We start from the raw sequence: 117261 nt of genomic DNA, 5'->3' as shown, positions 1-117261 counted from the left end.
ACGCCCTGGGAGAACAGTGGGGAGAAGAGGAGGAAGGAAGAGGGCGGGGGAGAGAGCCCATCGTGTGCAAGCGCTTCCAAGCTGAGCGGGGAAGGCTCCCCCGCCGCGACGCGGTTCGGATGAGGCTGCTCCGCGCGCGCGCGCGCGTGAAACCGAGAGAGCTAGAACAGCCTTCCCCAGCCGGGCGGCGCCTTCCAGATGTGTTGCACTACAACTCCCGGCATCTCCCAGCCAGGGGGGTGCTGGGAGTTGTAGCCCCACACATCTGGAAGGCGCCACTAGGCTGGGGAAGGCTGGCCTGTAAAGACAGCAAGCGAGAGCCTGGCACCTGGGGGAACAGGAGGGAAGCCAGCCAAATCCCGGAAACAAAGGGGCAGAGCATTATCGCGGGAAGAGGCGGAAAAGAGAAGGGAAGCCTGCAAGCTTCAAGTGCTGGATCTAGATCAGACTCGCGAACACTTTGCCTTCGGATTTCCCTCATTTCCTGAGCTTACGAGGACTCTGAAGTGAGTCCAGTGGAGATGTCAGTGTGTGCGATTTATAGTTCTGTTTTCTCAACCGCCCTTGATCCACAAACTGCTTAAGTCCGATTACTTCGCTTTTAAGCAGATGGAGTGATGTGATTTGGGTGTGGGAAAGAGCTAGCTAGCTGGCCCCTCTCTCTACGCTGAGTTGGATTTCAGTTATTCCCATTTAATAGGTTCCTGGATTAGTTACAGATCTAATTCTCTAAAACTAGAGGCATAAAGCCTGGGAAGCCTGGAGGAGATAAAAACTAGGTAACATGATATCTTCTATGAGACTTGGGGTTGCCATGTTGTTGATGTCTGCCAAGCAAGCCCCCCCCCCTTTTAACAGCTGCCTGCTTTTTGTTGGTAGGGTGGTGAAATGATAGAAAAAAGCTTCACCAGCTGTCAGGTAGCTGTTAAAGACACTAGAGCCTTGCCAGAAGAGAAAAAAAGTTGGACGTTCTAACTGGAACTAATAAGACAGATATTAAGAGTCTGACAGCAAAGCCAAAGGTGCAAGTTCAATGCAGTGACGTGATAGGTGTGTCCTATGTAGTTACTTATTTACAAAGCGCAGAAATCCCAATGTGTTTGGAAACACTGGCTGGTTTCGCACAACATGCTAAAACACACTCAGTGGTTGAGTGTGGATTGTTGTTGAACCATGGATTGTGGACCCATGGGTTTGTGTGTTGTCTGAACCCAGGACATTTTCCCCAGGGTGGCTTGTTAACCATGCCGTGTGGCTTATTTTTCTTAAGCCACCTTGAGGTTAACGAGCCACACTGCATGGTTAACAAGCCACCCTAAGGGAAATGCCCTGGGTTCAGACAACATGCTAATCCACAGTTCAACAACAACCCACCCTCAACCACTAAGTGTAGGTTAGTGTGTTGTCTGAATAGCTCAATGCTCAATATCAGGGAAGAAGATAAGTCTTGTTGAAAGAGATTATTGATATTAGATATTGGGCCTGTTCAGATGTCACGCTAAGCCATGGTGGTTGGGGAATTTCCTGTAATCACAGTGGCTTCGTGCATTGTGTGGGGGGAGAAAACCACATTCTGCGTGGTTACTAAGCCACCCCGGGTAACCACCCCCTACAAAAGGGTTAAGGGGCCCCAGGGAAGCTTACTGTGTTGTCTGGAAGGCTCCCCGGTGGTTAAAACAGGCTCAAGCTGCAACCATAGAGTCCACTGGCTTGAGTGTCTGCTCCTGTGGGAAACGCTCTAGCCGCCATGGACTTCTTGATGTTTGCGCAGCCATTTGGGATGATGGAGTGGCTGCCAGGAGCCTGTTTGCATCGTGGAGGACGTTGGGATACAAGCAAACCACTTTGGAAAGTTTGCCAGCTAACTACGGGGGGGGGGGGAGTAGCGGAAACACACAGCGCTGCATGGTTTCCAGTCGTGTGATGGCCCCAGTTGTAGTGGTTCCACTAACCTGCCCCCTCCATAGTTTCCCTAACCACCCTCCCCCCGTGCGCATGTGAATTGTTAATTGACCTATGGTTATGTTTTACATTTATTTCAGCTTTTCGTATGCTTTGATATGCTACTAATGAGCAAAAAAATTGCTCATTGGTAGGCAAATCTGAAACTAACATAGAAGGAATGATGCTTTCCATGTGAATGAATGGGCAATATATTTTCTGCAGTGCATCTGGAAGATGAGGAGGAGGATTTGGTTGTCCATTCCCCGCCCCGCCTGTATTGTGGAATGCTTTTCCCAGTGCGGCCTGCGTGTCAACAATATTGTCATCTTTCAGTGCTAGGTTAAGGCTTTCCTCCTTTCCCAGGCGTTTGATGGCATATGATGGTTTTTTCTAACGCATCAGTTGAAGTCTTTGGCTGTCACTGATGTTTTAGTTGTTCATGGGGTCATGGTGTTTTAGCAGAAATTGCTGTTAGCCGTTGTTATTCTTGTTGTTAGTCACCTTGAGCCTTTTTTTTAAAGAGAAAGGTGACTTTTAAAACCCAACATTATCATCATCATCATCATGCTTCTTAGTTATAGGTGTCCTTTTCCTTCCTTCAAATCCTGCTTCCCAACCTTGTAGGCTAGTGAAGGTCCCCTTTCTGTGCAACTAAAAAGGAGCAGGAATGTTGTTCCTGCTTGTAGAACTGAGCTATTGAGTCCTGTTTGTCTGCCAAACCAATGGACAGTGATGGGTAAGCCCACAAGTCTTTCCCAGAATTTTCTCTTCCCCCCACCCCCATCTAGGAACCCAGGAATGAGACTCCTGCAAAAGGCAAGCCTGGTTTTGCATCCTAATGTGAATTTCTGAGACAACCAAATTGAAATATTTCTGCATCATCCTAATCAGAGCCAGAAACAGTACTTATTTTGATTTATACATCTCACTCTATTTCAAGGGCACAAGATATGAAACGGTAATTATACATAAATAAACATGAGCCCCTCAGTTATCCATTTTCATAAAAGCCCAGACTCCTGTTTCTGAATTACTAATAAATTGAGTGCGGCTTCTTACATTTTGTGCTCAAGGTGGCAATCCCTGACTATAAGGGCCACCGAGGGTGGGCCAGTTTTGAAAGATGCATGTATGCATTTGCCACTTATCCCTTAAAATATACACAGATGGGGCCCTGATCCTTTTCTGCTTATTGCTGATATGTATTTGAAAGATCCACGCATGCACCCTTCAAAATGGAACGATGCATGGTGTATCTTTTGTACTTGGGATATATGTACCTGAGTGCAAATGAAACATACGAACACAGACAGCTGCCTTATACTGAGTCAGACCCTTGGCCCATCTAGCCCAGTATTGTTGACACTGACTGGCAGCAGCTCTCCAAGGTTTCGGGTATTTTTCCAGCCCTACCTGGAGAGGGAATGGATTGAACCTCAGATCTTCTGCATGCAAAGCAGGTACTCTGCCACTGAGCCATGGTTGAGGCCAAGGCCAACATGGAAGAGGAACTGGTTTCATTAGGAAATGAAAGGAAGAGACAGAAAGAATGACATTTCAGCATTAACCCACCTGATAAGGTGGCCATGTGCCCTACTTTACAGAGGACAGTCCTCTATTTAAAGGGCTGTCCAGTCCAAGAATCGTTTAAAGGGATCCTGAAGTTGCCCATCAACAGTTGGCACCTGTTGGATAGCAGACTGAGCAGGGACACAGGTCACCTGGGCACAGTCTTCCCCACTATGGGGAAGACCCACTATGTATTTTGCAGTTCTATTTAAATTATAGTAATTCACTATATATAGTAAATTTGGGGCCGCGGTGGCTTAGTGGTTAAGATGCTGAACTGCAGACTGGAAGGTCAGCAGGTCAGCAGTTTGAGACCCGAGTGCTACATGACGGAGTGAGCTCCCGTCTTCGGTCCCAGCTTCTGCCAACCTAGCAGTTCGAAAGCAAGAAATTGCAAGTAGATAAATAGGTACCACCTCGGCGGGAAAGGTAACAGCGTTCCGTGCACCTGGGTGTTCAGTCATGCTGGCCACATGACCACGGAAGCGTCTTCGGACAGCGCTGGCTCTTCAGCTTAGAAACGGGGATGAGCACCGCACCCTAGAGTCAGACACGACTGGTTGGGGACACCTTTACCTTTACCTTTACTTTAATTCTAAATTTGCATCTGTACATATACATTAGCATATGCAAATATTGTACAATTGTTGTCCTCTCTTTTGTCCATGCATAAGTGGCCTCCATAACAGCTGAGAAACCCTATTACTACTCCTGTCCCCTTTTCTGTGTCCAGCAGATATAATACGAGTCCTGCTGGATCCAAACAACAAGCTCCCTAGCCCAGCATCCTGTTTCCAACAGTGGTCTGCCAGATGCTTCCAGGGAGCCCCACAAGTAGGCAAGGAAGGCAACAGCTTTTTCCCACCATTTGCATCCCAGCAACCAGCATTTAGAGGCATTTGCTGATGGATGGGCTCATGCTTGGCTACATTTAAAGGACGTTGCACAAGGTGCCAAAGTACTTCCACAGCTCATTGCAAAATGGTATTTTCCCTTCTTTCTTTGCATTATCAAATTACAATGCATTAGAATTTCTCACCTTTACTCTGCCTAGCAGCATTAGACTCCATCTGGTACAGCCCAGGAACATGCATATTTTATCTCTTTTGAAACAATGCACCGTAATCGCCATCATCCAGGGAGTCTGTCTAGCATCCAGTTCCTAATGAGTCATCTGCCTAATACGTACATGAGTCCCTTCCTGTAAGCCAGGGGGTGGGGGTGGGGTGGGGATGGTGTTAGAAGGAAGATGATGACAAAGGTACTGTGGGTTTTGAGAAGGCCCACCTTCAGTGCTGGCTGCATGTTGGGGAGGACGAGACGCCCTCCATAGCCCCCTCCCTCAGTGAGTCTACCTCTCACCACCATTGTCACCAGCTGCTCCTCCCCTTTCCCAGCATTGCTACCACTTGCTTGCTTGACAGGCAGAGAGCCAGGGAGCAAGTGGGCAATGGCATCTACTGCTCCTCCTCCTCAACACCACCGTTGTCTGGGCCAGAGTGAGAGACAGGTGAACAAGCAGGTTGCAATGCTGGAGAGGAGCAGCAACTCCAGGGGGCTGTTGTCAGTGGGCCCTTCTTGGAGTGTGGGTCCCCTGCAGGTGGCCAACCATGCCTACCCTTAATGCACATATCTCTCAGTGGGCCCCCTTGGCACCCTCCCCTCTGTGGTAGGGTTAGGTCAGAGATGGAGAGACTGAGAAGTGTGCAGGCAATAGAATGGCATAAGGGAAGACAGAAGTGGAAGAGCAGGGAAAGGATAAAGGGCCAGGAGGCAGAGAGTGGGGAGGAGAAAGGACATGTGGCACAGACAGATGAAAGAGTGGGCAGGTTGAGGAGGAGGAGGAGGGGGGGGGGTAAGTCTAAACCAGAGGCTGGATGTGGAGTTAATAATTCTGCTATTAGAATTTTTATAACACTTTGCGGGGTTCGAAGCACTTCTCATACATACTTCTTAGCATTCCTGACAACAGCCCTTAAGTATTTTTCTTCTTAACACATTCCCACATTGTAAATTGAAGGCTGAGAGAGAGAGTAGTTTGCTTAAGGCCAGTAATAAGTTCTGGCAGAGGAAAGATCTGAGCCAGGGAGACTTCTCAGTGAACATTTTTAACCACTACGCTACAACCCCAGGATCCTGACATCTTCCCCACACACACACACACACAACAACAGTATAAACAAAACAAAGAAATAAAAATGCTGATATGCCAAGACAGCCCTGCGTCGCTTGTTCTCAAGGGGTGAGAATATTTCCTGCAATCCCAGGCACGAAAGGATACCAGGTCCTCAAGACAACTAAGGCCTTCATCCTCCTCTCACCCTGCCTGGCTCTTGACGGTAGGGCATAGGATAGGCAGGGAGCTCTGACCTCGGAGCCCTCTGTCTATCCAGAGCTCAGCCCATAGGGTGGCGCCCTCAGAAGCTTTGCAGCCAAGCACCTTCTTTTCATTTTTTCTTGGAACATAGGAAGTTCAGCTGCCTTATGCTGAGTCAGACCATTGTTCCATCTAGCTCAGTATTGTCTCTACCCTGATTGGCACTGGTTCTCTAGGATTTCAGATAAGGGTCTTTCCTCGCCCTACCTGGAGATGCCAGGGATTGAACCTGAGACCTTTGGCACGCAAAGCAGGTGTTCTGTCACAGAGCTATGCCCCTCTTTGCTCCACCTCTTAGGAAGGCTAGCTTGCTGGCTGAACTGGAGAAGTGGATAAGAACTGGCCTAAGACATCATCTTCCCTGGCCTATGACTCTTCAGGCTGATCCATAGGTCTCTGGGCATATTGCCCAATTCTAGTGTTTTTGTCCAGCTCACTTTGTGCCACTAATTTTGTCCTGTGTTCCTTGCCCAGCCTGTTCCTGCCCTATTGTCTGTCAGTACCTGGTTGTCTTTTGGGGGCCCCAGTATCCCCTTTCTATTGTGGCCTAGTAGATCCCTAAAATAGATTCCCCACTGCTGAGTGTGCAGCACCATTGCATAAAGTATCAGATATACAGACAGTATCATTAGTGGACTGGGAGAAAGTAAATACCAGGATTCAGACACATAGGTGCAGCAGTTAAGACTTTTACTTGTGTCTGGGAGTCCCTTTGACCAGCTTTGGTAATATAAAAAAGTAAAGGTAAAGGTGTCCCCAACCAGTCGTGTCCAACTCTAGGGTGTGGTGCTCATCTCCATTTCTAAGCCGAAGAGCCAGCGCTGTCCGAAGACACTTCCGTGGTCATGTGGCCGGCATGACTGAACACCGAGGTGCACGGAATGCTGTTACCTTTCTCCCCGAAGTGGTACCTATTTATCTACTTGCAATTCCTTGCTTTCGAACTGCTAGGTTGGCAGGAGCTGGGACTGAAGACGGGAGCTCACTCCGTCACGCGGCACTCGGGTCTCGAACTGCTGTCCTGCCAACCTTCCGGTCTGCAGTTCAGCATCTTAACCACTAAGCCACCGCGGCCCCTTTTTGGTAATATACTGAATGGAAATATTTATTTGTTAGTTAGTTACTTAATGCATTTCTGTATCGTCCTTCTGCCAAGGAACCTGAGCTGCTTTACAATGTTTAAATACTAAAACAAACAAATGCCCCCCACCCCACACACACACAAAATCCCAAACAGAGAAAATATATTAGAATATTAGTCCTCTCAGGCCTTTGATGGTCCCTTCAGGAGCTTATGGCATGAGCTCCCTGGCCTGGGCTTCCTCACATCTCTGGCCACAATGGAAGTTTGGTAACTTCCTAATTGGATTAATGTGTGCCCGGGGACTCCCTCGAAGACAATCTAAAGCTTCAATGTAGAATGTGGTGTCCAGAATTGTAACTGGTGCAGGTAGGTGACATCATATTACCCTGATATTGAAGGAACTGGCTGCCTATTTGCTTCCAAGCTCAATCCCAAGTGCTGGTGCTTACCTTTAAAGCCCTAAATAGCTTGGGCCCCAAATATCTACAGGAGAGCCTCTCCCTATGCCAGTGTGCTCATGAGTTAAGACTATCAGGAAAGGCTCTTCTCCAAGTACTTCAGGTACATTGTGTCAATAAGGGGGGAGCCTTCTCAGTTATAGTGCCAGAACTATGGATTCCCCATGGTGGCATGACTGGCACCAATTGGTTCAGCACCAGCTCAACCCTCCTTTTTTAAACCAAACATTTTAATTGGTTTATTTTGTCTGTTGTGTTGTATTTGCTGTCTTTATCATAATGTGGTGGGTTTTGTGTTTTTATTGTACTATGCATTATTTTAATTTTCTGTCCATTTCTTCCTGTGAAATTCTTTCTTCCAGCAAATCTCATGGGAGTTTACATGGGGTTGGTAATTAGGTGCCGGCATTCCTATAGGGCTCTGTGGCTGCATATTTTTCCCAGAGTGGTGATCATTCAAGGCTATGACCTTCTGAACAGGGAGCAGCAGTTACGAACTGTGTTGCATTCCCCCTTTTCTCTCCCATGATGGTGGTTTACGTATCTGTGTGGGGTGTTTGGCCCATTCTTGCACTCATTCTGGCAGCTTCAGGGTTGACGTTCTTGGTGTGTGTTTAGTATCCATGCAGAGGATTCCATATGGGAAATCTGAAACCAGAAGTGTTCATGCTGCTGCACTGTTGTGAGTTTGTTGTCCATGGTTAGTGTGCAAGTGCTGTCCTTTATGGCACATGCAGTTTTACCAATGCTGTCCATTTGCCTGATGCTGGGAAAGACTGAAGGCAAAAGGAGAAGGGGACAGCAGAGGATGAGATAGCTAGATAGCATCACCGATGCAATGAATATGAACTTGAGCACGCTCCGGGAGAGAGCGCAGGACAGGAAGGCCTGGCGTGCTATGGTCCATGGGGTCACGAACAGTCTGAACAACAACAACACTCCTATAGACTCACCTTGTGCCACCTAGAGGCAATACTCTATATCACTTCTTCCTTGGTTTCCTTGGTGTGGCAGGAGAGTGGTATAGTCTCCTTTGGCCTGTCCTGAATGGTAGAGCAGATGGTTTGCATGCCAAAGATCACAGGTTCAATTCCCAGCACCTCCAAGTAGAGCTAGGCAAGACCCCGGTGTGAAACTCTGGAGAGTTCAAGTCAGTGTAGACAGTACCAACCTAGCTGGACCAATGGTCTGACACAGTATAAGACAGCTTCCTCTGTGGAGAAAGGCAGTAGCTTTCATGCAGAAGGTCTCAAGTTCAATCGCTGTCATCTACAGGTAGGTCTGAAAAAACTTCTGCATGAAACCCTGGAGAGCCACTGCCAGTCAGCGTAGGGAATACATAGCGAGATGGACAAATGGTCTGACTCAGCATAAGACAGCTTCCTTTGATCCTATCCTATCCTAATGTGTGCAGGATTCCTTGCACTTGTGCGTGGCCAGTCTGTTCACCTGTTGGGCTCTCCACTATCAACTTTAGCCTGTGTACAGACTCCATCTTTCTTATGCTTGGGTTCTAGCGTGGCAGAGGAGAAGGTATGCAGAGATGTCAGTGTCAGAGCAACTTTAACAGCTGATCCTGCTAAGTTGCTACATTGCTCTCCACCCCGGGCTTGATGGAATCCTGCAGGGTGGAATGGCTACGGACACAGCACATATATGGTTGTGGCCAGTGCTGGCTCCAGGTTTTGGAGGGCCCTTCAGCAAGACACCCTCAATGGACCCTCTCCCTCAGTGAGTCTCACTGCCATTGTCAACAGCTGCTATTGCTCTTCATCCTCTTTCCTACCATGCTTGACAGGAAGAGAGCCAGTGAGCAAGGTATCTACTGCTCCAGCTTCTCACCACCACCACCATTGACTGGGCCAAGGTGAAAGGCAGGTGACCAAGCAGGTTGCAATGGGGAAGAGGAGTAACTCCAGCGGGTTCTTGTCCATGGGTCTCTGCTGGCGTGTGGGCCCTCACCAGGTGCCCAACCAGGCCTACTGTTAATGCCAGCCCTGCTTTTTGTGGCTGTGCTCAACAACATGCCCCATCCTGTGTACATGCAGGAGCTACACGTTCAAGAGTGCATGTAGAGTGAAAATGATGTCTCTAGCGTGTTACTTCAAAATATTTCACTGTTGGAAATTCTGGCAACTTGCCCCCAAATTCTAGGTTTTACACATACACATCCGACAACTGGTCTAGGGATGAAAAAATCCAGATGGGCAACTTCATTGTGGTCAGCCCTCATTTGGCATAATATGGCTTAATCACCACTGCTTCCTAAACCCCCTAATCTGCTTACTACCTACCACCAAACTGCCAGCTGACTGTAAGCATTGTTTGGCAGGTTTATGGCAGAAAATGTAAGAGAGGAGATTGGACTGGAATAATTCGATATAACCTTTTAAAAGATAACATGATTCTAGTATGACTTCTGCCTGAGACCTGCTGCTGACCAGAGGAGTCAAAACTAGGCTAGAGGGAGAAATAGTCTAGCCTGATATAAGGTGGGTTCCTATCTAATGCACCTTCTAATAACCCCCCTTGTTTTTATTAGGACAGTCTGTTTAGAAGGACCTTTATATCAAAACAATTTTTGCTCTTGTTTGTTCTCCTCGCCTCTTCCCTCAGGGCATGTGTCTGTTTCCATGTCCAAACCTTTTCTGTGCTGGGGAACTGACTGTGTAGGTGGAGGCTGGTAGGTCTGCCTGGGGATATGATCTGTATGACAGGCCTATTGTCTGTGTTTTGTGTGAAAGGCTATTTTCCAGACTTGCCTGCATCCACACCCATCCTGCATATGGGGTGTGCGTGCGTGCGTGCGTGCGTGTGTGGTGGTGGTGATGGTGAATAAAGGATGACATCCTCTTTCGCAGTATGGGGGGTTTGTTTTTAAAGAAATATTTTATTTCCTCTTTATATTATGACATAGAATTATATTATTATAGAAGTTAAAGGTAACCTCTCTTTTAGAAGAAAGAGGAGTAGCCAAAACTTGCTCAGAGATACTCATTGCTCACATGGCAACCGCTGCTTCTTTCCTTCCTAATGGAAATTTGATGGAGAAGAGCAAATAGGAGGAGAAGGCCTGTTGCTTGATGTTCCGGAAGTGAGCTATCTAGATTTGAAACTTCTAGATCAACCTTCCCCAACCTCGCACCCTTCAGGTGCGTGGTCAGGGATGATGAGACTTGTAGTCCATCAGGTTGGGAGAAGGTTGCTCTACAATATTTGTGTTTACAAGAGTTCTTATTTTCCTTTATCTTCTTTTCCTTTATCTAATAAGGCCAGCCTCTGAGAAAGCTCTAAAGAGTTCATTGATGGCATCATTAGTGAGAGCTTAGTTCCATATCACAAACTCCCATCATCCAGTTTCCCACCAGCTGTTGCTTCACCAAGCTGGGATGGGGCCCCTCACAGAAGCCGTGAGATCCAACTGCCCTGTGAGCAGAAGAGGAAGAAGAAGTGAATTGCCATCATGGCTGCCTCTGTAAATAATCTACTGCAGCCTGCAGCCTTTGGACCTCATTCCTATAATTCCCAGCCAAATGGCCATGCTGGCTGGGAATAATGGAAGTTGCAGTCCAACACTTCTGGAGAGCATCAGGTTGGGGAAGGCTGGTTTACTGTTTTAATGACATATTATTGCTCTTATTGTAAGCTGCCCTGGAATCCTTGCCAGATGAAGACTGGGATACACATTTATAAAACATAAATAACTCCTCATAACTATGCTAATGATCAAGGTACGTTTTCTCAGATGGACTATATCTATAGGTGCAACCCTAAGCACACTTACTCTCTATTAAGGCCCACAGAACTCATTAGGTCTTCTGCGTAAACATGCACACAGGGCTGCTGGGTTGGTGGTGGTGATGGAGGAGTAATCTTTAAGCCATTGATGTGCTTGGAATGTTGGACTTTACTATCCCGTGACCCTCTGGAAAAACAGCAAATTGGCACTAGGAGCTTGCACTGCCATAGTTGACTTCTCCAAGCCTTATAAGTGCTATCTTGAGTTCTTTGTTTTGGGAATCCTTGAGGAACTCTGCTCCATCTCCTGGAATAGCTGTCAAGGTATCAAAGTTTCAAATGCATCTATCTGAGGATCCTGAAAGCTGTCACAGAATCAGGCAGGACATACTATTTACTGGCTTATTTGGAGATGGACTTCCTACCACAACCTTCATCACTGGCTTTGATCAAAGGCCTGGAGAAGAGCCGTGCTGGAAGCACAGTGGGGAGTGGCTGTGACTCAGTGGCAGAGCACCTGCTTTTGTGCAGAAGGTCCCAGGTTCAATCCTTGCCATCTTCAGGGAGGGCTGGAAAATTCCTGCCTTAAACCCTGGAGAGCCACCGCCTGTCAGTGTTGACAATATTTGGCTAGATGGACCAGCGGTCAGACTTGATATAAGACAGCTTCCTGTGTTCTTAAGCAGCCTGCATTATCCCATGCTTGAATCAAGTTCCTTTTCCTTCCCCAAACTCCCCCTTTTCCCAGTAGGATTCAGTGGGCATCTTAGGAAAAAAGAGGTGTACGTGCATACCAACACACATGCATACCTCTCCATGAAACATCCACTGGCCCTGTTGTAATCCTGGCATGCTACCTCTTGGGAAGCAGGCAATGGCTTAAGTTTCTCAAGTGGATCCTCTGCCAGAACTTCATCAAGTAGGGCTGAGGTAGGTCTACTAAGTAAACTCTACTTGGGTTATGGGTGCTGTGCCAGCCACCTCTAAACTTAGAATATGAGCTAGCCTAGGCAAAAATAGAACTGATATTGAGGGAAAGACAGGCACTGTCTGCATTTGAGCACAAAAGCATCTTTGACACCCAAACGTGAACCTGCAGTGATACTTGTGCCTCTCCTTCTGCCGTCTTTCCATGCTTTTTTTCTACGAGGTGAACCTTGTTCACTTAAGCACCTCCATGGGGCTGAGCCCACAAGCCCTCTAGCCATGAGCTGATTGGCTTGCAGCCCCAAGGGCTTTGGGTATGCTGGGGTGGTTTGTCCCTGACTCACATATCCTTGGCATCATCCACTGGAGTCTCATCCTCCTGCAGAATGCACTATTCAAGCAGTATGAAACAGGCAGGAGAGCTCTCCTGAGGTACAGCCTGGCTCTTGTCTGGGCCTGCCACTTCCCTGGTGCTCTGTTCTTTCCTGCAGGCCTCTGCTGTCAACAGTGAATCTTCTTTTGCAGAGGGGAGGCCTTGGCTTCCAGGGCTTCCCTTTCCTGACCCTTCCCAGCTGTGGAAAGTGGGGAGGGGAATGAAACAGGAGGAGCATTGTTTGGATAGTGGGCCCAAGCTGCCCACTCTGGGCCACAGGGCACAGAGCGGCCTGTGAGGTTGTCAGGAAGAAGTCACCACTGTGCAGCTCTTTGCCAGACTGGTGTCAGAAGAGGCAAAGCGAGGCAAAAGAATGCAAGGAGCACAAAGTACCTCAGCCACAGACCCATGCGCTGTCCCAGCTGGGGGCACAAGGTAGAAAACCTCATGGGGAAGAACATTCTCAGTGCCCTCCCTTATTTATATGTCTCTATACCCAGCGCAAGGAAATGTTAAAAATAAAATAAAAATAGAAAACTATGATGAACACACACAGCTGACAAACTGCACACACACACTGCTTTTTTGTCTAAAGCCAAAGCTGAGCTTATCTTCCAACCAGAAGGCAACACTACATCCAGATGTAAAGACTGTCCTTGGGACAGCAGGGAATGAACCAGTGTAGACAAACAATCACATAAAAAGTAATAAACATGTTAGTAGAAGCAATATATGTCAAGAGCTTTAAACTACTTTTGGGGGTGGGAATCTAAAGAAAATACTGCAATGCAAAAGAATATGGGATGCAGTTAATAAGTAATATTTAGTTGAGGGGAAACAAGAATCTAGAATGGGGGGAGTGAAAGTACAGAAATGTTACGTGTTTATTCATTACCGGAATGATAAGGTTAATCATTGTTATTCAATATATAACTGTGCCCCCGTGAGAGGAAAAATGTTTGTGTTCATCCTCTTCGTGGTTGCCTGGGGGGGTGAAGGGAGGCTTCAGCTTCCCGTCACCCCTGAGGAGTTTATTGGGCACGGGGCGAGGGGTGTGCTGATCCGGGCAATGACGGAGGGAAAGGAGTTGTGCTCTGTTCCCTCAGCCAACACAATAATCCACCCTTTCTTGAGCAGGGCTTGTGCCTATATACTGCCCTCTGCTCTCAGGAATATTCTCTGGTGGTGGAACGAAGCGCCTATACACCAGCCACTCAGATCTGGGTTGGATGGGAGGGAGGGTGGTGGGCAGCCATTTCAGCCCTCTTCCATCTTTTCTTGCAAGGGCAGAGAGTCTGTGTCAAAGACCCTGCCCTCCCAGTGCATTCACATGCTGGAGACCCACTGACTTCACTAATTATATAGATAAAGAGAGGGAGAGAGAAAGACTTAAAATGCTGCCACAAAAGCAACCGATGCATGAATATTTTGGCAATAGTTAAAAATGCAGGCAAGGGAGAAGTGGGCATGCTGGCTAAGATTGTAAGATGTCCAGTGATGGACATCTTGCACCGCAGCAGTGCTGCTTCTAGACAATGTTTTTTATGGTGCAACTCATTCACGGACTTTTACTAGGGATGTAGACATCTCTGACTTCCACTTGTGAACTTCCTGTATTTTCCTTCCGTTTCTTCCTTTTTTTTTTTCTTACCAGAGAAAAATCCGTTAAGGAGGAAAAGATGGAATTGCTGCACAATGCCTTTTGATTGGTAGCGCTAGGAGCTGTCTGTCTGGAAGCACCCTCTGCACATGAACGCTTCTACACGCAGAGCGGTGATGCAGAAGTGAAGCACCAGTTCTCCTGCCGACTGCAGCTCCTGCTGCTTTCGTTCACTGTGAAACAGTGTTTGTGTGCCCACAGAACCATGTATGGCAACGTGGCCTACTTACCTTCCCCCTCTTTTTCTCCTCCTCTTTTACCACTTCATCCAGTTTCCTGATGAAAAGGCCAATCTTCTTGTAATTTTGGTAGTTTTAATTATACCCCCCCCCCCATGTGTGCTGCAGCTGCATATCCTTGGGCATAATTTTATCATGCACATTTTTTAGTGATCATTTTTATTGTGCATACTTTGCTGTAATTATTTTGGAACAATTATTTTGCACATGGTGATTTTCTAAACTACACCAAATAGCTGGCAAATACTGCTTGCTCTGCCCTCCCTGTCCCCGTCTGCCGCCGCCCCACAACACAAATCAAAACCACATTGTTAGGAAACCAAGTGAGGTCAAAAACTTATTTTTTAAAAGACAGTCCTTCACAGTTGCGCGTGGCTGAGAATCTGGGCTAGGGGGGCGGGGACCAGCCAGAGGCAAAGCTAATGCTTCCGATGGAAAGCAGGTGTTGCATAGCGACTGTGAGCCAGAAAATCCCCAGTTCAGCCCTCACCTAGCCCACATACACTAAGGGCGCAATCCTATGCATGTTTAGACAGAGGAATGGCCTACAACTCCCAGCATGGCCAGCTGGGGCATGCTGGGAGTTGTAGGCCTTTCTTCTGTCTAAACATGCATAGGATTGCGCCCTAACTACATTATGCTTGGCAAGCCCCTTTTTCCTGAGCTTCCACAAGCCCTCTTTCCATCTGCAATATGGGGATAATTACTGGCCTGCTTTACAGGGCTGTTGTATGACTTCTGAGATAACGTGCGTGGAAAACTTGAAATTTCCTGTATCATAGCATGTATTAGCAGGTTATGAGGTTAGAGAGCCAGTGTGGTGTAGTGGTGAGAGTGTTGGACTAGGAGTCGGGAGATCCGGGTTCTAGTCCCCACTCGACCATGGAAGCCCACTGGGTGACTTTGGGCCAGTCACAGACTCTCAGCCCAACCCACCTCACAGGGTTGTTGTTGTGAGGATAAAATGGAGGAGGAGGATCGTTGTGTAAGCCGCCTTGGGTTCCTTAAGGAGGAAAAAAGGCGGGATATAAATGTAATAAATAAATAAATAAATAAATTATGCCAATAGGATTCTGACCAAACAGTCATGGGATTTTATAACAAATCTTTTAATTGCTCTTATGAGCTGCCCGTCTAAGTAAAGCGAGGATTTTAGTTCTAAGTCAAGAGGCTGCAATCCTATTCAGGCTTTCCCAGGAGTAAGCACCATTGAATACAATGGGACTTACTTCTGAGTAGACATTTATAGGATTGCACTCTGTATATATAAACTTTTGAATATTCAAAGTGCCCAGGTGGTGCTGGGAGGATGGGAGGGAGCAAGCAACCCCCTCAACAAGTATCTTACCCCCACACCCATTTTTTTTTACCTCTGTTGAAATTATAACTGGATCATAAACTGGAAATTAAAGCTGCAGTCCTAAATCAAACTTACTTGAAAGTTAATTCCACTAAAATAATTAATAGGACATGCTCTATAGGATAAGAACATTAATATGAACTAAATACTTATTTTTTTCCTCAGAAATAAAAAATGTGAAACAAAAATTCACACACTGTCTGAAATACACTTTGCCCCTTCTAACCCCATTCCTCATAGGAACACAGGAAGCTGCCTTAAACTGAGTCAGACCCTGGGTCCATCTAGCCCAGTATTGTCAGCAGCGGCTCTCCAGGATTTCGGGCAGGATTCCTTCATAGCCCTACCTGGAGTTGCTGGGGCTTGAACCTGGGACCTTCTGCATCAAACCATGTGTTCTATCACTGAGCCACGGCCCTTCTCCATGATGTTTTGGCCCCTCTCTCTCTATTTTTTCTGGCGCCACCAGTGTCAAAAGCGCTTCACAGACACTGTCTCCGTAATTCTCGCAAGCCTTCTTTGTGCATGTATGCATGTGTGCGTGTGCGAAGGGGTGGGGTGAGAATGACAGAGCAGCAGTCACAATCCAACATGTTAGTCTACAAGTCGTTTGTAGATCACCTAATTCATATATGAATTACGGTGACTACATCAAGTAGAAACTTGCATGTACAACATGGCCCATCAGAGATCAAGCATCACAGACAAAGCTTCCCTGTCACCTGATACGTCAATCACAATTTTTCAAGAGAGGCTGTTCATGCATCCGAGTCTGAGTCACCAAGTGATGATAAGATATCGAATGATGTACATGCAAACCATGAATCAGCACAAAATCTCAAGTCCACACAGGTATCCACAGACAGACTTAAACAAAACTGCAGCTGATCCTTCATAGGCGGCTGCTCTAGAAACCTCAGTTTCAGGCAGTGATTCACCAGCTTCCTCTAGGCCAACGGCTAGTGCAGGGACTCCTCCATGCACACATTACACAGCCGCTCCTAAAGTTATGAGGGCAGGAATAATGCAGAACTACAATGACATTTTTTATTATTTAAGAGAGAGGCCTGTGTCTTAAAGAAGATGTAAAGTAAAGAAAATAATACAACTGTTTTGGGGGGCTGAGTGAAGGAAGCAATGTATCAATCTAGTGTCATATGGAAATATTGTGAGCGCTCCCTGATTCTGAGCAGAAGTAGTTCCAGGGGTGGTGCTACAGAGTTTATTATCATTTGGATGTGAGAATACTGGAGATTTAGGGCATCTTTGTAGTATTCGCTTTATTTAAAAAAATACCAGCAACTCACATATTGACTGGGTTCACACAACACGCTAACCCACACTCAGTGGTTGAGTGTGGGTTATCGTTGAATGGTGGGTTGTTTGTTGGGTTAGTGTGTTGTCTGAACCCAGGACGTTTTCCATAGTGTGACTTGTTAACCATGCAGTGAGACTTATTTTTCTCGAACAAGCCACCTAGAGAACCCATGGTCCGTTGTTGGGTTGTTCAGGGTGGTTAACAAACCACCCTGTGGAAAATGTCCTGGGTTCAGACAACACGCTGACCCACGGTTCAACAACAACCCACCCTCAACCACTGGGTGTGGGTTAGTGTGTTGTGAGAACAGTCTCAGTGGAAGCAAATTGGCACTCCAGCCAGAAACTTAGCTCTCTCTCCAGTTAAGTTCAAACTACTGTCTCTATGCCTTCTCCCTTCAAGCTGGAGAGGGCATCATCTTCTCCAAGCTCTGTTAGGTTTCATATTCCAAAATCTGCACAGAAATCCCAAACTAGAGAACATTTCCTGTCATAGTTCCCACTGAATGAATGTTCATCCTGGAATATCAGGCAACTCATTGAAAGAATGGCCAGTCAGCAGCCGTAATGGTATGCAGCAGGGTCGCATGTGGCGCTCGTCTGCTGTGTGTGTCCCCCAAAGCTGACAGGACCCTACCACTTTCCCCCATAGTCCAGCTGATCAACTGCTGTTCCCTGGTTTCTGAAATAACTCTTTTCCTGCTTCTAATACCAGCGGAGAAACAGCAGTCTCATTGGCAATTGCTGGAAGCTGGGAAAGGCTTTTACCCGCACCCCCCCCCCCCGTTATCCCTACATCTCAGGAGGCAGGGAGGGGAGATGTGTTAAGTGTGGAGGGGTGGGAGAGTGTGTGTGCACGCACGCACATGTACATGCATGGACAGCTCTCTGGTCCCCCAGCCAAACACCCTTGGGGCCGAAAAGGTTGTGCTATAGAGGCTTGTGATTTGTTCAATTGCACAAGCAACCTAGGGTACATTAAATGTACCACTCAATCCTACCCATAATTGTTCAGAAGTGAGTCTCACAGATTTCAGCTGGCATCCTTCTGAGTATGATATGCTTAGAACTGCATAGAAGGGTTCATTTAGTTGAGTCCATCTTTCTAATCTGACTGCAGGGCCCAATGGGTCCTGTGATCAGCATCTGTCTCAGCATCACTCAACACCCACCTCCAAACTTATCTAGTCATCATAGTTCCTCTCCCTATAAAATGTATGTCATGGCACAGATCCAGATAACAGTGCAACCAGTTCTGTTCACCCTGGAGACTTTGGCTTTGTGTTTCTCAGCCTGCCCCCAGCTCACATCGGACACCTATGAAATGGAGGGAAACTTCAAAAAAGTTTGCGATATGGCATGAGGATTTGCAAAAAAAAGAATACTAAATTTGATGGACCAATGATGTGATTCTGTATAAGGCAGCTTCCTGTGTCCCTATATGAAAGATTCATGTTTAACTATTATGATGCAGGGTTTCCCTTACATTGTATCTCTGTTAATCCTTTTTGTTTCAGATTTCAGCACAACTGCAGATCCTACAGCATATTTTTTTTATCATTTTGCTGCTACAGACTTAAATGACACAGCTACCCTGTTGGAATTTGCACTGCAAAGGCTACATTGCTTTTTTACTTGTAGACATAAACTAAGCTTTTGATTGAGTTTCCTGGGTGTGACGGAGGCTACTTTCCAATCATTCTTTTAAATTACAGTGGAGATATGCTTACATGCCATTTTAGCTTGTACACCACAGAATATTACAGCTGTTAAAAGAAGCTGTTCATCTAGGGACCAGGTGGTACAGAATAGGAAGCATGTTTGGGCTTTGGGGGACACTAGTTCATTTTGTCAGATTAGATTTCATGGACTATCTCTTTGAGATACTGTACAACACAGGCTCTGTTTATATCACAGCAGAAGTGTTGAAACACTGGCCCACAGGCCAAGTCCAGTCCCCTGGGGTTCTCCAGATGACTGCATCCCCTTTCCCATGTCACCAGGGATTTGTTGGATTTTGGAAACAGTTTAAAAATACTGCTGTGTGCTGACAGGGCTGCTTTTCACTGCATTGCTCTGTGTTTGCTGTGGCTTACTTCTGAGTAGCTTGAACAACTGCTTCCCATTATAAATTGGGAATAGATAGTAATGGCCAACAGTACAGGTAAGATTAATGGACCAGGCACAATTCCCACAGTCCTCTCCATTCATCTGTTGCCATCTCTCAGGATGTCTATCCAAAATAAAGCTATCACAATTCACATATCTAAGTTCCATAAGATCTGGTGCTGGGACAGGAAAAGCCAGAATGACAAGAGAGAAATGCCTGCAGTTACACTACACTCCTACGCTGCTAGCAAGTCAATGGAAACTTTTCATTGTCTAAACAAGTTCTTTGGTAAAAAGTTCAAGTCCACAATTTACACCATTACGCATTCTTTGCGTTTCTAATACATCATACATGTAGACCTGAACAATCTGAAAAGACAGTATTCCTTGCCCTAGCAAGTCAACAAGTAAAATGTGTTCCCTCCAGGCATAGTCATTCTTTCTTCTTCCTGAATGTTTCAGCTAGGGCTGTGCAAGGACCCCTGTGACCTGCTCCGGAGGCTAATTCAGAGCTTCCAAAATGCCCCCGACCCACCTTGGGGCAATCCAGAGCCAGTCCAACCTGCTTCAGCCTCTGGATCCAAAGCAAGATCCAGACCAGCCAAAGTACATCACCCCTCCAGCTGCACAAGCCCCACCCCCACCCAGCTGCATGAGCCACCTCCTCCTCACCTGGATCCATGGGGAGTGCCCACAGCTGTCGCTGTCTTGAAGGGAGTTGTGATTTTCTTTTAAAATGGTGACTCTTCTTCCAGTAAGTAAATGGTGCATAGATTACAGCTGTAAAGGGGCCATCTATGCAATATTACAGGCTAGGTAAGGAGCAGGGGGCTCGCGCAGCTGTTGAGATTGGGCTGAAGCATCCCAAAGTGTTTCGGAGCAGTCCAACCTGCTTTGGGCTGTTCCCAACCCACTCCGGAACCAGAGCACTTTGGCTTGAATCACCCTGATCTGCTTTGGGATTTGGACCAAAGTGGTGCACAACCCTAGTTTCAGCATCTCATCCTCCATCTACCTGGGGACTGAAGGATCTAAGGATCATGCACTATAACCCTGCCCCTAGGGATATACGAATCCTACTCACCCTTCCGTTCTGGGGCACTGGCGGTGGGGGGGAGGCGCTCCGTCCCTCCCCCCGGAATCCTCCCCGGACTGGCTCTGCAGAGCTGCCAGCTGGGGCCAGCCGCAGCCAGAGTTCCAGCTGCGGCCAGGCTGCTGCGGCCGCAAATGGTGGCCATCGTAGCAGCCGCCATTTGCGTGCTTGTAGTCAGCCGTGATAGGCTACATAAGCATTTACGTAGCCTATCACGATAAAGGCAGCCACGCAGATGGCCACCTTTACCGTGATAGGCTATGTAGATAATTACGTAGCCTATCACGGCAAAGAGCAGGGGTGCAAATGGCGTAGTGGCCGCCATTTGCGTCCCTGCTCTTTGCTGTGATTGCCTATGTAAATATTTACATAGCCTATCACTGCTGACTGCAAGCACGCAAATGGCGGCCGCTACGACGGCCGCCATTTATGGCTGCAGCAGCCCGGCAGTGGCCGGCCAGGAGACCAGCCGCCGCTGCCGCCACCGCATCCACTGCCAGGTAAGCTCCATCCTGGGGGGATTCCGCAGGGTGGTGGTGGTGGGGCGTTCCGCCACAGATGTTGGGGGGCTGGATTCTAAAGAATCCGGCCTCACTGGAGTCCGTGGCGGAATTCTCTGACATCCCTACCTGCCCCTCCTCTGAGCTGCTAGGGAGGCCATGTGTCCTCTTTTACAGAGGACAGCCCTCTATTTGAAGGGCTGTCCTCTATTTTGTAGGCATCCTCTATTTGAAGGGTTGCCCAGCCTATATCAAGTCTGATCTAAAGATAAAGAACCCTCAGAAGGAAGAACTGGGCCTTGAAGCTGCCCATCAATTGTTAGTACCTGGAGAGCAGACTGTGCAAGGCACACAGGTCATCTGGTCATAGTCTTCCCCACTGTGCTGAGATGTACTGCATTTGTATTTAAATTATAATAATGACTTCTAAATTTGTATCTATACATATAAATCAGCATATGCAAATTGGTGTCCTGTTTTTTGGTGATGCGTTTCCTTTTTTTTTTTTTTGGCAGTTCATAAGCAGCCATCCTAATGGCTGATCCTTTGATATTCCAGGCTCTTTATTCTCTTGCTGCTCCCTTGCAACCAGAAGCAGAATTTAAAAGGAAGGGGGCTACCTCGTTATCTTGGATTCTCAGTATTTGACCTTTTGCTTATGACCTCAAACAATTGAAATGTTTAGAAAATTAACTTTCAGCTTATTGTGTTTTTTCAGTCAAAATTATATAACCAGGGGGAGGAGACTGCCATGTTCCATATGGAAAGACTGGACAGAGCAAATTTGATCCCTTCCCTGCCTTTTGATTTTCACCTCTGGGAGAAAAACTCTTTTCAGATCCATACTTTTTCTGCTGGAGGGAGGGGATATACTTGAAAAGAAGCAACACACAATTGATTTTTTTAAAAAAATTCTAACTTGTTTCTAGATACTGGAATGGGAGCATAACAGAACAGCAACTCAGGAACTCCATTTTCCATCAGCCTGCCATGCTAGGACTCTTTCCTTTTCCCAGCCATCCTGGCTTTGAGGTAGGAAGGATGGAGGAGCCCTGGGGGGAAGAAGGCTTTGGCTCAGGGATCTCTGCCACTCCTTCGGACTCTCCAGTTAGTGCTTTAAAAGCCTGGATTGGACAGCCACTCTACCAAAGTGACAATATGAGGGCAGATTTAAAATCAAATCAGACAGTTTTAAAAGCAGGAACTTTTACTTCCTTGGGTTGTATGGATTTTCCTCATTCTTATCCTAATAAATCACTTGTTTGCATGTTCAGTCACTCCTGGCTGCATTATTATTACAGGAATATTGCAGTGGAGTGTGCAGCTTGCAGCTTCTTGGTTCACTTTTTTTGGTCTGATCTACTGCTCTATATACATTTTGACTCTGTTCTCTGTCAATGATCGATTCACTGTCCTTGCATCTTATCTTCCCCTCACTACTATAGTCCACCTGTAAAATGGACAATTGTTTCTAGCCTATCTTTTAAGGCAGGCGCACCCATTTTACAAATGTTTAATTCATTTCTTTATAATAAGCTACATAAAAGCATGATGTATGTTTTGTGACGATGTGTCGTCTGTGGATGAGATCATGTGCTTGTGTTATTGGCTCTGTGCATATTTCTAGTTTTTGTTTGTTCTTTGGCACGTGGTATTAGTCAGGTCTATGGTAGACTGACAGCTTACAGTAGCTTCATATAAATGTGGGCCCTGCCCTGCCTGGAGCCTATCTTCTTCTTGAGCTAGAATTCCACCTCTGCTTGTAACTTATTCCAGTACCTGGAGCCAGTGCCTGTTGGAGAAAGGAGGAGAAGCCACCATCCAGTGAATAGGGAGTGCCTGCTGCTGCCGCCACCACCACTGTTATCAGCACTGTGCTCTTCTGTGGACCTTTGCCTAGACAGAGCTACTGTGGACTTCTGCCTGACAGACCACCATTCCCTGCAGGACCAGGCTCCTGAGTACTGAACCAGCTGTTGCTGACCACCCCCACTTGGCCCTTCTTGGAAGGAGCTATGTAAGCTGTCTGGCTGAGGTAGTGGACCCACCACCAGCAGGGTTGCCACCGAAGGGGGTGACACCAAAGGGGGTGTTGGGTCACTCCTTTGTGGAGTGGCAATGGCACCACCCCCTTCTTGAGTAACTGTCTGTGTGTGCATGCTTTGGGTGAGCGAGCTATCCCAGGGTGAATGCATGGGATAACTGGGGGGGCTGAGTTCCAACCATCCCTTAGGTGAGAGCTGAGGGGTTGGGGCAATTGGCTAGGGTGAGAGGCTAGCCATAGCCTAGATGACAGCCTTATGCGAGTGTGTAAGTGTAGAATGCTTGAGGGGGGAGGTGTAGTAGGCCTATTTTAATTTTAGGTTGCTGCTACAGTTTTTACTGGCCTTGTTTGTTGCCTGGCTGTACGGGCATTTTGTTATTAGTTTTATATCATTTCAGAGCTGTACATGTGCTTAGGTGAATCTCAGGGGAGGGGGAGAAATGGGGTGCCCCTATTGGAGTAATCTCGGGCAGAGAGAGGTATGGTGTTGGGGGCTGGACGTGTCAGGTAAGGGAAAGCTGGATATTTGAAATCTGTCCCATCTTTCAGTCCTTCCCCCAAACCTCAAAGTCTAGGTTGCCCTATCAGCCCACCTTCTGATCTGTTGGTGCGGCTTTTGAATGCCAGGTCAGTCTATAATAAAACAATTACTATCCATGATTTGACTGTGGATGAAGGGGCTGACCTGGTGTGCATTACTGAGACCTGGCTGGATGAGCTGGGCAGGGTGGATCTATCTCAGCTTTGTCCACCTGGGTACTCAGTGCAGCACCAACCTAGATTGGAGGGGGGGAGAGAAGAGTTGCTGTCACCCATAAAGATTCCATCTCCATCATGAGGAAACCTATCCATCCTTGCACCAGTTTTGAGGGTCTGTACCTTGTGCTGGGCCAAAGAGACAGAACAGGTATGCTGCTGGTGTACCACCCACCCTGCTGCCCAGCAGTCTCCCTGCCTGAGATGGTCTCAGAGGTGGTGTTGGAGAACCCTATGACAGTGGTTCTGTGGGACTTCAACATCCACGCTGAGGCTATCCTGACAAGGCCTGCTCGGGACTTCATGGTAACCATAAGGCTATCTCAGTACATCACTGGCCCGACACATGTGGCAGGACATACCCTGGCCCTAAGAGGGATGATCTGGTTGGGGCGGGGGGGTCGACAACCCCATTGTCATGGTCAGATCATTTCCTTGTGAAGTTTGGATTGGCAGTAGCAGATCCTCCCTGTAGGGGTGGGGGACTGATTAAGATGGTCTGCCCCCAGAGACTTATGGAATCTGATGGATTCCTGAATGCTCTGGGGGATTTTCCGGCTGATAGGGCTGGTGACTCGGTCGAGGCTTTGGTCTCACTATGGAATGGTGAGATGGGGAGGGCCATCAATACAATTGCTCCCAAGCACCTACTCTGGTGCTGTGGAGCCCGTAATTCACCTTGGTTTACAGAAGATCTACGGGCAATGAAACAGGCCGGACGACAGCTAGAATGCAGGTGGCGCAGGTCTCAGAGTGAGTATGACCAACGATTAGCAAAGACTCTTCGTTGTGCCATTTATGCAGCAGTGAGGATGGCAAAAAAATCTTATTTTACATCTATTATTTCATCCTCGAAATGTTGCCCAGCAGAATTGTTCCGAGTGGTGAAGGGCCTTTTGGGGTCTTGCTCAGGCTCAGAGAAACTGGGATTGGAACCCTCGGACATTTGCTGTGATAAATTTGCTAGGCACTTTGAAGAGAAAGTTGCTCATATATGCTCAGAACTTGACACCAGTTATTGCAGAGTCTGGGGAGGTGTCTAGTGTTCCATCTGGTTGTGTTTCCTGGGATCAGTTTCAGTTGTTACAGCCTGATGATGTGGACAAGACGCTTGAATCAGTCTGGCCCACCACATGTAAGCTTGACCCTTGCCCATCTTGGCTTATACAATCTAGCAGGGGTGGACGGGCTGGGTGGGTCCAGGGAGCGGTAAATGCTTCGCTCTGTCGGTGTGGTTCCTGCTGCCTTGAAAGAGGCTGTAGTGCACCCTCTCCTGAAGAGGCCCTCCCTGGACCCAGAGGTGTGTGAGAACTATCGCCCCATTGCCAATACCCCCTTTTGGGGCAAGGTGCTTGACAGTGTGGTGGCTGGGCAGCTTCAGACATTCTTGGAGGAAACTGATTATCCGGACCCATTTCAGTTTGGTTTCAGGCCAGGGTACGTCACTGAAACAGTCTTGGTTGCTCTGACGACCTACTCTGGTTGAAAGACAGGGGGAGTGCTATCCTGTTGAACTTCCTGGATCTCTCCGTGGCTTTTGACACCATTGATCATGGCATCTTACTGGATCGGCTCTGCGGGATGGGAGTTGAGGGCACTGTGCTACAGTGGTTCCATTCCTACCTGCAGGGCCGATTCCAGACAGTGGTATTGGGGGGATTCCTGTTCTACCCCATGGCTATTATGCTGTGGGGTACCACAGGGTTCTATTCTGTCCCCCATGCTGTTCAACATCAAATGAAGCCGTTGGGAGAGGTCATTAGGAGTTTTGGAGTGGAGTGTCACCAGTATGCTGATGATACTCAGCTCTATTTCTCCTTGTCATCGGAGTTGGCTGAGGTAGGATCAGTGCCTGGAGCCTGGACCACTGCCTGGAGCCTGTAATGGACTGGATGAGGGCCAATAAACTGAAGCTAAATCCTGACAAGATGGAAGCTCTGTGGATTGGTGGTTTCCAAGTCTGGGAATCGGGTAAGCATCCTGTCCTGGATGGGATTGCACTCCCCCTGAAGGAGCAGGTGTGTAGCTTGGGAGTACTCCTAGATCCATCCCTATCACTGGAGCCCCAGGTGGACTCTGTGGCCCAGAGAACTTGGGGCCAGCTTCAGCTGATCCACCAGCTATGGCCTTTCCTGGACAGGGATAACCTAGCCACAGTAGTGCATATGCTGGTAACTTCCCAATTAGATTATTGCAATGCACTTTACATGGGGCTGCCCTTGAAGACGACTCGGAAGTTGCAGCTAGTGCAAAATGCAGCAGCTAGACTGCTAACTGGAACACCTCATAAAAACCATATAACAGCAATTTTAAAGGAATTGCACTGGCTGCCAATACGCTTCCAGTCAGAATTCAAGGGTTTGGTGATGACATTTAAAGCCCGGAGCGACTTGGGACCTTGATATTTGAGGGAGCGCCTCTCCCTATATATTCCTGCTTGAGAACTGAGATCTATTGGAGGGGCCTTCCTCTGTGTCCCACCAGTATGAGACATACACTGTGGTGGGACGTGGGAGAGGGCCTTCTCTGCTGTGGCACCCCGGTTGTGGAATGCTCTCCCCTTGGAGGCCTGATTGGCACAGACATTGGTCTCATTTTGGCACCAAGTAAAAACATGGCTTTTTACCAAAGCCTTTGAGGGCCAAATGCATTCCCTAGCACATTGTTTTAACTGTTGTTTTAGATTTTAACTGGTATTAGCTTGTTTAATAGTTTAATATATTTTAGGTGTTTATTGTTTTATACTGTTTAAATTGATTTTATCTGTACACCACCCTGAGATCTTAATGATAATAGGGCAGGATAGAAAGGTTTTAATAAATAAAATAATTCCACTTGGTCCTATAACCCATTAGTCCATCCTCTGGTCTTCCTGCTCAGAGGTACCAGAGTCAGTATATGCCTCTGAATATCAGTTGCTGGGGAACATGAGCAGGAGGGTGCTATTACACACATGTCCTACTTGTGGGTTTCCCAGAGGCAGCTGGTTGGCCACCAAGTGAACAGAATGCTGCACGGACCCTTGGTCTGATCCAGCAGGGCTCTTCTAATATTCTTATGTGTCCACCATTCCTTCCATTGATCAGTTTGATAAATGTGCATCCCTCCACAGCTACAGAAGCAACAAATGGCTGAAATGGCACAATGGGTACTATTTGCTGTAACTATCCCAGAAAGAGTCAACTCTTGTTTGGAAAAAGGCTCACACAATAATGGATATCTCCACAAAATGGCATTTCTTAAGAGGCTGAGGGACAATTCACATGTGTGTGCATGTTCAGCACATTTTACTACACAATTTTCAGTTGAAAGGAAGACTATCTTCATTTCAAAGTCTTGTGTTTCATATAATATCAAGTGGAATCAATGTTCTATGATTAGTTTGTGATGACTGACTTAAACAAGCAGACAATCACTTGCTGCTACTGGTGATCAACAATCAACACTCACTACTCAAGGAAATTGCCTTAAAATACTGCTTTAAGAGCATTTTGCAGTTCTGCCTATTACAGGTCCTTGAGAAGACTTTCTGTTGCTTAAAATAAAATGGTTCATAATAATTATACACTACCACAACCACCACCTGCCAATTCCATGGTCAATAGCTTCTGAGTTGTGCTTGAATACAAGACAGTGACAACACCAGATAGCAAAAACTGTTCTATAGCAGAACTACCTGGCTTCATATCAAGCAATTGGTTAATTCAATCAGTCAGGATTATATGTTCCAGTCTGTTTCAATCAAGACAGCTGTGTCTGATCATAAGAAATTCGAAGACCATTATGAATTCATTTACTAGGCTGAAAGGGGCAAAAGTATGCTCTCTGCTTCCTTCACTCAATGCCCCCAACTGCCCCAACTAGGCTGAATGGCTGAGAAATGAAATGAAGAGGCCAAGAGGTCTTCAGGGTGAGAAAAAGGGCTTCAATGATCCACACAGCTGGTATAAATCACTACAGAAATCTTCTGAAGGAGGTGATAACCCTTGCAAGCACTTGGATGTTAAAATTGTGAACAACCTCATTTATTAGATGGATTGGTTTTCCTGTTTCCTTAAGGCAGGGGTGGGCAGAAGGTAGGCTGGGATCAATTGGTAAATCTCTGGGTGATTTGCAACAGATTGGCAAGGGTATCTGACTCCCACTTGTTCAACAATAGCAGCAACAAAATGTCTCTTCCCCTGCTCCCCAATTATACTGGTGACATGAAGAAAGCTTAAGGCAGTGATCTTCATTATTTTTCAGACATGAGCCACTTTGGCTCCAGGCACCACCACAGAGGCTATGGGAAACTGTCCTCTCCCTCACCCTCCTGCCTTCCGGTCAAGTTGCAACTCTGTGCACCGGACTCAGCTGATGCTCTTTTGGGCCCTGTCCTCATCCCCAGTCAGTCACCAAGTAGGCAAATTCTAACAGGCTCACTTGGTCCTTGGATTGGGATGGATCTCTTTCTTGTCACTGAGTGCTCTGCTCTACTCGGTGCTGCAAAACCTCCCAGCACAGACAGACGTTGCTCTCCCCCCTGTGCATTGTTTCTCCTCCAGTGCTTGCGCAGTGCACCAAAGCAGATCACACCGTCCTTTGCCTCTTGAGCTTCTCCCTCACCACAACTAATTGGCTGATTGCAGGAGCAATCAGCCAACACCCCCCCCACCTTACTGCTGACAAGCCCCCAAACCTCCTCCAGCAGCCCAGATCACAACAGCTGGCCCACTGCTAAAGCAAACAAGGCAAAACTAGGGAGCCCCTGCTGAGACCGAGCAGCTACTGCAGAGAGAATTAGGGAGTGCCACACTTGAAGTCATTAGGAACTCTCACTGGCCGCCTGCAGTGAAGAACCAGGGTAACCAGGAGTGGACTTGTGTGGAAGAATTGTGAATTGTTTGATTCTGGTAAGCAAAACAAATTCTTGGGCTCAGAATTTTAATTTAAATGCATGTCTTTTGTATCTGGCTCTAGTTGGTGGATCTCACCCAAAGGAGATCCCATAAGTCTGAAGTCAGCCCCCACTTTCTTAAAGGACTGGCAATCAAAAAGAACCAGACAGGTATGAATAAGTGCAAAAGGTACAGAGATTAAAGAAAACAGGGTGGGTGTGGCACCAAAGGTGGAACCTATGACTCAGCGGTGAAAAAAGGGTGGAAAGCCCTGGAGCAAAATGCAAGTGAAAATCTTGTTGGCATATATGGTAACAAGGAAGCGTGTAGGTGACTTCTGATTACTCAGTGAAGTAAACTAAGATCAATAGGAAATCAGAACTTGCATCTTATGGATGCTTGAAATCTGATAAGGTTTCATATCCTTAAAAAGGATAATGAAAACCTGCCATGTGAATGGTCTTATGATTCAAAACAAAGACCTAAGAACCCTGTCATTACTTCCACATACTCAAGGTGGCTTTTGGTGTGTAATCAAAGATCACACACAATTACCTTTGTATTCTGACTGCAACCAGCACTATTGCTAGTTTAAGGCTAAATGTCTGAGGGCACCTGAGAAAAGTTGTGTGCATTTAGTGACAGCGCTGATAACCATTAAACTATCATCCAGAGGACCAAAGGCACTGGAAAAGCGCACCTGCTGCCTTTCAGGAGAAACATCATGGCAAGGCGAAGACCAGCCTGGTCTCATTCATTACCCAGAGAAGCAGCAGCTGCAGGGAACTTGCTTCCACTACAACCCCATCACCAGAAAGAACATTTGGCTCCAACCACCTGCTGGTTTCTCCTTCTGTTTAGGGTGAGATTAAAAAAAGGGTAATACTCCTGTATTTTCTTTACTAACCACACAAAATAGAGTTAATGATACAGACGAAATGTGAAGGCATTCTCCCTGATATATTTTGAAATGCTGCTAAGGATAAAATGGGTCAGAGTTAGTTTAGGCATTTGGTAGTTCCACTATTCCATTCATTTCAATAACTGGTACACTGGACCCCTGATAACTTAGTAAGTTAAACATTTAAAAAAAAATTAAAGGGAAGATTATGAAACACCCCAGGACAACTGACCACATAATAGCTGAAGAATAATTGGATCCAGAGATAGACAGAGTTCTTTTGGTACAATGGGTCTTTCCTGGCATCTTCCTATCTCCAGGTGCCTGCACCCACTTCAATTCCTTCCTGAGAGTCAAGGGACACTCTGGAATAGCATGTGACATGGCACAGGGGTTGCAGGGCAGGGACTCTGGGAAAAATCAGAAGAGCTGTCTTGTGCATGCAGAACTGCCTTTCCACTCATACAAGACATCTCTGGATCCAAGCCATATATAGTATGAAGTAGTTCAGGTTTGGTAAGAAGTTTTATAAATATTTCAAACAGGTGCTGGAGTCCAGAGCAACCCCACTGGAGTAGGTGGGTTAAGAGGACCACAGTGGCAAAGATTTTTTTCTTGTACATTTATCAAGAACATTGGCCTGCAGTTAGAAGTTGATAGTTGGCTTTTTATACATCCAACTTTAGTAGAAAAAAAAATCTTGCTATCTTTAGGTAGAATGACTCTTGACATGTGGAAAGTAGCACAAAATAACTGAATGAGAGAAATGCTTAGAACTTAGAAATGCTTAGAATTTAGAACTTAAGATTGACAACAGACTGAGATTTTGTAGCTAATTGTTCTTCCTAAGAGCATATTCTGGATTTTGATTAAAAAATAAATTGTCTAGTGAGTGTGACTTGTACTCACAACAATTGTTAACTACATAGTGTGGTATATATGTGTGTGTATATACCCACCCACCCACCCAGCATTGGGATACAACATTCTATCATTCCTAACCTAAATTGGTTTTAAAAGTAAGCTTCACAGGTAGATGAAAGCTTCTATGGAACACATGGAGGCCAGATTTTACTGTGAGCTCCATAAAGGTTTGTTCAGTTGAGCTACATCGTTAAAGTTCAACATCATAAAGGTGAATACTTGAAGTGGTCCTTCAAACAACTGGGAAATTTCAGAAGCAATTAAAAGTTCTACAATCTCAACTGATAAAACCCAGAAAAGAAAAGATGCCACTTCATTTGGGCAGGTGTAGCTAAGGTTTCCAACGAATAAGTAGCACTGTAATCAAGTAGAACATCACTTTTTGGTAAAATCAAAACATAAGACCAAGCATATTGCAGAAAGTTATTCACACATTTTCATTTTGTTGTTTTCTTTACAGCATATTACAAGTGAACATTACATTATCCAATATGAACTAAGAGCGGCCTAGAGGCAGAACAGACTTAAACAGACTAGGCAAAAGGTTCCATAACCAAATCTACAGAGAAGGGACTGAAGGAGGAAGTGGGGTGGGGAGCATAGTGGTTCTTGGCCAAACCTAGAATGTTTCCTCTATACTGAGAAAAGGTACTTCTGTTTTTGTGTATTTCTACTGTGCAAATACATTTAATATAACTGAACAGGAAAAATGTTGGCCAGATAACAGAAGACAGCATAGAGTAGAAATATCCCACTTAGCCCAGGCAATCTGTTATGAAGTAGATTTTCAATGTACAAAGAATACTGAATTATTGTTTGAAAGCTGTTTTAGACAAATGTAGAAAAATTCACCATATGATATAATACAGAAAATGTATGTCCCTCATCACTCTTTCAAATGAAATTGTGACTGGTGAGCAACCATATCCATTGTGTGAGAAGCTAAGGCAGAGTTCTGAAGGAAATCCCATTGCAGATTATAAGTTTTCTATTTCTAATGGAAAACTGCTATAACAACTGCTATTCGTTTGGTATTTAAAAAGTTGTCTAAAGGGAAAGAAGGAAGCTACTATAAATTCAAGTTGAGATAGGTATTTAAATTAAAACAGTTTAATTACATGTGTTATTCTGTTAAATGATCAACATACTAAATTTTTCTGTAAGCAAACTTCTGTATGCTTTGATAAAAAAGAGTAACAGTACTGTGTAAAAGAGATGAGTTACTCTCCTACCTTCTCCTGAAATCTCCCACAAAAAGCTTTCATGTGATCTGTAGTCGTCACTACCTCCAACAGCTTTGAGACAAAGAGCCTATGTTATGCCATCAAAATGAAGTGTTTACACAAAATACTGACTTGAACGAAATACAAAGCACTTTATCTTTCAGAAACTGAATATACAAAGTAAGCTTCTTTCCAAAATATTTTCATAGGCAAAGGATTAAAAAGGATTTTAATTATACATATATGGTCACAATTCTGCCTTAAAAAGGAAACTGGGAAATGTACATAAGGCCGCTTGTAAATGTACACCTTTATCTTACTGTTACAGTGTCATATTCTGAGAAAAATTGACAGTATCATACATATTTGCTTTAGGATGAAATAAGCTGTTCAAAAATACAGTACTCTTCTGTACAAAAACAAATCGTGCCACATTTAAGATGGAAGAAGCACTGGTTTGTGTGATCAGGAATTCAGTCTATTAATTTGTCTTTATTCTCATTGTTTAAACTGATTAAGTTTCCCAAATGTCCATATTAACAGAATAGCTATGTTATAAACAAAAAGTTTCTCATAATAGATAAAAGAAAACTGGTTCATATCTCTGAAACCATATAAAGATAGAATTTTTTAAAAATCAGTCTTGATTTGTCGAAATAAATTTACATTATACAACACTATGTCAGGGCCAAAAGGGACAGGGATATGAATATACACTAAAATGCAAATTTTTTTTCCCAAAAGGGGTAAAACAAATTACATTTACAGCATGAAGGTTTACAAATGTACATCTGTACAACCAAGATAAGCATCACTACTCAATTAGCAAGGCTTGTAAAACGTTGAAAACGATAAATTTGTTTACAAACGGTAAACTTACACCTATTAATTATACTTATACAATGCTTATATTTATAAGGAAGCAAAAAGCTATATGAATATTTAGTCATGCTTTAGATGTTGAGCTATCAAGTTTAAGTAGGCCCTGTCCTCCTCCATGAGCTGCCTACTGTTTCATCTACTGTGAGAACACACAGCATACGCTCAACACTTTCAAATCCTGTCTTACAATTGTATATTTAAAGCAAAACACACACGTCTTATGCCAACTGTCTGTCTATTCATTTAATGCAGGTTTATTCTTTTCCCAGGTAGTACATTGCTGGATCGAACAACCACCTTGATTTTATTCTCCTACCTTGCACATCAATTAAATATTTAAGTATATATACATGGCTTTTATACACTGCTAGAGAAAAGGGCACTATGCTGAAAAAAAAGTTTCCAAAGTGAAAGATAGAAACTACTCAATGTTCACATTTTATCATTCCTTTACTGATATTTGTAGTGCCCTGATTGCTATTTGGATTATAAAAATTGTGAACCACCAAAATACAGAACTTAACTTTCTGTAACATGTTAAATAATAATTATGCAATTGCTCTATTTTCAACTGTTATAAAAAAGGTTCCGCACAAAGGGGAAAAAATGAAAACTAATTCTATATACAATTCTATAAACATGTTGTGCTATGGTGATGAGTAGACCTACCAGATTGTAAGCCAGTATATTAAAAGAATACTGTACTTTTTCCCTTTAAAAACTATTTTATTCAGTGACTTTACAAGGTAAAAATTTACAAAATGTGAGAGCTATTTTGATAGTTACATCATTTACAGGCTTTCTGTGCTTTATGAGCCCTGCAATCTGATAGGTCCCTGATAAGAAATGGCAATATGTTGCAATTCATTCCCCAAAAATATACACATGAATAAAATTTGTACAAATGGATGAAGTCAATAAATATATTTTTAAAAAAATCACAACATTTTTAGTTAAGTCGTGTGTTTTGATAATTCACAATAAAATTCATCTCCTAGATTGCTGTTTGAATGTATGTTTAAAGCATTCCATTTGGTGGCCCTCCAACCGGCCCCAGATCAGCACTGTTCTTCAGGTAATACTTCTCCAGTTTGGCAAGGATATGTTTGCCATAGGTGTATTTACGCAGGGTTGTAATATGGGGCCGAATCTGCAATAAGAAAATTCAGAAAATCAAGGCATTCCCATCATCAAAATAGAATTACTTCAGGCAGGGCAGGGAGAAGGGAACAAAGACTGCCCTTAGCTGAACATTCAAGTTATCTTTTGCTAGTTTATCTTCAATATTTATCGACTCTGAGATCTATGTTAGGATCTTGATCATATGAAGAGACAAGCAAGATGCAGATGATCCCAACCAAGGGCCGGCTTCAAGCAAGATTACATCATTTGATGGTAAGAACTAATATTTAACAGTTTACCCATTATCCCTAGATAGGATATTATCATAGCTGTTCTGTCGAGGCAGGAATGTTTCATATAGCCCTTTCTTTCACAGGAGTGCAGAGAGAATGAAGGGACAAGCTTCTCTGGTATGTCCAATGAAGGGACAAGCGTTTCTGCACATTAGTTAATGCAAGTTTGTGCAAATATCCCCAAAAATGAGGGGAAAAGGGTGAAAAGTGAGCAAATCACTCCAAATGTTGTTTTCACGCTTTAGCCTATGCGGGGGGAAATGCACATTTTTGGTTGGTGTTCTTTTCTCTCCATATTTTTGTACGACTAAATTTGCATACAATTCCAAAAAGTAAAAAAGAAAAAGGTCCGCAAGTCCACATGACTTGGAAAAACCTGGTCTGCTGTGGAATCCGTGGGTTGGACTCATACAAAACCTGAACTCATTTAAATCCATTACGGATTTCTCCACCATCCCTAAGTAGTGGTTAGAGTGTTGGATTAGAACTGGGGAGATCGTGTTCAAATCCCCACTGAGCCATGAAGCTCAAGTGGGTGACCTTGGCTAGTCACGATCTCTCAGCCTAACATACCTCACAGGGTTCTTGAGGGTAAAATGAGAGGGGAGGAAAAGAAGCATTTATGCCATCTTGAACTCCTTGGAGGAAGGGTGGAATGTAAATGTAACAATTAACTTTAATCCTATTTGTAATACACTGTTTACAAACACTCACAAAATTAGGAATTAAAAACAAGGTAGTATGGTGGGGAATGACTGTCAGGCACAACATCAAGAGTCATTCAAGGGTTGTGAAGGATGGGGAATGAGAAATGTTAATTTAAATGAAAAGTTCATTCTAACTGAAGCAGATGTCTACAATTACCTTGTGCATTATAATCTTACGCTGAGCAGGTTCAGCCATGTCAATCATCTTCTGCACAACATAGTTTGCATACTGGTCCTTCATCATGGTGTATAAGGCACTATGAGGACCATCATTCTGGCAACACACCTCATCAATAAGCAAAGCTCTTTCAGCACGAGATGCATGAGTTACACATTTTTCTACCACATTGCTGAAAAAGATTGAGATTTGTCAATACAGAAAAAGATTAAATTGTTCTTTCTAAAATATTTTAACTCAACACACTTGAAATGAAATACATGCCACTTAAACTATATGCTAACTTGAGATGTAACATTTCTGGAAATGTCAAAGCATGGGGAGAAAATCTGTCGTCGTCGTCGCCCCCCCCCCCCCCCCCGGGGTTTTTTTTTGTGATAAAACAGAAATTTTAGGGGAAAATGAAAAATAAGCAATACTCTATTTTTAGCACACTTTACAGATCTAAAGTCACTTTGTTACTTTAGGACAGCCTTTCCCAATATGGTGCCCTCTAGATGTTTCCGACTTCAGCTCACATCAGCCTCAGGCAGCATAACCACTTTTAAGAATATAAGAGCAGCCCTGCTGGGTTGGACTAAAGGTCCATCTAGTCCAGCAGTCTGTTCACACAGTACCAACCAGCTGTCGACCAGGAACCCATATGCGTAGGCTCACTGCCTCTGGTACTGGAGGTAGCACATAGCCATCAAGACTAGTAGCCATTGAAAGCCTTTTCCTCCAGGAATATGTCCAATCCCTCTTAAAGCCATCCAAAGTGGTGGCCATCACTACGTCCTGTGCCAGCGAATTCCACAGTTTAACTATGCACTGTGTGAGGAAGTACTTCCTTTTATCTGTCCTGAATCTATCACAAATCAACTTCATGAGATGACCCCGGGTTCTAGTATTTTGAGAGAGGGAGAAAAATGTCTCCCTATCCACATTCTCCGCACCATGCATCATTTTGTACACCTCTATCATGTCTCCCCTTTCCCCCCTTTTTTCCAAGGTAAACAATGTCAACTGTTGTAACTTTCCCTCAGAGGGGAGATGCTCTAGACCCTTGATCATTTTAGTTGCCCTTTTCTGCACTTTAATAAGGAATGGAAGAAATAAATATGCTGGGAATCTTTCAGAGAGAATTAAAATAAATAAATAGATTTCCAGGTTTATATCTCTTAGACTTTCTATAAAAGTCTTATTATAGTTTTTAGAAATCATTTGGGGGGAATAAAGGCTGGGTAACAAATATATAAACACCTTGTATTAAATATTTTATTCGTAATACTAAAATAAAATGTTTCATAATCCAAAGCTGTTCAATTTTTTCAACGACCAAAAAACAAATGGATAAAAAAATAAAAAATCCAAAAAATGTAATTCTTTTTGCAAAAAAAGAGAAAAGCTGCTAGAGCTGCAAAATTGCACAATCAGCAAACTAATTTTGACCCCTTTGGTGCTCGTACGGGCTCCACTTGCCATTTTGGTTTCTTAATCCTGACCCTATATTTGGCACCCACAGGGGCAGGGGATGGCCCAAGGAGTGAGGTTTCTGGCCCTCAGCAGGTGAAAATTACCCCCGCACCTTCCAAACGTGCCTACCCTGGTGATAGAGGATTCTTCCTGTATCACAAAAGTAGTATCAGAAACACTGGGGCACAGGAAAGGAGCTTATGCTGCATCCCCTTCCATACCAGTGTCATCCCAGTTGCTAGGAAAGAAAATGTGCTACAGTGGGTTCCAAACCACAAAAAGTAACTTGAAAAAAGACTCTGTATTTTTTCTTCAACAAGATATCTAACAGTCAAATTATACATAATGGATCTTTCCAAGTCATGTAGAATACAGTGGTGAAGGTTTGATTTTTAAAAATATCATTATCACTTATTAGATTTCTTAAGATACCTTTCTACCACTCAAATATTTTCTGGACAGAATTTAGGAAAATTGGCCCTGCCAACTGCTTCCCAAGTGATTGTCTTCCATCTGCACACACCAATTGTCCAAAGGGTCATTGGAGAAGGGTTGGTTCAACCTCTCACCAGCTGATATTTGCCAGGGTGGGCTTTCCCCCTTCCCTTTTAAAGTGAATGGAATGCTTACTCCACTGACTTGAATATAGAGGGAAAAAGCTCCACTTTCAAAAAATGGTTGGGGTGGGTGGGAGAAGGCCACCCCCACCAAGGACTTTTGGGGCAACTGGGTCCTTGGCTGGGGCTGAACTTCTCCCCCCCCCACTCCAGCTGATTTACAGTATTGCACTTTCTCCTCAACCCATGCAAATGAATAGAGAAATTGCTCCATTCACTGGTGTGGGGATGGAGGGAGGGAGAAAAAGGCCAGATATATATATATATATATATATAGAGAGAGAGAGAGAGAGAGAGAGAGAGCGCACACACACACACACACACACACACACACTCTCTCTCTAGTTGGGGGTTTCTCCCAACATCTTTGTGACTGGTTGCTGTCATGCCTTTGTTTTTTTCTTTTAGCTGCAATGCTAGTTTAACCCTAACTCCAATTTACTGAGAAAGATCCAGGCTCTTCATCTGAAAATTGCTTAGAAGTTTTTTTTTCAATTGCCAATCTTACTATTTTTATATTTGCCCAATTTTTTCAAACTCAGCATTTTCAATCTCAGCTTTCCCCTCAATATCATAAATAAAATATTTTCTTCTCAACCCTGGATATTTCCATGATATCAGCAGCTTAGTTTTAAGAATGCAAAATAGTTTCAAGTTGGCTTCTTGACAACAAGTGCCATATATTATTCAAATTTTGATAGTCATCTTGTAGACCATTTGATGGAAGGGCAAAGTATACATATCTTAAATAAATAAATTGCTGCAGCATTTATTTCCCTTTAAGCCTGCAAGTTAATCACACTCTGAAATTATGAGCACTTACTTACAAAAGAAGAATACCAGCATACAGCTTCAGAGCTGCTTCACACTTTAAACTGCATTGGCGTTTGCCATGGTGTAAACAAAGTTTCAAGGTGAAAATACAAGTACTTTGGGATCCGCAGTGACATGAACCAGGGAACTGGTTGTATGCATGCATATGGCTGTCGATCCCTGCTGAGTGTCCACTGTGTGTTGGAAAGGCAGGATGACCTTCACATTACATGCATTATCACAATTAATCTCTGTCAAAGACAGTTGTACCTGTAGTGCCATGTAAAGTGTGGAGCACCTCTTGGGATAGTCAATTCCTGACTGTAAGAGCAACCATAGTTCTCTGGAAACATAGCACAAAGTCCAACTGCAAATGGGGGGCTTCCGTAAGCGATTCCCACTTCCCCTGATCTCCCCTCACTGGAGCAGATTTGGAAGGGGGCACAGGGCATGCAGGGGGGAAAGGACGGAGGGAAAGTTCCATGGTGTGAGTGGAAGTCTATTTGCACAATGCTGGATGCAATCTGGATTTGGGCATACAGATTTGCAAAGTTTAAAGCAAACAACAGTAATTCAATGCCTAACATTAAAAACAGATTGGGCAATTAAGAATTTGTTACGAACTATACCTGGCAACCCCTTCATGGATCACTGCCTTGTTGTGGCGAAGGGGCTTGTGTAACTCAGTGAAGCCATAAGCTATGCCGTGCAGGGCCACCCAAGACGGACAGCTCATGGCAGAGAGTTCTGACAAAATGTGGTCCACTGGAGAAGGAAATGGCAACCCACTCCAATATTCTTGCCAAGAAAACCCCATAGAACGTATCACAAGGCAAGATACCACCCTAATGGCAGAAAGCGAACAGGACCTAAAAGAGCCTCTTGTTGAGGGTGAAAGAGGAGAGTGCAAAAGCTGGTTTGAAACTCAACATTAAAAAAACTAAGATCATGGCATCTGGCCCCATCATTTCCTGGCATATGGAAGGGGAAGAAATGGAAGCAGTGACAGATTTTATTTTCTTGGGCTCCAAGATCACCGCAGACGGTGACTGTAGCCATGAAATTAAAAGACGCTTGCTCCTTGGGAGGAAAGCTACGGCAAACCTAGACAGCATAGTAAGAAGCAGAGACATCACCTTGCCGACAAAGGTTTGTCTAATCAAAGCTATGGTTTTCCCAGTAATAACGTATGGGTGTGAGAGCTGGACTATAAGGAAGGCTGAGCGCCGAAGAATTGATGCTTTCGAACTGTGGTGCTGGAGAAGACTCTTACGAGTCCCCTGGACTGCAAGGAGGTCAAACCAGTCCATACTAAAGGAAATCAACGCTGACTGCTCATTGGAAGGACAGATATTGAAGCTGAAGCTCAAATATTCTGGCCACCTAATGTGAAGAGAAAACTCTCTGGAAAAGACCCTGATGCTGGGAAAGACTGAAGGCAAAAGGAGAAGGGGACGGCAGAGGATGAGATGGCTAGATAGCATCACCGATGCAATGAATATGGACTTGAGCATGCTCCGGGAGAGAGCGCAGGACAGGAAGGCCTGGCGTGCTATGGTACATGGGGTCACGAAGCGTCGGACATGACTGAACAACAACAATACCTGGCAAATTTATGCTGACTTAGAGTTAGAACTTTTCCTCTGATTTCGGTAACGATTTTACTCTTGTCTTCAGGACGGCCATGTTCCAACACATGCTGGATAACATAGTTTCCATACTGATCCTGAAAGTAATATACTCAAGTTGTTTTAAGCAAATTTATACTGATTAAACCTTTCTGAAAATACCCAAAGACCCAAGTTGAAGAGACAAACATTTATTGCATATCTACATCTAGAATTGTAACCTTTAGGTTATATGAACAAAATCATACAATCATAGAATCACAGGGTTGGAAGGGGCCTACAAGACCATTAAGTCCAACCCCCTGCTCAATGCAGGAAGCCTGATTCCCAAGCGGTCTCCCATTCAAGTACTAACCAGGGCTGACCCTGCTTATGATAATGTCCAAGATAAAAGTCCTCTTTAGGCTTTCATTCAGGAATGTGTGAAGGGGCTACAAGAAAGGGCAGGGCTAGCTCTGCCTCTTGATGACACCTCCATGCTTGGAATGTTTCTGGAGCCGATGCATAATAAGCTGGGGCCTGCAAGGGGATGGTTTTAAGGCGCATAGGGTTTACAACACCGGGACAGGAACCCTGGACAATTATGGTTTTCATCCATGTGTTGTATAGCCTAATTGTGATGAAGCTGGCCCCCTTCAGACTCAAGCCAATTGTGCGTTGGCATGGATGCATTGCTGGCATGTTGGTATCATCAAGGAGAGGGAACTAGCCCTGCGTGTTTTCACAACCTCTTCAAGCATTTCTAATGAACACCTGAAGAGGGCAAAATACTAAGCCAAAATCTAATGAATAAAAAGGTAGACATGATCTTTCTTTAGAATGTTCTTCCAATACCCACGTTCTTGTTAATAACTGATACATTAAAAATACCATTTTGCAATTTTTTTGTGTTCACCTGAATATTTCAGTGCACACCAACCTGCACAAGCTGTTCTGTGTGTTGATGGAGTTCTTCCAAAATTGGCAAAGTCTGTTCGGCAGTGCAGTGCTCCAGAATACGTTGAATTACTCTACAGCCATAAGGATGAGTTGAAAGCACAAACACCTTAAAATAACAGGGTTACAATTATTAACATATGCTTCAATAAACTTGTTGTACTCGGGACAAGGTTCCTCGATGGCTCAAGGCTTCCAAATTAAAAATTCCTATCCTTAGTAGCAGCAGAATCTCCAGCCCATGGAAATTTGCCATCTGGTTCACAGAGCCTCCTTGGGTACCTCCAGGTGGTGAGGTGAGGAATCCCTGCTGTCATTTGAGATAGGAGGTAACAGCGAGGATGCAGGCGGCAAGTGTCTGATGCCTGGAGAGGGGCACGGAACCCCATGCCCTTCTCAGCACAGAAAAAGGCAAAATGGGTGGGGGTGATGATGCCAGTGGGTGGAGCCACACCCATTGCCATCGGGCATGGCTATGCCACTGGCATGACCTGACCCACAGAGAGCCCAGTGGGGGGAGGGGGCAATTCAGGTGGGCCATGTTCTCTCTGTGCATGACAACCTGTGACTCTTGTGTCTATGCAGCATATTTTTGATTTTCACTGTATCATTTTTTAAAATCCATTGACAAAGCAGCTTGTGAAAAAATTACATGAACAATAAATAAGATTAAACATACCCCAAACCCTGAAAAGCAGCACTGGGGAGAGCACTAGCCATTTCTAGTGGGCCTGTGTTTAAAATGCCCCAGGATATGTAGAAGGTGGTGCATATTTTTTCACTATTTTGCCATTAAATTACTGCATTTTCTATTTCTCTCCAGCTGTTTTCTTCCTTCAAAAAAAGAAGACACGGCTGCTTCTGAGGAAATTGAGGACAGCAGGCTGCATCAGCAATGGTATTTGCCACCAGAAAAAAAACCAAGGAAGGGAAAGCCCCTCATACTTACAAATGTTGTTACCACAGGCTGCTACCAGGTAGAGACAGGGTCATCTTTACAGCCTCACATGACTGTTGAAAGCTTTCTTGCTAAGTGCACACAAGTGTATGTCCACGCACACATGTGTGTGTGTGTGTGTGTGTGACAGAGTGCTGAACCACCTGAAGACCAATATAATACACTGCATTTCTATACTGCCCAACAGCTGAAGTTCTCTCGGTGGTTCACAAAATACATAGATATAATAAAACATAATGTAAAATCTAGAACAAATTAAAACAGCCACAGAATGAAACCGAAGTCAAACAGCAGCAGTGGATAACAGCAGTGGACGGATCTAAAAAACACCAACATACTTTAAAAACTGACAGACTAAAAAGCCTAGAAGAATAAAAAGATCTTCAATGGGCAATGAAAGGATCACAACACAGGCACAAGGTGAGTCTTTCCGGGAATAAAAAACTGTACTATGCAAGGCTTTACTTGCAGCAGCATGCCTACAACTGTTATCTAAAAATTTACAATTATGAAAAGTAACAATCATTCTGTCAAAGAAAGCAAATGAAAAATTGACTACCTGTCCTTTGAAAGCATCAATAATAAACTGGAGTGACTGTGGCTGGACACATTCAATACACTTCTGTACCACGTGGTTTCCATTTTGATCCTTCACACATTTCAGGACATGACCATCCAGCTCCTTCACCATTTCATTCTACAAAGGAATAATTTGAGATTACCAAACTGCATAGGTTCCTAGCTGATGCTTTTGCCACAAACGTGTTTTTGAATTATGATTTACTTTAACATGAATACCACTTCCTATACAGAATTAGCAGATTTTATTAAAGTATGTTTCACAAAAAACGAGAAAATACTTTTAAGTTAGGTTTTGTATAAAATACAAAAAATATTGTTCTAACTTACAATTACCTGCTGGTCAGGTGAGATAGATTCTAGTGCTTTCTGAATGACACGACAACCATACATCTGTAGAGCTAACGGGAGAACATGTCCACGAATGCGTGTTGCAAGTGCTAATTTCTGATCAATGCTTCCGAACTACAAGAAAAGTGAAGGCAATGTTCACTACATGTCATTCTGAAGAAAGGTATGAGAGTGATGTTTTAAAGAACTTCGAAGTGCTTCTTATTCTGGGATTGCATTTTATAACCTCAAAATATGATCTCAGAAATAGGTATTTCAACAAAAGAATTCTAAGTGCAGATAAGAACACAAGGAGAGCCATGCTGGATCAGACCGAGGGTCCATCTAGTCCAGCATTCTGTTCACACAGTGGCCAACCAGCTGCCCACAGGAAACCAATAAGCAAGACATGAGGGCAACAGCATCCTCCCACCCATGTTCTCCAGCAACTAGTGTACACAGACATAATGCCTCTGATGCTGGACTGACTTGGATTCCTGCATTGACCAGGGGGTTGGACTTGATGGTCTTATATGCCCCTTCCAACCCTACTATTCTATGATATAGCCATCAGGACTAGTAGCCACTGATAGCCTTCTCCTCCAGGAATTTGTCTAACCCCTTTTAAAGCCATCCAAATCGGTGGCCATCACTGTGTCTTGAGGAAGTGAATTCCATAGTTTAACTATGCACTGTGTGGGGAAGTACTTCCTTTTACCTGATCTGAATCTCCCACCAATCAGCTTCATGCGATGACCCCAGGTTCTAATATTGAGGTAGAAAAATGTCTCCCTACCCACTTGTTCCACACCATGCATAATTTTGTACACCTCTATCCTATCTCCCCTCACTTCTTTTTTCTAAGCTAAACAAACCCAGATCTTGTAACCTTTCTTCATAGGGGAGTTGCTCCAGCCCTTTGATAATTTTACTTGCCCTCTCCTGCACTTTTCCCCAACTCTACAATATCCTTTTTTAGGTGCAGTGACCAGAACTGTACACAGTATTCTAAGTGTAGTTGCACCAGAGATTTGTATAAGGGCAGTATGATATTGGCAGTTCCTAATTATGCCTAGCATGGAATTTGCCCTTTTTTACCAGCAGCCACACACTGGGTTAACATTTTCATTGAGCTGTCCACCACAACCCCAAGATCTTTTTCTTTGTCAGTTACTGCTAGCTCAGATCCCCATCAGCTTATACTTGAAGTTGGGGTTTTGCCCCAATGTGCATCACTTTACAGTTTGCTGCCCATTCTCCCAGTTTGGAGAGATCCTTTTGGAGCTCCTCACAATCCCTTTTTGTTTTAACCACCTTAAAGAATTTGGCGTCATCAGCAAACTTGCCCACCTCACTGCTCAGTCCTAGTTTCAGATCATTTATGAATAAGTTGAAAAGCACTGTTCCCAATAAAGATCCCTTTGAGACCCCACTGTTTACATCCCTCCATTGGGAGAATTTACCATTTATTCTTACTCTCTGCTTTCTGTTCTTTAACCAGTTACTGTTCCATAAGAATTATCTTATTCCATGACTGCTAAGTTTGCTCAGGAGTCTTTGGTGAGGGACTTTGTCAAAAACCTTTCGGAAGTCCAAGTAAGCAATGTCTACCGGATCACCCCAGTCCAAGTTTACTGACACTCTCAAAGAACTCTGAAAGATTAGTGAGACAGGACTTACCTTTGCAGAAGCCTTGTTGATTGTTTTTCAGCAGGGCTTGCCCTTTTGTATGCTTACTAATTTTAACTTTGCTAATGCTTTTAACCAATTTACCCAGAACAGACATTAAGCTAACTGGCCTGTGAGTTCCCAGATCCCCTCGGATCCCTTTGGAAAGCAGTGTTAAAATCATTGTTTATGGGTCATAGTTCAGTAGTACAGCACATGCCTGGCATGCTTAAGGTCCCAGGTTTGATCCTTTGCATCTCCAGATAGGTTTGAAAAAGATTCCTGTCTGAAACTCTAGAAAGCTGCTGCCAGTGAGTGTAGACAATAGTGAGCTAAGCAGACGAATGATCTGACTCGGTATAAGACAGTTTCTTATGTATCTGTTGGAACAACCTTCATCTAGTCTTCATGATTCCTTTTCATCATGTAGTCTGTTTTTTTTTCTCTTTGGAGATTATCATTTACTGATCAGAGCTTAATTTAGAAGAAACACTTTCTGAAAGGAAAAGCATGAGGTGCCTACCACTCATATGGAAGTAATAAGGAACAGCATATAGAAGTAATTCTCATTTCTAGGAACGTCCACATACAGACAGGGATCCAGAGGACTGACGCATTCCCTGCCAGATTTGTTCTACTATATGGAGAATTCCCACTATATGTAAAGAGTAGTTTTCCTTGAGAAAAAAATGACAAAACTGCATGCCGTTTATGTCATAGACACAATGGAGCCCCCCATATATGCACTGGTCCATTTCATTTCTTTTATTTCATTTCTATACCACTGAAGCTCTCTGGGCAGTTCACAAAAATTACAACAATAATAAATAATACAAATAATAAAAAACGTTAACATACAAAATTTTAAAACAATTTAAAACAATTTACAATAAGAAACCAGGGCCTGATAACACAACTGACATTAAAAGTCCATCATATACTGCAAGTGCCTAGTAGTAGAGGATAGTCTTAATCTGGCACTGAAAAGATGACAGTATTGGTGACATGTAGGCCTCAGTGGGAGAGCATTCCACAATGTGGGTGGGGGGCACCATCGAGATGACCCTCTCCCTTGTTGCCACCCTCCGAGCCTCATTCAGAGAAGGACCTCAGGTTATGAGTGTAGCATACGGGCAGGTTCATACTGGGAGAGATGCTCCATAAGGTATTGTGGTCCTAATCTGTGTGAGGCTTTATAGGTCAAAGCCAGCACCTTGAACGGGGCTCAAAAAATTACAAGCAGCCAGTGCGAGCAGGCCAGAATCTGTGTTATATGTTCAGACTTCCTGGTCCCTTCTGTCAATTAAGCCAACACATTGCAGCTTCCAAACCATCTTCAAAACAGCCCCATTGCAGTAATCTAACTTGGAGGTTAACAGGGCATTGAGTGAAGCCAGGTTATCCCTGTCCAGGTAGGAGCGTAGCTGGGACACCAACCGAACCTGGTAGAAGGCACTCCTTGCCACTGAGACCACCATTGGAATGTAGTAAATGTGTAAAGGATTGTAGTCAGGTTAATTGTACAGTGGCTTAATTTGTTTGTGAAGATGTTGTGTGTTTGTATTGTGACCATATTTTTTTAAATAAGAGGTATAATAAAAGTCCAGTCAAAGTTAGTATGATCAAAATTAAACCAATTTTTACTTGAAATACTGTCAGTTTGGTTATATCTGGGAATAGCTTGGGCAGAAGAGTTTTCAGGACAAGTTTTAAATATTAACAAATTGTTAGTGAACTTTAACAACAAACAATACTCAATTGGTGCCTTCTGCTGACAAATTAGCTCAGTGGAATGGGAAGGGGATTCCACCTCCCCCTATGTCATGCCATATCTGCTCCAGAGGATTAGGGGGATCATGCAGAGCAGATTTCGGGTTGCGTGGGAAGGGAAAGGGAAAGTTCTGTTGCATGAATGGAAATCCACTTGTGCAACATTGGATGTCGCCCAATATTTTTTTGCTGATTTGTGAGATATGAATGTATCTTTTAAGCTGCTCAATAACCCAAGTTCTCTGGGTGGCGTACCATACATTAAACACATAAACGACAAACACTAAAACAATGAATCAAAACCGCACATTATAAAACCAAGGTAAAGCTAGCAGCAAAGAGCAAACACACTACAGCACATAAAATCAAAGTAAAACCCGCAGCAAAAAAAAGTGCAATGATCCGAAACCACTAAAACAGTTCTTAAAATGCCTGGGAGACTAATAACCTGGTCCAGTCTTCATGTGGTGCTGCAAAGACCATAATGTAGGCACCAGGCAAGCCTCTTCAGGGAGAACCTCCCTTGTGACCACCTCCTAGGCCTCATTTGGCTTGGGCACTTGGAGGAGGGCCTTATTATTTATTTCATTTCTATACTGCCCCATAGTCAAAGCTCTCTGGGCGGTTCACAACAATTCATAAAAAATACAAGAACAGGATTATACAACATTATGATAAAAACATAGTCGAAAGGTTTTTTAACATACAAAATTTTAAAACAATTTAAACAGCTAAAGACAATATCAGTAAACAATTTTTAATAGACCTATTTGAACAGCAGACATATATGCCCCAATCATATCTCATTAAATGCCCGGTAGAAGAACCTGGCACCGAAAATATGGCAGTGGCAGTGCCAGGCAAGCCTCAATGGGGAGCTCATTCTGCAGGGGGGGGGGAGGCACCACTGAGAAGGCCCTCTCTCTCGCTGCCACCTTCCGAGCCTCCCTTGGAGGTGCCTCAGATGTATACCAAGTCACTGCTTGAACTCTGCAAAGAGGGAGAGTGCACTTAGGCACAATCATGTCAGCTGCCTGGGACATCTGTGTTCCACAGAGAGTGCTAGCCATACCAGCAGGAAAATCCCCCAGAGCCTCTGGAACCTCTGGGGTGGACCATTTTAATAGAACCCCCACCCTTGCAGAGGGGAAAGCCTACTGAAAGTCTAAAGTTCAACAGGACATTATCTGACCATGACAAAGGAATAGATGTTAAATCCCTCACCTTCAGATCACCATCATCCTGCCCATCTGAGAAAATTGCATCCAGAATGTGTCCTGCCACATGTGTTGGGTTGATGATATGTTGGGACAGCCCCATGGTTGTCATGGTGGCCATGATGTCTTAAATGCCCTGCATCTAATGGCCTCGGCATGTATGTTAAGGTCCCCCAGAACCATCATCCTGGGAGTCCTCAGCACCAAATTTGAGACGATCTCCATCAGCTCAGGCAGGGAATCTGATGGGCAGAGGGTTGCATGGTACACCAGCAGAATCCCTAATCCCGGGGTCTCCGACATGACTCCCACAGGCACCATAGTGTCTGAAGGGACCTCCAATGGCACTCACAAAGCTCACTCCTCCCCGCCCCCTTAAATTAAAAAACAACAACAACAACAACCCTGGAAAACATTAAGGCGGTCTTCTTTCCCTTTCTAGCCTCTAGCCTTACCCATTCTCTCCCCTTTACCTTGCTATTTCCCCCTCCCTCCCAGCCTCTAGCCTTGCTATTTCTCTCGCCTGTCACCACCACTTTAGCTCACTTGACTAGCCAGGCCCTCAAGACAGCCATTATGTTACTAGCCACATCCAGTGTGTGCACCCACAGAAGCTTCTCAAATTCCCAAATGTGCCCACAGGTCAAAAAAGGTTGGGGACCCCTGTCCTAACACAAGGTTCATACACTCAATATTGGCACTCAAATGGACAGGAAGCCTGGAGAGGGAATCCCTGTAGACTACAGCGACTACCCCTCCCTGTCGCTCAAGTCTATGTTGGTGCTGTATGGACACAAGTGGGACAGACTAACTCCGCCCCTTTCCTCCAGCCAAGTATTGGTTATACGTACCAGGTCGGCCCCCTCATCCACAATCAAAGTGCTTGCGTTATACAGCTGTTATTGCATATACAGCTCTTTAAAATTGTATGTATACATGTCCAGCCATCTTACTACAAACAATATGTTAAAACTTAGTTACAAAACTATTATGAGACTGAGGGAGTGTTTTGCTCCAGTGATACCATACACTGTGGAATCAGCTTTTATCCCTCCTGGTCCAGGAGCCCTCCCAATGTCCCTGTCAGGTGGGACATTGGGAGGGCTCCTGGACCAGGGTTTTGCCTTACACTTCTACTCCTCCCTGTGGGTAGAAGCAAGGGTCTGAATAGGAATCCCCTAGGTCACCCTCTCTGGTGAGAGAATACCTTGTTCCTTGTCTTCCCCCAGTAGAAACTTGAGGGACAGTATCATCTGAATAGCTGTAAGAATAGGGGTTTCCTAGGCATAACAATTCCAATCTTCCTGCACTGTTCTGAAAACACTGTCTGCATAGCTTGCAAGAGTGGATGTTTTGAGTTTATCTTCTGGGATATTCTGCGAGTTTCAGAAAGTATTCATGTTTAAACTGTGATAAAGGCTAGGTGATAGGGCCAGTATAACTTTTAATTAAAAAGCAGTGGATTTTATTGTCCTCCTTCCTCACAGGAGTTCACTCCAGTGGGATAAAGTTCATAAAGCTTAATCAGTTAATATGCATTAGGGCCAAATTTTCCTATGTGAAAATTGCCAGGGAAGTCTAACACAATCACATTTGACTTCAAAAGAGGTAACTTCTCTAAACTGATGGGACTGATGGAAAGGAAGTTGAAAGGGGGAGTCAAGAAGGTTAAATCCCTTCAGAATGCTTGGAGGTTACTCAAAACCACAATAATAGAAGCGCACAAATGCATACCACAGATTAGGAAAGGTAGCACCAAGTCCCAGAAGTCACCAGCATGGCTAACGAGCAGGGTCAAGGAAGCTATTAGAGAAAAGGCAGCTTCCTTCAGAATATGGAAGACTTGCCAAAGGAGAAAAACAAAGGGGAGCACAAGCTTGCACAAAGGAGATGCAAGCAGACAATAAGAAGGCATATTGCTAACGCCATGAAGTCCACAATAAAGAATTATGTAAATATATCAGAAGCAGGAAACCAGCTAAGGAGGCAGTTGGACCATTGGATAACAATGGAGTTAAAGGAGGACTAAAGGAGAATAAGGAGATCGCAGAGAAGCTGAAAGAATTATTTTCATTGTCTTCACTGCAGAAGATATAGGACAGATACCTGTGCCTGAACTGATGTTTTCAGGAAGGGAGTCTGAAAAACCGAGGCATAGCGGTGACAAAAAATGAAGTTCTCAACCTTATTGACAAACTGAAAGTTAACAGATCACCGGGCCCAGATGGTATCTATCCTAGAGTTCTTAAAGAACTCAAATATGAAATTGCTGATCTTCTAACAAAAATATACAGCATGTTTCTAAGATCAGCCTCTGTACCAGAGGATTGGAGAGAATGGTCAATAACACCAATTTTTAAATAGGGATCCAGGGGGGATCTGGGAAATTACAGGCCGGTTAGCTTAAAGTCTGTTCCAGGTATATTAGTTGAAAGCAGCAGCATTAGAGATAAAATCAGTAAGCATATAAGGACAAGCCCTGCTGAAAAAGAATCAACATGGCTTCCGCAAAAGTAAGTCCTGTCTCACTAACCTTTTAAAGTTCTTTGAGAGTGTTAATAAACATGTGGACAGGAGGGGTCTGGTAGATATTGTTTACTTGGACTTCCAAAAAGCTTTTGACAAAGTCCCTCACCAAAGACCCCTGAGCAAACTTCTTATGTTCTTATGAGACAGGGCTGTATAAATCAAAAACATCCAGTCACTGTTAAGCACATTTAAGTCCCATCAACTTCAATGGACGAGAGTTAGGTGTGAACTCAACTCCCACTGAAATCAAGGGACTTAAGTGCTTGGTTTTGGCAGGATTAGGCCACAAACAGAGTGCAACTATTATATTTCATTAGAAATTCTGTTCCAAAATTTAGGTACAGTGTCATCAATTGAGAATCATCCCATGCCACTAGGTGAAATTTCAGTCTATCACTGAAATGGATAAAGCCTGGGGAAAGCTGGAAAGAAAAGGATGTTAGCAACCTTCAGTATAAGAAACCTAGGGTGGAAGAGAGAAAGAGTCTAGATCTTCCCCCATTGGGACAAACGCAGATGATCAAAACCTTTGACAGTGACTGTTACATACTTACCTCAAAGAACTTCTGTATTACATAATTTCCAAACACATCTGTCATCAGCTGATATGCTGCTTGAAGAATCTCACTAAATACCATTTGGCGCTCAGCTGGAGTAGCTCTTTCTAGTTTCTGCTGTATAAATCTGCAAGCATCAGAAATATACATGCCACTATAAATGAAAAATCCAAGTACTGTAAAATCCTTAAAGGTATTGATGATCACATCAAGCCACTCAAATAAAAGCTGAAGACCATAAAGACACCCAGCATTTTATGATGTATTAGTTAAATAGTAAATTGCAAGCTACACTAAATTTGGTCGGACGGATTGGATAGTGTTTTAGATTGCTGTTTTAGGGAGCAATCCTATGGCTGCTAGTCGGCGGCTAGACAGCCATAGGATATCTGGTTTTCCGGGAACCAACCTTGGAGCCCGTGCTCTGAGGTCAGTTCCCGGAGAACCAACCTTCCCCCCATTCCGTGCTGTGTCACAGGCAGAATGGAGGAGCCCTGTGCTCCATGCTTGCAAGAGGAGCACAGAGTGGCCGAAAAGGGGCGTTACCGGAGGGCGTTCCAGGGTGGGCGGAAATGCCGCTACGACACATTCAATGTGTCATATGGCAGCCTCCTCCTCCGCTCAGCCCTCCTGCGGCTATACAGCCGAAAGCGGCTGTCTAGCTGAAAATGCAGGGCAGAAGGAGCGCGGAGGAAACGATCCCCTCCGTGCTTCTCTTGCCCTGCATTGGATAGGCAGTCGCCTCCGAGTTTGGAGGCGGCTGCCTATCTGCACAGGATCGCACCCTTAATTTTCTAATTTTAAATTAGCCAACTTTTATTTGTACGTTATATTTTTATTTTGTGTGAGAACTGCCTGTGGAGGGCTTTTTGCCTGAAATGCAACACAGAAATAGTGGTAATAAATAAAAACACATATATACATACTTTGGGATAGCCCTAGTGAAGCCATACTGTGAAATACGATTTCCATTATTAGTTATGATTATAGTAGTACTATCTCATAAACTTTAGTGAGATGAAATCAATGCAACTGACTCACTGCTGACAGTGAGACTTCATCTCACATTGGCCTTTGCAAGAGGGAATGTGCATGCTGAATGCCCACACTTGATCTCTCCCTGGGAACCTTGGGAGTGAAGTATTGTCTGAAGGGACCCATTAAGAAGGAGCCTCCAACTATTTCTATGTTGAATATGAAAGAGATGAACATTCAATATGTTTTCTTCGAAGAACCAATTAAAGGGAGCAGTTATTATTGTAAATATTCAGCATTGTTACAAATGCTTACCTAGAGCCATGCTGATCTCGTGAAAACTCAACTATGTGTCCAACCAGGTCTCTTAGTTGAAGATTAGGGAAGCGATTGTTTCTGAAATCCTCCAGTAACCTACTACGTCCAGAAGGCATAATGTCAGACCTACTATAACGGAGACGTGAGGGAGGAAACAACTGGCTGCTGGAGCTAAAAAGACTGGAGGTACTTGCTGCACTGCGATACTTTGCTTCTGCTCCAGGTGCTGCAGAGATATAGCGACCACTACCGTTGGTCAGTCCTCCTACAATGAAGCAGCTCTATTAGTAAGAAGTCTTAAATATGCCATAGTTAAAGTGTTCTAGAACTAGGGAAGGCTACAATAATTAATGGACTTTCACATTTCCTTTTTGTTAATTTCTAGTTAAGTAGTTTCTTATGGCAGAAAGGAACAAGCAAGCCTTTTTTCTTTTTCTTTAACTGAGGGGCAAGAAGCAATAAAACTAACCAAGGCAACTCCAACATAAAACAAGAACCCCACAACTAGCTTCTAGACATCAGTGCCTTTCATAGAAAACAAAACTTAACTTCAACACTGGGCAGTGTGTGTGTGCATGCACATGCGCACACACACACACACACGCGCGCTTGAATATGTGTGTTTGTTTTAGGTTAACCACATGAATTAAAGCAAACACTCAACTACCCTTTCCAGCCTCTCTCACATTAAGGCACACAGACAAGATGTAAATAGCTTCACACCTCCCACTACTTAGGCTATACCTCTTCTAAGGAATTAACATAACTAGTTCAGCAGACCAGCCTCCTAATCTGCTATCATTAAGTTCATGTGGGAGAAAAAAACTGAAACACAAAACTGAAAAACTAAAACTGTGGTTTTAAGGGGTATTCTAAGACACACTCAAATGAAATCCTGCTTTGATTTCCATTTTTGTAACCACTTCTCTCAAAAAAACCCTCTCTATGCACCCTTCTAAATCAACCTCAGGCTTCAACCTCCCATACTGAAACAGTTGCTACTAGACAACACCATTAAAACTGAAGTGTTTGCAAACAAGACATTTTCAACCAAGTTCATTAGCCAGCTCTCAAAACATGTCAACTTGGTGCATATGATTCAACCACTTGGCCTAGACTTATAGATAATTGAGGAATAATTTATGACTCGATTCGCATGATCAGCTTGGCTGTTTGGGAGCGTGTGGGAGAGAACTGGCTCCTGCCCGCTTGCCTGGTTCCACAACACCCCGTCCTTGGGTTACTGACAAGACATGTGAATCCAGCACTCTGTTATATGGGGTTAAGCAACCCAGAATTTTTATGGTTTGCTGTTGGACTAAAACTCTGGGTTGTTTAACCCTAAACAATCCAGAGTGCCGGGTTCGCACAGGGTGTTCTTCGGTTGTTTATAAAGCTAGATGTCAAGCAGAAGCGACAAGCATGCAGGAGGCAGCACACTTGCTACAGCACAGCCACAGCAAACCTAAGTGTTGTTTAATCCATAGTTAGCCATTATGTGTGAACCAGGTCTATAGCAAACATCTACTGATTTTACCAGCATAGAATCAACCCTGTGAGATGACAGGCCAGGCCAATCCAGAGCTCACTGTGTGGGATATGAAAGTATGGAAAGTCTCATATCTACTTGAAATATAGTGGTATAGCATGTTTTGATATGGAATGGATAGGTTGCTACATAGGGAAAAGTAATCTAAATTAACTAATCATATTAAATATACAATTCTCTCCAGCATGTATTAGTTTAGCTAATAGTTTATGAAGTGTAATAAAACATTTCTAAGACAACAGGACCAGATTCAAAGGTTGCGTGACTGGATAGATGTGGATAAATGTAGAGTGGATAGAAAGTGGATCTTTCTTCTTCCCCAAGAGGGCAGGGGACTGGCTGGCTGGCTGGCTGTGGGGGCTACCAGAGAAGTCAACTTCCACACACATTTATCTTGATCGAACCTACTGTCAATACATCATGCTATTACAAGCTTGCTAGACCAAATTATTGTGGTGATCCAGTAAAACTCCTCATCATTTGGGGCATTCGTTCATAGTGAATCAGAAAGTATGTTTATTGCCTTATGCAATATATTGTTAAAGGAGAGATGCAGGATTTTTTTTTTTGGCAAGATTGAACACCAGTTTAGGACATTAGAATAAAGCCAATGGGATGAATAGTAGTGATTCAAGCTTAAATATACATACAAACTGTATTGCTTACATCCAAATGCCATCACAAAGTTTAGTAGGTTTACCTGCTACCAGTTTCAAGAAGATAGTAGGTTAATATCACGGAGGGGAAATAATCTATGGTGTCTTATTTCCCGTCCCTGCACATCCTGGTTGCATGCCTGGGTGATTAGCATAATTACTCCCCATCAGCACAGCTTGTCATGTTGTGCAAACTGAGCCAGGGTGGCTTGTTGCGTGGGTAAAAAGCCACCCAGAACTCGTGGCCTGTTGTAGGTTCTGGCAACCCACAGCAACAAGCCACCCTGGATGGGTTCGCACAACATGATAAGCTGAGCTGGCGGGGGTAGCTATGCTAATCCCCCAGCATGCACAGGGAGGAGAAATAAGCCACCATGGCTTATTTCCTCTCCATGATCGTGCAAACCAGGTCATGGTACGATCCAGGCATTTTACTCCATGAACAGAAGGTACTTCTACTTGCACAAAGAGAGGGCTTCGAAATTCTGTTGATTGTCTCCCATGCATGCCACATACCATGCCATAGCAGAGGGACCCCCAACCCCTTGAGAGCAGCTCTTTGGAAGACCCTGGGACTGTAGTAGGAAGGAGATAATGGGAACCCCACATTCTGTGAGCAAAATTCCAGTCATGGTTCTCTCAATCTCGCTAATTGAGCTTCACTTCTATACAGTATTCAAGCCACCCAACTCTTCAGCCATTATTTTTATAGATTCTATAAAAAGCCTGTTTTTAGAGACACAGTGACAGATAAATAATCCACGTTTGACATAGTAAAATAATAATAATAAACATTAATTTTGTATTTGCTTAAACGTCCATGGAAAAAGAAGAGACAGAACAGTGAAGCAGCTTTGTGCGGCAAGACTAGATCCTGAATATTTCTTCCACCCTGAAGAGGCAGAGGGACAAAAATGATCAATTCTTGTCCTGGAGATTAGCCTGAATGCAGAGGACGCTTACTCTGCAGTGATATTAATATGGTCACTTGAAGACTAAATATTGATTGAAATCTGGGCATGTGAGTAATAGGTTCAATGCAGTAACATTTTTGAAAGCCACGAGGTGGCAGCAGAGTTTGCTTAATAATTACGAATTATTTACCATTTTCTTTACTTCAAATGCATGGAATCCAAAGTCCGTATTATTGAACTACATATTAGAATTCATATGTTCAGTTTAAATGGTGATAGATATTTGTAAGAATTTAGTTCCCATAAACTTTATGATGTAATTAGCGCACACAATCAAGGCATAATAGACAAATTAGGAATTATCTTGCACACATTTTTTTTAAAAAAATAAGTCCATGAAGCTAAGTAGATATAATATTTGCCATCAGTTTTACTTAATTTACTGAGTAACCAAGGTTACTAAATGTAAATGTTGTGTGACCAGATCTGCATCTAGCACGTAAACACATCTTACTAATCTTATTTGGAAAATTGTCCCTGGAAACAATTTTTTCTTTTCGTATTTGACAGCTATTTACAAATACCGAATGAACATATTCTCACTTTCATTTCCATCTTCTATAGAAAATACTGCCCCAATCATTTTATAAAATGTGACATGAAGGAATCAGTTGATATTTTTACCACCATCTCCATAAATAAGAACATGCGTCTGTACCCTACAAGGGAGACTCCTACATTTATTAAAATAAGTGGAAGGGAAGGCAGTGACAGAACAATGGCAGGCATAACCCTAGCAGAGGTAGCAACCATGTAAGGTGATGGGAAGGCAAAAGCAGGGAGTAAAGATATTGGGAAAGACAATCTCTAAAAAGTAGGGTAGAGAAAGGACTAATGCACCAAGAGGAAATGAACTTTTATTCTGAGCCCCTGTTAACTGGCTTGAAAAAATGGTTTGGGCCATTGCATTTTCTCTAAGGTAAGGAAGAAGGCAGAAGCAGAAGACAGAAAAACTGCTTTTTATGATACACAGCAGAGACGTTTCTTCCTGGTATTTTTTCCCCATGTGGCAACAGTTACCAAAACATTAAGCAGATCATAGCCCTCATCTATAATTAATTCAAAACTGCAATCTTACCTGTTTTAAATATAACAGTATCTACAAATACCAGTTGGCATTCAATATAATTTTTGCTAAGGTGAAACTTAGTATTTCCTTTAGTGGGCTCTTTCCATCCATGAAAGGCTTCTGATGCAGCGGAGTGTTTCCCTGGCGGAACAGAGGAAGATCCGCTAATTCCTGCCCTTCCTCTGCAGCCCCCTACGACCCCTAAAAACCTGCTCTAGAGGGTTGGGGGACCCTCCAGAAGATGGTGCTGAGGGTTGCAGGAGGGAGAATTGGCAAAAATTATCTCCCCCTGCCGCCGCCCCCCCGCTCCCACACACATACATGCCATAGTGCCCTGAGCAGGATGGGGACCCTCAACCCAACTCAGAATATAGAAGTGACCTAATGAAATGAGATTTGATCATCTGGATACTAAGTCTAGGCCATTCTTTTGCAGTAAAGAATTGCAGTAAATAATTTATTCAGCTAATCATTTGAAAACAAAGTGTGCATTTCACAAACTGTCACTGAAAATGTGTATAAAAGTTATGCGTTGGAAAAATAAGCACACTGCCCTGACTGATAAGACTCATATATGCTTAACTACATTTTAACCCCCTTAAAAATGTTTTAAAACTCAGGTGTTTAATTGCTCTTCTTTTACAATTCATTTCATGAACAAATTTGTTTTAACTTTGCAAGAAGTTTCTAAAGAACAGGTATCAGTCAAAAGTACAATACAATCTTTCAAAAAGATCTTGATATATGTCCTTCAGAATTTGTGGTCTCTCTAAACTATCATCAAGAAGATAAACTATTAAGGTCTTTTTACTCTATGAAGAGAGAATAGTATCCTTCGAAAGCTGTCTTAAATTATACACAATAGTTAAAATCAAAGCTCTTTTTAAAAGTCTGCATAGATTCAGGCATCTGTACTAAATTCTACTGAAAGATCATGTTCATTCCACAGCATGTGTCTGCTGTAAGGACATAAAGGTACAGAATGTGTATTGGGTACAGATTTCAATTTCCTATTAAGTTTTTAGACATTTAAAATTTTAACTTTAAAGTTTAAGCCCATATGGCTCTGAATACATAATTAAAACCATTTGATCCATGCATGCTGAAACATAAGAAGCCGGAGGTGCTGCTGAGTTCAGGACTTCCAGCAGGCAAAGCTTCAGTGCTTTGCATACATCTTTTGCCCCTTCCATAACTAGTTAGCAGAATAAGCCATGAACCACAACCTATACAAAATAAGAAATGCTTAATTCACACAATTTATACAGGTTATATAGTTCACTTTTGTTGTAGAGTTTAAATGATCACAGTGCAGAATGTAAATATTTTAGTCCAGAGTACACTCAGCCTGATCAGACACTATTTATAGGAGAATAATCTCAGACCTTGGGGTCACTTATGCTCCTAACAACAAACCATGGATTAGCCAATGGGTGGTTCAGGCCCTAAACAAGCCATCGGTCTGGGTTCGGATGTCATGTTCCACAACCTATGAAGGAGCCGATCGTGGGTTGTTCAGTAAAAGCAGAAGTGGCTCTGTTTGTGTACAGCAACCCATGGGTTATTGAACTGATGGACTGTCATTATGTGCAAAACAGGTCATAGACCTGGTTCACACGTAACAGTAACCCACAGTTTATTTAACCCACGGGTTGCTGAATTCTGGGTTGTCATGAAGTGTGAATGCAGTTGCACTAACAAACTGAAGTTTAATAACCACAAATAACCCGAAAAAGAGAACCAATGGTTTGTTGTTATGTTGTGAACTCTGGGTTGTTTACACCACGTGTTGTCATTACGTGTGAACCCCAAATTATGGGTTGTTTATGAGTTGTCTCACCAGACTACAGAGGCAGCAGGCAAGAGTGATAAAAAAAACCCAGCCCCTCTATATGCCAGTGCTACAGTGCCACAAAGGCATTTGGGATACAGTGAGTGAGTGAGTGAGTGAGTGAGTGGAGGGAAACAACTTAGGGACTGAGGAAACAAACCCCGGTTGTTTAACCATCTGCCAAACTAACTGTGGGTAGGGCAACAAACCATGGGTTAACCATGGGTTAAATACACCATGGGTTAAACCAACTATGGCTTAGTGTTACATGCTTATCAAGTCATCGTCAGACATTACTTTCTCCTCATAACAAGGAGTGCAAGAGAACTTCAGATTCTTCCCAAGTAGAGATTTCTCCATGGCTAACAATGTCCAAATAGGACCTAAGCCTGGTCAACTCTAGGGACACCTGAAGCCTCCCCCAAATCTTGTTTAACATCTGATAAGACCTGTTTCATTGTAGTTACAGCCAATTTAAGCGTATGGTGATAAATTAAAGGGCATTTTCATCTTCTGGCTATGCAACTGTCTTATTTTAGAAAAAATGAGCACAGAAAACACGTAATTTAGGTAATGAAACCTGTCATTTGACTTTTGGAGAACACCAAATCATTTATTATGAATTCTAAATATTGTAGATAGGAGCTTCATGATGTCGTTTTAAATAAGGGCACTTTGCACATTAGTCAATATAAATCTTACATAGCTTTATTTAGTACTATTCTTCCTAAATGTAGCCAGGCACTCAATACAAATGGGGACAATAAATATATACACAAACCCTAAGACCCAGTTCACATGATTAAATAATCATGCTTTGGAGTGTGTGGGAGTGAGCGTGCTGGCTCACAACTGCTTACCCGCCTCCATTTTGCTAAACAACCCAGGGAGGCCCTGTTCCTGGGTTGTTCTCCATTATGTCCAAACCCAGAGCTCTGGATTTTTGAGGGAGAGACAACCCGGAGTTTTAACCCAAGAACAACCCATGGGTTAAAACTTTGGGTTGTTTCTCCCTCAACAATCCCGAGTTCCGAATTCAGACATCATGGAGAACAAACCAGGAACAGGGTGTCCCTGGGTTGTTTGGCTAAGTGGAAGTAGGCAAGCAGTTGGGAGCCAGCACACTCACTCCCAAACAATCTACGGGTCAATTGTAGGTTGCTTAATTGTGGAAACAGTGTCTAATTGCCTATTTTTTTTTACATGTCAATGGGAAGTCACTCAGTTATTTAATTGGGTAATGTACCATAATGCAGCAAATGGATTTTAAGCATTCCAAGATATGTGACATTTTGAAACATTTCTGGTAGTCAAGTTTTGGATCTCATTCATATTCCCTTCCCTACCAAAATGTCCAGTGACTGTACAGTTTACAAGTGTAACGCATATGAAGTTAATTTATACTCAGCTTATACCAGCCTTCTCTAACTGGTACGGTCCAGATGTTTTGGATTTCAACTTCCATCTACCCCAGCCAACATGTGCAATGGTCAGGAATGCTGGGAGTTGTAGTCCAAAACATCTGGAGGCACCAGGTTGGGGAAGGCTGGCTTACATTAATTACAGAATTATTAATAGGGAAATATATAATTACAAATTGCAAAATATGTTCTCCAAAGTATGTAATTATATAGTGCAGTTAGATAGTTATAACTTTTAAAAATAAACCAAATAGCAGCACACATTCTCATTGGTTCAAATACGAAAATATTACTGAGGCAGTAGGAGTAATGGAAATAAAGCGTTATAGACTAAATACCGCTATTTACCTCTCAGATAGTATGTTATTACCTTCCCGTTTTGAAGGTGAGTTCCTAAAAAGATTTAATGTGAATTCATTAACCTGTTGGTTCAGAAAGCAGTTTTCAGTACTGCAAACTTTGCTTGAGCTTTTCTTTAACAATGAAGCAAAACTTGTATCATTACCACGCACCAAACATTAGCCTAAAGCTGACTCCATAAAAAGCAGACATATGTTTAACACAAATACAAGGAAAATATACCTTTGCCTGTCAAACAACAACAACAACAACAACACAACAACAACAACCCAATCTTAGCTTTAATAAGTATTAGGCTTTCATTTTTGTGTGGCAAATCTGCAGGGTGGTATGAAAAAACTTGTTGCTCCCATAGCTGATTACTTTCAATGACCACATCAGTTAAAGATTGACTGCACTGAGCAACGTAGCGGGACTAGTCCCACTATACAACATTGTTTTACTGAAAAGGCAAATTGACATCTTTAACTCAACATAAAATATTGATATACATATAAAAATACATATACACACATACATATACAAACAAAAAAGGGCTTTGATTTTTTTACCTAAATGCAAACTGGATGAGGATCCATGTGATGAAAGTGATGGCGGTGGCGTAAGTGAATGTCCTGGAGTTTGGCTTGGCAGAGGCATGCCTATTGGGCTTGGAGAGGAGGAAAATCCCAGACTATTGTAAAATGGCTGCCCTATGGGTGCTAGGCTGCTACTAGATCTTTTGTACAAGTCAGAACTAGTAGATAGAGACTCTCTCCTTGTGGCACTACTACTTGCAGAACTGCCAACTGAAGAAGAAATAAAAAGACCCTATTACATACAGTGTCAACCAAAGAAAACCTAGCCCCAACCTACAGCTGGGCAATAACAGATGTGATCACAATAATTATAACAATAAAATTATTCTGAAGACAATTACTGTGATAACCACACATGATTTAATAAATCACAAAATGAGTACAAGCATTCCTCAAGTAAGGAAGAATTTTAAGCAATCTCCAAGTCTTAATACACTCAAGACTTAGTAACATTTTATAGTATTTGATACTCTGGAGTCAGGCTTTGGGACCAATAGTCAGGTATGTCGTACTGTGTTATTATGAACCAATGAAGCTGAATATTAAATTGAAGTAATTTAACAATTCCCCTCACTTAATTCAGCTGAATTACTGTTTTGAGAGGAACCCCCCACCCCACTCAATGATAGCTTAAACATGCTTCAGGATTTGTCTGCATGAGAGATCCTAAACATCAGAATTACTTTCACTCTACTCCACAATTGCCACTAAAAATTACCCCTAGATTCTGCACATCTCAGGACCATACAAACTGACCACACTAAACATTCTTGGATTTAAAAAAGGAAAAGAAAAAAGTCCAACAGTATTTTGAAGGCACAACATAAAAGGATGTGGACCGCAGTATAGGGCTGGGTTGACACAGTTAAGGAACTGGGATGTGTTGATAAAGGTATGCACTAGAAGCTTAAGTTAATTCTAGCTTAATGACATGCTTGTATATGCCCAGTATTATAGGATAAAGTTCATACCAGTGGTTTTCCAAATCATAAACTATCATTTATTGTGAAAATTATGTGATAGCAAGATGTTAAGACAGCCTGGTTACCCAGTATACTTGAAGATAAGATCTTGCCTCCCTATTTAGTAAATTTGAGCAAATATCCTGAACTTGGTTTCAAAATGTGTCTTCACCTCTTTGTTAAGTTAGCCAGATTTCCCCTTTTGCTTTTAATTTAAAAATGTAGTCTATGTCCACATTAAGTGCTATCTGTACTCAAAGCAGATATAGAAGCAGACTGAGGTCCATCTGCCAGGGAGAATTCAAGAAATGTTTGGGAGGACCTTCCCCTCCCTGAAGATGTGTACACATTTTTGCCGTATTTCCCATTTATTTAGAAAATAATTTTAGCACACTCCAGTCAAGGTCATATATTGCAGAAAAGAACTGCAGTGGCATCTAAAGAAATTAAGATGGCACAATAAGACAGCTAATTTCTAGAATGTCACAATATTGTGGGTTTAAATGTGGATAACCCAGTTTCAAATCCCAGTTCAGCTATCAAACTCACTGGATGGCCTTGAACAATTCACTCTCAACCTAACCTACCTCAAGAGGGTTTTTTTTTTGAGACTAGAACAATGCTCTGAGCTTCTTCTGGGAGGGTAGAAAACAAATGTAAAATAAATATATGTAATTATCATAGTGGTAACAGTACCATATACTATTTAAAAATAATAATAATTAGGGACTTGAATAGACTTACGTTGATATAATCAGCCAGGATTCTCGTAGGCAGAATTAACTTTGAAATTATTATTAATTTTGTTTCTGTACCACCCAAAAGCCAAAGCTCTAGGGCTGCAATTAAATAGTGCCCAAGAAATGCAAGACTACAAATAAAGATCTTTAAAAATAGACATATGTTTTATACTAAAGTACTAGAGCAAAAAAAAAAAAAAAATCAATCTTCAGACGCCTACCATAAAAAATATGTTTTAAGGATACTCTTCTTCCTATGCAAAAATGATAGGAACATAATTCTAGGTTTTGCCATTCATAGCTTTCAGTTGAAAACGTTTTAAGACCTGCATAGCAGGTACATTTTTACAGTACATTCTGCCTGTTTACTCATTTTAAATGGACAACTACAAGCTAAAAGACTCTATAAGATTAAAATGGGGAAACTGCATATAACAGTCAAATGGAAGAGTTCTATTACGTTCCCTAAAACATTTAAAAAATTGTTTCGCATGGGACATTTTCCAAGGTCAAGGTGTGCAAGCTCACTTCTATTCTTTTGTAAAGTGCACAGAATTGTGTGTGCTTCACTCATGCCTATCCCTATGCAATGTAAACAACTAACACCTACCCATGTGTGTCTCACCATATGTTAACATTTTCTTCAATAATAAACCATTTCCACAATCTAAGTAGTTCAAATTCTAGAAGGGTGTTTATGTACTTATGTTTTCACGTTGTGAATAAAGCAATAAAGATCACTGCACAATGAAAATAAAAGAAAATGACAACGTTTAAGCACTTTTGAACTGAAATAGTTCAAAGAATAAAGTAAATCCTAGATAGCACAAGTTGTTTAAGAGACCAACGGCTGCATTCTGAGACAATGTCAAAAGAAAATCCCCTTGCATCTGCACAGAAGCAGTGCACACAGAGCAATATGGAATGAAAGGTAGTTGTTTCCAATTTCTCTCACCGTAGGATGCCCTTGGTGATAGGAAAAAGGATACTCATCTCACTCTCCCAGATGTTCTTGAGAATGGACTTGTAACACTGAGAAAGGGAAACCACTTTCTCACCTCCAGCAACAGTACTCCTGATAATTGATGCTGTTAGAGGTGGTGAAGGGAGGATATTTGTTGCCCACTGCTCAGACTAAAGCAACCCTAGCCACATTTAAGGGACACAGGGCAGCTCCCACCTTATGGAATGCCTTCCCTGAGATCAGGCACGCACCTACATTACTTTGTTTTCAGCATTTGCTGTAGACTTTTCCTTTAAGGCAAACACTTCCTGTTGTTGTTCAGCCACTGTTTTATTGACCTCTTTGCTTTTATGGTTACCTTTTTATTTTGTGTTTTAATTTTTTGTACATGGCTCCGATACTGGAGCGGCTTATACATTCTATAATAAATAAACTTGACTATAAGACCAACACATCACAAGAACAAGCTGTTTAAAAATCCCCCAAAACATGAGCTACCTGTCACCATCACTAACACACTAAACACTGTTCATTATGTGTAAGATCTCATATGTAAAACTGCCTTCCTTTCAACTCCAGATGCAGCATTTTTAGTACACATACAACATAAATGGGGACTAGATTTTTTTAAAGTTAGAGCAACTCATACATCCCCTTCACTGTTTTCCTTCTTTTTAAAAAAAGAACAAAAAAACTTACCAGATGAGCCAAATCCACCAAGTGCAGACCCAATAGCAGCTCCTAAGGAGCTGCTGCTTCCAAAGCCAAGAGATGTATTTCCTGGTTGGCCAGGACCATGTGAAAAGAGTGAACTGCTCTGGGAGTTATTGGTCAAGGTACTGTTGCCATAAAATGAATTAGATTGAAGACTGTTGTTTGTTTGCTGTTGCTGCTGTTGAGGCTGGGCACCGAGGGGCCGAAAAAGCCCATTTGTGGCTCCTGTGAGATTGTTTGCTGTTCCTCCAGCTGAAGCTGCTGCAGCTGTAAAACACAGGGTTTTCAATTATCAATAGGATTCTAGAATCATTTAACTTTAGAAACAGGATATTATTCTCATTAATCTCTCCCACAAAGGCAAGTTCTCCTTGGGCCAGTTTACATGATCAAAACAAGCCACCATGGCTTAAATAAGCCACAGTGGCTTGTTTTAATCCCCAGCATGTGCCAGGTGCCATTTCCCTAATTACCCACTGGCTTGACTTGTGTCATCTGAAGCCAGGCAGCATGGCTTGAGGGGGAAAGAACCCTAAAATAAGCCACCATGGGCAGGTAATTAGGAATATGGCACTTGACATGTGCCGCAGATTAAAACAAGCCACCACGGCTTATTTAAACCATTGTGGCTTGTTTTGATCGTGCAAACTGGATCACTGTGACAAATTCTCATTGACCTAATTTGCACGATATGACATCCAATTGTGGCTAATTTACCTCTGTGGGCTCTTGCATTGTGCCGGGCACCTGTGGTCACCATTTTTGCATGGTGCCCATGAGCACTTGTCTTGCTGTGGGTTGCCATGCTGTGCAAACCCAAGAGGTGGGGGTTATTCAAGGGTTAGACAATCCCTAAATAATCCATGGTTTTTAAAGGAGTATTTGAGAGTTGTCTAAGCCTCAAGCCACCCCTGCTGCCTGGGTTCACATGACACAACAACCCATGGCAAGCCGGGCACCTGTGGCTGCCATGCAAAAATGGTGTCCATCACGGTGACAGTCCCTGCCTGTATATTAACCCACAGTGGGCTGTTGTGTTCTGTAAACCAGCCCATTGTGTAGACTCAAGATTAAAGATCGAAGAGAAAAAAATTATTGCTGTTTTATAGCAGGGATACACAAGCTGGTGCTCTCCAGATATTTTGGACTAGAACCCCCATAAGCCTCAGACAGCATAGCCAATGGTCAGTGATTATGGGATTTGTAGTCCAAAACATCTAGAAGGCACCAGCTTGCCTACTCCTGATATAATGTTTTAGGTAGTCAAAGGACTTTAGTGGGTATGCAAGGGTTCTTTACAGTTCCCATCAGAAAACAAATTGCTTTGAAAATGAACAGGTGTACACAAATTTATTAGCGTTTCCCATTTTGAAAAGCAGTCCTGCCCCGGATGCTCAGCTCAGAAGAAGCTCTTTCCACCTTCTTGGAAAGGTGGAGCTTGTAAGGGAAGGAATCTCAGTTAACCAGTCTTTTGCAGAAGAAGCAAGACCCATAGTGCTTCAGCAAAAGACTACCAGCAAGGAAGTGGTAAAGCCCTTCCCTTCCATGAGTCCTCTAGCACAGGGGTCCCCAACCCACGGGCTGCGGTAGGGGTGTGGGAACCCCCCCTTACCTTGGGTCCGCAGCAGGGGGGGGAGGCGATCTGTCCCTCCCCCCGCCCCGGAATCCTTGCCTGCCCTGGCCGGCTCCGCTCCGCAGCGAGTCTGCGGAGTTGCCAGCCGGCTCCGGCCCTGTTCTTTGCAATAATAGCCTATTACAGCAAAGAACAGGGATGTAAATGGCGTCCGCTTTGCGGATGCCATTTGCATCCCAGCAGCTGGAAGTCCTCCCCCGGCTGGAGCCGGCCGGCAGCTCCGCAGCGAGTCCAGGGCTGACAAGGATTCCGGGGCGGGGGGAGGACGGATCCCCCCCCCCATGGACCCAAGCTAAGGGGAGTTCCCACACCCCTACTGTGGCCCGGTCCTATCCCCCTCCCAGTCCGTGGAAAAATTGTCTTCCACGGACCGGTCCCTGGTCCCAAAAAGGTTGGGGACCACTGCTCTAGCACACACATGGGGTGGGGACTTACTACTTTGCACCAAGCTTTGGAGTCTCTCTAACTGCTTCCTCCTTTCAACACCTGCTGTGAAATGGGAGTTTGGGGGGCTGCCACTTGTCTTCCCTGTTCATTGTAGAGGAGAAATCTCAAGCCCCATCACTACTACATTGATTTCACAGTACAACTAGGTCCAATTTTTCACACCTTTGCTGCCTGGGTGGGAACAAGCAATGGAAGAATACAAAGTAGCACCTTCCCTGTCCTCCAAAAACAAGTGGCTTCCATCTTCTGTGCAATTATGGTAGGTTCCACTCTCTTAACTACTAAAGACACTATGCATCTTATGCCAGATTTTTTTTTGTTTTTTGAGGGTGGTTTGGGAAGTGAACGCAAGACATACTGAAAGTTAACAAAAACAAATGATCAAACAGCATTAGAAACCACTCATCTTAGTTCATTTCTTATTATTCAGTCAATACTTACACCTAGCATATCTTTAAATTGTCAAAGCATATGAACATAGGAAGCTTCCTTATTCTGACTCAGACTATGGGTCAACCCTGCCCAGTATTCTTGACACTGACTAGCAGAAGCTCTCCAGGGTTTCAGGCAGGAGTTTTTCCAGCCCTACCTGGAGATGCTGGGGATTGAACCTGGGACCTTCTGCATGCAAAGCATGTGCTCTACTATTGAGCCACAGCCTTTCCCATGACAACTCCCACATGTATGACATAATTAAGAAAAAAGCTGTTTAGACACTTAACCACTCCCAACAACTGGTTTGTGGGCATGGCATCATATGGTGAAATCCCTGTGTGCACCAGGCTGAACATATCTTCAGCTAGTTATGCCTGAAAGCTATTTCTATGATTAAGACACACTGCCATCACGGAAATGGCTACCAGTAACTGCTGACCATACTATGTTCATAGCTGGCTCGCACAGGCATTTCTCCACACAATCCAATATTCAAGAACTGCATTAGGGGCAGGAAGCTTCTGAATCAATACAGAAAATGGTAATTCAACCTGTTATGCCTGCAATGGACAAGAGATGGAAGAAACACAAAGCTTGAGAGAAACAAACTATAAAAGACCTTCGTTGTATTTATGTGAGGTGATACAAGCAAATTGGAAGCTGCCTTATACAGAGTTGAACCATTGGTCCATTTAGCTCAGTACTGACTCTACACTAACTGACAATGGCTCACCAGAGTTTCATTCCTGCCCCTACCTGGAGATGCCAGGGACTGACCTGGAACCTTCTGCATGCAAAGCACGTGCTCTGTCACCAAATTAAAGCTTTGGGGAGAGAACTATTACTGTTAGAACTTGTGTTCTTCATCAAATTCTGAAAGCATGGTGGAAGATCTACCTTACCTGCTTGTGCAGCTGCAGAACTGATGAGAACAGGTGCTGAAGCCACCAACCTGACAGGTGCTCCAAGTCCAGTTCTGGCTCCAGGACCTACCACCAAGGCACCTGTCTGATCATAATAGGCTGTGGGAGCTAGCACTTGATAGCCTAGCCAATACAAAAAACACACACACTCTAGTAAATGCCTTTATTTTGGTATAAACACTTTATTTTGCATCTATCTGAGTGGCTTTTTTTAAACATTGAGCAACCTGACAGCTTTGCAATTTGTTTTCTAAAAGTGAAGAACTAGTTCTACTCTTTGTGCCAAAACTTTGGCCCACTCACCTGCTTGCCTGATGCTAAAAAGAAATTATCCCCAGGTGAGCAAAGAAGTGATTGCACCTGCCCCTCCCTCCTGTCTTTATCCATTTTGCCCACTCATCTGTCAATACAGTACAAGCCTCTCCTGGCAGCTTGCCCTGAAGAAACGTGCAAGATTTCCTAGCCAGAACAAAGGGTAACTACAAAAGTATTGCAGCTGCATAAGCTGTATAACACAGCCTTAAAGGATGCTGCTTGAGAATAAGCAACTGTGGTGGGAAAGTTAGTGCAGGTGGGCAGATATAACCAAATTATAAAATCAGTTAGTTCATGACCACCAGGTTATACCTAATGTCCCTGATTTAGTTACAGGTCCTGATTTGAAGCTGAAAATTTGGATGACCAGCTATGTCCTCCACAGGAAGGGAGGGCCTATTTTGTTTGGGGCATGCAAATAACAGAGATGAAGATAACCTTTCAAATACTCACTTGCATTTCCTCTACTTTTTTATCTTTAAGACCCCTATTGCCTTCCACAAAAACATTACTCAAGTTCAGAGAGATATTGTCCATCAATCCTCAGGAACATGCCCTTGCCAGTAGACCTCCAGATCTGGGGAAGTACTGCCTTATTATATTTACTGCCATACTTAAAAGCCACGTATTTTTATCTAGAAGTATTTATAAGCCTAAAGTTTATTCAATTGGCCCAAATGTTGGAGACAGTGTCTTATGTTTGCTCCTTTTTGAAGTGGACCAAAACGCTTCACTTTTTTCATAAGCAGTTCTAAATAAGCTGCAGCATGGGAAATGTAGCTCTATTTAAAATTTTCTAGCAATTCAGCAGCCCCATGCCCAAATAACATAGGCTATTCCTGCTCTGAGTGGCAGTAGTCTACATGTGTACTCATGGAAAGTAGTTATTGGATCTCTACAAGGATGTGCATCTCCCCCCCACTCTATTTGAGATAACTAGATCAGGGTGGGCAAGATGCAGCCTGTGGGCAGCATGAGGCTATGGGGAAGGGGCTGCAAGTGTGAACCCTGCGACATCTGCATTGCCAAAATTTTGTAGCAGCCCCAAATTGGCAGTTTGCCACATAAATTTGGCAGTAACCCATTATGGAAATTGAAAAATGCCAAATTTGGCTTGTTTTCAAGTGAAATATGGCCCCTTTAAACCCCCTACTTGCTGCCACTACACCACCATATTTTAGTTGCAGGACTACAGCCCCTGGGGAAGGGCTCTGAGGGCTGGAAACTGGCCCCTGGACCACCCAAAGTTGCCCACTTAGCTGCACTGCTGTATGCTTGGCACAATGTGTGTCCAAGCCTAGGGCCAGTCAGGGAGAAGAAAAGGCTTAATGGTGTCTTGTATCGATGCCCTGCCACACATGTATATCTGTGTGCAGAGAAGTGGTGGATTATGCTCATGCGTTTTATTCAAGTAAGTATATCAAACAGGGAGATAGGGATACAGGAGAGTATCTGCATAATTGGAGATTACACATCTGAAATCAATAAAGAACTATATAAACTCAAATGAATATGAAAAGGCTTCCAAGAAAGGGAATTACACAGTTTCACATTACAAATGCATACACAAAACTAAACTGTGCTGTTCTGTTCTACTACCTTCACTATCATTTTCACATGCTAGCAAATGGTCAGGCTTTCACTGTACTCTGCTTACTGTTCCTCTGTAAAGAATGTAGAATAGGCTGTTAGAGAATAAATGTTACAAGTAATATAACAAAAATTCTTTACAAATGAACTTACACTATACAAAGCACTGGATATGCAAGCAAATAGCAATTACATGGTTGTCATCAGGATGTGCTATAGTTAGTACAAAGATACTGGTCCTAACACACTGTATCTCCCTGACTTGGGATTCTGAACAAAGAAACAGACTGGCCGTGTTTGCATGAAACAATTAGCCAGAATCCTAGAGAATCCCGGCTTACTGTGCACAATGCCAAATTTCTCTGCTTGGCTCCTCCCACTAGCAAGAATTCCTATAGTAACCTAGAGCTTACCAGCAAGAAAAAGCTTAGAGCTATGTCCGAACTCAAATCCTGGCTTGGTGCTCCCAAACAAACCAGGAATTGGAAACCAACTTCAAACTCTGGCTTCAGACTCAGATTTGTTAGGGAAGCAACAAACAAGCAGACCTGGTTCAGATGTAACTGTAAGCTTTTTCTTCCTCATGTGTTCCTGGTCACTGTAGCCAGTGCCACACCCTCTGGAGGGAGGAGCCAAGAGGAAACAATCAGGCAGTGTGCATTAGCGTGCTGCTTGTGAATGATAAAGCCAGAATTCTGGTTTTGTTTTATGTATTTATGTACATACTATAACTCAATTAGTAACAGAATTAGGTGAGCGTTGTTTAACCCTCGAATAGCCCACAAAGGCCGGGTTCTCACAACACAGCACAATCAACCAATCAGGTTCATGTATTCAAAACGTGTATTCAAATAGTGGCCCAGCACACATGATGGCCATGCCATGCGAACTGGCCCACTCTCTTTTCCAAACTAACCATGATCTGATCTGTCATCTCTAAATATCTAAGCTAAAGAATCCTGATCCTTTAGCATTCTGTATAGAAACAGGAAAGTTACTGCTATTTCTGTACTTTTTTTTAAAACGGGATTTATGTCCTACTCTTTAAAACACTGTGTGTGGCATTTGGATTTATATTGAATAAACTGATATCATCCGCAAGGAATAGTTCACTAGTAATGCAGTGTGTGTCAGTGTTCATTTCTATTCACCTTATCATGCAGATCCTGAGTGAGATACAACATGAACAGTCAAAATTGAGGCACAGGCTATGATCTTTTTCTACTGCATTGTCAGTCCTTGCATTGGTTTTCTCTTTTCCATAATACCAAATTTAAGCCTCCTGATCTAAGCCCCTTCACAACGAGAATCTCATCAAGGTTATTAGTTTATCCACAATTGCATCATTTTGCCATGGCCTTGGCTCTGTATATTAGCAATTACATTAATTCTTTGAAGCCCTTGTTTACCATGCCTCTCTTTTTACAATTTCAAGTCATTCTGCTCTTCAACAATATCTACCTGCAATGAGAAGGGAAAAAAACCTCTGGCACCTTTTTCTTTATTGCCCTTAGAGATGTAAAATGTCCAGAAATTCTGAAGCCATGAGGGCACCCCCCCCCCCTTGGAAGAAAAACCCTGAATTTTGGAAGGAAATAAGCAACACTTATTTTTTAAAGCACTTTAAAGATCTAAAGTCACTTCATTGCTTTAGGACAGCCTTCCCCAACCTGGTACCCTCCAGATATTTTGGACTTTAGCTCCTTTAAGCCTCAGGCAGGATAGCTAATGGTCAGGAATGCTGGCCACTGTAGTCCAAAACATCTGTAGGGCACCAGGTTGAGGAAGGCAGCTTTAGAAACAAAGCAGCCTTTATGTTCCTAAAGTTGTTATGTATAACAAGGCTTTATCATTATATTTGAAAACTTTAAAAAGTGAACTCAGTTAATATTTTTAATTTGTAATTGTCTGAATAAACTATACTTTTAAGATTTACTATACCAAACATGATTAATGTTATGAGCAAACCAAGTTATACATAACATATTTTAGATTCCTAGTTTATGTAGTAGTTTCCTTACTACTTCAGTAAGTAGTCCCTGAAACAACAGAATCATCCTAGAAGCCAGAAGAAGCAGGAAGAACTGGAGGCAGAGGAAGACAAGGGCAGAAACACAGGACTCTGTAGAACAAAACCCAAACTGTCAAGAACATACATTTTCTTCCATAATATAAGGTGACACTATTCACATGTTGGGAAACTAAGCATGACTTGGAGCACCCCAAAATGTCTATCAGTAAAAGATACATTGGATCAATAATTTTAATAAGAAATGGAAGAAATAACTATGCTGAGAAACTTCACAGAGGATTAAAAAAACATTTCCCCCATGGCTTCATAATTTCCAGACATTTTACATCTCTAGTCTTTCTATAAAAGTCTTATTACATAGTTTTTAGAAATCTTTTGGGAGAGTAAAAGGCTTAGTAATAATATATAAACACCTTGTCTAGAAGAAAATATTTTATAATCCAAAGCTATTCAATTTTTCAGAAAAAAATGGCCCTTGGGGTGAAAAAAACAGGAAAAAACTGGGTTTTTCCCAAAAGAATTTTCTGGGCCTTCACATCTCTAATTACACTTGGATAAATAAAACAAAATACAAAATAAAATTGTTTGATTCTGCCCTCTGTTTCTCATATGAATACTTTAAACTTGCATAGGATTGTACTGTAGCAGTGCAATCCTATGCATCCTTACTTGGAAGTAAGTCTCACTGTATCCAATGGGGCTTCCTCTCTAGCTGTGTGCGTGTACTCATGCATGTGTTTAGGACTGTTGTTGCCTTAGGGTATGTTTAGAAGTGCCAAGTCAAATGGGAACTGGTGCTGCTGAGGCTATGAGACAACAGTAAAAGATAAAGCCAGCAATTAGTTGTTTGACTGAACAGAATAACCTGAATTCTGAAAAACACCCATCTTTGAATGTCAAAGGATTCCTATATCAATTGTTTAGGTGTTCACTTAATATTTAAAATGGAGTCAAGAAAACACTCCAGAGCAAATAATAAAGAAATAGTGCATTATTATTATGCAGTGGCTCAAGTTCAAAGCGTTTGCCAGCAAACCAATGCCAGAACTGAAGTTTAAGTCTGATGTACCAAGGATCCTACTTTTGGCACCCACTTTTCTTCTTTTCTCTAAAGGGAAAAGATCACCTACCTTATTTGCTATGAGTAAAAGATGCAATTTTGAGGCTACATTGATATATGAAGTTACAGGTTCTACCCTGGACCAAGTCAGATGATGCATTCACCAGGGAGTGGAAATGTTCTGAAGAAAAGCTGCTCAAAGCACCATTTTATATACAGTCAAAGCAGCAACAGCACCATCTGTATGTATTTATCATGTCTAAGCTGTCTTACAAAAATCTTGCTCTTGTGCTTTTACACATTTTGGACTGCATTATAGCCAGTTAAAGCTTTGTGATTTGCAGAAAAGCAGACACACACAACTATGAAATCAGCATTACAAACCTTAAAGAGAGTGCCATTCATGTAAGTGCAAATTCTAACAGCAAGATGCATGTGACACAAGCTTAATTTATCCATTAACAAAAGGTAAGGCCATTATAAATGCATGTTTTATCATGGAAGTGTACTGTGCCCCAGTATAATGAATGTGGTTTAAGATCAGTTATACCAGAATTTTTTTAGAATCAGCATTGAAAAACTGTTGACAGAGCACTAAACTGTGTGTTAAATATTATCACAAATAGTCAATATTACATATTAAAATACTCACACATAGGCTTTGATCTGAACAGCTCATTACACAAAAGGAAGGCATTTCTCATTGCACCAAGGAAAAGTCTCAGATTATGGCTATCTCCCACCAGCTGCAGCACATCACACCCCATTCCAGAGGGCCCCCTGGCTCTCAGGAATGGGGTTTTGGAGGGTGCAAGGAACTGTAGCAGGAAGGAGGAACCTTGCACAACTAGAATGCTGCCCATGTTTCTTAGGATACAAGCCATTATATTCCATATTCTTCTGAAGGTGTGTTAAGAAGGTGGTTAGTATTGGGCAGGTGAATTCTCTTAGGGATAGTGCAGACATAACATCCTGGGCTAAAAGGATTGGGAACAGGCTACAACATCACACACTCTCCCCCAACTTTTTCTTTCTTGTGAAGATAGTTCTCCTGCCTTTACTCTGTCAGCTGTAAACATGATTAATGAAAGTCACATTTCAAAGTTTTACCCAAGCTAAACAACACAGTTATAAAGAGATTACAGCTAAATAGTCTATTTTGATCACATCCGGATTTTAGGATATTTAGCTTGCACTTGTTCTTAGTTTCCTTAACTCATCATTATATACCTGGCATGCCTGTGGCAAGACCCTGACCAAAAGCCAAAGCTGGATTTGCTGCCGCAGCTGCTGCAAGTGACTCTGCCTGCTGCCCTTGCTGACCCTGATTGGGAGTAAGAGGGCGCTGACTTCCTCCAGTACGAAGAACCTACAAAAGACCAATGGCGACACTACTTGCTTAAAATGTGAAGTATAAAAATGGTAATATAATAAAAATGTTGGAACATCTATTCTGTACTGTTGGGTTGTATTTTTAATATGTATAAACAAAGAAAAATGTGGCAGGCATTGACTACTTTGACAGGGGAATTATGGCATAAGAGACACGATGTTCTAGGCCTTCTGTAATACAGAACCTCTCCACAGAAGTGCAGAAATAGCAAGGAAGCCAAGTCCAGACATTTTAGTAAATAAGGGTGCAATCCTATGCCTATGACAGAAAAAGGCCTACAATTTCCAGCATGCTCTAGCCAGCATGGCTGGGGCATGCTGGGAGTTGTAGGCCTTTTTTCTGTCTAAACAGGCATAGGATTGAGCCCTAAGTGCGCCAAGCAGGTTATAGTTTCAACATCTTTATATCCACTTTCAGCCTTTAAACTTTTATTATTTAATGTTTTAAAAATTGCCATTAAGCTGGGGCTATGCAGCTTAGTGAGGTATTTACATTCTTGGACCAATGCAGATGTAATGCTTGTTGGCCCTAAACCATATTTAAGGGATGGTTAGCAGGCTGTGCAATGACACTAATTTCCCCAGTGCATCCCTGTAATGCAAATTCTCCTCACCACCTTTAACCATGGCTCATTGTTACGGTCTCACTGATGTCAACCATAGTCAATTTAAGCAGGCTGTGCTTCTAACCTAGGATTTGAGCCAAGTACTGAATAAGAGTTTCACATTCTGGGTATTGAGCACAGCCCTATTTGCATCAGCCATGGTTAATGGAGATGCAGATATAATGACGAACCACAGCTCAAGGTGAAGGGGAAGAGAATTCATGTGTGAGAAGCCTGTGATCCTACAACCCATTCTTGATCTCTTAATCATGGGAAAGGGCAGCAAGTGCTATGTCTTCACTGGTCCTTTCTCGTTAATAGACATTCATAAATCATACACATCTTTTAAAATTATATATTCCCCACTCCACACCAAGACTGAAATAAAGGAAGTTCAACAGCTGCCAAGGTATCTTACTGTAGCATGTAGCAGTCAATAGCTTTAAATACAGAAGGGCCAGTCATGAAATCCTGTTCTAAGGGCTGGTGCAGACATAACTTGCAACACGTGCAAATTCACCTGGCTCTTACCTTTTCATAGCTAACCATGGAGCAGTGCACATCTTAACATTAACCATCATTAGCTAAACTAGAATTTATAAACCACTTCTAAGTATGATTGAAGCAAACCATTACTACAATTATAATGGAGACATAACACTACACCAATTAACTCTGAAAAGGGTAGTCAGATGGGAAGGGATCCTACCCATGATTAGCAGCCTAGGAATGTTACATCTGCACCTGGCCTAAGATGTACCAACTCATTTCTAAATGTGTAGAAAACTGAAATAGAAAGTTGTGAGAGAACATTAACACGGAACAATCAATTTCACTGATTCAATACTTTTATTACTACATCTCTTTATGCCAGTCAAACACATTTTTGTTGAAACCTTTTCAGTGGTATGAAATAAATTATATGTGATATGTGGGTTAGAGAACTATCCTCATACAAATTCAGCCAAATTAAATAAGAAAAGAGGGTTGTATCCAGTAGTTGGTTTGCAACAGCAGAAAGCAGTTCTGCTTGTGCAAGATGGGGCTCCTGATGTTCGCCAGTGTGCCCACCCACTGCAGCCCACAAGAAACTGCTATTGTAGGGATTATGGAGCAAAGGGCTGCACTAGGTAGGGGAAAGATTGGTGAAAACTGGATGCCTCCCACCCCCTACACAAGCATGTTAAGTGCAAAGCCACCATTGGATACAACCCAGAAATATGTATTTAGCAATGCTACTGCAGCATCTCATTTTGTGTCATGTGCAAATTATTTATCCAACAGTTTTGCACTAAAATAATTAACAAATTAGACCAAATAAGACGAAATAAGCCTCAATGAACAGTGGGAAAAAGGGAAATTCTGACTTTCCTGTGAATTTCTGTTTTTCTCTGTGGGAAAGTGGCAGCTAGTGTTGGGAAAAGCCCTACTAAGCGGAACTGGAAAACGCTGCCAACATTGAAGTTGTACAAGCCTCCCTCTCAAAAACCTGATCCAACTTTGAAAGGAGCTGTCAGGCAACAGCTCCAGGTGTGGAGAGAATGGTATGAAGAGCTACTAAGCATGTACCATCCCTCTCTCAGTACACGAGAACTGAGCACTAAGAGATGGAGCAGCCCTCAGCAACCTGCCAGCTTCTAAAATAAGAGCAGGTTAATATTTTCCCTAAACCAGGATGCCAGAGAAGCAGAGACCTGTAATGTAAATAGAGTTGGTACGTGACAGCTCTGCACATCGTGCTCTCTCTCTCTCTCTCTCACTCATATATAGTCTGGCAAACCATTGCCAGGATTGTAGAACAACTGCTTGAGCCCTGCCTAAGGCCATGTTTACCTTGGGAAACAAGGATGGATAAGGCCTGGAGACCACTTTATTCTGGTGAGAAATGCGTAACTCCTTTCCCATCCACAGGACTCCAAACTCAAACCCCTAATGTACTAATATTAACTGAAATAGTTTTCAGAGTAAGAATCTTGTAAGGGTACCCCTATGGGTTTGAAAAAAAGTTATAATAAGTCTCCCACAAAACAATATTTAGTCTCAAAGTAGGTACCCTATACATCTGTGAATGGTTGACAAGAGAAGTTGGTCTCAGGAATTAACGGGTGTGGAGTTGACAGACTAGGAAGAAGCTGAACGGGCAGAAACTTGCCTGCCTAAAGTACTGAGGTCTGACCCTAACAGACCACACTGGAGAAACCACCACAAACAGCAAGTTCTTATCAGCATGTTTGTTCTTCATGCTCTAAACAGAGTATTGTATTGTGATTACCTTTGGCTTTAAACAAATATGACCAACATCTACGGTGCCTTTCACCTAGGGCTTCTAACATGACCATCTCCTCTACCATGGAGGAGGGGAGGGGAGTGGAGAAGGGAAAGGCACTTACACCTAGCAACCGGCCTACTCTGGGAAGGCAGTTATTACCATTATCCCCTATGTGAATAGGCTGAAGGAAGATGGGAGAAGAGGTAGGTGAATGGATCCAGATAAGGGAGTAGGCCAGTCTCACTTTAATCTACTGCACAAAGGCAAGGTAGATGCTCTTCCCATTCAAATATAAGGTTGGTGGGAAGAATAAGGTTCCTTCACAGGGGATGAAGAGTGATGGCCATCTTGGGTCACTAGATGAGTCTCCTCTAGGGAACATGAACTTCAGGATACCTTGTGGGCATTACTTGGGATTACAGAGACTGATTTCATGCTCTTGCACTGCTCAGGAAGCTATGGTTTAGAACACTATTGGCCCAATAAGAGCATGGGGAAATGCAACTCAATTGTCCTGGGAGATACACTTACGCATCCACAGCCCAACTGCACTCCCTTCAGACATACAGGCAGAGCTCAGGTGGGGATGGACAAATGGGATTCTCCTTCACTTCTGAGCCAGTGCTGAAGTTAGAGCAGAGGGACTGTTTGAATAGGAGTTACCCTGACTGGTTGGTCCCTTCTCTGGCTCTTTCTACTCTTTTCTCTATTTGGTCTTTGCTGCTTGGGGGTGGGCTTGACAGGCTTGCAAACATAGGCTTAAATCCAACATTGTGTAAGCAGACTTCCACTTGTGCAACGGGACTTTCCCTTGTTCTCCCCTCCACTGTAGCCCCCTGCACATCCCCCAAATCTGCTCTGGAGAGTCCCCGAAACTTCCAGAGCAAATTTGGGGGAGCATGGGGCTGCAGAGGAGAGAGGAAATCCATCCTGAAAGTGGTTCCCATTCCCCTGATGGATGGCCACCACTGAATCCAACCCACAGAGCCCAGCTGAAGCTTGCCTGAAGTCAAACTAGGCTAGAGCAAAGGGAGAGGCCTATCCTCTTTCAGTTCAAAAATGGAGGCTACCTTCATGGTTCAGAATTCAGACTCTACCGTTTGAACCTGAGGAGCTTTCCCAAAACTAGCTGCTCTTTTCCCTAGAAGGTGAAGAACTGAAAATTGCTGATCATTTGAAAATGAAATAAGATGGAAAAATTAAAGGCTTATGAATTGAACACAGACTGCTGTCTAGCATGACAAATACAAGTTCTGTGCTATTATACATGCTCATATTTTTTCCACAACAGTACACTCTGCTATACGGCAAACTGTACAAGCAGACAACCATTTTAAACAGTCTTTAGGTGTGTCTCTAGCCAGTTTACCTGCTGCTGTCCTTGTTGTGCCTGTGATGCAGCCTGCTGATTGGCTGTGTTGTTTGCTGCAGCTGCTGCTTGCTGCTGAAACAAGTTGGCTGGATACACTCCCCAAGGAACTCCATAATACTGAGGAGGGACAACTGCTGGCCCTAACAAACAAAAAACGTTTCATATACAAATATGATTCATAGTAATTGTACCTTCCGAAGTCTTGAGAACAGTGCTAATACAATGGATACCCAGCATCCTGCAGTGAAGTGATTCTCCACACATTCCACCCCAGAATCCAAAACATAGATTTTGCCTCTTGCCCCCTTTAAATGTTCAGAGTGAACAGCTTCCACGCCCTGGACAGAAGAGTTGATGAAAGAATTACCCTCCCATAGGGAGGTAATCAAGCACAGCCAGAAGCAAAGAGATAGGGCCCAGGGCTGCTAGTATAAAAACAAAGATCTACTGAACCTCATTGTTAGCACACAATAAATAAAAATTACAATTAAAAGAGTACAGGCATTTCAAAAGACATCTTCAGCACAAACCAGCCAAATGCAAGTATTTTTACGTGCCTTTGATTTCAATGAGATATGTCTTTCTCCCACTAAAATCAATAAATGCTTACTTGGCTGGATGGTGTTCCCTGTGTAATTTGGTGTGATCACCATAAATCCCCACGATCACTCCCACAAGCCCAGTTTGGCAGGTTAAAAACTAGAATATAAAGGTGGAGGGAGAAAACTGGAAAAAGGTGGGGAAAGTAGAATAAGTATTAGCAAGGAGGTGGGCACTCTAAAGCCCCCACCCATCCTTGATTACTCCCCCACACAAGACATCAGGTTAAAAAATTCAAAATTCAAAAAGAAGAAGAAACGTTACCAAAAAATGGGAGGAAAGGAAAAATGGAATAAAAATCAGCAAAACGTTGGGAGCTCCCAGACTCTGCCCCCCCCCCCCACGTGAACTAGCCTATACCCCCCAGGCCAAAAAAACCTAGCCTATACCTCCCAGGTTAAAAAAAAACAAAAGGAAAACAGAGGACTCTTTACATATATCCCCCCTTTTTTTCTCTCTCCCTTTTTCTTACTTCCTCTTTTTTTATATTAGACATGATATACTGTATAATAAAATTCCTGTTTCTGTGTATAGATATGTGTACTTTCATATACAGATTTAGAAATGATACTATCTATAGATAGTATAAAATATATTAGTGATTCGTTATTTCTTATTCTTTTTAATTTTCTTCCTTTATTATTATTACTATCATTATTATGAGACTTTGATTAGTAATATTTTTGGATGGTTAAATTGTTAAGCTATTATATGTTAACTGAAGGGCAATATATGGTTATTGGAAATGAATTGTAGGCTTGCTCCCTTGCTATAAGACTGATGATATGATACTGAAATGCAAGGTTGATTATCTATGCTGTACTGAATTGTAATATTGGCAATGTTATAGGTATAAGTTTTAAGTAGAATGATATTTGAAGTTTGTGTATAATGGAGTTTAAATTTAATCCCTTTAAGTAACTTTTTAATATTTTTTCTTTTTCTTGCTTGCTTTCTTCTTCCTTTTCCTTCTTTTTTTTTCTTCGTTATTGCTGTGTCCTCCTAAGAATATTGTATTGTTGGAAACTGTAGATAATGACTAGGCTGTTGGTACTGTTGATTTCATTTATAAAGATAAAAAATAGAATAAAAAGTATTTTAAAAAGAAAAAGGAAGAGATCACTCCACCCCACTCCCTCCCAGGCCAACCTACATATTACTTCCCCCCGCTTTTTATTCTTAAGTACAGGGGAGCCTGTGTGTGAGGTTAGTGGGTCTTTAACCTCTTGCTCTACATTGCAGTCCCAGTCTGGATTCCCTCCACCCTGGCCCTGTAATTTACAATGCCCCAAAGTGATCCAATAAAGTGACAACTGGGTAGGATACTGCCTGCGTTTTTCCTCCTTTTTCTTCAGAAAAAGGAGTTTAATTCTTTTTTGCCACCTGAAACCGAACATCCAGGGAGGGGACCTGGAACATCCCTATGACAGACCAGCCCATGATTATGGTTATGGGTACGATGGGAATCATCATTAAAAAAACTGATTCTACACTAGGCAGATCAAGCACAGAATCATGCTAACGAGTAAGTCAGTCCTGCAATTTGCCATGTGCCTTCTCATCCAGGGTGAATACTATGCTGGTCCCCCAACCAGCAAACTCAGTTATCTAGCTTTAAAGTATCTATTTAAGCCTGCAAGGGGCAGGACTGCACATCCATGGGGATGGCAGAACATGCTATTGCCCTAAGTTTGCATATGTAGCTCTCCGCACCTTAAGGGTTACAGAGACCCATGTATGTAGCCTAACCTGGTGTGTTCACTCCCATTGCTCTTGGGCTCCCAAGCCCTTCACTCAACTGCAGAAAGCCAAGCTAAACCAGAGATTAATGACCTATGCTTCCCTTATCTGTGAGCTCCCAGTGGTGACAAGACAGGCAAATCACCCTCAGAAGTTAGATGAAAGGCTGCAGAAAATAAAGGAAGGCAATTTCCTTGAAAAAAGTCAACTGATGCTTGAAGCTGTAATGGTTGACAGCCCACCAGGTGAAGGAGTCATTCTTGCATCAAAATCTTTCTTTGGGCGAGTTCCTCATATTTCATTGGTGCACAACTTGAAATCTCAGCAACAAGACAGAATGGGAAAGGATCGCTGAGATGAGAAAGGATCCACGCTAGTTCTCAGACCTGAAATCTGGGAACAGCTATTTTAAAACTTGAATATCCCAACCACCTTCTTGTAAAGTCTTGCTGGCTTATGCCCAACACTAGGTATATGGAAAGGCTTCCAAATTACACATTTCTAGAAAAAACCAGATTGCTGTAATTAATTTGGGTAATGGCATTGTCTTACCTGCTAATGTAGCTGCTGCAGCTAAACCTGCTGCTGTGTATGGGTCAGCACCTGGTGGAGCAGCACTGATAATGTATGGGTTTGGCACAAAAGCTGCTGGAGCCAAGCCTGCCGAAAATACACCTGTTACAGTGACAAAAAGTTCAATTTCACCAAAACCAGACACCATATGTACTGTTGCACCATATAAGTTGTACATTTATTATCTTCATTTAACTGTCATTTAACTGCCAAAGGTGTTTGCTTATTACATATTTATACTGCCCAATAGCTGATGTTCATAGTTCTGAGTTTCTGTTGACATCTCTAAAAATGAAGGGGTAAATTGGGGAACTTCCCATTGCTCTCCTCCCCCTGCAGCCCCCTGTGTGTGCCCCAGATCTGCTCTGGAGGGTCTCCCAACACTCCCAAACAGATTTGGGATATGCACATGGACTATAGGCGGGGCTGGGAAATCTGTTCTGCTGATGGATGGCCAGCACTGGACTACAATCTTAAATTCATTAAAATACAGCCTTGTCTTAAGTCCAAAACATTCTATAATATATCATATTGACATAACACAAATCTTTAAGCCAGGGATTGGCAACCTGGTACCTGGCAGGACCCCTGAGTGAGCTGGACAGACCCCCACTGTCTCCCCGCCCCCTCACCACTTTGTTCCCCCACTGCACTCAGCAGCTAGAAAGGAGGAAGTCAGTAGATCTGACAACTTCCTGCTTCCTCACTACTGAGGTGAGTGCGGCCGGAGGCAGAAGCAGTGGAAGGACAAGTGGGGTGGAACAAGAGGGGTGAGAATGGAGGTAGCAGGAGCAGAAGTAGCAGGGATGGGAATAAGAAAGGAAAGGCAGTGAGGGAAGGAAACCCCAAGCAGGAAGGAGTGGAAGGACGAGGAAGAAGGGGTGCAAGCAAAGTGGGAATCCTGGAAAGGGGCAAAACTATGTACTTATGCCCCTTCAAAATGTAAAGTGTGCCTTCAAGCCTGAAAAAAAAAGTAAAACATATCTATGTCCCACCCCACCCTCCGCCCAATTGTCACATATGCCTGCAGGCCTCAAAATATTGCCTACCCCGCTTTAAAACATACACTTGTAATCTACAATTTAAGGCAATTAAAATCCAAGGGTGATATCCAATGCTGCATGAGCAGAGGGCAGCTCATGCAATGGATCTTCCCTTCCCCTTGTCCCACCTGCAGAGTCTTGTACTTGAAAAACTCTGTTGTGCAAGCTGGCCTTCCACTCACACAATGTTGGATATCACCCGAAAAAATATATCTCAACCAAGACTGCATATATAGTTTTATATATCAACAAGTCAAATTATGTACACACATTCTTTTTGATCAATTACTTACTCCAGCCCAAACTAACAATATTTTCATTAACAAGAAAGTATACAATGTCCTTTGCCAGTTATTTTACTTGACATTTGAAGCAGGCATACTTGGAAAAGAGTCTCACCGATGTGTGGTTGTTGTGCTGCTGCCAATGCATACTGTTGTTGTTGGGCTGCTGTTAACTGCTGGACAGTAAGAGGATTAGTCCTCTGAAAAAGCTAAGAAAAAGGAACAATTTAAACCCCTTTATTTTAGAAGGAACCCCACAATATAATTTTAAACAATGAACTGTATGTAGTTCTATTCACACAACTGTCCAAGGACTATTCCTTGGAGTTCTGTTCACAGGACTGTCCAACACAATGCATGAATTTTAAAATTAAGGTAGAATTCATTCTTATGAGATACTAGGGCAGAATTACATATTATAATAAACATGCGGCCACTGACAAAAATGGCATCCCCATGTTGCGTACTTTTACTCATTTACTGTAAAATCTACCCATGAGTGGAGGTGATCACATTGTTTGTTTCCCTGCCAGCCAATAATGTGGAACTCATGTAGGAAATAGACATGATGATGACTCCAGGGCATAGGTAAAGACAGAGGGTGGAGAACATTATGGGACTGTTACAGTGGTGGCCTGTGACTGCCATAATGCTGTGTTTCCACTCTTAACATGGCTGTATAAAAACACTAACCTGCTGCTGTGAATTGTAATCAAAGAGTCCCACAGTAGCTCCTGAAGAGTCCATTTGTACCTGATTTCCAGGATAATCAAACTGCAGAGAATCAAGACCCACTTGTTCCATAGCATCCAAATTCTGAGATTCAGAGTTTGAAAATTCTTCCACCAGTGGCTTATGGGTTGCAGGATTAGGAAGGGAAGCCAATCCTTCAGCAGTGCTTGGGTTAGGCCCCAGGCGCTCAGTTACTTCAGTTGGGGAGGCTTGCCGACTTCCAGGAGTACGACTGCTTAGAAAAAGAAAAGGGAAAATAGATGCAAGCTTTTTGAAAGACAATTGCTGAAATAATGGAATGAGGAAAATTTACACCTTTTATTTAAGACTTTAAAGCTAAAATAAGCTTTAGATTGATCTACAAGAAAATAGCATACAGCTGTTCCAAACAGCATTTACTACACAAACAGCTTGAAATGTTTGAAAATGAAACTTATTCCCTGTAATAGCGAACTCCGTTGGTTGAGTGGAAAAACAGCCCAAAGAGGACTGAGCATGCTTAGTGGCCTCCAGGAGCTACAGAATGTTTAGTGTTAACTGAAGAAAACTGGAAAAGAAAATGGGGAGGTGGGAGAGAAAAGTCAATTGGCTTGCTTGAACCCTTACAGCTTAAGTGTATCCTGGAGGGCATGGCTGGATGGCTGATACCCTGAACAGGAGCAAGGATACACTGCAACATTTTGTATCTGAAGTGAATGGGCAAACTTAACAGAATGGTATAACAGAAAAGCTTTTTAACACTGAGAGCAACCACAGTAGATGGCACTTTTGCAAAATATGGAAAGTTGTTTTCTCCACAATTATAAATTTTCCATTTACTGTTGGCTAAGATAGATTTGCTTCAGATCTGCTCACCTTTCAAATATTTTTGCCCACGTTTGTGCTAAAACAGGGTTGTGTCTATTGTAAAGCTGCTGCTTTTGTCCTTGACCCTGACACTAGTAATGAAGAAACTGAAGAAACAAAGTAATGCTTTAATGCTTAGCCATCAAGTACCAAATGCTTGCTCAGTAATGCCTGGAAACATCACCACAAGGAGTGTGTGTGCAACAGAAGGCCCAGAGCCTTTGGGGGACGGGGGGACCAATAGCATGCTAAGCCTGGATATGGTCAAATCATTCTTTGACTAATCTACATATAGGACCCATTGTGAGCATAACAGTTTTTAAACTCTCTTTACACTGAGAACAGCTATACAGGATAAGGTAATACAGATTTTTGCTGAGACGTTTGAGGCAAGACAGTATCTTGACGAGGAAGCAGCTTGGACTCTTGCCATAAAGCAAGGATGAGACAACTTTATCAAATATGCTGTTGGAATTAGCTACTCTGCTTATCCTCTTGCTAATTTGTGCAAGTCATTTGAAGCTGGGTCTAGCATGTTGGCTAGGGACTAAATGACATCAGGGGCATGGCCCACCTCCTGATGACTTTCTGCTCATGGACATCCAGGTCCCCACTGGAAACTAGTTCCCCACCCCTGATCTAAAGGGGTCCAGGTTGCCCACACCTGTTTTATAGCAATACAGATAGCACTTTCAATAGTCTAAAACGGACTTTGTCTCATGAGATGCAGCACATATTAAGGTGTCAAATATTATGCAAAATAAGTTAGAACGAACAGTCACTTAGAAAATGAAAAACCTGGTATTCAAATCCATAAAAGTTTATTTCTTAAAATATGCCTGTCATCTTTAGAGAAAATTAAGGCTTACATAAAATCTTTGCAATCGGCATCCATTCCATTTGGCAAACCTCTGCCATTTAGTTTAGTAACATCGTCATCATCTCCTTGTTTAAGATCTCTGTTTTTGTCCTCCTCAAATGGAGAAGCTTTGCCTTTTTGGTCTCCTTTCTCAGGTCCATCTGTTTCAGCCTCTCTAGTACCCTGAGGAAAACGAATGTTTGTTTCTGAATCTAACAGCACAAAAACAGCACTGCAAAGTAACCTAATTCTACACTACACTGCATGTCAACACCATCAAATCTAATTGTATTTATTAAGATACCTTGATTGTCAGGTTTCAATCTTAACACAAAATATATTGTCAGTGAATGAACTGACAGGATGAATAAGTATGCTAACCTTAGATAAAGGGGAGTGGTTAAATAACAGACCTAGAGAAGGAGGATTCCTTCCATTTGTGGAAGGGCTGATGATCCAATGGAACCTCCCACTCATAGAAGGGGGAAGGAAGATGGTTTTTGCTGATTCCCCCTTCCCTCTGCAGCCTCCTGTGCCACCTTCAATATTGTTCTAAAAGGTCTTCCTCCAACTTTCTGGAGCAGATCTGGGGAAATCAGCAAAAATCACCTCCCTTCTGTGAATGGAATTCCACTTATGGGATCTCTGGATCCAACCCATTAACATGACGTTAGTCTAATGTCATACAGTGAAAAACATGTAAAGCTAAAAAAGCTTCTATTTACCATATGAAGTTGTAAGAAAAAAGATCATTTTAATCTAATTATTTTTCTAGTACATAAATTCAAGCTTCAGCTTAATCCAAATAAGGCCCTCAAATAGCTCTTTGTGTTATGGCCTCAATAATGACAAGAACGAGTATGAAACTTTTTTTTAGCTAAGCAACGAGAAGATAAATTTAACAGGCATCCTTAACTATGAAAATACTTTGAAAACACAAATACAGACATAGCTGAGTGATAAACACTGCATTGGAAGTTCCTCTAACGTATAACCCGGCTTTTGGGAAGCTCTATATGCAGCACATTGGATCATGGTTATTGTTTTGAAGTAAATTAGTTTCACACAGTAAGCATGAAGCAGAGTTACATGCGTACATACTATTCTTGTCCACGTACATGCAATACAGGAAATATTCATGCCTACACAAAGTGCTGCCTCCAACAGATTAGAATAGAAATCAAAGTTGTTAGTCTACCTTGTTCCTGAACTACACTGGCAAACCACTGAAACCTGATGGGTGATATAGTTTAGGATAGTCCACCATCACTTTTGTTGACACAAACAAGTTACTTACAAAAGCTCCTTTCCTAAACCGGGAGTCCAATTTATCTGCTGGGGAAGAACTTAACACATATTCTACCATGCTCACGCCGAGGCCACCACTCTCTGATCGAGGAGATAAGACAGCATTTACTTCACTGTTTCCATGAAAAACAGGCTTTCTCTGAACCATAATAGGCTGGGACATAGAGTGGTCTGTTAAAAAAAAAAAAAAAAAAAGGGCATTAAGAGTTACTAAGGCATAACGTACACCAATATAGAGCAGTGTAGGTTTTCAAATCACTAAACATGAGTATGATCCTTCCCCAGTAACTTAATTTCAGAACTGAGTTCAGTTGAGAGCATGAATTCTTTAAATGCACAATACTTACGAGGTGTTCCCCAGGCAGTTTCTCTCCATTCATCACCAAGGAATATGCCTTTTTGTCCATCCTTTGCTGGATCATCTGGTTCCCAAAATTTTTTGGCAGGTAGCAGCTGTTTAAAAAGGAAAAACCACATTAAATTCTGATTAATTCTCAGTGATAGTAAACTGATGCTTACACATCCTTGCATAAAAGCGGTGTTTATGGGAAGAAATCATCAACGTCTCCACCACTGTCTCTAAACCTTCCTTTATAACTAAACCTGCTACTAAGCATTAACAAATTTAATGGCAATGAAACAGTGACTGGGTTCACACAATCATTATGGACTAAACAAGCCACAGTGGCTTGTTTAAGCTGCAGCACATGCCGGGTGCCATTTGCCTAAATACCCACCCAGGTGTAGCTTGTCATGTTGTCCAAATTTGGGCAGCATGGCTTGTTTCGGGGGAAACAACCATCAAATAACCCATGGGCTGTTGTTGGCCTATTTGAGGGTTGTTTCCCCCTCCAACAAGCCATGCTGTGCCCAGGCAGCTGATTAGGCAAATGGTGCCCTGCACATGCCGCAGTTTGTTTAACCCATGGTGATCATGCGAACCAGCTTAGTGAGATGTTCTATTAAGTGATATGTTCCTAAATTTAGTAGTAAATATACTGGTACATAAAACTTTGGATAGTATTGGAGTCTAATTACCAGCTATGTCCAGTTACATGAATTTAAGCAGATCTGAAAGGACTACATACATATAACTGTATCCACGATTGCAACATTACCAATTAGCTCCTTCCTGATACAGACTGTTAACACCCTTTAGTGAAATGTACACAATTCAAGTTACTTAGTGGCAACACCAGGGCCACAACTATTATGTTTTACACTTCAAGACCAGTACTCCCACCTGATAATAGCTAGTTTAGAGGAATGATAGTGTAACCTTTAACAGACTCCAAAAAATACAAAGGTTTATTGGTCCTTGAACCAACGCTTCTTCCCAGAATTCATTTTCCATTCAGTCATAAAGTTGTTTGTAGACTCTAATCTCATCTGTACCATTCTTGACAGGTGGAAACAATAAAAATCCTGTTACTATCGGTCTTAAGTTGTTTTATACAGTGGCTGTGGTTCTTGTGATTTGCTCATTACATCTATGGGTTGCTCATTACATCTATGGGCTGGAACCCATGAAAGGGGGTGAGTGGAAGCTGACTTTCCTTCGCCCCTCCTCTCCCTGCCAGCTCCCAGAGCCTCCCAGCAATGCTCAATCAAGGGTTGGAGAAACCTTCTGAATGGGCTGTGGCATGGGGGTCTGGGGGGGGGAATTGCAGAAAATATTTCTTTAGCATCCTTTTCTATATAGACATGGGGTTTCTGAATCACTAATTCAAATTTAACAGGGTGAACAGATCTCCTTTGCCCACCCCCAAAACACAAGGATTAACTTTTGGATGATTCTGAAAGTTAAATATACAATATGCAGTCATTTACAAATATGTCATTAAAATCACAAGATAGAATTGGAGTTTTCTTCACATCCCATTCTATATAGATATGGGGTTTCCAAGTTACCAATGCTAAATCCAGGAAAATATGTCAGCTATTTCAGTACATTAAAATACCCTGGCTTAGAGAGATTGTGCACGTGGTTGCAGCCAGTTACATATTTGTGTTCAACTGAAGTAGATGCTGTCCTCTATGAGAAGTGTTGGCTCTCTACTTAAATAATGGAAGAATTACAATGAAAGAAACGTTGTGCATACAAATGTGGTAAATTTGATTTTGAAGCATGGACCTCTTTCCTACTGCATTTTTGGTGACAGGAAAAGATTTCAATAACCATTCCCTCCAGGCTGATTGGACATTTTAATTCTGGTTGCGGATTCTTTTATCTGGTTGCAGATTCTTTTATCTGGTTGCAGATTCTTTTATCTGGTTGCGGTTCTTAGTTTCAGTGACTGTTTAATTATTTTTAAATGATTGTGATGGTTGTTCAGGATTTCTTTTATGTCCTGTTTTGCCAGTTTTGTGGTTATAAATTCTAAATAAAGCAATCTAGTCTATAACATTTCATCTACAAATATTTACCTCTCCCATTCCCCGAGATTCTAGTGCAAGAGCTTGAAACTCATGATTCATTTCATCCACAGAGCGAACCTACAAAGAATAAAAAAATAAAAATTAGAATACTGAACAGCGATTTCATAGGAAATTTATATGTAATACACATGCGATCTATCTGATGGTTGCACAAGTGTAAGGCAGCTTGCGCAACCAACAGTTCACTTCCCTTCCTCACACCTGCAGCCCCCGGTACCCCCAAAAAAGCCTCTTCAGGGGATCACTCAAAATTGGATTGGGGGGGATCTTTTATGAGACAAAATTCAGGCAATTCCCTCTTCACACTGCAGCTCCCTGTGACACAGCCCATGTTGTTCAGGGTTTTCTGGGTATAGGATGCTGAAGAAGGGAAGAGAAGGACTGACTGGATATAATACGGTATTTTTAGAACTTACTAGATATTTCCAGAAATTGCTACACACCTAATTAAATATGCCCTATATTTTATTAACTATACTTCCCTACTGAAGGGCACCAGCCAGTTCTCTTACTTATTTACTCAGCAAATGAAAAGAACTATGAAAAATACCCGGAGAAACACATTGTTTAGCAGCCATCATGAAATCTTGCAATACTAGCATAAGTACAACTGATGTTATCAACACATAGATGAACTTGCTTAAGTTCACACATTGAGCATACCTGAACAGAAGGAAAAACTTACAAGATCAAGCAAGACAGATGAACAAGTAATCTTATTAGAAATAAATTTTGTAGGAAATGTCTCAATAAAAACAGGAAATGCCTTGAGAAAAAAAAATACTGACAAGATGATTTATCAGAATAGGACCTACTACTTGAAAATACAACCATCTCTCCCACAAGCCAACCACGCCCAGAATATTAACTCTAAATACAAGTGCTCAGAGTAGATTTTAAATCCTTGAATATACTACTGATTAGGGATTTACGGATTCCCCACCTGTTCCGGTGGGGAATCCACCGGGGGGAGGATCCGTTCCTCCCCCCCCACCGGAATCCTCCAGAGCAGCTCTGCTCCACAAAGATTCTGAGAGCCACCCAGCTTGAGGGAGGCTTACCTGGCCAGTTTGCCTCTGCACCGATCACCATTTTTCTTTTTAAAATGGCGATTGGCACGATATGCCCATAGACTTATTCGCAAAATGGAGCTGTGAATCTTGCATGCAAGTCTATGTGTCCATAGATCGTTCCAGTCTCCCCTTCCCATTCCAGACTCTTAAAAAAATGGCAGGATGTGCCCATAAACTTATACGCAAAAAAATCTTGCATATAAGTCTATGGGCACATCCTGCCGATCGCCATTTTTTAACGAAAAATAGCAATCAGTGCAGAGGTGAACGGGTCCGGTTAAGGCCTCAAGCTGAGTGCCGTTCCGGACAGAATCCTCCTGGGGCTGAGGTAAGTGGAGCCATCCTGCCACGGATTCACGGGTTCTTTGGAATCCAGTCTCATTTGAATCCGTGGCGGATTTCTCTGACATCCCTACTACTGATATTCAAATGTTAAGGGACATCCATATTCAATTATTAAAAAAATTAAATTAACACAAACTCTACACACAGAGACTGGGTGCGGACGATCGCAATGGAGAAGCATTAATCGCAGCTGCTTCCTCTGCCCCAGTGGTATGATCCTGGGTTGCAAGTATCTTGTTAAGGGCAGCTTTAACAATTTAGGCAGATTGCATGGTTTTCTGAATGTGATGCATGGTGGAGAATTCATGAATTTAATTGAATGTGGGGGGAAAAAAAGGATGTCGTATGCAATATGTGGGGAAAACTACAATGGACCTAAGAACAAAATTCCGTAACTGCAAATCTGCAATTCTTACCAAAAACCTAGCGCAGTCTATTGCAAAACATTTCAGCTTACCTTCACATAGGATTCAGCTCACCCTTGGATTTACAGTTGCTTTCAATAGAACAAACAAAAGACACTGGTCGGGTCTGCACATCACTTTAAGCCATGGTGGCTTAATAAGCTACTCACCATGGTTAATTCTGTTATACCCCACACAATTGGCCAAATAAGCTACTGGGAGTAGCTTATTTTCCCTGCCCTCACTCCTCCTCCCTCTCTAGTCCTCCTGCTCTGTCAGATGGTGTCCCGGCTTCCCTTGCATTGCAGTTGCCATGGAAAGGTGAGCTGCATCAGTCTTATCATGGAGGGCTGTAAATGCAATACTCTGCAGCAGGGGGATTTCATGAGCAGGGGAAGCTGTGCTATACTGCCCGACTTTGCTTTTTCATGGAGAAAAAAGCGCAGACCACAGCCATACACTTGGTGAACATGTGTGGGGCTGTTGAAAGACCGAACGGTAGAACATCGAACTGGAAAAGTTCTTCTCCGATCGCAAAGCGGAGGAATTTTCTGTGTGAGTGTTCTATGGCTACCTCGAAGTACGCATCCTCAAGGTCGATCACGGCAAACCAACAGCCCTTCCGAAGGAGTGGTAGAATTGTGGCTAGGGTTGTCATCCTGAACCTCTTGGGGGTGATAAACTTGTTCAGGTCTTGAAGGTCTAGAATGGGCTGGAGGCCTCCATCCCGTTTTGGTACCATGAAGTACCTGGAGAAGAACGCCTCCGTACCGGGGTTTGGAAGAACGTGCTGGATGGTACCCTTTTGTAGGAGAGACTGGGTTTCTTTGTGAAGGACTTCCGAAGGTGGAGTGGTCCAGACTGGGCCTAGAGGCGGGAGAGTGTTGATTCTATTTTGTATCCGCGACAGACAATAGCGAGTACCCAGTTGTCGGATGTCACTCTCGTCCAGGCTGAATAAAATTTGTTCAGATGGTCTCCAAAGGGAGGTTTGCAAAGGTTGGTATGGAGGGGAGATGAGTTGAAGTCAAAGATGACATTTAGAGAATCTCTCGCCCTTCGCTTTTTGTTGGAACCTGGGGAGGGAGTAGTTTTTCCTTTGTTGTTGTTGTTGTGGGTATCTGGGTGTCCGGTTCCCAGACTGCCAAGGTAGGTAGGTGTGGTGTCAGTACCAGCAGCGTTGATGGTACGGAGCGTACTGCTGCTGTTGTTGCTGGGATTGGTCGATGCCCATCGTACGAGTGATTGTTCTGGCTTTCTGTACGGAGTCATAGAATAGTAGGGCTGGAAGGGGCCCACAAGGCCATCGAGTCCAACCCCCTGATCAATGCAGGAATCCAAGTCAGAGCATCCCTGACAAATGGCTGTCCAGCCTCATCTTAAAGGCCTCCAGTGTGGGAGAGCCCACCACCTCCCTAGGTCATTGGTTCCATTGTCGTATTGCTCTTACAGTCAGGAAGTTTTTCCTGATGTTCAGCCGGAATCTGGCTTCCTGTAACTTGAGCCCATTATTCCGTGTCCTGCACTCTGGGATGATCAAGAAGAGATCCTGGCCTTCCTCTCTGTGACAACCTTTCAAGTACTTGAAGAGTGCTATCATATCTCCCCTCAGTCGTCTCTTCTCAAGGCTAAACATGCCCAGTTCTTTCAGTCTCTCTTCATAGGGCTTTGTTTCCAGTCCCCTGATCATCTTTGTTGCCCTCCTTTGAACCCTCTCCAGTTCGTCTGCATCCTTCTTAAAGTGTGGTGCCCAGAACTGGACACAGTACTCCAGATGAGGCCTAACCAGTGCTGAGTAGAGTGGAACTAGTACTTCCCGGGATTTGGAAGCGATGCTTCTATGAATGCAGCCCAAAAGAGCATTGGCCTTTTTTGCAGCCACATCACATTGTTGGCTCATATTCAGCTTGTGATCGACAACAATTCCAAGATCCTTCTCGCTTGTAGTGTGGTTGAGCCACGTATCCCCCATCTTGTAACTGTGCATTTGGTTTCTTTTTCCTAGGTGCAGAACTTGGCATTTGTCCCTATTAAATGTCATTCTGTTGTTTTCTGCCCAGTGCTCCAGTCTATCAAGATCATTTTGAATTTTGTTTCTGTCTTCCAAAGTATTAGCTATCCCTCCCAATTTTGTGTCATCTGCAAATTTGATCAGCATTCCCTGCACCTCCTCCTACAAGTCATTAATAAAAATGTTGAAGAACACTGGGCCCAGGACTGAGCCCTGCGGTACCCCACTCGTTACCTCTCCCCAGTTTGAGAAGGTCCCATTGATAAGCATTCTTTGAGTCCGATTCTGTAGCCAACTGTGGATCCACCGGATCGTTGTTTCATCTAGCCCACTTTGAGCTAGTTTGCTCATCAGGATATCATGGGGCACTTTGTGCAAAGCTTAGCTGAAGTCGAGGTATATGATGTCTACAGCATTCCCACAGTCTACAAGGGAGGTTACTTGATCAAAAAATGAGATCAGATTTGTCTGGCAGGACTTGTTTTTGACAAATCCATGTTGGCTTCGAGTAATCACGGCATTGTTGTCAAGGTGCTTCCAGATGGATTGCTTTATCATCTGCTCCAGAATTTTCCCAGGGATTGATGTCAGACTGACTGGTCTGTAGTTCCCAGGTTCCTCCTTTTTACCCTTTTTGAAGATAGGGACAACGTTAGCCCTCCTCCAGTCATCTGGCACTTCCCCCGTCCTCCATGATTTCTCAAAGAGAATAGACAGCGGTTCTGAGAGTTCTTCTGCCAGTTCCTTTATGACTCTATGATGCAGTTCATCTGGCCCTGGAGATTTGAACTCATTCAAAGTAATTAGATGTTCCTTGACCATATGCCTGTCGATCTCAAGCTGCAATCCTGCCCCTTCAGCCTGTACTTCGCCTTTGCCAGTGGGGTCATAGACCTTCTTTTGGGAGAAGACTGAGCCAAAGTAGGAATTGAGCACCTCTGCCTTTTCTTTGTCATCTGTTATCGTTTTGCCACCCTTATTTAATAGCTGAACCACCATTTCTTTCCTCTGCCTTTTACTATGCACGTAGCTGAAGAAAGCCTTTTTGTTGTTTTTAACATCCCTTGCTAACCTCAGCTCATTCTCAGCTTTAGCCTTCCTGACGCCATCCCTGCAATTCTGTGCTATCTGCCTGTACTCTTCCTTTGTTACTTGGCCTTCTTTCCACTTCCTTTATGTGTCCTTTTTTGTTTTCAGGTCATCTCTAAGCTTTTTGTGAAGCCACATTGGCTTCTTCTGTTGTCTTCCACCTTTTCTTCTTGTTGGAATTGCTTGTGATTGTGCCTTGAGAATTTCCTTTTTTAAAAGCTCCCACCCATCTTGGACTCCTTTTCTCGCTAGCATCACTTGCCATGGGACCTTACTGATCATTGTTCTGAGTCCATCTGCTCTTCCATTTTTGCACTAAATAAACCTTCACCGAAGGGTAGATTTTCTATCCGTGAGCGAGCTTCAGGGGTTAGGCCCGCAGAGTGGAGCCAGGCTTGTCACCTCAGGGAAACAGAGCCCATCATGCCCTTGGCATTGCAGTCCACCTGATGAGGGCGGTACTGATCTCCTGACAAGATAGTTTGGATGCCTCCGCATGAAACACCCTGGCTAAGTCACGTTGATCCACAGGGAGGTACGCGATAAGGGAATCCATTTTCTCCCAGAGGAAGAGTTGATACCTGGCCATCATAGCCTGGTAGTTGGAGATTCTATGTCCCAATGCTACTGAAGAGTAAAGGTGACGTCTGACAAAATCAAGTTTACGGCCCACCTTATCCACAGGCGAGGCATGTGTTTTCTGCGAGTGACCTTGAGCAGAATCCACTATTATGGAGTTCAGTTTAGGATGTGCCAAGAGGAACGACGTGTCCATTTCTTGAACCCTGTACATTGATTCCAGCCTCTTGGATGTCAGGGTCAAGGATGAAAGCGCTTTCCACGTCTGCTGGACTGCACTCAGCAGGGCTGGAAGAAAGGGGATGGCCACCAGGGTGGAGACAGCATCAAATACTGGATCGTGGAGTTGCTGTGGAGGTTGTTGTACCTCGATGCCCAACGATTAAGCCATTCTAAGCACCTGCTCAGAGAAATGGCCCATCTCTTCGGAAGGCGAGGCTCTATCCCGTGTCCCAACGACATCGTCTGGTGATCAGGTCGATGGGGGAATGGAGGAATAGGAGGAGGAGTCTGATTGGTAACCCTCCCTGGATTCCTGCAAGTGGGCAGGGCGTAGTGCCACATCAGGTGCATGAGGTGGAATTGGAGGTGGCGGGGCTTGATGGTCCCGACTGGGATGTTGTAGTCCTAAGGACATAGAGAGCCTCGGTACTGGAGAAGGAGGGCAGAAGACATCCCCAGTGTCAAAACTGGAGCGCTGCCCAGGCTGAAAGGGAGCATGCGATGGAGAAGTAGCTCCTAAGTAATGGGATTGATCATGGAAGAGGTCGCGGTCCCTCCAGGGCCTCCAGTCTGTATCCGAGTGCTGTCGGTGGGGAGGAGATGATGAGGCTGAGAAACGGCCCCAATCTTGGGATGGAGAGCGTGAGCAATCACGGTCGATGCTGACGGTATTGATCCAGAGATCGGTATTGCGGAGGCTGTTGAGGTTAAAACGCAGGTCGATACTGAGGTGACTGGATGTCATAGCGACGCGGTGTTGGAGACCTGGATGTCCGTTCCGGGGCTACTAGAGCTGGACGGGGTGGTGGGGTTGGCGTGTCCCTCAACTCACCCTCCGAGACCGTGGAGGTCGGGTCCAGAGTAACAGTGTGTGTGGGGGGCATGACACAAATCTACCCGAATTGGCTCAGCGGTTAGCGGGGGAGAAGACTGAATTGCAGGAGCTGCCTCTGCACTTGTGGAAGGGGCCACGACGGGCTGTTCCCTGGGAGTCTGGCCTTAGGCATGTCAACCGCCTGAAGGGCCCATTGCCACAGGATTGTTTTTAGTTGGTGCTCTGTTAGAGCTATGGTTTTACCAGTAGTACTGTATGGCTGTGAGAACTGGACTATAAGGAAGGCTGAGCGCCGAAGAATTGATGCTTTCGAACTGTGGTGCTGGAGAAGACTCTTACGAGTCCCCTGGACTGCAAGGAGGTCAAATCAGTCCATCCTAAAGGAAATCAACCCTGACTGCTCATTGGAAGGACAGATCCTGAAGCTGAAGCTCCAATATTTTGGCCACCTAATGCGAAGAGAAAAGTCCCTGGAAAAGACCCTGATGCTGGGAAAGACTGAAGGCAAAAGGAGAAGGGGACGGCAGAGGATGAGATGGCTAGATAGCATCAGTGATGCAATTAATATGAACTTGAGCACGCTCCGGGAGAGAGCGCAGGACAGGAAGGCCTGGCGTGCTATGGTCCATGGGGTCACGAAGAGTCGGACACGACTTAACGACTGAACAACAACAACTCTTGTGAGCCTGCTTCGATAGCGATTGGTAGTGGTGGCAAAATTCAACCTTGTGGGTTTCTCCCAAGCAAATAAGACACAAAGAGTGGATGTCCGAATATAGCACCTTACTGCCACAAGCCGTGCACCTTCTGAACAGAGGCTTTGGGGCCATACACCAAAGGAGAACAAACGCATTGCCGCTGAGGCGGACAACGCTCTCCAACACTGTCGACAATTGACACATGCGCTCTCTTGTTATAAGATAAAGAAGAATAAGGTAAAGGAAGAAAAGAGGTTTTAGATAAGAGAGAAATGCAGTGTGACAGAATGTCGAAAAGTTCCCCACAAAGTAACGCTAAGGTGGTCGAAAAGGAACTCACGGGAAGGCGGGAACCCACGCTATATATGTCACAGGTGGGGGGGGAGGGGTCCCCGCCAAAAAACTGCAGCTTGGAAATTTCCCAAACGAGTCTCCACGCAGGTGAGGAGCCCATATGTGTGATCCTTCCTCCCTCCCCTTTCCTTTCGTATTATATCTTTTAGAATATAAGTCTTAGGGCAAGTTTTGTCTTATTATTGGTGTTTGTAAGCCACTGAGGAAGCCCTTTTCTGGTGAAGAGCAAGGCAAAAATGCTTTAAATAAAACAAAACATTACCATCATGCGCTGCTTTTGGGCTTTCTGGAGGCATTTGGTTAGCCACTGTGGGATACAGAACACTGGACTAGATGGGCCTTTGCTTTGATCCAGCAGGGCTCCTCTTATGTTCTTCATCAACAGATGTAGCAATAGGTGATGGAATACCCAGGAGAGGAGAGCAAGTACTGGGATCTAACAGTGAGCAAGTATGAAACAATGAGAAGATTCCCTCTCTAGGACATCCTTCTCCAATTCCATGTGCTTTGGCCTCCAACTGCCATCAGCCTAAGCCAGCATTGTCCAGTGGCAGGGATGATGGGTATTGTCATTCAAAACATCTGGAGGACACCAGGTTGGGCAAGCCTGCACCAGATGTTAGTGCCAATCATAAAAATAGGTTGACAAACAAACATTCTGTCCAGGAAGGCAGCCGAGGGAAGATTTTAACCACCATGCCCTCTTGTGTGCAACAAGTCATAAGTACTTGACTTCTTGTTGCTAAAAACACATCACTTCTGCATCTCACAGTCTATTCCTGCTATGAACTCAATGTTGTAGCCAGTCCTAAACAGTTTGGGCCAGGATATTTAGAGGTTCACCTCCTCCCACATGAACCTGCCCAATCACCAAGCTAGCCCTGCTCCATGCATGACCCTCCACTGTCTGAGCTACAGCATGTAGAAGCAAAAGTCAGGTCATTTTCACTAATGGTGCTCAATCTTTTGAGCTCCTGTCCTAGAGAGACTCATACAGGCCCCTGCACCCATTTTTAGAGGTGTGGTTAAAACATTGTTTTCCAGAGTACTTCCAGACACTAGTTATTAAATTGCTGTCATTATTTTGTTTGCTAGAGATGTTTATGTTCTTCTCTACTGCTGCTTATCACTTTTTAACTTTAGTTTTTTAGTGAACTTATTTTTTGCTATTTGTCAGCCATCTCGGGGTCCTTGTTGGACTAAAAAGCTCTTGAGAAGCTAGACTTCAACCTGGGGGGATTAAAAATGGCATAATCATGGAGAGTAGAAAGTAGAAATCTCCATTTTGGAGAAGGTTATTAATTTGATCATGGCAGCTAAATTTCCATTGTGTTACGGTGGAAAAAGAGCATTGCCCCTGCACAGTTTAACTGTTTTTCCAGGATATGGAATATTGCGATTATGATGAAAATGACTTACTATATAAAGGCAAGAGAGAATCAAATGTCTGAAAATAGGTCTAATTGAGAAATGAAGCATTTTCATTACATTTTGGAATATATAAATTCAGGATAGCATCCATCTGTATTCTTTATGTTCACTGGTCTGAATTAACATCAGAAATCATGTTTCAGTAAGATGAGTTATTATTTTTTATTATTCATTATTTCACTATTTTTTATAAAAAGAATTCACTGCACCATCTTAGGCCACTTTTCCTACATGGAGATTGTCTCTTGAGTAGTAGAAAAATGCAGGTGCACTCATGTATGAAATGTGGTATCAGTGCTCATTTTGTTGGAAGTCAATAAAATGGGCAGTTGACTTGCATAACATATAAGAGGCACTAGTTTTCATCTTTTTGCCTAGAACATTCAGTGGAAATACCACAGTACTGAAGAACTGAGGAGGTACTAGGCCTTGAAGTTCCAACTAAAGGTCAAGTGGGGAAAACAGGAATTGACTGGCTGGTACTTTGCTACCTTATACAACAAATGCATGCAGTCCAGCTATACATGGGTCACTCCCAATAATACTATGCTGGAAACTGCCTCTGAACTCCACACAGAGCAAAGCAGCACAATACCACAAGTGGCAATAAAATTTAATGGCAGCAGTTATTCTGGTTTTCTGAAGCCAATTATCTCTTGAGCATGTAGGTTTACCACGGAAGCATGTTTTGAATCAGCAAAGCATGCTTCCACAATAGAAATTTCCCTTACTCACCAATGAAAACTTTATTATTTGTGATCAAGAGGTAAATCTAGGTTAAGGCATAGCCTTTAGGGGGAAAATAGGATTAGGTAATAAAGTCTAGCATTAGGAAATAGGTTCGACTTGTGGATAATTTCTATATTTCAGCTTAGCTTATCTAAAGCTTGTAATACAATCCACTCTGGTGCAAGTGAGGTTCCTTACCGAGGTCTGAGTCTTGATTCAGACAAACGTTCTGAAAAGACTTATCCATATAAACCACCAAAGGAACTCACAATTTTAGATTCTAGCACAGAGCACTAAAGAGCAAGGTATCGAATAGCAATGGAAAATATAGGGCCAGGCATATGTTTATTAACATAAATCCAGATAGTTCAAACAAGTAAAGCCTGAAACACAGAAGGAGAAAAAGACGGAAATCCAGGATCAACAAATATTCCATGAGGAAAATCCATTACAAACTGCACACATGATGCTTAAACAGAACAAATTAACTGAAACCAAACTACAGGGTTGTTGTTTTTGTTCAGTCGTTCAGTCGTGTCCGACTCTTCGTGACCCCATGGACCATAGCACGCCAGGCCTTCCTGTCCTGCGCTCTCTCCCGGAGCGTGCTCAAGTTCATATTAATTGCATCACTGATGCTATCTAGCCATCTCATCCTCTGCCGTCCCCTTCTCCTTTTGCCTTCAGTCTTTCCCAGCATCAGGGTCTTTTCCAGGGACTTTTCTCTTCGCATTAGGTGGCCAAAATATTGGAGCTTCAGCTTCAGGATCTGTCCTTCCAATGAGCAGTCAGGGTTGATTTCCTTTAGGATGGACTGATTTGACCTCCTTGCAGTCCAGGGGACTCGTAAGAGTCTTCTCCAGCACCACAGTTCGAAAGCATCAATTCTTCGGCGCTCAGCCTTCCTTATAGTCCAGCTCTCACTAGATTGATTTAAATCGGCATGAAAAAAGGCTGGTTTAAATTACTGATTTAAATGAAGCTCCTTACTGAAACGTTTTCATATATTTATTAAACAATGGTTCAAATCTGACCACTAAACTATATTACTTTACAACTAAACAGAGTATTATTTACACTGGTTCATTCTAACAAGAGGCTTTGTCTCACTGTTTATATTTGCATGCTTTCCTTTTTAACCTGTGCAGGGAATGCCCTTAAATATTCCCATATAGGGTCTTTCTATGACCAGCACCAATGACAGTCTGAGGTTAACAGTGCAATCCTATACATGTCTACTTGGAAAAAAGTTTCCATTGAGTTCAATGAGGCTTTCTCTCAGGCAAGTGGTTATAGGACTGCAGCTTAAGGATGGGAAGTCAGGAAGATGCCCACTGGACAATTTTGTCTTGTTTTCCTTTCTGTGAAATTCTGTCTTGGCCCAGTCCCACCCTCACCAAAACAAACTAGTAAACAAAACTGAAAGGCCCATGACTGATGATTCAAAGCAAGGTCTGATAGTTACTGAACAGTTTATTTTCATCAGGTGAAAATGAAGTGCTGTATTTGGTAGGTAGAGTGTAAATATTCATATTTGAGAAATGATCAGATGGGTTCTTCATTTCTATAGAGAAGTCTCCCTTAACTCAATGTATCTGGTAAAACACTGATTCAGCTTAGAGATTAACAGTTCAACATATTTATATCCAGTTTATTTAATTTTAACAAAGTTGTTATTCAAGAGAAACTTGTTATTTAATGTAAAAAAATCAATGTAAATGGTAAAAATCTAATTTTTCTGATTTTTAAAATAAAAATATACAGTTTTTATCTACCCTTCTATATTATCTTTCTGTCTTAACTAAATCCTCTTCTTTTCTTGGCCTATCACCCCCACCACCACATCAACACAGAACAACAATCCTTTCCACATGTCTTTACACATGTGATTTTACAGAAAGGAAAACAGAAAGCCCAGATCATTCAAGAATGAAGAGCTGGTAGTTATGCTGGACAGAGTCATTTTCATGAGATGAAAAACGAAAGTAAATGCCCATGTCTGATGGTGGGTAATGTAAGATGTGCAAATGCAACAGAGCCATTAATTCATTTTACAAGACCATAAGAAAAGGTTTAGCATGTTTATGAGCTTTAGTTGTTAATGTTATTTTAAATGAGAAAGTTATTATTTTATTTATAATTTTTTAAAATAAAAATCAGTTTTGTTTTTAAAGAATCATTAATTTTTATTCACCCTGACAGCAGAAATCTGTCAACGTTAGGTCTCTAGAAAATTCTGTCTGAAAAATTCAAGAGCAATACTTCCCTGTAACTACCAAACATCAGGCAACTCAACCTTCTTAGATGAGAGATTATATAATTACTTTTCAAAGAAGTACAGAATAAATGCCATATACATGATTTATTCCTTACTCCATGGCTGTCTTGGTAATGCTGGGAGTTGTTTTCTGTCTAGATATACAGAGTGGCCCAAAAGTAGGTATACAGTATAGTTTATTTGCATTTTATTACATTGTTTATTACATTTACATTTGTTTAACACTGTTTAATATTGTAAGTGCTCAAAATGTATTCCATCAACGTTGCAACATTCCTACAACATATCCTACAACACCTTTGCTGGACAGTGCACCCCACACTGTGACGCCTGGCTGGTTCAGCTGAGATGTGACAGTCAAATGAGGATTTTCATCTGCCCAATACACACAGTTATGCCTGTTCCCGTGGCCTGACACTTGAAAGAAGCCTCACCTGACCAGATGATCTTATCAAGAAGGTCTGGTTCATTAGAGATTTGGTTATGCATCATCTCACAGAATTGCAACCGACGGTTTGGGTCGTCCTCCAGAAGACCATGTAACAGTCTTGGACGGTACCGCTTCAATTTCAATTTATGCATTAAGCGTTGCAAGGACGTTCTAGGTATAGATAGCTGCTTAGATGCATGTCGTGTGAACTTTTTCGGACTGTTCACAAATGTCAGAGTGACTGTCATCTCATTTTCCTCTGTCATAGACGTCCTAGGACGTCCAGATTTTGGTGCATTAGCCACTGCACCTGTTGCTTCAAATTTATCTCTAAGACAATAAATTGTCAGACATGTTGGTGGAGGAGTGTCAGATGCTTCTTGCCACGCTGTGCGCACCCGCTCGGCATTTTCAGTCTTCCAGTACTGCTTCAGAATACACTTTCGTTGTTCTTGACTCAAGTTTGCTGCCATCATTCACAATATCAGTAAAAAAAATAACTAAACAACTAAACAACTGTATACCTACTTCAGGGGCTCACTCCCTCACTCTCTACACTTAACTGATTTAACTGTCACTCCCTGTCACTCACTCTTCCCAACTGTCATTCGACTCCACCCACACATCTTCTACTCACACATTCTCTCCCCCTCCCATCAACATTCTAAACAACTGTATACCTCCTTTGGGGCCACCTGGTATATATAGGATTATGCTCTTAAATGCTGTAATTCATATTTAAACGTGTCCCCAATACATATCCAAAATCCAACATATTCTGACTTTCAAACACGACTCTTCCACTTTAAAACAAACACATACTTTCTTGTCAGGTCACCTGGAAGAAATTCTTACTCTCTATAGGTGCATCAAGAAAGTGGCTATTTACAGGTCTGTATGTGTTGTAGGTTGATCAAGAAAGTGGCTATTTACAGGTCTGTATCCCAGTTGGAGATTATTTTTCAGTTATGAATCCTATACTGTAATACCTTAAAGTTCAGATTACAGGTAACAACCATTGCAGAACTCTATGTTGCTGGTAATATGCCTCCCAATGTCCACTTGATAGGACTGTCACCATCAGCTAATTAACTGAATTGTTACTCTCCAGGTACCGAGCCACACTTTACCTGTAAATTTCACCAAGTTGTTTGTTAGTGCATACACTAAAACACACACGCGTGCCTGCCCACACAATGAGTGATCTCTCTCTCTCTCTCTCTCTCTCTCTCTCTCACACTATGTACCACACCACACTATATACCACTTTTATCTCACAAAGTGCTTTATAATCTTTGTGCTCTCCTTCAATTATCCTTGTGGAGCAGGCCGCTATTTTCCTTTTACAAAAAGTGGAGATTGAAAGATAGCAACTTGATCAAAGCCATATAATTGTAGTACTTGATAGTCCCTTAGGCTCAAGTCCATCTACCTACCAAGTTGAGCTTTCTTCCACCTTGTATTTAACTCACCTGGCAGCCATCAGTAAGTGCATGAAATTCCATGCAGGTTAATGAGTGCTGATGGAAGAGGAAAGAGCTGTCCCCCTCCACAGCCAGCGCAGTAACACAGTGAGGTAGTGGAGAAATGAAGGATCACTCCATCCCTCCTCCACTACTCCACTTGATGGAAGGTGTTTGTTTGTTTTTTAAATTGGCCTGCTAAAAGTCTAGTAGCCTACATTTTGCACAGGCTGCCAATACACTTCCGGTTGGAATTCAAGGTTTGGGTGATGACATTTAAAGCCCGAAGCGGCTTGGGACCTCGATATTTGAGGGAGCGCCTCTCCCTATATATGCCTGCCGGAGAACTGAGATCTGTTGGAGGGGCCTTCCTCTGCATCCCACCAGTACGAGACATACGCTATGGTGGGACGTGGGAGAAGGCCTTCTCTGCTGTGGCACCCCAGTTGTGAAATGCCTTCCCCTTGGAGGCCCGATTGGCGCAGACATTGGTCTAGTTTTGGGGCCAACTAAAAAAGTGACTTTTTACCAAAGCCTTTGAGGGCTAAATGCATTCCCTAGCACATTGTTTTAACTGTTGTTTTAGATTTTAACTGGTTTTTAGCTTGTTTAATATGGTTTAGGTGATTAAATTATTTATTGTTTTATACTGTTTACAACTGATTTTATCTGTATGTCGCCCTGAGATCTTAATGATATAGGGTGAGATAGAAATGTTTTAAATAAATAAATAAATTTTCATGCTGGCTGCAGAGGTACAAAAAACTTCGCAGGCTAGTAATTTCTGGGGTCTTTATTTATAAACAAGCACTCCCCGATTCAAACAGCAACAGAAAAATTCAATATATCCATAAAATGTATTAAAAGCGTGCAAAATACAACAAGACATAGAAAAATGTACTACAAAACCATATACACGATCCAAAATCCTGTAGACAGAGTGCCGGCTGTTATCTCAGTTTCAAAATCTCCCTAAGAAAAGGAGTCATATACATTGTCTAACAATGTCCATACAAATTGCCTAGATTGCATAAAATCACAAAAGTCATTAATGTTCCAAGTATGGCTATCCCCGACAAAGATAATCCATCAGGCCAATCAAAGCTATTGCATGACAAAATCCAAGCCAAACTGAAATGGGTCTAGATCATCTACTTCCTCTGTTTCTTTATTATTAAATTATTTTAACATGGTGTTTTTATTCTTTATCCTGTCCACTGTTCACCGCTCCGAGGTCTTTGGATGTGGAGTGGTATAAACATACTGTAAGTAAGTAAGTAAGTAAGTAAATAAAAGTATCTGGAGTTGAGCCTCCACAATCCACTCCAAGATCTCGCCCAAGTACAAGATGTTAGCAATCAGGCGATAGTACTAATCAATCTCCCCAGGTCCAAAAAGTCTTTCTTAAGGACTGGACACATGAAGGCCTCTTTTCAACGTGGCTGGCATTACCCACCACCCTCACAAGGATGCATTAACTACCTCTTGGATGCAGTCAGCCCCTCCAGCCAGTTGTTAATAGCCAAGATGAACAAGGATCAAGAACAGTGATGTGGGGCAGAAAATTCTCCGGTGCTGTATTTTTCCATAAACACATTTCCTTTTCATAAGTCCATCAGAAAAATAAACGTATGCCAATTGCAAATACGTTATCAGGCCGGCTTGGCAGTTTCAAAGTTGTTAATTAATGTTTTTTCAGTTGATTGTCCTTAACAAGTATGCGAGAAAATACTATATGTCACTGAAATACATGTATGTCTCAGAGTGAAATGGGGCTAATAAATCATGACAGCGAACCTGATGGTGCCTCAACAACTTTAGTGGAAGAGAGCTGAACTCTGCTGAAATAGATGAGAGGTTGTCAGCACATTGTGTACATTTCTTTCGGTTGTTAAAATTAATTATATTAAATATTATTTAAAAATAACTATAATTATATCATTATTTAAAATTAGTGTTCAACAGTTTTCAGTACTTTTGGTTTTTTTCCCCTTATATTGTAAGGGAAGTACATGCTATTGTCTTTACATTTTTATAAGTATCCCAATAAAAATATCTACATGATTTAACACTGAAATTACATTAAATGGTCTTTAATTTTTTCTTCAAAAATTTCAGGTCAAATGATTGGTTTGGGGACAAAAAAAATAACATGGGCTCCTTTTCTTAGATTTTTTTTAACTAAATAAAAGCAAAATATACACGATCAATTAGATCTCTCTATGCAGGGGTGGGCAACTTGTGGCCCTCCAGATGGTTTGGCCTACAGCTCCCATCAGCTCTGTCCAGCACAGCAAATGGTGAGGGATGATGGGAGTTATAGGCCAACACATCTGGAGGGCAGGAAGTGCTCTAGGGCATCAGAACATCTGACACAAACTGAAAATTTTCCAATGCAAATGACCCTAAATTGCATTGCAAAATGTTCCAGAAAACCCACGTCACTGATCAAGAATGGCTACACCCCTCCAAGCATTTTGACTACCTCTTCAGACTGCATTAACTGAAATTGATCCCACAAAACCAAATTAGAAAGCTCTAGACATACCTACTGGAACTGCATCGATGAGGACATCAGGTTCGGCATGGATGTAAGCAACTTTATTTTCAAAATGCCTTGCAAACCTGCTACATCAGGCCTCTGGTCATCACATCCCTGTCTAGGTATGATTTCAACAACTTATTCACCACCTGTAAAAGCTCTGCTGCAGACCTACCTGAATATGCAATGAAGGCAGAGAAGTATAACTGCTTTGCCGCCACCAAGTAGGTACGTTAATGTGATATGATAAGGTTTCATGAAGTAGATACGGTATCATAAAGTATGATAAAGTAGGTACGATAATGTGGTCTCACTTGTGCTTGATCATATTCACCATGAAATATTATATTGTGAAGCAAAATTGGCCTTCAATTAGCATAAGTGTCAAACCTACTGATGATTAATGTATTTTTATTGTTTTAATAAATAATGCTTTTAAAATATTGACCACTGTCAACTGACCACATTTTTGACTGCTCAAATGTCTAAGCCCAGAACACCGTATAAAGAGCAGATTCCTAAGTGACAAAAATACATTGGTGCATGGATGGAAGACAGTTTATCACAACTGCACACTACTGTGCAACACAGCTGTATTTGGAAGCAACAGTAAACCAGAAGTCTGGAGAATCCTGACTTACTTTGAGCAAGTGCATGCAGCCAATTTGCTCCTGCTTAGCTCCTCCCACCAGCGGGAGAAGCTAAACTAACCAGGAATGTAAAGCTTACTATTTCGCCCAAACCAGCAACCCTGACTTTTCGCACCCTTCACAAGGCAGAATTGGAAGCCAGGGTTTCTTCTCAGTTTACAATTCCTGGCTTGCAAGGAGTGCAAACTAGGACCTTTGCTTTGGACAACATGATTGGATTTACATTCCTGGTTAATCTAACCATTTCCACTGGCAAGAAAAGAGCCAAGCAGAAGCAAATCAGCCACATAAACCAGCACAACAGCTCATTCACAGTAAACCAGGATTCTCTGGAATTCCAGTTTACCATTGTATGCAAACACAGTCTATGACCCGGTTCACATGTTGTCAACAACCCACAGTTAATAAACTACAGGTTGTTGAAACTGCAGTAAATGTGAAGATGCATGCTAGTTTCCATCAGCCTGCCAACTCCCACAGCAATGAACAATCCAGGGAGCTCCGCTGACCTCTCCCATTCTGGAAATTAATGTTTCCACTCATTTCCAGGATTATTTCAGGAACTGCTAGTTCCTGTTGCACTAGCTGTCTGTTCCACTGGAGCAACAGAACTAGCAGAGGAGCAGCAACAGCATAGGATAACTGAACCTGAGTTTACTTTTAAAATATTGTTATTTTAATGATAATGTTAGGAGCAAAACAAGTTTTACATATGTTCCTAAAGCAGCCTTCCCCAACCTAGTGCCATCCAAATGTCTTGGAGTACAACACCCAGCATTCCAGACCACTGGCCACGCTGCCTGATGCTGATGGGTGCTGAAGTCCAAAACATCTGGAGGGCACCAGGTTGGGGAAGGCTGTCCTTAAGCAATGAAGTGACTCTAGATCTGTTAAGAGCACCAAAAAAAGTATTGCTTATTTTTCAATTCTTTCCAAAATTTATGGGGGGAAAAAGCTTTTTTTTCATGGCTTCAGAATTTCCTGGAATTTTACATCTCTAGGCAACCTGGAGCCCTCCAAATGACCACTGGCATACTTGTGGGGGCTGACTGGAGTTGGAGCCCGACATCAAGAGGACTGCAGGTTGTCTACCCCTTGCTGTAAAAAGTGAACGTGGGCCTACATTGCTGGCCTACATTGTAAGGGCTGCAATAATGGAGGACACTGAGTACCTACAAAAGTGTTCTGTATAAATGCTAGGTATTAGCATTATTAAGATTCCATAAAAATAATCCAGTAGTCAACTCAGTGACTAGATATCCTTCTCCACAGCATGGCTGTCCATGGGTAGCCAACCACAGAAAAATATTTTTGCTCATATCTTCTCATTTTGGGGGTGAATCTACTGATACGTCTCAGTTGAGAGGCCAAATTCTAAAGATACCAATTGTGGTTATACACTCAGGTTCTGCAGCACTGAATAAATACATCTATATGTACATAACTAATATGCAGAACAATTCCCCTAAAAATAACACAAGTTTCCATCAAATAGCCAAGAAACCAGCACCCATGGACTGAGATGTTTGATGGTGAGAACCAAGTGTATTATTTGTCATAAACAAGAATTGTAACTAAATTATGAAACCAGACGCTAGTGTGTACAGCAGTGAAGAATTGCCTGCTCTTTTCAGTGTTTTGGCACTATCTGCCAAATTAAAGATATTGTAGTTTAAGTTTAATGCACACATCTGTCAATAAATACTGGAAACATTCTGTCTGATCTGCAACAGATTATCAGCTGCAAACTGGTAAACACTGATGACCCCGCCACACACACACACACGATTTTTTTCAACCAGCTGTGAATGCACCCGATAGTATTACCATTTGCATTTAACAAAAACATAATGGGGAACTGGGTCAAGTGTTTTGCTGAAATCAAGATAAATTACCTCCACAACATTTCCACAACTCACTAAACTAGTAAGCCAATAAAAAAAGATAAAGTACGCTTAGTCTGACAGAATTTATTCTTGACAAATACACGCTGACTTCTACTAATAACTACTGTTACCAAGATGCTTACAGATCAACCCATTTATCATCTGTTCCAGTATCTTCTCTGATACTGAAGTCAAGCTGATAGGTCTGTAGTTTCCCAGATATTTCTCTCCCCCCACTTTTTTTTTTTTTTTAAGATTGGGACAATATTTAGGGACATAGAAAATGGCCTTATACTAAGTCAGACCATCACTCTATCTACCCCAGTCTTGTCAATATTGACTAGCAATGGTTCTCCACGACATCAGGCAGGATTCTCTCCTAGCCCTACTTTGAGATGCTGGGGATTGAACTTGGTACCTTCTGCATGCAAAGAATGTGCTCTGCCACTGAACTACAGCCCCTCGCTTGACCATCTCCAGTCCTGTTACTTCTCATCTGTTCTCCATGATTTCTCAATAATACAGAGCTTCTGAGAGAGCATCAGCAAGTTCCTTAGTACCCTAGGTCAGGTTATCCAGACAGGAAGACTTGCACTCATTTAAGGTAGTTAGGCATTTCATGACCAACTCCTTAATAATCTTGAACTACAATCCTGTGTCTCAGGATTCACATTTTTGTGAAGATGCACAGAATTCCCTCTTCTGGAAAAAAAGGAGAGGAAAAACTGGAGTTGAGCATTTCCTTTTTATCACCCTTTAACATATCATACTTACTGAATAGCAGGCTTACCATTTTCTTCCATTTCCTTTGACCATACCTGAATAAGCCCTCTTTGTCACTTAGTACCCCTCACCAGTCTCAACTCGTTCCAAGCTTTAGCTTCCTTGACAATATCCTCACAATTCTAGGCTACTCACCTGTACTAGCCCTTGGTAACTACCCTTCCGTCCATTTCTTATGTGCATTCTTTTTTATTTTCAGATCCAGTTTCAGATCAGAGCTTTTTGTACAGCTTTTTTTAGAGGTCTCCTATTTTTCTCTTGTTTGTGATTGCACCCTTAATAAGTACTACAAAAACTCCCACCCATCTTGGCCTCCTTTCCCTATTAGTCAGTCTAGCATTTAATCCTACCTATCATTGCTCTGAGGTTATTAAAATAATCATTCCTATGCTCACCTTTAACTATCCATACAATCAAAAATTCCAGCATTACATGGTCACTTTGCAACAACGGGTGTGACCTGGTGATTAGGGCTGAAGAAATATTGCAAAACATCAAGATGACAGTATGATCTTTTCCTCCATTCATCCTTTGTATGACTGCATCTTTCATACTACTAGCCACCAGCATCCATTTTTAAGTATCACATGTGACTAGGCCTACTGGTGGTAATGCAGTTGGATGTGTAGAAAGGGCTCTTCCATGGTTGGCTGTATAATAAGACATGCCATGGGAAAACAGAGGTTTATCCACTATAGCAGGCAACAGGAGCTACCATGAAAAGGGTGGAAGGAAAGTGCTGTTGCTTGTTTCAATAAAGCCACACAACCAATTAAACAGACTTTCCATCAGAAACACAAACACATTGATGTAAGAGGTTTCTTACTGAAACAGGTTTCCCAACGTAATCACCTTGTTAGATGCACAGACCTGTTAAGAGAATTATATGAATGTTACCTAATAAAATAATTAGATCCTCAAATAAAATTTGCAACTTTAGGTTTGATTCTGATTGCTGCGTATTTACTAAAAAGTTTTAGTTTCAAAGCCTTGCTGATCAGAACAAGGGTCTAACCAGTGTAGTATTCTTGGTAAAATCCAGTGGCGTCTGTCTGCCAGCAAAACGGGCATAGTTGGTGGAAAGATTTCTCCCTCACCCTGCGCCCTTCTGGTACACATCCCAATTTACTCTGGAGGGTTGGGGGACCCTCCTGAGTGGATTTGTGGGTGCATGGGGAGGAGAGGGGAGTGAAGCTCACTCCCATGACACTAGTTGTCAATGGTATACCTGAAAAGAATGGGCTTTTTCAAGTATGACTCAACTCATTTCAGGCAGGTGAAGAATTACCATCTCAAACAAACCACATCATCACAACTGAGTATAGAACACAGTGCAATTCTGCACCCAATCACAGCACACCAAAAGCTCTAGAGAGTGTGTTTCTACGAATTGGTAGAGATTTCTTTTTCTCTCACTAGTGTGATCCGGTTTCAGCTGGCTTCAGGACGGGGGGGGGGGGAGGGAGCCTGATGCTATCAGTAGCCCCTCCACAGTATGCTCCATCAGGTTCCCTGCACTGTGAGAAGGCAGGCTGCTCAAGGTGCACTACTGGAGAGCCAGTGTGGTGTAGTGGCAACAGTGTTGGACTGGGAGCTGGGAGATCCGGGTTCCCCACTCGGCCATGGAAGCTCACTGGGTGACTTTGGGCCAGTCACAGACTCTCAGCCCAACCTACCTCACAGGGTTGTTGTTGTGAGGATAAAATGGAGAGGAGGATAACGTAAGCCGCCTTGGGTTCCTTGCAAGAGGAAAAAAAGGCGGGATATAAATGCAATAAATAAATAAATAAATAAATAATAAATAATAAATGGAGAGGAGGATAACGTAAGCCGCCTTGGGTTCCTTGCAAGAGGAAAAAAAGGCGGGATATAAATGCAATAAATAAATAAATAAATAAATAAATAATAAATACTGGGATGGGGGCTGCTGCCATGGTCTATGAGGCACTCAGTTGAAAGTGGGGAAAGAGGGGAGGCAAAAAGGGCTATTGGCCCATGCAGCACTCCTCCCGACTGGTTCAGCTGTGGGGAAGCCCTCCTCACCTTTTCTAGTGTGGGATCGTACCCTGGATTTAAAACTGGGACCTTCTGCATATGAAAAATGAGCTGTTCCTCCTGGCTAGGGCTCCTCTTACAACCCATGTGATCCTGCCTGTGTTTTGAGCAGGATCACATGGATCCTGCTCAAAACCCAGGCAGGATCACATATGCCTAGATCATATATGCCTGGGTTGAGGCTGAGGGAAAGGAGATGACAAATGCCCCACCTGTTTCCTGTATGCAGCTGTGGCTGAGAGGGTATTTGCCTCTGGTGTTTGCAGTATGCATTAGAATTCAGTGAGCTGCCTCTTTTACCTTTGCATGGCCAGGCATGTGGGGCTGGGCATTCCTCCCCATTTCCCCTGCTGGGACTAAAACTCTTATCTCCAGCTGCTTCTCAAGTCCATACCCTATGTGCTTACTGAAGGTTGTTGCTGTTAATGTGTGACATCTCCTGTTGCCTGTCCAGGTCTCTCCCTTTCTCCTTGGCAAAGACTCTTCTCCCTTACTAAGTCTTGAACCAAGCTCCTGAGGAAAGCTGTGTGTCTTTTGCAAGCCTTGTCTTTTGTGAACTGCTCAGAGAGCTTCGGCTATTGGGCGGTATACAAATGAAATAAATAAATAAGCCTCCTGCCAAAGGAGCTATGTGGGTGCTATGTTCTGTGGCCTGTCCTTGCTTCCCCTGACATGCTGTGATCAAAAACAAGTGTTTGTGAGCAGTGTGTGATATAAGGGGGCACAAACCCCTGTGTGCAGGGATTCCTGGAGACCTGCCGCAGTGGGGTCATCACTCTGGTTGTGCCACAGGAGCTCATGGAGTGGGGGCACTGAGGTGCCATTATGTGTGGGGGATGGGGCAGGAGGCTGTCCTGGGGCATGTCTCCATTGAGTGAGTGCACTGATTCCCTCCATGTCTTGAGTGGCATGGGGGTGTTATGACCACAATGGCCTGTGATTAGTGAGCACCCCGGCTGTGTCGCTAAGTTGTTGCTCTTTTTCAGAGAAATTCATTTTCTCCCCTTCTACCTTGGGGTAAGCACATATAGGATAGAACAGTCAATGCACTAGCATAGCTGTGGCATCCATCTCTCGCAGGCGTGATTTGTGTTAGGATGCACCCTGAAAATAGCTTATCAATGTGGACTAGAGAATAAGTCATTGTGCGTGTAGAGTTGTATCCTGAGGAGAGCAAGGTAAGATTGTTTGCGCAAGGGGAATTTCTCACCTACACTACCACCAAAATACTGTTCCTGAGACCCAGAATGGTATATGATGGTGGATAGGTGTGTGCACGTGTGTATCGTCAGCTGGAAACATCTTCTGAAATCTCATGCAAATCAGGGGGGTCTCTCAACTCCAAAAAGCAGCTTTTTAGGGGTTCAGGAGGCTGCAGGGGGAGGGGGGAGTTCCTTTACTTGAGCATGCTTACACTTCTCCTGACAGAATCCAAAAAGTTGTGTTTTATAAAATTTCTGAGACACAGAACATTCCCAAACTGGCTTAAAAGTGTTTACAGAATCAGACAAACCATATAATTTATTTTTGTACATTATTTTTATATTATTGACATGTAACTGAAACTTTAAAAAATCTGTTTCAGTAAAATATAGAATATACAATGTACAATAGAAGGAATACATCTTTCATAATTATTTGTTTTTAAACTGTCAGAAATAGCTGAATTATCCTACCAACTATACAGTGAAATGTGATATACCTAAATAGTCCTGAAAGATTTCACTGGTTGCATATAAAGTTCCAACATCACATTGAATACCTAGTTTACTCTAATCATATTCTACCAAAAGAAAATTATGTATCCTTAAAGTCTAAGAGTGGATTATCAGAACTTTTTTCAGATGAGTTACTCAAAGAAATTTATAGATGTTTTTCTACATTAACGAGACACTGTGTTTATGAACAATTTATCAAAGCTACATATTTTAAACCTCTACTGCACAAACATATGCCTGTCTGTCCACCACATTTCATATGCCTGAAATACCTTTACTTAAATTTAGCCCATTCTTTCTTTTCCCACAAAGCATATTCTGAACACTTTTCCACTCAGCATCTTGTCGTAACTCCAATTACTAAACTTGTTAACAGTTCCCCAAGCTAGTTCCTGTTTGTTGACCTTTCTTGCAGCCTTTATTACACTTCTTGCTGCTCCTCCCACAGGTTTTCCTCCCCACGCACCAAAATAAAATTTCTTCACAAATTCCTCTTAAGACGACTAGAATTTCATCTATTGTTTTAAAAACAATACAAATATGAATCCAAAGGAGTTACACAGCAAACAATTTAGATGTTTCCATCACATACATTGTTTTCCTAATGTGTTCTGATGAACGAAACTAATCAATTTCCAGAGTATTCCCACCCGCACAGACATCATATATGCTATACGAGGCAACTTCTAACAAGCACTGATATTTCAATGTTTCAGAGGAACCACACAACACACACTTCGGAATTAGGATTACTACAACAATGGAACTTTAAGCACACAGTGAATAAGTCTGTATCTCTCCTTTTTACACACCTTCCCCATAGGCCTGTCCTCAGCGTAACGCAAGAACATTCCTGGTTTCTGTCTCCACTTCTTTAACGGCTATTTCCCTTCTGTGCTCTCTTTTGTTACATCTACCCTTTCTCAGATTACCAATACATAAAATGAAATCTCTTCTAGCCAAGGGACTAACTACAGTACATACAGGTTCCACTACAAACACCCATCCATGAAGCTTTTGCTAAAACACACCAGTCACTTAGAATGTTGCTGCCATTTTGGTCCCAAAGACTACTCGCCAAAATAGGTTGAGTGTACTGGGCCAGTTCCTGTTGGCAGGACTCCACCAAAACAAAGGAAAAAATAACTGTCCATTAGCCAATCCACTGCACCTCCAAAAGCCTTTCCAGTCTCCAACCGCTCCTTCAACTCCCATGGAGCAGGCCTCTGAACTATAAATGGTGCACACAACCACACAACACAGACCCCTCTCCTTTCCGCTCACACACATCCCTAACACACTGTGATAGGGCGGTGGCACGGAAAAGGGCTTAAAACGCACTACCCTAGGAAAACAAATCCCCCCCTCTCAAACTGCCCCCCTCGCCCTTCTTCCCTAACACGGTGCCCCACCCACGTCCAAAACTATCTCCTCTGCTCCTCCCTCGCCTGTACATTCGGGCCGTCAAACCCTCTGCGCTCCTCGCCTTTCGCAAGCCGAAACAGGCACTCGCGCGCATCCTTCGAACACAAAACAAAGCAACGGCACGGACCGCGGAAGGAAGGGGGGAGAGAGAGAGAAGAAGGGGAAGAGCCGAACCAAACCAAACCCACCCGTCCAAACGTTCCCACAAGCACCATGTTGGCTCCTTCCACCACACCCACAACCGACCGCCTCTTTTCTTCGCCCCCCCCGCCCTTTTCGGGGGGTATGGCTTCCTCGCCTCCAGCAACCTGGTCCTGCACAGGCCTAGTTCTCCACAACACAAAGGGAGGGCTGGGGACGGGGGGCGGAGACGTGCGCGCAGCCGCCAGCCAGGCCCGGAGCAGCTGCAGCGGCTCGCTCGCCTTCCCTCCCTCCCTCCTCGCCCGCTTTCCCGGGAGCGAAACAATAGAACGTGGAGAGCTGGGGAGGGGGGGCGACTTCCATCCACCCCTCCCACGGCCGAATACTCACGGGCTGGGCTGGCGGCGCTGCTCCCTGTAACGGACACGGGAAGGGGGGGCTGCTGCTGTTCCTCCTCCTCCTCCTCCTCCTCCTCCTCCTCCTCTTCTTCCTCCTCCTCCTGGAACACGCTTGCCAATAATTACCCAACTGCCCCCTCTCTGCCACCCTCGCCTTCCTGCCACCGCCTCCTCCTCCCCTCCCCCTCCGCCGCCGCCGCCGTAAGGACTCACAACAACATGGCGAGTGAAAGAGAGAAAGAGAGGGACGGACATACACAGCAGCAGCGGCGGCAACGGCAGCCCACTAGCGCGCATGCGCTCCGCCGGCCCATCGGCGAACGCCGGGAAAAGGGGCGGGCCGGCCGACTTGACAGTAGCGTGTGTATGTGGACGCGTGCGTCCCGCGCGCATCCCCCCTCCCCTCTCCAACGTGCGGCGCGAACGCCAGCTTCGCGCGTGCGTACGGGCAGCAGCCAAGAAAAGAGACAACCCCCCCACACACAGACACCTTCCGAAACAAAGCCGATACCCATGAACCAAAGAGGCTGAAGTCTTCGTGGTTCACTGGATAGACTTCCGGTTCTCGGTTGCAGTCGATAGAATTCTCTTTTGTGAGGGGCAGGAGTGGCGCCGGTGCATGGGAATGAGTGTGGAAACTCGAATAAAGTATATGCGAGTCTAGAGGCTCCCTTTCACTGCGGTGCTTTGAAATAGTCATGTTCTCCGTCTCGAAAGCAAGCTCTGTGTGGTAGGACCGGTGTAATGGGCTGGCCGGTCTCCCCCTTAATATCACTTTGACCACAACAGAAGCCACTTTTATAAAAGGCGCTGCCTTTGCACACTGCCTAGTCTGAATCTTGGATTCGGCCACAAAAGATCTGTCACAAACCCTGCAACTGATTTGCAGAGTTGACATAAAAACGTACATGCTGGGCTATTTAACCTTGGGATAGTACAACGAATAGCACTACTCTTCTCATTTTAATTTTATTATCTTTGACCCCAGAACCTTAAATTTACTTACAGAGACTTTTATGAAGCTTCCAAGATAGATTCAGTTGGAAGCTGAGCAGCATGCAACTAATAGTTCTTCAAAGTGGAAAAGTACTTTTTGCTGCAACGTCATGTACCTCACCATGGTGAAGGGTCTCCTATAAACCATTCAGTGCAAGCTAATTACACAGACACACATGGCACCAGCTGAATGTTCATGGAAGGGTCCTGGCCTGCATCTCCTCTGTCTACAACACTGCAGATTGTTGTGGCATTTTCTTCAAGGCAAATTAGTTTACTGCAACATGTGTTTCTAAGTTCTTGCCTACAAATCTCTGGAGGCTCTGAGGCCTAATTCAGACGTTAATCTAAAACCATTGTTTAAATAACTGTGAACAAGCCATGGTCTCTCTCTCTCCCTCTCTCTCTCTCTCACACACACAAGCACACACTCCATTCCTGTTTCTTCCAACAAAGGACAAGAGAGAAAGATTCCACTTCTACTTTAGAACAAACCACGGTTCCCTGTTACGTAACCACAAACCAGTGGTCTAAGCCCTATTTGGGTGTTCACCCTCACATGATGTGAGCGAGGGGGCAGGGACACACCAGCCCTGATCCCCACTGTCCATGGGTTTGGTGAACACATCTGTGGAGGGGAGCCTGCCTGTTCTACACATGTAGGCTCCCTCCAAGGTATAGAACCCTGATCCTTAATTACCGGGGGGGGGGGGTATGCACGTAGTCTAGATTCCCTTCTGTAGACATGCCCACAGGGGAAGGGGGTGCCTGCCACATACTTGAGTTAATTTGCCAACATTCTTGAGTTTATTCCCACTTTTTTGTTGACGTGCAGTATACAGTCTACCATATGCACCCCACACCTTTGCAAAAGATCCCAGCATTTCCAACTTCATCAGGTACATGTATACACATGCAACTTCATATGCATATGTGAACAAGGACATTTGGCAACATTTGTCACCTCTCTTTGACACAGTGCCCAAGTATAAACTGAAGACTGTGGAGCTCTCTTCAACAGTGTCTTTAGTGAAAGCATATTCAAAGAGATTCATTTAGCTTCTCTGCCATTCCTTTGGTTTCCTCAAGCACTCTTTTTGTCAGATAACATTTCCATTTCACTTCTGACTGACTTTCTGATTGCTGTGTATTTACATAAAAGTTTTAATACTGTATACTATAATACTAATGTTTTTTCTCTTCAGTCCATAATAGGTTTCCCTTTTTGTATATTTGCAGATAGAAAGTTACAATACCTTGGTCATATTACCCAAGGCAAAAAATATGCCATACTCCAACTCATACAAGGGAAAATAGAAGGAAAAAGATCCATAGGAAGAAGACGAACATCATGGTTAAGAAATCTGAGGGAATGGTTCAGCTGTACTTCTATACATCTATTCAGGGCAGCAGCATCAAAAACAAAAATAGCTGTAATGATAGCTAACTTCCGATAGGAGATGGCACCTTAAGAAGAAGAATATTTTCAGTACAGTCCAATCATTCACGTTTACTTAGAAGCAAAACTCACTGAATCCAATCAGTTTTACTCCCATGTGAAAAAAAAAATACTGAAAAAAATACCTGAAAAAATTAAGAATGAGTTTTATTATACATGGACTGCCAGTATTGCTTGTAACATGCCATGGAGGCTTGTTTTGCTAGCCAAGTTTAAATTATTCATGGGAAGTGGCATGGTATCCAAGCATGTTACTTCAGTATCCTATTATCCCTTGGCAGAATTTGTCCTTTGAGGAAGGCATTGCTAGAACAGCTGGTGAATGTGTCAATATAAGACTTGTACATTAGTTGTGTTGTAATATATAGAATTACACCTTATTCAGCCACAGGGTTATCACTGCCAGAGATGCTGTTGGGCAGGAAACTGAGGTGAAATTTGGACTTGTGAAATCCATACCTAACAGGATGTATCTAGCAAAAGGAAAAACAACAATGACAAACATGTTTTCAATATCAGCCAAACATCGCGCTTCTGGGAAACTTAGAAACAGGGCAGGTAGACAAGAGTGTTCTTCCTCTTTTTGTCAGCAACTGGTATTTAAAGGTGCACTGCCTCTGAGCATGGAGGCGCCATTAACTATCATGGCTGACAGGAGGAATTTCCATGGATGCAGTAGGTTAGACCAGGTATGTGGGGCTGAGGGAAGGTATAGTGGTGGGAGACTTGCAGCACACACACACTCTCTTTCTGGAAGCAGCAGACACCTCTGTTTCTATCTCTACAGAGAATGATATAGGTCACAGTCAAGGTCACAGTCCAGCTCTGGTTCCTCACTGATGCCTTCTGTGGAACTGTTTTAATTTCATTAACTAATGAAATGGGGATGGGGGTGCAGAGATGCTCAGCGCACGCTGTAAATTGCTGCCAATACAGGCACTTAGAAAGTATTGTACTTGAAATATAATAGCTAATCCATACTGATCCAATTATGAATAACTGTGTTCAGCAAGTGACAACGTTTGTGATACAAACCATATTGGATTCTCTGTTCCATCCTCCAGACCCAAGGACCTAACACTGCTCCAAGCCCATAATAAAGAATCCTCACTTATTAAAACTGGCTCTTTATCAGGTAGATAGCGCACCACCTATCAGGAGTGTGTAATAAATAGTCCTCAATTGCATTTTCTAGAGAGGTTCCTCAGTGCTATTTTAAGCAAGCTAGAGGAATATTGATAAATTAAGACATAAATTTGCTGCAGATATAGCAACCCTGAACTCAGATTATTAGCTACCTTGCAGCAGTCTTGTGCATGTGTACTCAGAAGTAAGCCCCACTGTGATCACTGGCACTTATTTGCAGGGGAGTGTGCACAGAATTGCTGCCTTACAATTCAACCCTATGCACATCTAATTAGAAGTGAGCCCCATTGAGTTCAATGGGACTTACTCCCCAGTAAGTGCTTATAGGATTGCAACCTTACAGCACAATCCTATGCATGTTTAGACAGAAGAAAAGTACTACAACTCCCAGCCTTCCCTGGAACATTTTTCTGTCTAAACATGGATAGGATTGCATCCGTAGTTGCTTTTATTTTGTATATCACAGGGTGTCATCCACAGGCTTCTACTTTATATCCCAAATATGTCACTTTTCATGCCAAAATTCTATTTCTGTTCTTTAACCAAAATCCAGTGTCCTTCAGTGTCCATTTTCCTTTCCTACGGGTTAATTTTTATTGGCCTGTAATTTATATGTCAAGGCATGCTATCCTATGAAAGATTCTCTGAACAAATTCCACTATATCATTTTGAAAGATAATTGATGCAGAAGACAGTCCAGATGGTAACACTAACGTTGAAAGTAGGAGTAGGCAGGCAGCTTGTGGCCCTAGAGCCACATGCCTCCCTTGGTCTAATTGCAAAAGCCCTCTTCAAGTGATC

At 43.0% G+C, this 117261-nt stretch overlaps 1 protein-coding gene across 29 annotated transcripts; it reads right to left on the bottom strand.

Annotated features, from left to right (window-relative positions):
- Nucleotides 1–30665: 30665 nt before the first annotated feature.
- Nucleotides 30666–113176, bottom strand: PUM2 (pumilio RNA binding family member 2). 29 transcript variants are annotated; one of them, XM_084826556.1, is made up of 24 exons: nucleotides 112963–113062; nucleotides 112852–112926; nucleotides 107975–107992; nucleotides 87309–87377; nucleotides 85229–85334; nucleotides 84871–85052; nucleotides 83584–83756; nucleotides 81830–82103; nucleotides 81252–81345; nucleotides 79789–79911; nucleotides 76894–77036; nucleotides 72489–72627; nucleotides 66241–66384; nucleotides 62809–63090; nucleotides 59417–59653; nucleotides 58854–58898; nucleotides 51003–51270; nucleotides 49710–49839; nucleotides 41972–42106; nucleotides 41622–41759; nucleotides 40088–40213; nucleotides 39145–39266; nucleotides 34635–34827; nucleotides 30666–33505 (listed from the first exon to the last, which is right to left on the bottom strand). In XM_084826556.1, exons 4-24 carry the CDS (start codon nucleotides 87357–87359, stop codon nucleotides 33374–33376), a joined length of 3237 nt encoding a protein of 1078 aa, XP_084682682.1. In that variant the 5' UTR covers nucleotides 87360–87377; nucleotides 107975–107992; nucleotides 112852–112926; nucleotides 112963–113062; the 3' UTR covers nucleotides 30666–33373. The 29 variants fall into 29 exon arrangements, with proteins under 29 accessions (XP_084682682.1, XP_084682683.1, XP_084682669.1 ...); XM_084826557.1 differs by lacking the exon at nucleotides 107975–107992; XM_084826543.1 differs by lacking the exon at nucleotides 112963–113062 and having other exon boundaries at nucleotides 112852–112919.
- Between the last annotated feature and the right edge of the window lie 4085 nt (nucleotides 113177–117261).

This window comes from Heloderma suspectum, chromosome 1 (assembly GCF_057233095.1).
Source record: "Heloderma suspectum isolate Gila_16-S chromosome 1, 16-S_ref, whole genome shotgun sequence".
In the NCBI taxonomy this organism is placed as follows: domain Eukaryota; kingdom Metazoa; phylum Chordata; class Lepidosauria; order Squamata; family Helodermatidae; genus Heloderma; species Heloderma suspectum.
This window is presented reverse-complemented; position numbering and strand designations above follow the sequence as displayed.

Coding starts and splice junctions, on each gene's coding strand:
- PUM2 (XM_084826536.1), bottom strand. CDS start 113,156: ATGCGCGCTAGTGGGCTGCCGTTGCCGCCGCTGCTGCTGTGTATGTCC. Junction 59,654..62,808: donor TGGTGGATTTGGCTCATCTG/GTAAGTTTTTTT, acceptor TTTCTTCTTCAG/TTGGCAGTTCTGCAAGTAGT. Junction 41,760..41,971: donor CACCTGACCAGCAGGTAATT/GTAAGTTAGAAC, acceptor ATTCCTTTGTAG/AATGAAATGGTGAAGGAGCT.